Raw genomic sequence first — 144,179 nt, forward strand, 5'->3', positions numbered from 1 at the left:
CACTATATGGCAGTAGCAAGAAATGAGGGTATTTGTATTCCCAATATATTCTTTGAATTCCCAGTCAGACAATGGCACTGTATACCAGTAGTAAAAATTGTGGGTGCACGTAACCCCAATATATTCTTTGAATTCCCAGTCAGACACTGGCACTATATGGCAGTAGCAAGAAATGAGGGTATTTGTATTCCCAATATATTCTTTGAATTCCCAGTCAGACAATGGCACTGTATACCAGTAGTAAAAATTGTGGGTGCACGTAACCCCAATATATTCTTTGAATTACCAGTCAGAAACTGGCACTATATGGCAGTAGCAAGAAATGAGGGTATTTGTATTCCCAATATATTCTTTGAATTCCCAGTCAGACAATGGCACTGTATACCAGTAGTAAAAATTGTGGGTGTATATAGCCCCAATTCTATTGCTAGGGGACTTGCAGGGTATTTCTGGGGTGAAGGTGGGGGGGCACACCGTTGGAACGGGTATCGGGGGTATATATCGGGTATACGGGAATACACTGACAGTGTATTCCATTCAGGATCCTGGGAAAGCTGGGTTGCGGCGATTGAGCCCGTCAGTGCCACGTTACACTGACAAGCTTCTCCCTGGAATTTAGCTCTTATAAGAGCTGTTGGTTGTCTTCTCCTTCCTATCCTAGCCTGTCCCTGCCTACCCAGAATCTAACCCCTAGCTAACTGGACGGAAACCTCCGTCCTCGGTGAATTGCAAGCTCAGAATGACGCGAAGCTGGGCGGCGCTGTTCTTTTAAATTAGAGGTCACATGTTTTCGGCAGCCAATGGGTTTTGCCTACTTTTTTCAACGTCACCGGTGTCGTAGTTCCTGTCCCACCTACCCTGCGCTGTTATTGGAGCAAAAAAGGCGCCAGGGAAGGTGGGAGGGGAATCGAGTAATGGCGCACTTTACCACGCGGTGTTCGATTCGATTCGAACATGCCGAACAGCCTAATATCCGATCGAACATGAGTTCGATAGAACACTGTTCGCTCATCTCTATTCATATCCCCTCCCACCTCCCCTGGTGTTTTTTTTGTACCAATAACTGTGCAGGAAAGGTGGAACAGGAAGCAGGAATACGTTAGGCATTGAAAAAAATAGGAAAAAGTCATTGGCTGGCTAAATCAGGTGACCTCGGATTTATAAGAATAGTGTCAGCCATATTCGTGTCAGATGCGGTTTGGAGTTAGATAGGGAGAGACGTTGTGTTGAGGGCGAGAGAGGATTTAGGTTTGGATAGGCAGGAAAAATTAAAACCAACAGCTCTATTCAGAGCTAAACTACTTCAACAGTGTATATACACCACTAGTATACACTAATCTCCAGAAGTTTCACAAAAGCCCTTTTTAGGGCTCAAATTCTCCACCACTGGTATACACTATATACCTGTCCCATAGGGGGTGAGAAGAAAGCTGTATACTGTCATCCAGTATATACGGCAGTATATATGCCTAATATATCTATCCTCTGTGTATACAAAAAATAAATAAATTTGTATACAATCCATCAGTTTGTGAACTCACTCACTCACTCACTCACTTATTCCTGTATACTGTCATCCGGTAAATACGGCAGTATATACGCCCAATATATCTACCCTCTGTATACAAAAAAAATAAAATTTGTATACAATCCATCAGTTTGTGAACTCACTCACTCATTCCTGTATACTGTCATCTGGTATATACAGCAGTATATACCCTCAATATATCTACCCTCTGTGTATACAAAAAAAATTTTTGTATACAATCCATCAGTTCGCGAACGCACTCACTCTCACATAAAAAATTAACATTTATATACATCTCAAAATGCGCAAGGCTAGCACAAAGGGACGTGGACTGGGACGGGGACGAGGCCAGGGGCGTGGAAATGCAGCTGTGGAGCAAGGTTGCGGTCAAGCTACAGTGCATCCAATGGCTACTGGTGAGGGGCAGCCAGCATCGTGCTTCTCCACAATCCCTGGCTTGATGGCTACATTAAGCAGGGTGCAGGGTACAACATTGACCAGGCCCGAGCACCAGGAACAGGTGTGGCAGAGGCTAGCGGATAATGCTTCCAGCAGCTTTTGCACCAGCCAGTCAGCCACTATCTCCAGTTGTCTTCCCAGCAGAGTCATCCCACCTTTTCCCCCAACCAGGAGCTGTTTTCGGGTCCTTTAACTGTCCCTCACTCTGTCCCACCACTTCAAGAATCCCAGGAGCTACCAGATGACTTTGTGTGTCCTGATGCCCAAACACTGGAGCATCCACCATCTCCTGGCAATTTTGTGGTTGTGGACCCGCAACGCATCATCGGTGATGACGATGAGACACAGTTGCCTTAAGGGCAGGCTGTTGTCATGTGCGGTGTGCAGGAGGAGGAGCAGATTGAGGAATTGGAAGAGGATGTGGTGGAAGACGAGGCGACTGACCAGACCTGGGCAGGGGTGATGTCTAGCGATGAAAGCAGCGTAGATCTGGAGGCAAGCGCAGCACCAAAAATGGTGGCTACAGGCAGAGGCATGCCCAGAGGCAGAGGACAGCTGCTTCACAGAAGCCAGGGCAGACCCAGCAAGGCCCAAGATGTTCCCTGTCCTAACCACTCGAGAAAAACTCCCCCATCCAGGCCACATTCCTCGACGGTGTGGAGATTTTTCAATGTATGCGCGGAGGACACTGTGCAACTCCAAATTGAGTAGGGGCTCTGAAAAGAGCCGTCATTTGAAAGGCAAGCACTGGGCTCAGTGGGAGAGAGCAAACGCAGGACAATCGTCGTCCAGCGTTGCCGCAACTGCCTCTTCCACTGTGTCCAGTGCTGTCGCTGCAGTCCAGACCACCAGCCAGGACACCTCCACATCTGCCTCTACCACTTTGGGGACTTCACCCTCATCCTCCCATTTTCCTGCCTCCGCTCCTTCTCCTACATCATGTGCCTCTTCCCAGCAACCCACCATCTCCCAGGCGTTTGAGCGCAGGCAAAAATATAATGCAACCCACCCATATGCCCAAGCCTTAAACGGGCACATCTCCAAACTGCTGGCCCTGGAGATGTTGACTTTTTCGGTGTGCCGTCCCCGCCTTGCACCAGCACGCGTCGTGGAACATCAGGCAAGCCCTTAGTTCCGCACTTTGCACTAAAGTCCACTTGACCACCAACGCGTGGACAAGTGCATGCGGACAGGGACACTTCATATCACTCACGGCACACTCGGTGAATGTAATGTAGGCTGGGACCGGGTCGCAAAGTGGGGCGGCCTACCTCCTCTCCCCGCCCAAAATTCCTGGCAGGGGTTCTGAACCACCCTCCCCCTCCTCCTCCTCCTCCGCCGTAACATCAACCCTAGCTGCCAGCTGGAAACGCTGCAGTACTGGCATGGGGAAACGTCAGCAAGCCATGCTGAAGCTCATCAGCTTGGGGGACAGACAGTACACTGCCTCCGAGGTGCGGGATGCCATCCTCGATGAGACGGCAATGGTTTGCACCGCTGCACCTGGGCCCAGGCATAGTCGTGTGCGATAATGGCCAGAACCTGGTAGCGGCTCTGGAGCTTGCCAGCCTCCAACACGTTCCATGCTCGCCCCAACGTTCATGAGCTACTGGTAAAAGTAAGTCGACAGTAGCCGCTGCTAGCCTCCGAACTCTCCAGCAACGCCTACATCTGCCCGAACACTGGCTGTTGTGCAACATCCCCACATACTGGAACTCGACGTACCACATGTTGAGCAGGTGCAAGGCTCAACTCATTTTAAGGGCCTAAATCTCTGCCACTACATGACTCAACTCACCCCAAGGGCCTAAAACTCTGCTGGTGCAAGGCTCAACTGACTTCAAAGGCCTAACACTCTGCTGGTACAAGGCTCAACTCACCCCAAGGGCCTGAAAAGTAAATTTTTGTATGGCTCAGCTTAAGGGCCTCCAACTTAATTTGGAAGGGCTCACGTGAAGGGCCAGAAAAGTGATTTTTGAAGGTCTCACCACATCACACACATAAACAATGACAGTTAACAGTGGGGGTTGTTGAATTTCCCATTGCCTATGCCATTTGTGGTTGTCATGGGCAACGTGATTTAAAGGGGTACATGGTAATTAGCTTAAAATTTGTGTTTCTGTCCATACTAATGTAGAGGAAAGAAGGTTTCCAACTATTTTTCCACTTTCCATATTGAGTTTGGAGTGTCTAGTTGATAGGCTGTGATAGTGGGGTAATACAGGGACTTGGGCATGTTAGATGCCCCCAGGCATACTTCCCCTGCTGTCCCAGTTGCATTCCAGAGGTGCTGGCATAATTTCCTGGGGTGTCATTGTGGACTTGGTGACTCTCCTTAGTTGAATTGTGGTTTCCCTTGAAACAAGCATTTTTTCCCCATAGACTATAATGGGATTCGATAGTCGGTGGAATAGTCGAATATTGAGGGTCTACTCGAAACGAATATTGAATATTTCACTACTCGCTCATCTCTAGACATGATAACGTCAAAATAACAACCATGTAAATAACTCCCATTCACTAACACTGAATTTAATGCTGCTGCGTGACATCCATCACTGTCGTGTGAATGTAGCCTTAGGCAGCATTATTTGAGAATGATATGGCAGTATTATTTTTGCATTCTATACCCTATTTATTTATTTATTTATTTTATGTAGGCATGTTATTTGCCAACTGTAAAAATGTTATTTGGCTACTGACACTTTACACTTTTTTTTCATGCTTAAAAACTTCTCACTATTTATATTATAAGTTTGTGCACCAGTGTCTTATAGATCATAAGCTCTTGTCTTTGAGACTTTACATGTGTTCTTCCCTATTAGGCGATAATGCCAATAGACTGCAACTATAATGGAAACATTTGATGCATTAACATACAGTATGCAAGCATTGTTTTCACTAACTGAGATATCCAGAATGCTACTATTACAAATGCTCTGTCTTTTGTGAAATATACCAATAATTGAACTTATTTCAATAGTGATATATTAAAGGATCGGTCTTGGCCAGAAGGAGAAATCAGAGACTCTGTGCTTTATGTCAAAAAGGACCCATGTAACACTCAGACTCAAAAACTCTACATTTCTTTATGTACCAATATATGTAATTCTCTGTTTAGCAATATTGGATATAAAGAAAACAGCCACATAGTGCTTATTATCTTGAGCATACATACAGTCATTCCCTGTGGGTAGGTTATGCGACTAAGAAGGCTCGGTAGTCATTATTATGCCATTCTGAAACTGGCTAATGAATAAAATGCCTGAGGGAAGAAGTGTGCAAAGTATGAATATCCTAAAATATACAATCATTTCAGGATCTTTACCTTATATATCTAGAGCCTAAGGCCTCCTCCACGTGACCGTAGTGATTTTTATTGTCCGCAAATTCTGATCTACAATCCGCAAAAGATATGCCCCCATGTCATTGGCAATAACGGATCCACAAAAAGACTTGTATAATCCCCTACACTTCTGTGCCACAAATGCAGGCATAAATGGCGGATAAAAACTATGGTCATGTACTTGAGGCTTTACGCTGTGTTTTACTCCGAGCATAAATAAAAATGTGAATAATGAAAGTTTGACCGCTGTGGCCCCACTAATTCTGAAAACATAAGGTAACTCTCTATAAAAATGAGTCCATAGTGTGAAAAATGAGTTTTCACAAATCAAAGATATTCACAAAAAAGGTGCTTGAATCAAAAAACGCAATGTATCACAATAGCATCTAATTCTAAGGCTCCGTTCACATGATGTAACGCGGCGTTGATTCTGACACGATAACTCGTGTCAGAGTCAGTGTTGCAAAACAGAATCCCATTGACTTCAATTTGTTACGTTTAGCGTACGTAATACATTGAAATTAATGGTACAATTTTGTAAACTAGCCACTTTTATCATATGCAGATCAAATTTATGTATTTTTTATTTACAGGAAAGACCTGCCTAAAAAAGATTTCTGAAGTTCATGTATTTTCGGAAATAGTGCCCTTGTCACTTTCCAGATACATGAGACGCTTACACAGGGACCAAGCAACCAAGGATTGTTGGTAGAATGAGTACAGAAAACGACAAAAAAAAATTCCGGTAATAAAAAATGCAGTGCTGTAAGTTTCAATTCTTTATTAGATCAATGGCAACGCATTTCGACACCCAGTCTGGTGTTTTCATCAGGCCAAATGTATAACATAACAACATATGAAATACAAACAGTGAATAAACATGATAAATAAGGAAATGGAAATAGATAAAAACATCACCATCTAAAAAACGTATATACGGTGTAATATTCTAAAAGTAAAAAGATTTATATTATGTCCTTCTATTGAGTCCTAACCATCGACAAGACATTGTAGGGGATATTATGATGGGCATCATCATACCTTTAGATAGTCCAATAGATGAACCATATCCGCAAAAACTCATTTGTATAACGATTCAGATGAGGCTAAAGCGCAGTGAGGGTGTCAAAGCCTCAGGTTTTCAAACCTGAATCCAGAGACCATGGAGGCCAAGTTTCCTGATGATAGACCCACTTTAAATGACCTCCTATGAGTTATTATGGATATGTCCTGTGTATTTAAAGGGATTGTCCGGCTTTGGAATTATTTTTCATACTGTAGACTAATCCTAAGGATAAATTTTCAATATGTGATCTGAAGCAGTTCCACACCCAGATCCCAAATAAACCAACTGTTCTGGCAGCCTCTAGGCTGTAGAAGCTACAGCAGTATATGGGTAGTGCTTGTAACAACTTATATCCAAGTACTAGGAATGGCGCAGCAGCCCTATCCACTGTATAGCGATGGCCGAGGGAACTGCAGCACTGCCCCTAACTTCAAGTGTCTAGAGGCCGCTAAAACATCTGATCTGAGAAGGGTACAGATGCCAAACCCTAAAGATCACATACTGATGGATAGGTCATCAGTGTAAAAATTCATTTGGGGCCAGACAACCCCTTTAATATAAAAATGAAGTTACATTAAAGTTTAATTCTCAGATATTATCTATTAAAAATAATGTGCTATCTATAATTTATATGCCTAATAAATCTCTATTGCAGTGTATGTGTTAAAGGTTACAGATAATATTTGCATGTGCTTGTGTGAACTGCTAAACCTGGACAGAAAGTGATGAGTTGGTCCTAAGAGAACCAAAGCTCAGACATCAAAAGATAAAGTCATTGTTATAGAGAGTTTTGAACACTTGCCAGAACTTCCCATCATGGGACAGTGCATCTAGAAAAACTATTCCCAAGCCAAAAGTCTTTTGAAATATCTATTAGCCTCACTAGTTTACCCTCCATAGACTGAGTGGCCTGATTTGCTCCCCTCCCCTTTTCCTCAACTCATGGGCCAGTTCCCAAACCCCTTGTTTGTTCCCAAAGCCCTTTCCCTGAGAGTAGGGCTCAGTACAGGTTCTCACCAGAGGATAGAACAGGCTGGGCTCGCACCTTCTAAGTGCCCTTAGCAATTGTATGGTCTTCTTCTATGGAATCAATTATGAAACATTCAAAAAAAGAATGAAATAATAACATAAAATATTACTATTTCTGCAAACTACATATCATGTATGCTGAATGGAAGGGGTCTCAAACTACAACTCATTGTCGGAGGAAAATTCTGCAAACTTTCTGTGAAAAATGCTGCAGAAAAAAACGCCAGGCTTTTCCACCGTTAACTGGACATCGTCTTTTAATACAAGTCTTCAGGACTATCTTCCTCCCAACAGCGGTCACGCTGTATAATCAACATCAGGGTAAAGCGGAGTTCACTCCGCACAGAGAACTAAATGAACCTGAGTCTTTCTTTTCTTTTTAGTTGCTATGACTCCTACTATCTTTCTATCTTTTATTCTGAGCTTTTATGTGTTCTTTCTTGCAATATATTACTGTATTATCCATGCTGCTGTAACACACTGAATTTCCCCATGGTGGGACTATTAAAGGATTATCTTATCTTATCAAGTTGCACAGTATAAACAGCAATAAGAGTGCCTACTAATGAGCATTGTGCTTACTGTGGAGCGCAGTCCACTTTTTTTTCCTATAACAGATAAAGTGATCATTGTACTTCCTGCCCTATTACTACAATGATGTCATAGTAGCCTGTTACGTTTATCGGTACTGTCACATAAATTACTGCCTGAAGAAGACAACGGTCCACTTTTGACACTCCAAGCATTTCCATTGTATTTTCTATAATTTTAGGTTTTGGAATAAATTACTGAATGGCACACCTTTTCGATTTCCATTTTTTTATTTTTTTTTTACACACCATTTGGACTGATTTGAACAAATACCATAGGTCCTAGTATTATAGAAGACAGTGACGGACACTCGGAATCTAAGAGGTGCATGTAATTCTCCTGGTAATTCTGCATTACAGCTGTTAGTATGAATAGAGTTCAGCATTAAAATAAGCACACCACAAGAACTAGTTCAATTTACTGCTAAAGGTAAAATTCAGGAAGTATAAATGGAAGATTTTGTGCACACACACTACAGCACAGAGTAAATCCAACCTCAGAGGGTAACATAGACTTGCCTTGTAAATGTGCGTGCTCTATATTTGGGTCTCGGTTTTAATAAGTTGGTTTTCTTAGGCATATTTAGTTCCTTTTAGAATAGGTTTCATACTGTTATATCGTCTTCAGACTAGCACTTTACCTTTCCATTTACCAGTATAGGAGCTATGTTCTTACCAGGTCATTTTACTATTGAAATGTAAGACACTTGTCAGCACAATACTGGTAAGTATATATTCAGCAGGGAACCAGTAATTTCCTAACCTCCACTGATTTCTAATGCAGTCTATAAATCCTGATGGGTGAAAGCTTTGTCTGATGGCCACCAATATCAGATTGTGTCGTATGTCTGACTACAAATAGTACAGCTCAGAGGGAGACATGAATTTATTTTGAATGATCAAAAGTTTTGTAGCATTTTGAAAAGTTACAGTCTACTATGGGTCTTGGCTGAGGCCCCACATTGCAAAAATGCAGCTTTTTTTGTTGCAGGTTTTGCTGCGTTTTTTTGAGCCAAATCCAAATCTTGCTGTCACTGAGTAAGTGATGTCACTTGTCCTATCTCACAGGTCTTTGGTTATAGCAATGCTGTGTAAACAATGAGAGGAATAAGTTCACATAGCAGGCAAACAAAGCAGCATTTCTAAAGGCAAATTCTTCAATTTATATAAGCTACCAGTATAGATAGGATCCTTAAGATGAGACATCCCCTTTAAATCTGTCTAAACAATAAGTTTCACCAACCTTGTGACTATTCTTTTGCAAATTGACATGCACTGTGTGCAAATTACTCTAATTTCTGTTGCAAATGGCTAATAAACAAGATTAGATGAGGCTTCATTCACATCCATAAGAGACTCAGTCACAGATCCTGCCGAAAATCAGAAGAGAGAAAAGTTCTGCACGGCGTAAATCTGGTGGACACCTGGCAGACTCCATTATAGTGTATGGGGTCTGTAAGTATCCAGGGATAACTGCTGTTTTAGGAGGCAGTTCAGGCCCCATGGTAGATACGAATGAAGGAGAGCACAGCGTGAACCTAGCTTACGATTAGTCACTATTTTGGAGTAAAATATGCCACAAATGACGGCGAAAACTATCAATAAATGTGTCCCTCAGTGTTTATTAAATCCAGCAGTTTTTATTAGGTTTAATGAGTTCCTTGTTGGATTACCTGAAATATGACTTCATCGGCATTCCTCCTACGTGTCCAATAATCCTAAGTAAACATTCTTCACCCCAAGGCCTTCCAATGGTATATCCTGAGCATTAATGTCTATCTCAATAAGTATCATTAAACACCATGTAAACTATAGTTTAAAACGTGTGAAATGTTTCCATGAATCCATTCCACTGAAGTATAAAACAGAAAGCTCAGCAATTCCCACATGGCCAATGTATTTCCTAGACAAAATAACCTCGCTATGTGAATATTTAGCTCATAAAATGCCGTAAAATCCCCATATGAACTGAATGAAAATGAAAAGGCTTTCGCTCCCTAGTAAAGAATGAATAATGGACAGGTTACAGCCTCCTGCTGTCTTGTATAGTCTTAAGTAGTTGGAATAGAAAACATCTGCCATTTTTTGTATATAACCATGTGTGCACGCAGTTGTGAAATAATGGGGTCCACTGGTCTCCATGTGCATCTGCTGTTTTGCCTCTAATAAAAATTTCAATTAAAATGTGAGCAAATAAATAGACATTCCCCAAAGTGGTATAACTATAAAGTACACCTGGCCCCACAAAAAAATACACCCTATACATTCCCGTACACAGAAATATTAAAAAAAAATGGACATTATGGACATCAGAATATGGTGACTTTAAGAAAAAAATTTTTGCAAAGCTATATAAGTAAGCAAAGTAAATAAATAACATATTGGACTTAAGAGGTTAAAATACAAATAAAACAATATAAATATGATATCCCCAAAATTGTACCTAAACATAGAATACAGGTGACATGTCATCTCTGAAACAATGGATATGGAAACATCATAATGGTGTTCATGTTTCATCAACTTGATTGGATTTTATACAGTGTACAATAAATGTTAAGTTTTATTTAAAGACCTTTGGAGTGGAGCTGGATTTTCTTCACAGATTTTCTGCATTTGTGTCCCAAGCCGATGGGTCGTATCCGGGCTTCCTCCAGTCTTCAGTGTTGAAACTACATCACCGTGGAAATATCTTTCGAGTGATTAAAGGTCAAGTAAGTGGGCTGTGTTTCCCCCTTTCCATTTCCCTGTTTATGACATATCATCTCGGCGGCACAGTGAACGCTGTAAAAACAAAGTCCATAAGAAAGTTGTGCACTGGTGTTACTAAGTATGTTCCAAGTATGGCCCCCACACAGTATAATATGCTCCACAATGGTCCCACACAATATGCTCCCCAGAGATTCCTCCAGGCTATTGCTCCACAGTGGACCCCTACAATATAATGTGTGACCCAGATGCCCCCCCAGTATAATATGCTCCCCACACTGGCTCCACACAGTACAGTGGCCCCACACTGTATAATATGCTCCCCAGAGGGTCCCCTTAGTATAACTCTCCACTTTGACCCTCAGTATAATTCTCCACACAATACAATATGCCCTCAAGAGTGTCCTCCACAGCATAATGCTCCACAGTGGTCCTGCACAGTATAACATACTCCCCAGAGTCACTAAGTGCTATTATGATACTCTATTCAGACCCCAGGTTATAATAATCAGAGGCCCAAAGGAGGTGTAGTAACAAACACTTATACTCACTTTGCCTTACCTCTCCTGGACAGCCTCACGTTACTCCGTTGTCAGGGGACAAGCTAAAGGAGGGGAAGGCAGAAACACTTCTGCTATCATCACACCATCCACAATTTCAAGTACTAATAATAAGAATTTGGGTGGCAATAGCAATAATTCATCTGGTCTTTGTGGGTCTACGAGTAGCTGCAGGATTGTTGTACTTCCTGAGAATGAACATGAGTTTTTGGTTGCTTGGTTATCTCATCTTAGACACCAGAGTATATTACAGCCAAGAGTGATGCTGCGAGTGTGACCTTGAGTCAGAATTCTGGGTGTTCCTTCTCCTCCTCTACTATTGCAAAACATAATTTAATGAATGTCCTTTTTACGTTGTCAACCATGTCTTCTTCATATTCACAGATACAGATCTCTATTAGTGATATCTTTATAGTATTTTGATGAGCTGAATGAGGACAGTCAACATTTTTTGGGGAAATGGAGGAGGCAGAGATGGAAGAGAAAGACATGACTGTTGCTGGTGGAGGAAGTAGTGGCAAGAGGTTTAGTGCTACTAGAGGCACTAGGGGATTATCTCGAGATGGGAAATATGAGGATGTGCAAGAATTCCCTAGCCACTATGAATAAGAAAAAAGTGGGTAAGACAATGACATTGCCGATGATGATTTTGTTTCAGATAGGACCTGGCAGCAGGGTCACGATTAAAACAAGATATCAGAGGAAGAGAGTGGCGGCAGTGTTGAAAGAAAGACATGATTCAAGCCAAGTTGGAGCACCAACATCCAAAAAGCCTGCCTCCCAGGATGGTGATGTCAGTAGCAGACATGTTTCCAGCGCCTTCTGAAGTTCTTTTAGTAGGTTACCAAATTTGTCAGCAGGGACACGTGCAACATCAGTATTGCCAACCCTTTAAAATATATCTTACAGGAAAAACATTCATGCAACAAGGGATGGAAGAACAAGAAAAACTTCCACCTTTTGGTTAACGTCATCAATCTGGTGTGAACAACTGGGTCTTCATAGTGAAGGACCTGGAAGGAAGGATCCTTAGACTGGGATCCTAGCAAACTTATCTATCTATTTTCTAGATGCCAATGTTATATCAATGTGATAGTGGCATTATTATACTCTGGGGTCTTCTGAGAACCCAGACTCTAATAGGTGGTGGCTCAGGGGAGGTTTAAAAAAAAAAAAAAAAAAATCATACTCACCATCTATTACCTCTTTTGGGTCTCCTCATGGCTTCCAGCACTCTTTGACATCATTGGCCTGTGGGTTACCTCCCCTAGGGCTCCACATATTATACTCTGGGATCTGAAGAGAGTAGCTGTTACTTCATGTATTTTTACATTGTGATCAGATCTTCCCAAAACCATTTTTTTCTAAATTGGAATAACCCTAAATTTATTAATGGAACGCACAAGAGAAAAAGTGGCACTATCACTATATCATAGAGGCATATTCACACTGCATTGCTATATACTGCTGTGCATTAATGGTCACATATAAACTTCCTGAGTGGTGCTCTTCTTCCCACAAAAAATATATAGCATAGAAAAAGAAAAATAGAAATACGGGGGGCACTCACCCAGACAAAGTGTTTATGCTAACATTTTTTTAGGTTTTTATGAAGATCATTATGTTTATACTCATCAACATTCTTTTACCCCATTTATACACCTTTACATCAGGTACGTGGGTGGTATCTTCATCCTGTGGTCAGGCTCTGAAGATGTCTTCTTTGGTTTTGTAGAATACCTTAACCATAACTCTATGAATTTGAGCTTTACTGCTAAAATCCACAATACCACCTTAGAATTCCTTGATGCGTTGGTTAGGAATACCGATCGAGGCTTTGAGACAGAGGTCTTTAGAAAGAATACGGCGACAAACTCATTGCTACACTATAAAAGTTACCATCCAGAATACATCAAAAACGCTATGCAATATAGTCCATTTTTAAGGTTAAAACGAATCAATAGTAATAATGACACTTTTAAAAAACAAGCTTCCGACTTAAAAAAGCGTTTACATTTGAGAGGGTACCCGCCATCCACTATTCAGCAGGTATATTTTAAAGCATGTTCAGTGGATAGAGCGACATCTTTACGGCAAAACCAAACCAAATGATATAATTTTGGCGGTCTGACTATCTGTATGCAATGCACATCATTTCAAACTTTATAAAATGCATATTTTTCAAAATTTCCACCAAATTTCCTATTTTTTTCATAATTAAACACAAAACATAGCAACCAAAATTTACCACTAACTTGAAGTACAATGTGTTACGAAAAAACAATCTCAAAATCACTTTGGTAAGTTAAAGCGTTCCAAAGTTATTGCCACATAAAGCAACACATGTCAGTTTTGAAAAATTGAGCTTGGTCAGCAAGTCAAAAAGTGCCATCGGCGGGAAGGGGTTAAAAACTAATGCTCTGGGTCCCCTAGGGCTGAACGATAGAAATGATATGAGTGTTTTTCTTTAAATGCTCTTCCTTCTCTTCTCCTCCATTGAGAGTTACTTTTTACTTTTTATACTTTATCGTTACTCTAATATTTTTTGTAGGTGTGTTCACACAGTGCATTCTTACATAGTGAGTTTTTTGATAGAAAAAGGCAGTCATCTACTTCATCGTTTAAATATCGGCCCTTTGTTGCCGGTTTTCAATAAAGAATAAATATGTATTTTGTAGCAATGGGTGCCTACTTGATTTAGGTAAAAAAATAAAAAAACAAAAAATTAAAATAAAAAATTGAAATAAAAAGATATGCACAGTTTGACTCACCGATAATTAAATATATTTTTGTATTTTTTTTTAATTTAGTCTATTTTTAGGTCTAATTGACATTGCTTTTTCTTTTTTCTCTTGGAGGAGAAGGGTTAAAACCCATCTATGTACGTGTTTCTAGTTCTAAGCAGTTGGCCATATGAGTAGAGGCACTCAGGTGTTAATGATCTGTTCTAAGTATGACTTGGCTATATAACCTGTTTATGTTCGCCTTCTTTTTGTCACACTTTTGACTTGAGAAAGCGCCCACCGGATGTGAAACGGCTGTTGCCTTGCCGTGTGTGCCGTCGCTCCCTCCCCATTTGTTTTACTAATGTTTTCCAAATAAAGGATCAAGATTTTTTTTGTAAATTTATTAATGTGTCATTGTACTCTAATCCACCTATTCCCTAAATTGTCTTGGTTGCCCTTCTCTGCTCTCTCTCTAGTTCACTTATGTCATTCTTGAAAACTGAGACCCACAATTGATCTTTGTTAGAGATGAGCAAACAGTAAAATGTTCGATATTCGTTTCGAGTAGCCCCTCAATATTCGACTACTCGAATCGAATATCGAACCCTATTATAGTCTGTGGGGGAAAATGCTCGTTTCAGGGGTAGGCAACGTTCGATCAAATTACACTTACCAAGTCCATGAGTGAGGGTCGGGCTGGATCCTCCGAGAAGTCTTCTCCTTGCAGCATCCCCGCTGCGTCATCCGGCTCTTCATTCACTCTGCCAGGCATCGGGCCTGGACAGAGCTGACTGCACATGCCCGCACTACAAGTGGACATGCGCAGTCGGCTCTGCCCAGGCCCGATGCCTGGCAGAGTGAATGAAGTGCCAGAAGACGCCGCGGGGAAGCTGCACGGAGAAGACTTCTAAAGGTAGGAGAAGAACCAGCGTTGATTGGCCAACTGTATAGCATTCGGCCAATCAATGCTGGTTCTGCCTCAAACTTTTACATTCGAACAGCGAGTGGTACTTGATCGAGTACGAGTATTTCGAATACCGTAGTATCGAATACCTACTCGATCGAGTACTACTCGCTCATCTCTAATCTTTGTGTGTCCATATTAGTGATTTGTATAGAAGCATAACTACTTACATTTTTTTTTTCTATCAGTATGTCTTTGGAGCATGGGAGGAAATCCACGCAAACACGGATGTTGTCCTTACAGATGTTATCCTTGGCAGAATTTGAACCCAAGACTCCAGTGCTGCAAGGCTGCAGTGCTAACCACTGAGCCACTGTGTTGCCCCTGCATAACTATGCTCTTCTATGTTTCTTTGGTTACATTCCATAATTTTATTTGCCTTGGCAGCAGCTGCCTGGCACTGGTCAATAAAAGTAAGCTTACTGTCCACCAAAATCCTCAAGTCTTTTTCAGCAGCATTCATCTTATTTCAGTGTGAAAAGCCTTTGAAAAGTCAAAAAAAACCATGTTCACCCCATTACCCCATAATCTGTCAGCCAAATCTGCGATATGTTGAACCCGAGCACACAGAAGACAACAAACTGTTTGGTATTCTCAGTCTTTGAGACATAAAAACTGATTCTTGCTATCCAGTGTAAATGAAGCCATGGAAGAAATCTATCCAGTGTCAGTTACCTGCTTTATCAGAAGAGGGATTCCTTTCATGGTTTACAATTTCCCACCACCATGCTTACAATACAGTTCCTCTGAAGAGGGGAGTTCTGCCTACGTCGTTGTCACTCAGTACAAAAGAGAATGGGACTAATGAAGACTGGATCCACATGTGTTCATGTGGTATGTATGTCTTTGGGAGTTTCCAGGTTACATGTATGGCATGTATACGTCTGTGAGTTTTCCTTTCATATATACAAATCTGCGGTGCTCCTTTCTTGGTGATGATGGGTAAATGTTTGGCATTACAAGCAATGAAGGAGGTATCATGTTCCTTTCAAGTCAAATAAAATACAGTATTTGTTACACATTACCTTCACAATAAAGCATGTGGAGGTCCTACTTTTCTTCAAGAATAACTGGCAATCATCAGTTTAGACTCCGGCCTCAAGAAGTAATACATTCACCAATTCAAGTTTTCAGCAAGAAGAATAAATGAATGGAAAGTCCAATGAAGTAATGTATTATACTCATAAGTAGAGCACCTCAAACACAAAACATCATAAAACATCAGTAACATCTCTGAACTTTTCTGAGCTTGAGTTTCCTCAAGTTGATACTCATGACTTCTATAGTGACCAAGCTGGCTGATGACTGAAGTCGTTTTTTGTGTTTTTATCTCATATAGTAGTTATAGTATCTATATAATTCTTATATACTGTATTCACGTTCTTGTCTAAGGGGACATTGCATTTTATAGTCCAAAGAATCAGTTTATTATTTCATCAAGCTATCACACTGGACATGGGATCACCGTAATTCAAATTCCAAATACAAAAGGGTGCCCTCATAGAATTAAAACATAACTTTTACTAAAATATTGATGTCAAACTTGTGGTTTAAAAATACTAAGTGGTGATGTTCAGTGACTTTACCTTCACCACTACCAGTCATTCATCACAGCAACATATCGATAAATTAGGAGATCTGTCTTATTATAATACCCTAGCCAAACTAATAGTCTACAGTCTTCAAAGTTGCTGTGGATTAGGGCTCATAGAACTAGGGTGTTCCTGTTCACAGTTCACACTCCTCAATCGGGGTGGAAGCAATGTGCTACCTCCAACTTCACCCTTGAGGTGAATGTGATGCAGGCAGATAGCGTGTAGCAGCCAAATGTCTCAAACGCACATCATACAGTATATAAGGATCTAAGTAGGTTAGTTATAGTGCTTTTAGCCCTTAATATGCTGGTGCACTAGCACTATCATCTAATAGACCAAGATATAGGGAGACAATATAACTAAAACCAATAGACTCCCTTTTTCTATGTCTCAAACACAGCAACTGTGAAAACTGTAGGGGTTTCTGGACAAACAGACTATTAGTTTGGCTAGGGTATTATAATAAGACAGATCCCATAATTTATCGATATGTTGCTGTGATGAATGACTGTTAGTGGTGAAAGTAAAGTCACTGAACATCACCACTTAGTGTTTTTAAACCACAAATTTGACGTCAATATTTTAGTAAAACCAATTAAAAGTTACGTTTTAATTCTATGAGGGCACCCTTTTGTGTTTGGAATTATTATTTCATCACTACTGCTGAGTGTTTTATAACAAAACTCACAGCTAAAGAATCGACACATGAGCTGCAATGGCCTTCCATTTGTATTTCAATGACAATTTTGTACATAATATGACTGAATGAATCAATGGAACATTTAGAGTTATCCTAGATCTCTGCAGATACAGGTCATTTTATCTGTACAATGTACCATAAGTATGTCTACAAGACTTGTCTTATATTTACAGGGGTTGTCGCTAACACTTTACTGTTATTGATGACCATCTAATGCAAGTCATTGTACCGGGTGGTAGAACTATTCTTGAGAAGATGATTAGGGTCCTAGAGTGGAATGACTGACACTTCCATTGTGTCCATATGCCGTATTAAGGTTGTACTGAGGTGACAATCCCCTAAAATAATATTAAAGGAAGTCTGCCAGCACTTTTAATCCCTGAAAACAGCTAGCAAGACTATGTGGAAAGTGAGGACAGCAGTTTAAACATATACAGAGTAATTGTCATGCAGGATGTATGGCTGAAGGAGAGATACATGGAGGTAACCCATTCATCTACAGGGCCTCAGGCTTTCATAATGATGCGTTACGCACCCTTCTATCTGCTGTGAGTGATGGCTCCAGTCATTCAGTAAACCAATATTCAGAGCAGAGGAGAAAATTTCGGGAATTTCCAATTCAGAGAGTCCAGACACTATACATGTTGGAGCCGCTGCCATGGCACTTGCAATTGTAATGGGGAGGAGTTGCACAGTTTCTGAGCTATTCATCCCTACGGTGGTACTCCAATTTGCAAGCACCCCTTATACTCTACTACTATCCATTTACTACCAAATGGCACACATTTGCACCAACAAATATACCCTACAGGATGTCTAAGCCCTTAAACATAAAGGTACAAACTACCTATTAGGAACATATACACATATTCACAATGGGAGATTCAATTCAGATGGGGCAGGGGCAGTTTCTATACTGCTCTTCCCATTTCTACATACAGTAGCACTGTCAAGAAGTTTGTGAGTTTGTGGGTTTGTGTGTTTGGATATTTGGATGTTTGTTCCTCAATCACGCAAAACCCGCTTGACCGATTTGGCTGAAAGTTTCCACAAACATAGTTAATACACCCATTTGCGCAATAGGCTACTTTTTGTCACAATAGCGCACATACGTTTGTGCCAGGACCCCCACAAAACCCAAACTCACACCACCATCTCTGCAATCTCACACACTTTGGACCATAGCAAGCCACAAAATTCATATTGCCCTCTACAGCCTAGCCCCTAACCCCACACAATCTCATATACATATACTTTACCACTTTGCCCCTCACCTTAACGATACTCCAGGAGGCTCTCTTTAACCCTCCGGAGCAGCCATGTTTGCCGACCCCCACCGCTCTGACAATCCGCGACACCGCCCACCCATGTCAATACCCCTAGGCGGTCTAATAAATGCAAAAAAAAGTTTAAAAAAAGTAAAAAAATATAAAAAAAAAATAAAAAGGATTAAAAATTCAAATCACCCCCCCTTTTCCTAGAACACATATAAAAATAGTTACAAACTGTGAAACACATACATGTTAGGTATCCCATGTCCGAAATCGCCCTACAAAGCTATACAAATATTTTTCCTGTTCGGTAAACGCCGTAGCGGGAAAAATGGTCAAAAGTGCCAAACTGCCGTTTTTTCACTGTTTTGATTCTGATAAAAATTTGAATAAAAAGTGATCAAAGCAATAACATTTCCCGAAAATGGTAGAACTACAAAGTACACCCGGTCCCGCAAAAAAAAAGCCCTATACATCCCCGTACACGCACGTATAAAAAAGTTACGGCTGTTGGAATATGGCGACTTTTCCAAAAAAAATTTTTTTAACACAGTTTTGGATTTTTTTTAAGGGGTCAAAATGTAAATAAAACCATATAAATTTGGTATCCCCGGAATCGTAACGAAACACAGAATACAGGGGACATGTCATTTTGGTTGCACAATGAACGCCGTAAAACCAAAGCCCGTAAGAAAGTCGCAGAAATGCATTTTTTCTTCAAATCCACCCCATTCTGAATTTTTTCCCTGCTTCCCAGTACATTATATAGAATAAATAATGGTGGCATCATGAAGAAAAATTTGTCCCAGGAAAAATTAAGACCTCATATGGCTCTGGGAGCCGAGAAATAAAAAAGTTATGGGGTTTAGAAGGAGGGGAGTCAAAAACGAAAAACGAAAATCAAAAAATGCCATCGGCGGGAAAGGGTTAACTTCAAATACTTCTGTCCCAAAGTTACTATGTAAAGTTTCTCACAACACCGTATAGCAGCTCAAATACAAATTAACTTCAACACAAAAGTCTCACGTATTCTCTGAATTACAGCAAAAACAAGATACAAAGTTACATTTCATATCCCATACCTTATACATACTACGAAAACCTTACCCACGCCTGTATATACCCACTTCTACAATCACCGCAGACGAAGTCGCGGGTACCAGCTAGTTAACCATATATTCTATATGCACATAGATAGATAGATAGATAGATAGATAGATAGATAGATAGATAGATAGACATAGATAGATAGATAGATAGATAGATAGATAGATGATAGATAGATAGATAGATAGATAGATAGATAGATAGATAGATAGATAGATAGAGAGAGAGAGATAGATAGACATAGATAGATAGATAGATAGATAGATAGATAGATAGATAGATAGATGATAGATAGATAGAGAGAGAGAGAGAGAGAGAGATAGATAGATAGATAGATAGATAGATAGATAGATAGATAGATAGATGCATACTAAACTAGCTTCTGCCCACGACTTCGTCTGCAGGTTGTTGGCGCTGATGATCTGCCTATATTCAGCAAATTGCTGCCGTCGATGGTTTGCCTGCTCCGGCATTTTGGCAGGTCGCAAGCTGTCCTGCTGCTGACCTTGTTCCTCGCACTGTGCCTGTGATTGTTCCGGCATCTCAGCAGCTTGCTGGGATGCCATATAATTAGCATGTTGTTGATGATGATGATCCGCCTGCTCCGGTGTTTCGGCAGCTGTCAAGCTGGCCTGCTGCTGAACTCGTTCCTCGCGCTGTGCCCGTGATTGTTCTGGTATGTAAGCAGCTCGCTGGGACGCCATATAATAAGCATGTTGTTGGCATTGATGTTCTGCATACTTCGGCGTTTCGGCAGCTGTCAAGCTGGCCTGCCACTGAACTCATTCCTCGAGCTGTGCTCATGAGTGTTCTGGTATCTCAGCAACTCGCTGGGACACCATATAATGAGCATGTTGTTCGTGTCGATGATCCCCCTCAGCACTGCTTCAGGAGAACTCTGACTTCTGGCTTCCTTCATAGCTCTCGTTGTTTGAGACAAATTAGATTTTCTTTTTCCAGGCATGTTGAAAATTGGCAAACTGCCAATTTGGATTAAAGGTGTCAGTTTGTCATCAGTGCCTGAAGCAGATCAGATAATATGCAAATGTGTGAACACTGAGGGTTAGCGTGTGTTTACACAGAGCGATAACAGCCCTGGCTTTCTCAGAAACTGAGATAAGAGCAGTGTAATATAGTATGTGAACAAAAATTCATAACAGTCGTGAAGCCATGTAATTTACCGGAATAAAAAGTCGCCTATGTGTTAATCGAGGTTACAATCTATGTGCTGAATTTCCCTTCAAATCCATTCAGCCGTTTTTGCGTGATTGAGGTACAAACATACAAATTTTCGCATTTATAATATTAGTAGGAAGGATTAGTAGGATAAGATGTACAGACCAAAATCAGTGAAATTCCAAAGTGGATCCATGGAATACTTAGTTATTCATAGAAAGAAAGTCCAAGAGAATGGCATTGTTATTTTCCTAAAATCCTTCTATTTATGAATGCAATAATTGGCTAAATAAATCGTGAGATTAGAGAGAACAGTAGATCTGAATTTATTACAGAATTTGGGCAGCTCTTGTGCTACTCAGAAACTCATAGTATTGCAGTAAGTATGTTCTCTAGAATGTTCCAAGCTTGAAAAAACAACAAATGAAATAAAACTTTAAAAAGTTTATAAAGTCTTGTTATTCATAAAGTTCTTAAATGTGAATGCAAAAGTTATACTTAGCACAGGCGCAAGGTTTCCACTTATTCCCTTTAAGTGTATCATAAACATTTCATATCACATTGTATGAGAATTGATTCATGCAAAATTGTTTTATGTAAAATTGCAATAATTTTCACTGCTAGGTCAAGCTGTACAGAAATGTTTTTAATGTTCTGTTATTTCATCAAATCATATAGCAACCACTCTGTTTTACAGCCTGAGATAGCTGCTGTCAGCTCTGAAGACTGTTATCAGGGAATTTGACCACAATAACCACAAAGCTTTACTGTTCCTAGAAATGGGCCCCAAGTAAATGCTGCATTCACCTTTTTATGCCATGTTTCCATTATTCATTAAAAGTTTGTAGCGCACAGAAAATTCTAGCTAAAGTAGCTGGTGTAGCAAGTCATATAATTACCGTATATACTCGCGTATAAGCTGAGTTTTTCAGCACAGTTTTTGTGCTGAAAAAGTGCGCCTCGGCTTATACTCGCGTCAATACGGTAATTGAAAATGTCACATGACTGGTCCGCAGTGAAAGACCTCTGTGAGAGGCCGCTGGAGCAGCGATAGGTGAGTGGTGAGGCAGTGCCTCCAGGACCACCCCAAGATGTTTTCAGAGCATCTTCTCTGCCTTGGAAACATGTTAAGGCTGCCCTGGAGACAGCGCTGCCTCACCAACCACCTATCGGCAGCAGCGACCTCCCACAGATGTCTTTTACTGCGGACCAGTGAAATTACCAGTGTAATTGACTTGACCATATTGACTCGCTGCAGCGGGCCTCTGCTCCAGTCCCGGCCCCCTCCCCCGGCTAAAACACACGCTGGGTGACGTGGCCACGTTATCTCAGGCCCGCACCCGGCGTATGTCGATGAAGTCTTACTGCATCTCAGCACAGGCGGCCTCATCACACCCCCTACACTGAGACGCAGCAGCAGCTGTGGGAGAAGACAAGCAGCCATAGGAGAAGATGAGCAGTAGTGACAGCGGGAGCAGCAGCGCGAGTTCTGTAAGTATGAGAACTTAATGTTTGTTTGTCCCCAGGCCTGCTCACTGCCGACCCCCGCGTCACCTTATACTATAGGCCGCGGAGGCCGGCAGTGAGTAGGCCCGACCAACCGGCCGCGATCCTACTGCCGCTATTATTATACTCAGGGGTCAGGGGCCCAGGGGAGGTGAGAGAAAATAATAAACAGTTTTACTCAACTCTCCGGGATTCGATGTTAGTCTTAGCCGGCTTCAGGCCTATGTGGTAAAATCCCAGATGTCATGTGGTCTGGGATATTACCATATAGGCCCAAAGCCTGTGGTAGTAGTAATAGCCTATTACTGCTAGCACAGGCTTTGGGCCTGTACTGCAACAGGCTGCTACTGCTACCATAATGCTTTGGGCCTGTATGATAATGCCCCAAACAGGAATGACCTTATCAAAGAACTCAGGGAAACGAGAAAAGTCCTGGCAAATAACAGTGATCAAATCCCCCAGCCTCGTCTTGCCAATATCATTGTCCCCGGCATGAACAACCAAAATCACCATGCCGAATACAACGCAACTTACTTTGGCAACTTCAGCTAAAACCCTAAGCCACCGGATTCCTCTGAACCCGTACCAGCATACTTTGACATCAGCCAAACCTAATGAAAGATCTTCAGTACGAATGGTGGCCCCCTCTTGACCCAGAAAACAAAGGAATGCCCAACGATCAACACATTCACTGGAGAGGAACCTAGAATGAGAAGAAAAGGAGAACACAACAAGCAAACACTAAAAAGACCACACTCTATTAAACGGTTAAGACTGTACAACTTAGGAGGTTAACAAATCAGGGCATATGTAAGACCTGAAACATTCTGAACACCAATGGCCGCCCTCTTGACACCCTCCACATCCATACCACACACATCTGCAGTAGTCATGGCCCCAATATGAAAAGGGTATGTCCTGAAATCTTTTGTATTCAGCCCAAGATTAACTAGGCTCAACCAGAAAAACAGACGAAAACTTAAATCTGGTCAAGGATCGACCAGATGTATGAGACAAAAATCTATCCCCAGACCCTTTAATGCTCAAAAAGTCACCCACGACTTTTACAGGAGCAAAAAGCAGATAAAAAACAATAAAAACTCCGATTCATCCCGACAAACAACTATAAGAACTGACATCAAGCGCTCTAACAAAGGAAAACACACCAGACGCCAGCCATCATGAGAAACACACTCTTTCCTCCAACCTTTTAAAATATGCTTTACCAGGAAATGTTTGATGACATCATGGAATCCGTACAGCTTGAGCATGAAGGCTACTCCTCACAGTCCTCTGGCAGCTGCTGCTGCCGATGTCCCCTTCATTCTCAACTATTCCAGACTATTCAATGTAACACCACGTATCTGATCATCCTCTCTGGGTATAGAACCACCAGAACAGGACAACCAGATGGTCCAAGCGCGCACATGACCTTGCCAGCTAGAATCAGCCACTGAACCAAACCCAAGGGACACCAGACCACAACAACCAGCCTCCACAATAATCCCAGGCATGATGCCGCCTCTGGATCCACCGTTGGATGTAATGACCGAAAAAGCTGAAATTTGGAACAGGACAATGCATCAGCAACAGTATTCTGCACACCGGAAACATGCCTGGCCCTCCGGCCCTATGCCAGCTCGCAGATACTGATATTGGCCCCATATCGTGGTCTGATCATGCCCCGGTAGTTATCACTCTTTCCTCTGACCCGCGAGCAGTTTGTCGCTGCCACTGGCGTTTAAATGAGACTTCGCTCAAATCCCCTTCTTTGCTAGAAGTTTTGCGTTCTCATCTGATTGATTATTTTAATGATAATTTAAGTTCGGTACATTCTCCAACAGTTCTTTGGGAAGCCCATAAGGCTGTGATGAGGGGCCATTGTATTGCGCTGGCGTCCAAACTTAAGAAAGACCGACGGGCCCAGGAGCGTCTCCTCCGCAATCAGATTACTTCTTTAATGGCTTCTATGACAACCTGCCCATCCCTGGGGGTCCTTCGCCGATTGACTCTTGCTAGAGCTGATCTCTGCTCCTTAGAGACCTGCCATGTGCAACGCCTCCTACTTTATTCATGTCAACGTTATTTTGAGGGGGCAATAAACCCCATACATTATTGGGTAAGACTCTCAGGGATCAGCGGCTATCCTCTAAATCCCATTCTGTATTCGATTCTGCGGGCATCCTCCAACATCACCCTGACGCTGTGGCCCGAGCCTTCCAATGCTATTATTCTAAACTTTGTAATTTGACCCTCCCGAGGGAGCTTGGACAGGTGGACGGTCTTCTTCCTGCTACCTACCTTGCGGATTGTCACCTACCGCGTCTTTCTTCTTCTGCATTAGATTCCCTAAATTCCCCTGTCACGATAGAGGAGTTGATAGGTGTTTTAAAGGAACTTCCTAATGGTAAGTCCCCAGGTCCAGTTGAAGGTCCTAGAGAGACTGGTCCTGACACACCTACGCCCCCTAGTGAGCTCCGCTCTGGACCCCCTCCAGTTTGCCTATCGGCCAGGCATTGGGGTACATGACGCCATCATCCACCTTCTTCACAGAGCTTTCTCTCACCTGGAGAAACCCGGGAACACTGTGAGAATAATGTTCTTTGATTTCTCCAGTGCTTTCAACACCATTCAGCCAGAGCTACTGAGGGAGAAGCTGAACCTTGGTGGTGTGGACCATCACCTGTCCAACTGGATCCTAGACTACCTCACAGACTGCCCTCAGTATGAGAGAGCCCGGGACTGTGTGTCTGACACTGTGATCTGTAGTACAGGGGCACCACAAGGTACAGTTCTTGCCCCATTCCTCTTCACACTGTACACAGCTGACTTTAGGCACAACTCATCCAGCTGTTACTTACAGAAGTACTCCAATGTCTCTGCTATAGTAGGCCTTATCACTGATGGCGATGATAGGGAATACAGAGACTTAAACCGGGATTTTGTTGAATGGTGCCAGCAGAACCATCTCAGGATTAATGCTGGGAAGACCAAAGAGATGGTGGTGGACTTTGGGAAACGGAGGAGTGCTCTGACCCCGGTGGTGATCCAGGGGACATGCATTGAGATAGTCAGGACCTATAAGTATCTGAGTGTGCTCCTCAACAATAAACTAGACTGGGCTGATCACCTGGAGGCGCTGCACAGAAAGGGTCACAGCAGACTCTACTTGCTCAAGAGGCTGAGGGCCTTTGGAGTACAGGGGCCACTTCTTAGGGTCTTTTTCAACTCAGTAGTTGCTTCAGCTATCTTTTTTGGTGTAGCCTGCTGGGGGAGCAGCATATCAACCAGGGACAGAAATAGACTTGACAGGCTGATCAGAAGGGCCAGCTCTGTCCTGGGGAGCCCCCTGGACCCAGTACAGGTGGTGGGTGACAGACGGATACTGCCTGTGGTGACCTCCATGCAGGAGAACAAATCCCACCCCATGTATGAGACCTTGATGGCACTTGGCAGCACTGTAAGTGACCGTCTGCTTCACCCCAAGTGTGAGAAGGAGCGCTATCGCAAGTCCTTCCTTCCAACCGCGATCAGGCTGCATAATCTACATCAGACCAAGCGAAGATCACTCCGCACAGAGAACTAAATGACTATGAATGTCCTCCTTCTTTCTTCTCTGTTCCTTAGCTGCTATGGACTCCTAGTATATCTTTCTCAGCATATGTGTGTCTACTTCTATAATATATTACTGTGTATTATCATGTATCTGTATTACTATGCAGCTGTAACTTACTGAAATTTCCCCACTGTGGGACTATTAAAGGATTTTCTTTACTTACTATTATTATAAGTCCTTCTGCAACGAACTCTGCACTCATCTTTTGACTTGCTCGGCCCCATGCGTTTTACTCAATCTATCTGGTCTACGTGTAATGCTAAGTTTTCCCTGATGTCCCCGTGCTTGTCTCTGGTGTCTGTTTTATATAACCCTCTTCTCCCTGATAGTTTGACGCCCGCTATGGTCAGAGTGTGGTCGGCGACAGGCCTACTCCGTATTGCCGATCTGATTGACCCTACGACGTTGGAGCTTAGGCCCTTTGATTACTTTGCAGCTAATCTAAGGCCTCCCTCAGACAGAATGGCTTCATTATTTCCAGGTAGTTCATTTTGTTCGCTCCCTCTATGGCCCTTGGGACACCTACTGTGCGCTAGGTGGTCTTTAATCTTGGAACCTCCCTTCCCTTCCCCCACCCTCCTTCCTATTCTGTTTTTGTAAGTTTGTTGTTACCCCTTATTTTGTTTTGCTTTTAAGTTGTATGCCTATTTTGCAGTTGAGATTATGCAGTATTGCTTCTTTTTGCTATTTTGGGTATTTGTTTTGCCTTGTCTCCTTCTCTGCGTATTGATAAATGTTTTTGAAAAATTTCAATAAAAATTACAGTTAAAAAAAAAAAAAAGGAAACATGCCTGGCCTGAAACCTGATGTTGGCCTGAAGACAATGAATGACCGAGTGGCGCAACAAGGCCAACACCTCTACAGACGATGAAGATTGACTGTTCACCGCCTGTACCATTGCCTTGTTATTGGTCCAAAGACATATACGACTGTTGCTGAAACACTGTCCCCAGAGCAGTCTAAACCACCAGGAACCATAAAATGCACCAAAACCGCCCCCCCTAGCTGTGTCGGTATATAGGGACAGCTCGTCGCTGGAGTGTTCAGCCGACTGGCAAAGCAACTCCAGCTGTTGTGAAACTACACCTCCCAACATGCTCCATTCACTTCCATGGGAGTTCCAAGAACAGCAAAGCAAGTATGCATGCTGGGAATTGTAGTTTTACCACAGTTGGAGTGTCAAAAATTACATAACCCTGCTGTAGGGTGTGTGATCACTGCTTGGATCTTACAGGCCCGTTGCATGAACTCTATCGTTTTTTGGGGGGGTTTACAACACACCTAGGTTATTAGGAATTGCTCTTCAGCTTTCTCCTGAAAGAAATTACCGTATTTTTCAGACTATAAGACGCACTTTTTTTCCTCCAAATATAGTAGGAAAATATGGGTGCGTCTTATAGTCCGAATGAAGTGTCTGTTTCCCGTCTGTGTGAAGCAAAAGGAGGTTCCGTAATAGCAGAGAAAGGCTACAGATAGAGGGTACAGGCAATGCAGACAAGTTAGAAGAAAGCCTGCGGCGCCTGTACTTGTTCATGATGCCCCTACACTCCAGCCACTTCCTGACATTTGCCGTTTCAATACGGTAGATGTGCAGTCTTAAAGATGGCAGCCACTCCTGCAGAGCGGTTGCCATAGCTACTGGGTCTCCGTTGTACAGGAGACCCGATAGCTATAAATTTAAGAAACCGCCCCTGGTACCTGTACTGTTGCAGGTCAGCTCCCACAGGGCGAGATTGCAGGAGTCAACCTATTCTTGTGCCACGCGGGAGCCTTATGAAGGCTCCCCTGGCTTGTCATAGGGTTATTAGTATTGAGGCTTGTCTATGTCCAGCATATAGATCATCTGTCATAGACTACAATACAGCTGTACTGCAATCTATGGGACTTGCAATCAAATGATTGCAAGTTCAAACCCCCTAGGAGGGGGTAAATAAAATGTAAAGAAAAAAATAAAATATATATATATATATATATATATATATATATATGTGTGTGTGTGTGTGTGTGTGTGTGTGTGTGTGTGTGTGTGTGTGTTCAAATCACCCCCATATCCCTAGAATACATATAAAGCAAAAAATTACACATACACATTAGGTATCCCTGTGTACCCCTGTTCTATTTACATTGGTGAAATATTATATTATTATGTTAATAAATATTTTACAAATATTTGCTTCAACATTTTTTTTTCCCTATTTTCCTCCTCTAAAACCTTAGTGCGTCTTATGGTCCGAAAAATACGGTAAAAATACTTATATAATTCTGTACACTGCCTCATGTAACTGTCTCCTCCTCCCCCTCCCCTCTAAATAGACTTTATTGTCAACTGACGCGGATTGCATGCAGAGTGCAGACTGAAATCACTCAGACAGGACTAATTGTTAAAGACACAGGGACCTTAATTAGTGAAATATAGTGCAAAGTTTGCATTAGACAGCTATGAAAGCTATGAAAAAAATAAATAAAAATTCACTTACATTTTAACTCCTCTTTGACTCTCGTATTTCTGAGTGTTCCATTCTTAAGGGAGCTTTCACATGATGTAACGCTGCACTCATTCTGATCGTAAAAACACGTTCAGAATGAGCACGTAAAAAGCAGCTCCCATTGACTTGAATGGGAGCCGACATACGTGCGCTCCCCATTGAAATCAATGGGAGGCTTTTTTCCCTATGCTTTCCCCATGCACAGACATTAGCAGCGGACACTAGCTGTGTCCGTGACATTTTTCATTCATTTAAATGGCGATCGGGTGCGTTCTTTTGCACTCCGTGCTTAAGTGTCCATTCCTAAAGATGTCCGACTTTTTAAGCGGACAGAAAAACCAGACATGTAGGTTTTTTCTGTCCGCTTGAAAAGTCGGACATCTTTAGGAACGGACACTTAAGGACACTGGGTAGAGAGCAAGACAAGACTAAAAGAAAACAGATTTACATACAAAATCATGACCTTTTAAAACGAACTAGTTTATATCAAGTTTTTGATGGAAAAGTTTAGGAATGTCTAACATGCGTCAGGGCTAAATAAAACCGTAGCAGTTCAAGGACTGTTATGTACTCCCCTTATTGGTCGAAAGGTAAGGTCTGCTTCAATCCAGAAGAAAGTCAACAAACAAACAAGAACTATTTGATGTAAAATAAAGTAGGTAAATGAACCAGCAGTGAACTGGAAAACATTATGTGTTTTTATAGGGAATCAGATGTTGTTTTTCTAAAGAGTCTGTGCTGCTATGTTTTTTCCTTCTACACATCTGGCCTATTTGAATTGGAACAAAGAAAATAAATAGGTATCACAATACATTTCAGGACCAAAATGGCTAAAAAAGAAAATGGGGCTATCTAAGACTAAAAATGAATGATCTATCCATATGATGAGATTCGTGGAGGTCTGAAACATGGTCCCTATTCTGATCAGCTGTTCTTCACATCGTGTACGGAGATGGAAGCAGATGGCTCTGCACACTGTGTAGTGGCCCTATAGCAGCTCAACTTCCATATAATAGTGTGTAATAATGTGGCTTAGCCACTGTATAGTGTATATGGCCATCTGCTTCCGACTCCAAGCACTATGCGAAGAACAGGGGTGGGACACCCACCAGGACATCCACCATTCTCAATTAATCCTAATTAATCCTAAGAATAGGACATTAATATTTAGACAGTCTTAAGTCTCCCTAGTAGCGGTAGTTTCCTGGGCTATAGGGGAAGCTAAAACAAAAAAATTATTAATATGAATTTTTCCTCTAGAAGTTACATTGTGAGATAAAACACATCATATACTACCTAAGGGAAAAGAAATCTTGTGATCAACACAAAAAACTGACTTGTCTGATAATCAGATCATCCCGTAACAGCTAGAATGTCTAGATAGACAAAGAGAGCTTGATAGTTCTGTAGAGTAGCCTGCAGGTGCCAATATCACTAACATATGACTCAATCTGTATAGTAGGACAGGTTTGGCGCCCTGCTGTGGTTCTAAATACTGTGTACTGTAAATAAGGAATGGCTTCAGCAATACTGTGTAAAGTCTTAGTTCTAGCTCACTGGCTCGTTTCATCCCACAGATGAAAGAAACATTACATTGGAACTAGTCATTGACATTACTTTGACTGGCAAATTGTTTAATGGAATGTAAGACATGACAGTATACCTTCTTATAATTGCTCCTTTCCTCGGGCTACAAAGTTTGATTTTTGGCTTATTTTTAGTTTATGGGTCAAAGATTGCAAAGGATTGTAATAGGTGGGACAAAAATGCACTAACTAGGTCATATCCAAAAATGTCAGGGCAAATGTCGAGGTTCACACACAGAATGTTAAAAACCAGTGATTGGCTGTTGTGATCACATGACCACAAACAGGATCTCATGGCTTCTGGGCCAGCAAGGATCAGAAAAGGCGAGGACTGTTCTACCGACACTAAAATAACAAGGCATTTAAAAGGTGAGTTATGTTATTTTGATTTACATAATATAATTTCTTGCATTCTTTCAAGTTTTTAAATAAGTCAGACAACTCCTTTAAGAATTGAACTTGAGTTTATATAGGTTGAGGAAGAAACCAGTTTTAACTCATTCAGAAATTGTGCGTAGTGCCAGAATTATTATATCTTTATTTCTGCAACCTGTTGTTACATTTTATGTAAAGTATTTCATCAAATATAGTTTAGTGAAGAGTTTAGTGAGCAGTGTCTGTGCCTTGAGTTGTCGTAACGCAATACACACATTACAATACATACACTGTCTACCAATAAGAATTTGGACACCCATACAAATGAAGATATCTGCAGTTGTGATGTACGTCACGCCTTCCGCCATTAAATAGGAAACAGCATTGGCATTAGTGCATTGACATTAGTCGCATGCAAGATGCCATGAAGTGCAGAGTTGTCTGATTTCAAGAAAGAGGTAATTGTGGGGTACCACAGAAATGGTTGATCCATAAGGGACATAACAAGCGAACTGAATTACCCAAAACCGACAGTGGCCTATGTGATTACAAAGTGGAAGGTGAACGGCGATTGTCGGCAGACCCCCGAAACTGGGAGATAGAGACTGAGGAGTGCTGGCCAGAGAAACCGCACCCAACCGATGGCTCACATACACCAGGAGTTTCATCAGGCATCCGGGAGTATTGTGCTGATCAATCCCATCCGTAAGCATCTGCTGGGTTCTACCAACTGTTCAATATGAAGAAATTATGTTTTTCTATTCTACCACAGGTGTCCAAGTACTTATTGGTAGACAGCATATGCCCTAATAGGTGGGCAACCCTTGTGAGTTTTTCATTGTCTTATAATGTATAAATGAGCAAGTACTATCCTATTTGTTATATGTCATAAAATGGCGTATATTATTAGTTATTCAATAATAATCGTTGATTGGCAGAATGCTATACATTTTGCCAATCAACGCTGGTTCTTCTCTTACCTTTAGAAGTCTTCTCCGTGCAGCGTCCCTGCAGCGTCTTCCGGCTGGATTTCACTCTGCCTAGGCATCCGGCCTAGGCAGAGTCGACTGCGCATGCGCAAGCATGCCCTCGCATGCGCAGTCAGCTCTGCTCAGGCGCCGGGCCGGGCAGAGCCAACCGCGCATGCGCAGTCGGCTCTGCCTAGGCCCCGATGCCTAGGCAGAATGAATTCCAGCCGGAAGACACCGCTGGGGCGCTGCGCCGGGAGAAGACTTCAAGGGGAATCCAGCCCGACCGTCACTCGTGGACTTGGTAAGTATAATGTTATCGAATTTTGCGTACCCCTGAAACGAGCATTTCCACCCATAGACTATAATGGGGTTCGAAATCTGTTCGAACAGCTGAACAGTGTGCGGCTGTTCGAATCGGATTTCGAACCTCGGACATTTTAGTGTTCGCTCATCTCTATTGTTGACCTATCTATAGTGTTGGATCCCCTGGTGTGAAACTGGCCATTCTATTAATGATGACCTATACTAAAGATCGGCCACCAGTATCAAATCTTGGACAACCCCTTTTAAAAGGGGGATTCAATTTACCTTTAATAGGGTGTTTTCGATTCTGTAAGCAGAACATCTTTTCAGAGCCAAGTTTTGTACGAACAAGTGGTCTTGTTTATATAGTTTTCATTTGACCGCAGTTTAATCTTATTAAGTCAATGCCAAGAGTTACTGTAGGAATGCCATTTACTTCTATTTACTGAACTAAGTAATGTTCAGTTGTAAAGATAGAAATGAAACGTGCATATAATCCTGTCTATAACAGCCATGTATCATGCACTAACTTTAGTTCATATTTAGTATGTGATATTTATTGGCCTTTATATCAAGAGGCAAGAGCAGGGTAATAGCTGAATATGCAAAAAACTCGCATTTCACCTCCGGTTTTACTAACATTTTATTTGGCTTAGTCATTTAGAAGGCGCTGTGAAGATTTCTACTATACATGAGCATGGGAATTATAGAGCCTTGTTCTTTGTATTGAGATTTTTCCTCTTCTGACTATAACATTATTCCTTTATTATATTAGTTATACCCCAGTGCTTTGTCACATGACAACTTTCGAAATGATCAAGTGATCAAGGAATACTAAGCTAGCAGAATGACAATTACATTATTCATTAAAGGGGTTTTCCAGGATTTTTATATTGATGACCCATGCTCAAAGCCCTGCTCCGAATACTAAGCACAGCGCCATACTTATACTAGGGGCTGTGCTTGGTATTGCATCTCAGACTCATTCACTCATTCCACCTCAAGTTCCGATCCAAAAACCGGGTGGCCGCGACTGAAAGCCGGTGAATCCGGCACTGCACTCCGGATTAGGCCCAATGAATTAGGATGTTGTTCATGGCAAAGTACTTATCTAGTCTAGTCTAGGTTGCTATCCATGTATTAAAGGAATTCTCCAGCTTTTTTTTTTTTTATTATTATTCATGACCTATCGTATCCTACTCTATTCTATCCAACACCCAGCACCCCCACTGACCAGCTACAACTATGTAGTCAAAGCAGCCAGAATCAGATGGCTGTGTCCATTATGCAGTGACTTCTATTCCAGTGAATGACATGAGATAACCCCTTTAAACTAGTAAAACAATGCTGGCATTTATTTCTCATCCAGTCCTGCCTTTCACATTTCTATTTCTCACATTTAGATACAAGTATTCTGAACTCCATATGATTTTAAGAAGCTTAATATTTAGGTTGCCTAGAAACAGGCTCCCTGAATTATTCATGATATGGAGAGAGCTATAGAGAACAGATGTAATAATAATCATGTTGATAAAGGTAATTATTTAAAAGCTCATTACTGCTAAATGAGAGAATGACAACAGATAATGAGCTGCATGTACTTAACAGAAATCACTTTATAATGTAATGCTGGCACCGTGCCAGCGCCTATTACATCTACAGTGGATGAGCAATACCGAGCAGTGAGTAGGCCACTTTCTGAGACCGTGTACACACTACAGATTCAATTAGGTACATACTGTATACTTATTAGGATAAGCAGGTTATAACTTAATTTAAACAGAATTTATCATGAGGACAATAAGGAGATGCACTTCCCTGTACTTAAAGAGACATGTTATACAAATACTGAGATGTCAACCTGGAAGAGCCCTTCACACGGTGATTCGCAAAAGGCAGACTGCGGCAAAAGTAGGAATTGCCATTTCATGGAACATGGCCTTTATAAAAGGATACGGTTAAATGTATTCAGACCCTATATCGTATTATCATAGTTCAGACCATAACTTACTTGTTAATGGGTAAATAAAGAAAAAGAAAAATTGCAACATTTTAATTTGCTATTTAGCAAATACTATAATATTTTCTTTACTTTATGGTGAGGGGATATAATGGTTACAGCAATATCAAATATGTATGCATTATGTATTATGCATTGTGACCATCATTACTAAGGTCCGGTTCACATCTATGTTCATGTCATTCCATTCCCTTCTCCGCATGAAAAATGTGGAGAGAAAAGTCCTGCAAGTAACCCTTTTCTCTCAGCATTTTTTGTGCGGAAACTGAGTGGAAACCACGCAGACCCCATTATAGTCTAGGGGGTCCGCGGGTGTTTTAAGGTAACCACTTTTTTATGTAGATAGTCCCTAAGCATCATCTTTTGTAGATAGATGGTCCCTAAGCATCATCTTCTGGCTTGTAGATGACTTCATGTATTCCAGACATCACCACTAAGGCCCCACATTGACCATTGAGGTCCAATCAATGGTGGCGTCAGGAACATTTGATGTCAGCCGTAGACCTGAATAAGAAGCCAGTGGAGACAATGGTGAGGATGCCCAAAAGAGGTAAAGCAAGGTGAGTATAAAAGTTTGTTATTTTCCCTCACCTCTCTTGGTCTTCCAATTATTATATTCTGGTGTCTGAAGAGACCCCAGAGTATAATAATAGCACTGAAACAAAAAGGTAACCCTTACGAATATTTGTCAAAATGAATTTTGAAGGGTTCTCCTGAAGTGGCTTGAGGCTCTGAGGTGTATGTTATACTGTGTGAGTCAACTGTGGAGCATTATACAGTCCTATGAAAAAGTTTGGGCACCCCTATTAATCTTAATCATTTTTAGTTCTAAATATTTTGGTATTTGCAACAGCCATTTCAGTTTGATATATCTAATAACTGATGGACACAGTAATATTTCAGGATTGAAATGAGGTTTATTGTACTAACAGAAAATGTGCAATATGCATTAAACCAAAATTTGACCGGTGCAAAAGTATGGGCACCTCAACAGAAAAGTGACATTAATATTTAGTAGATCCTCCTTTTGCAAAGATAACAGCCTCTAGTCGCTTCCTGTAGCTTTTAATCAGTTCCTGGATCCTGGATGAAGGTATTTTGGACAAACAATTCAAGTTCAGTTAAGTTAGATGGTCGCCGAGCATGGACAGCCCGCTTCAAATCATCCCACAGATGTTCAATGATATTCAGGTCTGGGGACTGGGATGGCCATTCCAGAACATTGTAATTGTTCCTCTGCATGAATGCCTGAGTTGATTTGGAGCAGTGTTTTGGATCATTGTCTTGCTGAAATATCCATCCCCGGCGTAACTTCAACTTCGTCACTGATTCTTGAACATTATTCTCAAGAATCTGCTGATACTGAGTGGAATCCATGCGACCCTCAACTTTAACAAGATTCCCGGTGCCGGCATTGGCCACACAGCCCCAAAGCATGATGGAACCTCCACCAAATTTTACAGTGGGTAGCAAGTGTTTTTCTTGGAATGCTGTTTCTTTTTGGACGCCATGCATAACGCCTTTTTTAATAACCAAACAACTCAATCTTTGTTTCCAAAATGAAGTTGGCCTCTCCAAATGTGCTTTTGCATACCTCAGGCGACTCTGTTTGTGGCGTGCTTGTAGAAACGGCTTCTTTCTCATCACTCTCCCATACAGCTTCTCCTTGTGCAAAGTGCGCTGTATTGCTGACTGATGCACAGTGACACCATCTGCAGCAAGATGATGCTGCAGCTCTTTGGAGGTGGTCTGTGGATTGTCGTTGACTGTTCTCACCATTCTTCTTCTCTGCCTTTCTGATATTTTTCTTGGCCTGCCACTTCTGGGCTTAACAAGAACTGTCCCTGTGCTCTTCCATTTCCTTACTATGTTCCTCACAGTGGAAACAGAGAAGATATACTAGGAGTCCATGGCAGCTAAGGAAAAACAGAAGAGAAAGAGGAAGACCTCATGGTCATCCTCATAATCATTAGTTCTCTGTGCGGAGAGCTCTTCGTTTGGTCTGATGTAGATTATACAGCCTGGTCGCGGTTGGAAGGAAGGACCTGCGATAGCGCTCCTTCTCACACTTGGGGTGAAGCAGACGGTCGCTTACAGTGCTGCCAAGTCCCATCAGGGTCCCATACATGGGGTGGGATTTGTTCTCCCGCATGGAGGTCACCACAGACAGTATCCTTCTGTCACCCACCACCTGTACTGGGTCCAAGGGGCTCCCCAGGACAGAGCTGGCCCTCCTGATCAGCCTGTCAAGTCTATTTCTGTCCCTGGTTGATATACTGCTTCCCCAGCAGGCCACACCGAAAAAGATGGCTGAGGCAACCACAGAGTTGAAGAAGGCCCTAAGAAGTGTCCCCCGGACTCCGAAGGCCCTCAGCCTCCTGAGCAGGTAGAGTCTGCTGTGGCCCTTTCTGTGCAGCGCCTCCAGGTGATCAGCCCAGTCTAGTTTATTATTGAGGAGCACATCCAGGTACTTATAGGTCCTGACTATCTCAATACATGTTCCTTGGATCTCCACCGGGGTCGGAGCACCTCTCCGTTTACTAAAGTCCACCACCATCTCCTTGGTCTTCCCAGCATTAATCCTGAGCTGGTTCTGCTGGCACCATTCAACAAAATCCCGGATAGCCAGGATAGCTTTCATTTTTTTGGTCCCCAAGCGGGCCTGAAGAACAGAAAGCCAAACGCTAACATGAACCTAGCGTAAATAAAGTATTGAAAAGACCTCAACAAGCCCTCTGTTTCTTAAAGGCATAGATAAATCCAAAGTTCCTACCCTAGGCCACTATATTGAAATAGCTGTTAAAAGTATGGGTCAGGCATATACCGTGTTTCCCCGAAAGTATGACGCCCCCTGAAAGTAAGGCATGCGGGGGTTTCTGTTGAATTGCCTAATATAAGGCATCCCCCGAAAATAAGGCATGCCGGGAAGTGGTGTGCGGGGTTTCGGGGGGCGGGGCTTAGCGGAGGTTTCGGGGGGCGGGGCTTAGCGAGCTCCACTTCACTGACACAGCAGCCGTGCCCTGTGCTCCGTGTGCACAGCAAAGCCGGCTGCTGCCTCTGCTGCTGTAGGATGAGCTCTCCCAGCTCATCCCAGAGGCAGAGACAGCAGCTGCCATACAGAAGAGGCAGCAGCCGGCTTTCCTGTGCACACGGAGCACAGAGCACGGCTGCTGTGTCAGTGAAGTGGAGCTTGCAAAGCTCTGCTAAGCCCCGCCCCCCCAAAACATCGCTAAGCTCCGCCCCCCGAAGCCTAGCTAAGCCCCGCTCACCACTTCCAGGACGAACAGCAGCACCAGCACTGCTAGGAAGAAGGGAAAGGTAAGTATGATACCTTCCCCCCTACCCTACACTACACTACCTACAACTGGCAGTCATGCTGACGCTCCACTAAGGAAGTGCCGGCATGACTGCCGGTTGTAATAAGGCACCCCCCGAAAATAAGACAGGTCCTATATTTAGAGTGACAATTTAATATAAGACACTGTCTTATTTTCGGGGAAACACGGTATCAGCATATTTACGGGGCACACAATAAATCGGTGTACAGTACATCACCTCTCATGCTTTTTATTTAGAAAGATGTTTCCTCAGAAAGAAAATTTGCTGTGGGATCTCAATAAAAAGCAGAAGGTCAAGTGGTTTAGGAATCCATTGCTTGCCTTGCAAGCTGCAAACCATGTGCGTACACCAGTGGGGTGTACAGGGCTTTCCTAACTCCCTACCTTGGATGTCCCTACGTTGTAGATTAAACAGTCTCCATAAAATGCTGCCTGCCATCTAGTAAAAGGTGGCTATTAACCGAGAGATAATAGTGTTACACTACATACAGACAGCATTTGGAAAGAATACAAAAAGCCCTGTGTTACTGTGCCCACTTCTACCTTCATGAAAGAAACGGAGCAGTTTATATATGTATGCATGTGTGGATATGTGTGTGGATACATGTGACAGCATGTATTTGTACATGAATGCGGCCAACTGCTGTTTTTTGCGCACACTCTTACAAATGTATGGGTAGAATGTTAATACACTTGCACTTACACTTGAGAAACATAGTGGCATGCGCAGTGCGTATCTGGCTGGCATCAGCCAGGTTGTGGCACTGCAGCCACATCATTCTCAGCATCAATAGGGGTCCCAGAAGTAATAAAGTTATGACATATATATTAATATGCTATTGTACTGGTCCTAGGAAGCGCTGGTCCTATCACTAGTGTTCTCGAATTCCATTGTTATTTTAACATGCTTTACAATTGTAAACTTTAGTGAATACAGCTCTGCATCTGACTCCAATGATGTGTCAACTGGTTCTGTACTAATGTCAATGGCTCTCAGGCATTGGTAAGGAATGCATGACTTATATACTCACTTGGGCTGGAACAGATTAGCTGTTGAAATTGTTTTAGCATAAAGAAATACTGGAAAAAGTCATCAGGTTATAAAGCACATGGGATAATGTGAATTACATTCACATTAATTCTAAGGTCTGTTTCATTTAATGCAGTATACTCCATCCCAGTGATCTTTTTATATATATATATATATATATATATATATATATATATATATATATGATCTTTTATATACACTTAGCCTTAATTCACAATGTACAGTCCTATGAAAAAGTTTGGGCACCCCTATTAATCTTAATCATTTTTAGTTCTAAATATTTTGGTGTTTGCAACAGCCATTTCAGTTTGATATATCTAATAACTGATGGACACAGTAATATTTCAGGATTGAAATGAGGTTTATTGTACTAACAGAAAATGTGCAATATGCATTAAACCAAAATTTGACCGGTGCAAAAGTATGGGCACCTCAACAGAAAAGTGACATTAATATTTAGTAGATCCTCCTTTTGCAAAGATAACAGCCTCTAGTCGCTTCCTGTAGCTTTTAATCAGTTCCTGGATCCTGGATGAAGGTATTTTGGACAAACAATTCAAGTTCAGTTAAGTTAGATGGTCGCCGAGCATGGACAGCCCGCTTCAAATCATCCCACAGATGTTCAATGATATTCAGGTCTGGGGACTGGGATGGCCATTCCAGAACATTGTAATTGTTCCTCTGCATGAATGCCTGAGTTGATTTGGAGCAGTGTTTTGGATCATTGTCTTGCTGAAATATCCATCCCCGGCGTAACTTCAACTTCGTCACTGATTCTTGAACATTATTCTCAAGAATCTGCTGATACTGAGTGGAATCCATGCGACCCTCAACTTTAACAAGATTCCCGGTGCCGGCATTGGCCACACAGCCCCAAAGCATGATGGAACCTCCACCAAATTTTACAGTGGGTAGCAAGTGTTTTTCTTGGAATGCTGTTTCTTTTTGGACGCCATGCATAACGCCTTTTTTAATAACCAAACAACTCAATCTTTGTTTCCAAAATGAAGTTGGCCTCTCCAAATGTGCTTTTGCATACCTCAGGCGACTCTGTTTGTGGCGTGCTTGTAGAAACGGCTTCTTTCTCATCACTCTCCCATACAGCTTCTCCTTGTGCAAAGTGCGCTGTATTGCTGACTGATGCACAGTGACACCATCTGCAGCAAGATGATGCTGCAGCTCTTTGGAGGTGGTCTGTGGATTGTCGTTGACTGTTCTCACCATTCTTCTTCTCTGCCTTTCTGATATTTTTCTTGGCCTGCCACTTCTGGGCTTAACAAGAACTGTCCCTGTGCTCTTCCATTTCCTTACTATGTTCCTCACAGTGGAAACAGAGAAGATATACTAGGAGTCCAACAGAAAAGTGACATTAATATTTAGTACATCCTCCTTTTGCCTCTAGTCGCTTCCTGTAGCTTTTAATCAGTTCCTGGATCCTGGATGAAGGTATTTTGGACCATTTCTTTCTACAAAACAATTCAAGTTCAGTTAAGTTTGATGGTCGCCGAGCATGGACAGCCCGCTCTCAAATGATCTGAAAACAAAGATTGTTCAACATAGTTGTTCAGGGGAAGGATACAAAACATTGTCTCAGAGATTTAACCTGTCAGTTTCCACTGTGAGGAACATAGTAAGGAGATGGAAGAGCACAGGGACAGTTCTTGTTAAGCCCAGAAGTGGCAGGCCAAGAAAAATATCAGAAAGGCAGAGAAGAAGAATGGTGAGAACAGTCAAGGACAATCCACAGACCACCTCCAAAGAGCTGCAGCATCATCTTGCTGCAGATGGTGTCACTGTGCATCAGTCAGCAATACAGTGCACTTTGCACAAGGAGAAGCTGTATGGGAGAGTGATGAGAAAGAAGCCGTTTCTGCACGTACACCACAAATAGAGTTGCCTGAGGTATGCAAAAGCACATTTGGACAAGCCAACTTCATTTTGGAAACAAAGATTGAGTTGTTTGGTTATAAAAAAAGGCGTTATGCATGGCATCCAAAAAGAAACAGCATTCCAAGAAAAACACTTGCTACCCACTGTAAAATTTGGTGGAGGTTCCATCATGCTTTGGGGCTGTGTGGCCAATGCCGGCACAGGGAATCTTGTTAAAGTTGAGGGTCGCATGGATTCCACTCAGTATCAGCTGATTCTTGAGAATAATGTTCAAGAATCAGTGATGAAGTTGAAGTTACGCCGGGGATGGATATTTCAGCAAGACAATGATCCAAAACACTGCTCCAAATCGACTCAGGCATTCATGCAGAGGAACAATTACAATGTTCTGGAATGGCCATCCCAGTCCCCAGACCTGAATATCATTGAACATCTGTGGGATGATTTGAAGCGGGCTGTCCATGCTCGGCGACCATCTAACTTAACTGAACTTGAATTGTTTGTCCAAAATACCTTTATCCAGGATCCAGGAACTGATTAAAAGCTACAGGAAGCGACTAGAGGCTGTTATCTTTGCAAAAGGAGGATCTACTAAATATTAATGTCACTTTTCTGTTGAGGTGCCCATACTTTTGCACCGGTCAAATTTTGGTTTAATGCATATTGCACATTTTCTGTTAGTACAATAAACCTCATTTCAATCCTGAAATATTACTGTGTCCATCAGTTATTAGATATATCAAACTGAAATGGCTGTTGCAAATACCAAAATATTTAGAACTAAAAATGATTAAGATTAATAGGGGTGCCCAAACTTTTTCATAGGACTGTATATGCTCTTACAAATAGCAGTACACTTCTGAACCAATAAAAGTACCAGATGTATACCCAACAGTATCCATAGACCTTTAATATTTGCAGAAAAGTATCTTTTCATTATACACCTGGCAGGTTTATATCTTTAGACCATTTTACACTATAAAAAAGTTTCTACCACTCATTACAAATGAAGTATACAATACTACTATGCATCAAAGGACTAGCACAGTATCAATAAGTAAAGTGTAATAATAATAATAATAATAATAATAATAATAATAATAATAATACATTTTATTTATATAGCGCCAATATATTCCACAGCACTGTACAATCTGTAGGGTTCAAGTACAGAAAAAAAGATACATTACAAAAGAAATGGTCACTTCACACAATGGGACTGAGGGCCCTGCTCACAAGAGCTTACAATCTATGAGGTAGAGGGGGTGACACAAGAGGTAGCAGGGGTGGCATTGCTTATGCAGAGGTCAGACAATTTTGTAATAGAGGTGACTGTCATTACACAAACATAAAACTGTATGAGCCATCACCAGTCATGTCCTTTAACATGTCGATAGTGCCTGGACATATAAAGCTAGCCAGAAATTGCATCATATCGTGTGGGGTAATGTGGGAGCGGGGACAGAGGAGGGTTCATTTTAGAGATTCTAATTACAGTACACAAGGGTTTACATTAGGACTTGTGATAGGCCTGTCTGAAAAGATGTGTCTTTAGTTTGCACTTGCAGCTGTAGAAATTGGAGTTAATCTGATTGTCCAGGATAGAGCATTCCAGAGAAGTGGTGCAACTCGGGAGAAGTCTTGTATACGAGCGTGGGAGGTTCTAATAGAGGATGTAAGTGTTAGGTTATTGAGTGAACAGAGAGCATGGGTTGGGCAGTAGACATTGATGAGGGAGGAAATGTAGGGAGGTGCGGCATTATGGTGAGCCTTGTGGATGAGAGTGATAAGTTAATATTGTATTCTGTAATGAATAGGCAGACAATGTAGTGACTGACTCAGACTGAAGGCAACACTGTAGAGTCTAGACTGATAGATGAGCCTGGCCACTGCATTCAGAATAGATTGTAGAGGGGAGAGTTTAGTAAGGGAAGACAGATTAAAAGGGAGTTGCAGTAGTCAAGGCGAGAATGAATCAGAGAGACAATAAGTGTCTTTAGTGTATCTCTGGTAAGGAAAATGCATATTCTGGAGATGTTTTTTGATGTGGAGATAACATGAGCGTGTCAGTGATTGGATATGGGGGGGTGAAAGAAAGGTCTGAGTCAAACACAGCCTTGAGGCAACGGTCATGCTGCCTAGAAGTTATAGTAAGGCCGAAGACTGCAATGGATATATCAGGGATAAATCTATTACATGGTGGAAAGAGCAGTAGTTCAGTATTTGACAGATTCAGTTTCAGGTAGAGCGAAGACATGATATTTGAGACAGCAGAGAGACAGTCACTGGTGTTCTGTATTAGTGATGTGTATAATCGGGTGTCATCAGCATAAAGATGATACCAGAAGCCAAATCTGGTGATGGTTTGTCCAATGGGGGCTGAGTAGAGAGAGAAGAGCAGGGGGCCTAGGACCGAGCCCTGAGAAAACCCAATGGCAAGGGGAAAAGGGGAAGAAACAGAGTCTGCAAATGATACACTGAAAGTGCGGTCTGAAAGAGGTGAAACAGGAGAGCGGAGTGTCCTTGAGGCTGACTGAGCGGAGCATAGTGAGGAGTTGATGGTCAATAGTATTAAATGCTGGTGAGAGATCCACAAGAATAAGAAAAGAATAGTCACCATTAAATTTAGCCATTGGGAGAAGAGGGAAGAAACAGAGTCCACAAATGATACACTGAAAGTGCGGTCCGAAAGATAAGAGGTGAACCAGGAGAGCGCAGTGTCATTGAGGCTGACTGAGCGGAGCATAGTGAGGCAGAGTTGATGGTCAACAGTATCAAATGCTGCTGAGAGATCCAGAAGAATAAGAAGAGAGAAGTCACCATTGCATTTAGTTGCCACGAGATCATTGGAGTCTTTTGTGAGGGCCGTTTCAGTAGAGTGCAGAGGGCAGAAGCCAGATTGTAAGGGGTCAAGAAGAGAGGTAGCAGAGAGATACTGGATAAAATGAGAATAGACCAAGTGTTCTAAGATTTTAGAGATGAAGGGGAGGTTAGAGATGGGTCGATAGTAGCACAGGATGGGTCCAGCGAGGATTTTTTCAATAGCGGGGTTATGACAGCATGCTTGAAAGAGGATGGGAAAATTCCAGAAGAGAGTGAAAGAGATTAAATATTTTAGTAAGGTAAATTGTGACAGTAGGAGATAGTATGTGACTGGAGAAGGTGTGTGGGGAAGGGATCTGTACTGCAGGTCCTAGGTCGAGACGAAGAAAGTAGCTGGGAGATGAGAATGGACAGTCTGAAGTGCAGTTGATGAGGGTATCAGAACTATGGTAGGTGTGGGAATCAATGTCACCTGGGGATTGGGCAGTTATTTGTTAATGGATCTTATGGAAATAAGTGTCCAGGTCATCAGCACTAAGGTCTGTGAATGGCGTCTGCACCTTGGGTGTTAGTAAGGAGTGAAAAGTTTCAAAGAACCTTTTAGGGTTACAGGAGAGAGAAGAGATGAGGGCGGTGAAATAGACTTTTTTGGTGAGGTAAAGGGCAGAACTATAAATTTTAAGCATAAATTTGAAGTGGAGAAAATCTGCAGGTGAACGTGATTTTCTCCACAGACGTTCAAGCACACATAGAGCCCGGCCAGCCAGATTTCATGGGGGGACAGGAACTGTATGAGCAGACTGGCTCTTCAGTTCATTTTAGGAGGCCGTATTTCTGTAACTGGAGTTTATACATTCAAAACCCAGGTTCTAGCCACCCCCCTGGTGGCACAACACAAGGTGTTACCTACCTAAAAATTACCATAAGGGAAGACTATTAAAATATTTTTGTAGCACTTTGTACTGTAACAATAAAAATCTGGAAAAAATGTGGAAAACAAACACATTTTGCCTCGTTTGTTTATAGTTTCCCAGAAAAAAATATCCAAAAATAAAAATTACAGAAAAATAATTATTTATCACCAAAAATTATTTAAATAAACCAAATGAAAAAAAAAATGTTATAGCCCTCCAAATCAAATGTCCAACAAGCAAAAATATGTTTGTCCTGAACCATACAAATGGCTTGATCCTTGAATTAAACAATAAAATGGATCCATCTGATGGTGGACAACAATTGAGCCTGTGTCCAAATTCACTATCTATTATTTTTTTATCTCTGACATTGGGGAACAAAAAAGTTGGGCTCGAAGGACTTTTTCAACTTCAATTTCATTTGAGCCAGACAGACTCTGATGCAGATGTGAACATAACCTCAGTTTTTTGGGAAAGAAAGCATATTGTTGACTCGCCCATGACTCGCCCATGTGTCTCCAAGTCAAACGTTGCTTGAACTCGAAACACACTGGTGAATCATATTCAACAATAATGCTTTCGATCCATAAGTACTTACTAATACCTGGAACAGGCCACATCATCATCGCTGCACCATGTGGCTGTCCCTTTAATCCCAATACCACTAACTTTCCTTCTTCCACCTGAATAAAGGCATCCTTTGTGAACAGCTTGAAAACGGAGGTTCCAGCCATGTGTTCTGCCTTCAGAATGAAGTACTGATCAGGCACAGTCAATGGCACAATAAACAACAATTAAGTCCAATGACTCACGGTTGACGTCTTTTATGGAGTCAGTTACTTTTGACTCCATCTGGACCAGTCTTGAATGTTTCTTTCAGCTTTGGAACTTGTCACATGGAAATTTTTGTCTACTTACTTTTACACCATAGCTCTCCTTTTTTCTGTGGTAATATATTCACATGCAAATATAATGTGCCATAAAATGAAACGCCATCTGGAGGGCCCCATATTCTCTGCCTTCCATATTTACTTAACAATGCCTTTCAAAGACTATCCTTATATACCAGATCAGCTTTACACTACTCCCATATACAGTGCTAACAAGATTTCCATCACAATAGTAGAGGTAACATGACTGAAGAGGCTATCCAGACGATATTTCCTTTAGAAAACACAAGGTTTAGAATATTATAAAATCACCAATCGTCAATCTGACACCACTTCCATTTGACATGTGAAAAACTAAATGCACCTCCATTACTTTATTGGGACATTGTAATGCCTACATGTTACATTTTTTAAATTACTTTCTTAGAATGCTGTGTTGTCACACTGTACACTGTAATTTATTTGTGTGTGCATTATTCCTGTACTACAATATCATAGTGGGTATTATGCCTGTATTGTGACATTACTGTGTGTATCTTCCTGGTACCGGAACATCACTATGTATATTATCTCTGTACTGTGACATCACTGTATGTATTATCTCTGTACTGTGACATAAATGGGTGCATTATTCCTGTATTGTAGTATTACCAGGCATGTCAAACTCAGGGTACCCCGAGGGCCACAGGAGTAACAAGAGGTTGTTGCGAGGGCCGCACACAGCAGCTAATGTCACACACGTATTTTAACAGCAGTCATGAAAGCAAAATATGAAGTAGTAATATGTAACAGCAACATATATTTGCAGTGCGCAACAGCAACTAATATATTTAACAAAAATACAGCAATTAAAAACTAAACATTTATTTGCTATCATTTTTTTCAATCTTTTTTAGTGTTTTGTCCTGAGGCTTGACACCTCTTTGTGCTAACAATTGTTGGTATATCAGGCTGAAATGACAACGCAGTGCCTACTTTGATCAAAGATGATAAGTGGTGATCAGTCAGCCTTGTTCTCTGAGAAGATTTTGTTAGTTTCATAAAAGAAAATTATCTGTTTACATATACACCCTTCATCTGCCCCCAGTTTCATGTCCCCTCCATCTCTGCCCCCAGTTTCATGTCCCCTCCATCTCTGTCCCCAGATTCATGTCCCCCTCCATCTCTGCCCCAGATTCATGTCCCTCCCATCTCTGCCCCCCAGATTCATGTCCCCCCATCTCTGCTCCCATATTCATGTCCCTTCTCCATCTCTGCCCCCAGATACATGTCCCCTCCATCTCTGCCCCCAGATTCATGTCCCTCCATCTCTGCCCCCAGATTCATGTCCCTCCATCTCTGCCCCCAGATTCATGTCCCTCCATCTCTGCCCCCAGATTCATGTCCCTCCATCTCTGCCCCCAGATTCATGTCCTCTCCATCTCTGCTCCCAGTGTCATGCCGTCCCCTCCTTCATCTGCCCCCAGTTTCACGTTCCACCTCTATGTGTACACACAAACTTACCTTCTCCGACGACTTTGAGTCCTCGCTCCCCCGCCGCACTCTCTCTCTCTCGCACGCGCTAACAGTTGTAGACACGATGTGACGTCTTCACGTCACATCATATCTACACATCTAAACTTTAGAGACAAAATTTGAGACTTTTGTGCGGGCCGCAGATATGCCTGTAAAGGGCCGCATGTTTGACATGCCTGGTATTACTGTATGGATTATATCTGTCCTATGACATCAACATGTGCATTATCCCTGTACTGTGACATCACTGTGTGCATTATCCCTGTACTGTGGTACCACTTAGTATAGTATCCCTGTACTGGTACATCACTGTGTGCATCACCTCTGTTTGTGAATATAACCGTGTGCATTATTCCTGTACTGTAACATTGCTGTATGCATTATCTCTGTACTGTGACATCACTGTGTGCATTATCCCTGTACTGTAGCATTACTGTGTGGATTATATCTGTCCTATGACATCACCATGTGCATTATCCCTGTACTGTGTCATCACTGTGTGCATTATCCCTTTACTGTAACATCGCTGTGTTCAGTATATCTGTTCTTTGACATCACCATGTGCATTATCCCTGTACTTTGTCATCACTGTATGCATTATCTCTATACTGTGACATAAATGTGTGCATTATCCCTGTACTGTAAAATCACTGTACACATTATCCCTGTACTGTGATATCACCATATGTTTATCCTAGTACTGTGATACCACTGTGTGCATTATCCACCGTGTTTTACAGTCCTTTCAAAGTGGATGGGATTCTAGCAAATCCAATCCACGCATTTCAGAAAAATACGAGCAGTGGTTTCCCTATAGGTAAAATAGGGACAGAAATCCCATTCACTTTGCTGATACTGTAAAATGCCATGGTTTTTGCCATGGTGTTTCCACTGCAGCCAAACCGTGGTGATTAGACAACATGGGACCCAGCCTAAGGTAGTCAAGGTAGAACATGGCCCAACCAGTTTTTCTATGGGGCCCCTTATTACATGTTACACCCCTGATGACCCACTTGTAAACAATGAGTGGGAAGACAGCTGGAGTATCTGTGCTGTATTGGTGGATGATTTGTGAGCTGAGTAGTCTGTTTTTTTCTTATTTTATAATATTTGATTTTTTTTTCTAAAATTCGGATGACCCTTGTAATATAACAAGGAACGAATAGTCAGAATATTTTTAGATCCAATCCTAGTTAAGAGGATTGCATCAAAAATTGCATCATAACTGCCATGTGTAAACAAGGCCTAAGTGTTAAAAAATTAGAAAACTGAAAAAACATCTAATAAATTCTACATTCTGCGCTGTATATTATATTTTTTGCTGGATTTTACTAGGTTTATTATGCTCGTCCTTTCTGTTCATTTAGATTGATCAAAAGATATTAAAGTACTAAATGTCCAACCAATCCAGACTCATGTAATGTAGTGTATGCAGCTAACATCCTTCCTTACTTGATGATGTGTAATGTTACAGCCCCATAAGTAAATCTCAGTCCTTAGCCCTCCCTCATTGCTTCCATTGGGCAGGAGGCGGTGTTCTGCTGATCAGTTAAATTCTTCCCAAATTTTTTCTCTGGCTTGCAGAGACTGCAGATCTTGTGTGAATGTGTTCTATGGTGGAGTAGACGTTTCCTCTCTAAACTCTTTTCACTGAAACTAAATAGTAAAAGTGCACAGGAAACAGGAGTCGAGGAGAAGAATAAACACTGGTTAAAGAAAACTTGTGTCATTTCCTTCAGTCAGGAGTGCACGTCTATCAATCTGTACTCATCACTCCTTCAAACAAAGGACCAAGAAGAAAATGAGGAAGAAAACTATGAACATCTGATCCAGCAGATGCTTTAGGAGGACAACTCATTCCAACACATAGAAATGGAGGTGTAAATTTTAGCAGAAGAGACAAGGTAATAACTAAGTTGTCCCCAAGCCTTTCAATGTCCCTACTGTACTGAATGTATAGACTCCCATATGGACCGGAATCCCATATACTGCACATACATGTGTAACTATTATAGGTATTTGGCATGGGCTGAGGTTTGGGCGTGTGTTGCTGCACTATGTTCTGGTACTAGAAAGTTTGGCAGGAAAACTTTGTTCTTTTTGCAGGAAACTTTGGATGAGTTTGCTCCAGTTTCTGCTGCATTTTCCCACCAGTACGGTTTACTTTACTTACAATGTGTTGCTTAGAGGGAAAGTTTAACCCTTCAAGTGCTGAACTGTGTTGCTGATGTTTTTAATTCCCACAAAAAGCAGCAAATCTACTTTGTTTCCCTATTAACCTGCATTGATACAGCTGAGTACATGAATTTAGGGAGTAACATTGAAGCATTTGTTCAAAGAGCCAAAACAGACTACCAAAAGATTTCAGGAAACCAAATGTTCAGCTCTGCGACGAAAGAAATGTTGGGGAGTGGGGGAGGGTTCAGACATACATGACTCAGAGGGATGTTATATCTAGGGAGATAATAAAAACCCTGTGGTCTATATTTACTGTAATGTACTTGTAATGTTAATACATAAATATTTAATGTATGCTTTTTTGGCAGATATTAGACATATTACAAATCTATATCATATATAGGGCATAGTTACATGAGCTTTATTTTTAGGAAACTTTTTATCTCCTTTTAGCCTATTCTGCAGCTCTGAGCAAGGCTACATATCTGAACAAGAACGTAAGCAACATCACATCCTGGCATAGCCAAATCATTGTATCTCATCCTTCTACCAGCAGGTGAGATGTGATGTGACCATGACTGGAGATTGTAGTCTTGCTTCAGTGCCCCAGTGGTAATATTAGGACATATATAAGAATAAGTAGTCTGCCCCCACTTCCATGCTGCAGCATTGATATTGCTACAAAGGCAACTAACATTACTGCATAGCCAAGTTCATGGACATCAATGGAAGCTACTAAGGGGTTACTGAAGAGAGATGGTCCAATCCTGGTTGGTTCCATCATCTTTGCTATGGAGGACTCCCCTCTCCATAGGAACTGCATTGTTGAAAAATAAGGGGGTGGAGATTTGGCCAAGGATTCATACAAGAGCCTTTCTGGTATGGGTGGCAAATCCCAGCATTGTAATGTAATTCTTCTGTGTACGCCACTATCTATGGCCCTTATCAAAATACTATTTGTCCCTTCTAGAGTGAACTATCTCTCTATGTATTTCTTTGTAGGGACTAGATTTCCAGGCCGTAACATATCATAGGCTATGAATGTATGATCCTGGGGGTTCAATCACTGCAGTACCCAACAAAGCATCGATCTTGTCCACACCTTGAGGCTGTGTCTGTTTCTGAAACTTTGACTTATTCACTTCCACAAAGTGGAATCAGGCCTAATATATCATATGCAATAGAGAAGAGACTGACCTAGTAGTCGGCCTACAACCGGAGGAAACACAGATTAGTCGCTGGTTTTATGAGACGAGTTTTGTAGACTTTTCTTCCATCCCTTTTTGTATTTCGGAGTGCAACCTACCGTACACTGGCCACCATCTGTATGTACAGCTGTATAGTACTACAGATAACAACTGTGTCAGTACTTCACGTGATTTTCCTCAGATTCTGATTCGTAAACCTGGGCTCGAAATATAAGCAATATGGAAGACTTGTAAAATAGTATTTCACTAGCTGACCGTGTACTTGTCCTATTGGTTGGTTAATAGTGAATTTATGATTAGATTTTAATTGGTATTGTATTGTTTTTAATGTCAGTGACTTCAAGTTCTGGAAATACCCGACCACTGCTCGCGATGATGATATTGCATTATAGTGAGGGCTAATACTGTCGAGTCCTCATGAATGTTATTTTCTGACATGTCTCTTATGGTAGAATTCCTTAGTTATAAATCATGAAGTTAGTTATCATGTTGCCGTCAGGTTACGCGTACATTTTTGGAAACATGTGCATGTTAGCATATTATTACTTTTTGTACATAAATCACACATGAATCGGCCCATTACTTATTTTACAAGACTGAAGTTTAGCAGTAGCAGCTGTCACTAGGGCCCCATTCCCACAACCCTCTTACACTAGGAGACAGCAGTCCTCAAGCTATTCTACCATACATATGAATACGTGTGCTTAAATTGTACATGGATTCTATACAATATGATGTAATATAATTAATGGCACATGATGTTAAGTGTTGAACCTAGGTATAATATTAGCAGTGGGGCAATAGAGCTGAATATGCTTGATACATTAAGAGGAGAGAAGCAGAGAAAAATATTTTGAGCAATGATATTGCTTTAAGGCAACCTACCATGATGAACATGCTACTGAATCTGCAGGCAAATGTTAGTAAAGATTCTTTAAAATTGTAATCTGGTAATGACACCAGTCTGACACCAGTGACATTTCCTAAAGCAGCTGTTATGGCAGTTTTTGAAAAAATGAAGGAAATCGTCATCATTTTGCATCAGATTTCCAACGCTCACTGACCACTCACCTAAATATGGTAGTTTATCTATTGGTCCCACATAGTTAATAGGATCTGTCGACCTTATACCTACAATGACATCTCATGTAAATGTTCACATAAACAAACTACAGTCCAATGTCCAAAGATATTTCCCAGTCCCCACCGGACCATCAGTAAAGGGGTTTGTGATAAATTAAAGTTGCTCCTGGGGCTCTCATCCTTGAGGAAATCTCTAGAAATGGCAGCCTCCAAGAGCTACGTTTTCCATCCTCTAAAGTTGACTCTGCCAAGACCTTATGTATTGAAAGCATGATGATTTGTGAAAATGAATATAAGTTACAAAAAGTATTTCAGGCTAAAGTGGAAGTTTATGTCACAATACCGCCAAAGGCTTTACAGGCTCTATTATACTAGTTCATCATGTGCAGATTTCTTTGGGCCAGTACAATTTATTTACCAATGCCCCCATTATCTTTGTGTTATCACTATGATTATGCTTCTTATCGCTATGTACTATCACACTTGTTGTTTCTGTCTATTGCAGATAATAGCGCAATGAATAGGACTATAATATTACGTCTGGCAATCTTGCTGGCAGTGTGGTTAATATGTGCTTCTGACCAATCTCAGAAGAGAGCGCCTCAGAGGGACAGTGGAACTAGTGCTACATCTCACAATGGAAGAACTGTACCTTCCCATAGACAGAACGGCCATATACTTATAAATCAAAATAAATCTGTAAATAGGGGGTTATTGAAAAGAAATTTATCCCAAGCTATGCAGCAAGATGAAGGGCAAATTCAGGTTAAAAGGGCCAACACACAACAAAGGCCTGGTGTTCGGCAACCACAAGCTCGGATGCTGAAAGATGACAGTGCAACATCTGCACGCTCTAGAACAGCACGTTTTCCATCTACTGCAAGCTCACCTAATATTCTTGCTAGCTTTGCTGGGAAAAACAGAGTATGGATTATCTCTGCCCCTCATGCATCTGATGGCTATTACCGACTTATGATGAGCCTCCTGAAAAATGATGTGTATTGTGAACTTGCAGAAAGACATGTTCAACAGATTGTCATATTCCATGAGGAAGGAGAAGAAGGGGGTAAAATAAGACGAATTACAAATGAAGGAAAGATCGTAGAACAGCCGCTTGATCCAGCAATAGTACCAAAAATGATGGCTTCTTTAAAACTAGAAAAAGGAAAGTTTGGTATGGTTCTTCTTAAGAAGACTTTGCAAGTAGAGGAAAGGTATCCTTATCCTGTTCGTCTAGAAGCAATGTATGAAGTTGTGGATCAAAGTCCAATTAGGAGAATAGAAAAACTCAGGCAAAAAGGATTTGTACAAAAATGTAAAGCAGCTGGCGTGGAAGGACAAGTGTCTGAAGAAGGCGATAGTGGTGGTACAAGTGGGAGCAGTAGTACAAGAGGTACAAAACCTACGCAAGAAACTGTTCAAGTATCGGCGAAGAAGGAGGAGCCAAAAAGAAATGTAGTTCCTACAAGGATAACTAGGGTTAAAAGTACAAGAAAGCCGTTCATAGCACCGTCAACACCTTCAACCACAATCAAAACAACAACCATTGCTCCTTCCACAAAGGCCACTACACGCATCTTAACTACACCTTCAAGGCCTCCAACGACAGTGCCAACAACAGTTCCTACCACAACTCCAAAACCATGGACTACTAAGTCCTTTACCACATCAGAGTCTCACAGATTGCCTGTGGAAGCTGAAGTAACAACTCGAGATCCAGAAACAGCAGGGCGCTATTTTCCTGTGAGAACTGATAAACATAGAGATAGACAGCATGTGCAGACAGGAAAGCACTTTGCTACTACAAGCAAAACAAACAAACCAATGGTCCATGAGTCCCACACAGATGCTCCCGTTGTTTCAACAACCACTACAGAGCATTACACAAAAGAAAACACAGGGCGGTTTGGGGATAACCGCACAGATAGAAAGGACCACAGTTCTCATGATGTCACACCAAATCAAAGAAGACCTCAGAAGACTAAAACATCTAAAAAGAAAGGCATTGAGAAAATATTTACCAATGAATATGATGATAAACTTGATCCTGGCAAACCCACAACATCACAGGTCGAGGAGACCATAGAAGAAGTCAACATTCCACCCAAAAGAGGAAAAGAGACAAAAAAAGAGGAAAAACCTGAGAAGATTGATAAGAAGAAAAAGAAAGCTGATAAGTCAGATAAAACTCCGAAGAAAGAAAAAGCTGCTAAAAAAGACAAGTCTGATAAAAAAGTTAAGCCAGAGAAAGAACGGAACAAAAAGAATAAGAAGACATCGAAAGGTGATGAGGAATCCTATATAAAACCAGTGAAAAAAACATTCACAGAGCCCCCGAAAAGATCATTGGCAACATTTTTGGAAAATTTTGAAGGGAAACGAAGACTATTGGTAAGTCATTGCATTATTTACCAGAGAAATAAGCATTTATCATATTATCATATTTAGCATATTATCAGTCCTGTTGTTTAATGTAAATTGCTGAGTTTGTAAGATAAGATAAAATAAGATAATCCTTTAATAGTCTCACAGTGGGAAAATTTCAGTATGATACAGCAGCATAGTGATACAGATACAGGATAATAAAAACAGTAATATATTACAGATGTAGACACACATATACTGAGGAAAAGAAGATATACTAGGAGTCCATAGCAGCTAAGTAAGAGAAGAAAAAAGGAAGACTTCAGGGTCACTTAATTCTCTGTGCGGAGTGATCTTCGCTTGGTCTGATGTAGATTATACAGCCTGATCGCGGTTGGGGGGGAGGACCTACGATAGCGCTGCTTCTCACACTTGGAGTGAAGCAGACAGTCACTTACAGTGCTGCCAAGTGCCATCAAGTTCTCATACATGGGGTGGGATTTATTCTCCCACATGGAGCTCACCACGGACAATATCCTTAGGACAGGCTTTTAGTATTTTCTGAAATTAAAGAGTTTTTAGGGATTAGTTAAACATGGCTGCTTATATCCATAGACAATCCTGGTCCACAGGTTATGTGTGCAGCTTAGACCAATTTATTTCAAAAGAGCCAAACCGCGATACAAGATGTAACCCAGTAACAGGTGCAACATTTTTTGAAAGCCGGCATGTTTTTTATCTTAAACAACTCTTTGATAGGGTTACATGTAGATAGTTGGATGTAGATCTTTCATCATTTTGGGATGCATTGTATGTAAACAAACATAGACCTAATGCTTGCCATATGAGAACAAGTAGATATATTAGGCTTCCAATACAATACAATCAAAAACAGCAGATGAAATATATAAATATATATTACGAAATGTTTTGCTTTATATTCCACATATTTTTTTCAGATGTGTCAGGGAATCTGAGGGCAACTGAAAGGAGTTTTCTGTATTGATAAGTTATGCCATAAATATCTGATTTTTGAAGTCTAACCACTAGGGCTCCAATTGCTCACAATAATATACAGGCCACGTCACTCTTCTAAGCATTGTATCCCTTCGACATTGCATGACTTTACAAAGTAGACACACAATAACGTTCTGTCCTGAATTTATTCTATGTTTCCCTAGTGAAGTAAATGTAAACAATAGAGATGAGCGAGTAGTATTCGATCGAGTAGGTATTCGATCAAATACTACGGTATTCGAAATACTCGTACTCGATCGAGTATCACTCGCTATTCGTATGGAAAAATTCGATGCAGAACCAGCATTGATTGGCCGAATGCTATACAGTCGGCCAATCAACGCTGGTTCTTCTCCTACCTTTAGAAGTCTTCTCCGTGCAGCTTCCCCGCGGCGTCTTCCGGCTCTGAATTCACTCTGCCAGGCATCGGGCCTGGGCAGAACCGACTGCGCATGCCTGCTTGTAGTGCGGGCATGTGCAGTCAGCTCTGCCCAGGCCCGATGCATGGCAGAGTGAATTCAGAGCCAGAAGACGCTGCACGGAGAAGACTTCTCGGAGGATCCAGCCCGACCCTCACTCGAGGACTTGGTAAGTGTAATTTGATCGAACGTTGCCTACCCCTGAAACGAGCATTTTGCCCCCATAGAGTATAATAGGACTCGATATTTGAGTAGTCGAATATTGAGGGGCTACTCGAAACGAATTTTACATTTTACTGTTCGCTCATCTCTAGTAAGCAACTCTAAAAAATTCAGTAGCCCTGTTATTTCAGACCAATTGAGATCTAGTAGCCAATTGTACACCTATCAGTAGTCATAATTTTACCGATGAGCCGCAAAATTAAGCACCCCTGTACAATAAGTCAAGGAAAAAATTTGAAGTTTTGGTCATATTTTACAAAGTTATTCAAAACTACTTCAGAACGGGGCCCCACGGGACGGAAACGCTGCAATATGCCGGGACATCCCATGGGGCCTTAGCCTTAAAATGGTTTGCTAGTTTAGAAATAAATTTTGTAGAATAATAAAGACCATATTTCATAACAAGCAGATTATTTTTAGACCATATCTAATATTGCATATTTCCATAGTATAGTATAGTTCCACAGACTCTAATGGTAACAAATATACAGTATTATTAACTCATCTGGAGACTCTTTCATGTGAACCTATACTGAGAATTGTGTACAGATGCTTTTGTAAAATGATGTGCGAGATGTCCCACATACTGATGCCAAGAGTTATAGAGGCCACTAAGGCAAAGACTAGCTTAATATATACCATAGTGTATGCTTGAACATCTCATGTGTGTCACACAGCTTATCACAACTCCAAAGGAGGACAACAACATGTATTCCCAGCAACGTGATGAGTATCTGGAGACAGTTTGTGAGATGGCCATAAGAAAAATATCAATTATCACAATTTTTGGAACATTAACCAACAGCACAATGAAAATTGATCACTTCCAGCTAGGTAAGTCATTTTTCATATAGCCAATCAATACTTGGCCGTCAGAGAGGTAATAAGACAGCTAAAAACTTTTAATGGTTTTCTTGTTACTGTCACACAATGTCTAACTGAACAATTAAAGGTACATATTGGATTACCACCAGCCAACTATCTGATATGTATGGAGGTTTTGACTCTCCCCTGACAGAAGATTTAAGAGGAAAGGCGGGTCAGACATGTTACATAGTTACATAGTAGATGATGTTGGATGAAGACATCAGTCCATCAAGTCCAACCTATAACCCTACAATCCCTACAGTGTTGATCCAGGGGAAGGTAAAAAAGCCAATGAGGCTCATGCCAATTGCCCCATTTCAGGGAAAAAATTCCTTCCCGACTCCAATCTGGCAGTCAGTATAAAACCCTGAATTCAACTTACCTGATCATAATGTTTTCAGGGAGCTGCACTGCTGCCAGACACTCCTTGTTTTTTCCAGGAGCTGATATTTGGCCAAACAAGAGTTCATAGGAATGCTTCATTCTAATCACTTTCCCATCCCGGCAGAAAAATTATTGATGTCAGCAGTAACCTCGTATATACAGAAGTCATATTCAAGTCATATTGCTGACAATCAATATGACTTCTCTGAATATATACAGCTCAATTCAGGACCCATGTTGCAGTAACGCAGCTTTTTGTTGTTACAGGTTTTGTTGCTTTTTTTGAGCCTAAGCCAAATACTTATACTTCTATCTTCTGCTCAATCCATTGTTGGCTACGGCACAAAAAGATGCCACAAAATCTGCAACAAAAAATAGCTGTCTTTCCACAATCTAGGGCCTCAGCCTTAGGCCAGAGGCCGCACATGAAGTAAATACCGCAGCTTGGCTGTGGCAGAACTGCCGTGGAAAGAAAATGCAGTGTTTTTAGTCCCTGCAAAGTGGATGGGATTCTAGCAAATCCCAACCAGACATTGCGGAAATATACGCACGGCAGGAATGTTGCGATTTCCATTTTGGAAATCACAGCATGTCAAATATACCTACGAAAACTCTAGCGGTTTTCCTATAGGTATAATGGAAGCGGTTTCCTCTGCTGACTTTCTGTGTCTCCCCCAGCTCTTTTTTTGCTGTGGCCTGCTCCATGGGGCCTTAGCCTTAGGCAGTATTAATAAATCTGCCCCACTGTGTCCATCTCTGGAGACCTCACCCACAAAACAACATAGATTAAAAAAAAATGTAAAAAAAAATGGTGCAAAGGTGGGCTACAAAAATGGTGGAGGATTAGGCTATACTTAATAATTTCATGACTGGGTTATTTTCTCTTCTTCACAGCCAGACATAAGTTCAGGGTTTTTCATACATGTGGTTTAATAACTTATTTTTTCAGTAACACAAAGAGCTTTATTTTTATACTGTTTTTATTTTTGCATGCTTTTTCTTCATTTTAATATCAAAGAAGATGTAAACAATAAAGGAGATGAAATACGTACATTTTTCGTTACTGACAAATATTTGAAATAGTTTTCCGTACCGTAATTTCTAATTTTTACAAATGGTTTACCTATTGTTGTGTCACCAGGAGTGGGGCTAGGTCCTATGGCATAGGCAAGGTGGTGGCCAATGTAGTGACATTTGAGGGGCATTTTAATATTACTTTCTTCTACTGATTTCCCCTGATGCATTAGCCCCAGATACAGGAGGAACGCAGTCTCCTAGACTATGACTATACTACAGATCTGATCTGGGTCCACTAGGCAGGAGGGAGGTGTTTTTCATTAAAAAACAAAGCATAAGACCAAGCAAGCAGTATCTGATGTTATGTGAGGTGGGAGATCTGAAGCAATGTCAGTAAATATTATTTCACTAAAAGACTAGTTGAGTCTTAGAAAAAACTTCCAGCAGATGTGGTTGGGAAACCTTCAGAAAGTGAAGCTAAGCATGTCTGGGATAAACACATGGCTTTCCTAAAATAAAATAGTAGTAATATAAAAGACAGACTAGAAGGACCTTGTGTTCTTTTTCCGCCATCAATCTTCCAGGTATTTCTGTATTAACAATCATTGATCGCCATACATTTTCCATGGGGCTGTGTACAAGGCCCTTTAAGCCAGGTTCACACATGTTTTTTCGGGCCGGATTTTGACATGAAATCTGCGTCAGAATCTGGCTCAAAAAACCGCCTCCCATTGAATTCAACGGGTTTCTTTTTGCGCAAGCGGTTTGTTTCTGTTTGCGGAAAAAAGAAGTGGCATGCCCTTTCTTGATGCGGAATCCATGGATCAGCTACAGACATCCGCAGTGCGACACTCCCTCCCAACTAGGCCCATTCGTTTGGGCCTAATCCGGAGCTGAATGCCGCAACTGGATGCCAGTGCACCGTATGCATGCCTCCGCCTCAAAGTCCGGTCCAAAAAACCCCCGTGTGAACCTGACCTAAAACAGCATACAGAACACATGCACTCTCAACCAACCAAGCATACATGCATATAGGAGGGATAAGAAGGAACAACTGTCAGACAATTTTAGAACATAAGGCTTTTACTTGCTCACAGGTGCATCGTAAATACAACGGATACATAACTGAGATCTATAGTCTCCATAAACAACAGAATCTTATATATATTCCTATATCTTATGTGTACGGGAATATAAAGTTTCTATATGTTTTGGTTTTTTGTTGGAGGGGGGGGATTTACTCAGTATATAAAGTTATAATCTCCGATTTGGTGTATAATCTACCAACACATACAATAGGAGAAAATCAAGAACATATACCGTAGCTTCCATAAGCTTCTATGTAGTGGTACAGATATAACAAAGTTTATCACACTTTGATATAATATATAATATACATAATTTGCACATATCATCTAGTTTTAGCATTCTGATATTGCTTTTTATGCTTTCCCTATGCTTGTCTAGCTTCTACGATGGCAATGAATGAATGCCACACTCTGTAGTACAGCAATCTTTCTGATTTAGAGGAAGTGTTGTCTCGTACATTGTAGATGACTTATACAGTGCGTCTCTGTGAGTGCTGCAAGAGTTAAGGGAGGAAAATATTTCTCCTAACATCCTGTTTAAAAAAAAAATCCTGGATCTTAGGTGTGGTTTCTGTTGCTCAGGTCCACCCTACAGGATTCCTGTGTATCTCCCACAGTGACAGTAAAGGTGTTGAGTTGTTCTAGGTAAGAGAATAGGAGGAGGTGAATTAGAGAGTAACAGGTTCTACTTAGTGTTATGTGTCTTTATCTTTACTGTTGCAGCCCCTAAATACCCCTAAAAGGTCTAAAAATAAAGCATTACATCCTTCAAAGCCAATGTATGTGTTCATTATCATATGTATATTTATATTACTCAATTTTCTGTCCCTGACCCATCAGTACTGTTCAGCAGGGGATATATAACGTATACAATTGCGTACTCTATTCCAGAGCTGATAGCTGATATTATGTTCACTAAGTGATCCTGTAAGGAAGTTGTTCAGAAGGAAAGTTTATTGGGGACATGTCTATGAAGGGCTGCATTTACAATCGGCATGATTTTCCATAGCAAATTCGATTTTAACACTGTCACTTCCAGACTACTTGGTAGTAGTAGCTCCAAAGAAGACATCTGCTGAGCAGCTTTCATACAGCTCTTCTGCTTTACCACACAAGAAGATGGGACTTGAAGCTAAGATTTACCTCTAGTGACCCTTACTTGTATATAAAGGACTTGCTTGTATAGCAATTCCTATCTGAATCGCTCTCTTTATATGTGGCAGCAATTCAGGTAAGAGGGCACAATGCAGAAATTAAAATCTATTGGCTTCCAGTCTACAGGCACTGTGATGTGAAGAATAGGGCAGATGCATTGTGGAAAACCTTTACATTTTGGATGTTGGCCAAAGTGAGCATCCATTTTTATAGACCAGGGCATTGCTAAAATACATTTTATTGATGTGGCGATATGCGTGGAAGTTTCAAGGCATGAACAAATAAAGCTGGACAGTCACAAAATCTGCGGGATTAATGTGTATCCTCCCTATTCACAGCTATTTTTCCTGCTCAGCTAAACAGAGTGAAATTATTTCCTGTCTGTTGCTGCACATAGTCCCGATTTAGCTGAAACCGTCATCATGGTTATTTCTTCTTATGAAAGGACCAGATTAGCTTCTGCCAGATGTGACTTTACCGCCACAATGTTCTTTGTAGGTGAATTGTTTCAATAGTCTTTTGGAAGGGAACCAGATATTGACACAGAATAAAATATTACTATGTATAAAAAGTGAAGCAAAATATCTGAATCAAACTTTGTTTCATGATGATGTTCAGAACACAATGTTGTATGAAATGCAACTTTGTCCATCAGAATTGTGGAGTGCAGGGCTTGATAACCCCCCCAATAGTACAGTTGACTACACTGACTACATAAGGCTATGGTAACCCACCACTGCTTGAACTGTCTTTGGACTGTATACTGTCCGACTATCAATATTTCTGACATTCTGGGACTTATTATACTACTGCTGGATTTTGAGTCCGCTGTCTGTGACCATGATATTAGTTTTCCTTTGCCGTGATAAGTTTGATATTATTTACCCCGATCTTGTTATATCCAGTTACTCTCTCTTTTATTAGTTCAGATCAGTCAGCGACTACTGTACTTCATACTGATTGTATTTTATGTGACACCAGGAGACTACATCATGTAACACAGTCCCAGTGCCTAAATGCACATTCATGAGTATGGACAGCACAAGGTAAAGCGGGCCCGGATCACCCAAAGGTTTTCACCACAATCTTATACTTGCCAATTTCCAGTTAGTCTCTGAGGCTCCTGGAAATATTAGAGAACCCCCCAAACCCTAGAAACAGTTATCAAATCTCCATAAGGTGACACACCAACTGTAATAGGTGTTATATATGTGGCAATGGGAGACTAATGTTATGTAAATCAGTCCCAGGGACCAAACTCACATTCAGGGAGAGGGACTGCAGGAGATAAAGTGGGTATATTTCCCCAACAGGGGTCTGTCCTGCAGTAAATGGGGTATGAGTATATCACTATCCTCTACCTCCAAAAGAGAGATCCAAAAATGTTGGCAAGTATGGATTCTAAAGAAGTAACTTGAGGATTCGCAGCATAGAGATTCCTATATTGCAGTCATGGATGGTAAATGCCCAGCCCAGGTCTGACCGACTGAATAGGTTTCTATGGAGTTTTGGTATATGAGATCCACTCTATATTATCCTTCTACTCAAATATTAAATAAGATCATGATAAATCGAACAGAGCTAACAAAGTTACGCTATGTGTTATGTACCTGCTTTGTGTCTAGTATAACCACGTGATGTTTTGTTTAGGCTGGAATCACACGTGCAATTTTTTTGTGTTATTTTTTAAATAGTGTTTTAAGCCAAAAAAATAAGTGGATGAAAAAATAATAATAGTTTTTGTAGATCTACTCCTTACTTTGGTGAAAAAAATTGCATCGAAAACTGCAACAAATAATAAGATACCACAATTATGCAACGTACCAAAATGCTTTCTGAGTGGAATCTTTTATGCTGTATTTGAAATTTAAGACATACACGTCTTTTTTTTTTCCCAAATCTTTTGTAATGGACCGTAAAAAAAAACCGGTAATGTCCAATTTTCATACGTTTTTACAGACAGACGGACCAATACAAGTTAATTGATCCATTTCTAACAACTGTCAAAATGGATTTGCATCCATTTCATAAATGATAAAAGCAGATGAGTGGATTGGTCTCAAAAAATAGGCCAATGAAGTTCATTGATTGATTTTTAATTGACTGTATTTAAAGTCCTGTGTGGCCTTAGCCTTGCTGACGAAGGCATAATAGGTGCATATACAGCATTACATCATGATAACCACATGTGAAATATAAAGAACCACTCCAGCATCATTGAATCTTTGACAAGTTAGGACCGGTTCATATCTGCATTCAGCAAATCTGGTTGAAATCGTTATTTGCAATCTTCAAAAACTGATTTTGAACTGTCTGGATTAAAACCCATTGCTTTCAATGAATTTTAAAAGTAAGGTTCACATCTGTTTTTGGTATTCTATTCAGGAAGTCCGCTTGGGGATCCCTCAAATGGAATACCAAAGGCATTAAAAGGCGGTGAGCTAAGAAACCACATGGACCGCATAGACTATAATGGGGTCCGTGTGGTTTCTGCTCGGTTCCCGCTGTTTGCAGGACTTCCCTCTCCACTTGATTCATGCGGAAACTGAGTGGAAATCACACGGACCCCATTATAGTCTAAGGGTTACATGGGGTTATTTAGATAACTTTTAATGCATTCAGTATTCCATTGGGGGGGCCCCCAAGAGGACTCCCCGGACAGAATACTGAACGCAGATGTGAACCGGGCCCAAATTCATCTAAAAAAACTGATTTGGGTATCAGCTGCATAACCGTTTGGAATCCATTTTGTACCAAACCGTTTTTCTATTAAAACTGTTTGCAGCCGGACGGATTTGGTTTCAGAGATTTACTTTAGGACATACTGTCTGATAAGTAAGGAGATGCCTGCAGAGGAACTTCCCCCAAAGCCATCTACAAAGTAATACTAGACACAGATGACATTTAAGATAAGATAATCCTTTAATAGTCCCACCAGGGGAAATTCAGTGTGATACAGCATGGATAATACAATAATAATAATAAAACAGGCATTACAGTGACAGTAGGTACAGATAAAAAGATAAAGGAGAAAAGATAGTAGGAGGGATATCACAACTTCAGGATCTTACAGTTCTCTATCATGGAGTGATCTACACTTAGCCCAATGTTGATTGTACAGCCTTTCACATACAAAAAGAAAAACCCTCTGACTAATACATTTTTTACTAGAATATTGTTAAACCTCAGTCTGATTTTCATCTTGAAGGAGAGCTAGAGGATGTTCCAGGTTAGGTATGGTGCATGCAATGATCTGATGTCTGATACATAACAGAAGGGAAATCCTTGAAATCACCAGGTACTGTACACACAGCAAGTTTGAGATTAGCCAGGAAAGACAAAGTAACACCACCAAGAAAAGCCTAAATAAACGGCTCCAAAATTAAAAAAGTAATTTGAGCAAACTTGTAACCCAGCAGATGCTGTAAAGTGAGCAGCTGTGTCAACACAAATCGGTAATAATCCCATGTATAAATGGCATCGAAGGGTCTGTAAAGAAACCATGACAATATGAAGTGCATATGAGTAGACACTTTCATTAGGAACAGCTAACATGGAAAACTTTCCTTCCAACTCCCAAAGTACAAGAAAGAACAGCTGGGAGCAATTAACTGGTCGGACAGAATCTGCAAGGTTCAGCAAAGCTACGACCAAGAATCGGACAAATACTACTGTGTACGCACAACTACAATTCTGCTCCAGCTCCTTCCAGAAACTCAGACTAGAAGGTGTTGACTAAATGTATTACAATAAATAAAAAAAACAATACCTGGACCTGCAAATCAAAATGGGCAGAGGGACAGTGCACAAAACGCAGCATGGCTCTCAACTACACTATCAGGGTGAGGGTGATATATTAGGTATGGACGAGTACTATCAGGAGTGGGGAGTCGTTCCTCACCATTGAGCGTCATCACTGGGTGGTAAGGAACGCTCCTCCTCTCAAAGAACAGCGCTATGGACACTACTGTGAGCCCTTCTGACAGTGAAGAGCTACGATAACTGCACCGATAGCTCTTCTCCGGGGGCACAAAACGAGAAAGCCGAATTCAGCTTGTATTACACTGTATGTGCCCCATGAGGTGAAAGTCCTCTTTAAATTGCAATTGGGATTAAAATAAATCCATAGATCTCAGACCTTCATAAAGCTCTCCCTTCTATCATATCTGATGGCTTCTATTTTTTCACCTTATAAAATATTATCGAAACGCTATAATACTGTTGTATTAATAAAATACTTTTCCTCCAATTTTTTTTGCTAAATACATCTTGGCAGCCATTAGTACAAATTGCAGCAGTTTATGGATATTTAATGACCATCCTGTTACAGAAATTGTACCGTCTTCCTGAGAACACTACTTTTGTGTATCTTAGACCCAGTTTCTCTACATCCTCTAAAACATTTCCCTTCATGGTCTGGATATAATCTACTTAAATAATTTGAAGGTGTCAGACATGCACTATATAACATATTCAATGAGATTTCTAGTACAGAGGTTTGTCTATTACTCCAACCTAAATCTGTTGCAAATTTCTGCCAAGATTTTAATGAAAGTTCTTCCCCTAATTCCATCTTCTATTTAATCATATGCCGTAATTTTCTGTACCCAGTCTACTATATCACAAATATATCAAATGTTTTTGTATTTATAAAAAATATTTCCAAAAAAAATGTATAACCAGTAACATTAGATTCATATTTTCTTCAAAAAATTTACAATTTCTCACTAGCAAGAACCTCAAATGTATCAATATCATTTTCCCACTTTAGTAATTTTCCATCAATTAAAAATTGTTAACTGAAGTGAGATCTTTGGAGATCCACCATCTGAATCCCACCCTGTCCAGACCTGGTTTAAAACCTGGATATTCAAGAATATTGAACGGTCTAAAGAATTCCGTTTTCAATTTTACTTTCCTGTATACTTCTTCCTAGATATGCAGCAAGTATTACATATTAACAGCTTCACAGAATACAACTTCAGATTATTTCCCAAGCTCCCTAAGACTGTATATATTTATGGTGGTACTGGCATAGCTGTATGGGCAACTCTGTAACAATAACTATTGTGTGGGCACTGATACGTTACTATAATATTTTATAGATGCTACTGTGTATCTGACACAGTATCATAAGTAAATCTGTGTGATTGATACAACTGCATGATCATTTATGTTCTAGGCTAATGTTTTTATTGTAGGGTCATTGCCATTTGGTAACTTCAGCAGGTAACAGGCCCTATTTAGTTACTGATCCTGGCTTCTGCTCATGGCTGCTGGCGCTTGCCCTTCTGCGGAGGTGTCTTTTCAGACCCTGGGGGTGTAATGATCAGAATCCTGGGAAGGGGGGAACATAAAAAACACTGTTATTTACCTCTCTTGGGCTAAAGCAGTCTTCAGGCCTACTTGGGTGATGTCTTCGGGGTCTTCGGATGGGGGGGAAGTCTGTTGTGGGGGCGCCATGTCAAAAGTTTCCCCACGGGGCCCCACCATTCCTAGTTACGCCACTGAATTAGGGGCATAGCTATAGGGGGTACAGAGTTAGCAGTTTCTACCTGGCCCTGAAGGCTTCTCTGCAGTATATAAAGACACTGGTATTATATAAGCAGGTATTATTATTATTAGGGGCCCTGTTACAGCTTTTGCATTACGGCACAGGAGTTAGTTAGTTGGGAAGGGCTATTAGTAGGCAGGCTAGCTAGGCAGACATGGAGGTGGAGTAAGGGGGTGAGAGAGGGAGGTGGAGTGAGCAAAGCATTATGCTAGTTGTAGGATATTAGTACAGGAAGCTACACCAAGTAAACAAATGCAGGAGATGTCTGAAGATCCCAGAGAAACACAGAAATCACTTAAAACAATGCTAAAGTTATTTGGGTGTACTTATTAACCAATTAATAGCACTAATAGATCTAAAAAAAAGAATTTTCGCCAGGAAAACTCTTTTAAGGGAAGTCAGTTGTGTTTCTACTGTAGTTCTTATTAGTTGGGTGACAGTACTGTAATGAGGTTACAGTTATGGTTAGTTTTCCATGTGTGACCTTAGTGATACATAAAATTGTTCAGATCGGAAGTGGACATGCCATATGTGAAATCTGTGTGACTACACAAGAACCCAGCAGAGAATGGGGCTCAGTAGAAAGCAGCTTTCTATTTGTCTATCAAATTACATCTATGGGATTGAGCAAATAAACGTTGCGGATTACAGTTGCTGCCATAAAATCATATAGGGGTACTTTATACCGAGTTATTGGAGCCCAAGGAGTCCCTATACTTTTGTGGCAGTTTATTGCTTCCTTGGTATGAGTGAAGTCACAATGAATAGACTTATTACCATCTGACTGAGGTTTTTCAAAGTAAGAATAAAGGGGAGTCATGGGAGAACCCCTTTTACGTGATCAGTTTGCATATACGGCAGCAAAAAATCCATAAATGACATCTCAGGGTCTGCACTAGTCCTGATGTAGAAATCTAGCGGTTGACTCTAAGGAGGTTTCATATGAAGAGAGGGTTGATCTGTGGTAACCAATTCCCTGTAATATATTTTCCAGAAATGCTGACAGAAATATTTAAACCAAACGTTTCTATTATAAAATCAGTAAGGTTAGCGCCCGCCGGTCCTTTTCTTTTGATCTGTTCAACAGCCGCATAAATATCGAATTTCTTTATTTTCTCTATTTGTCAGTTTAACCGCAGACATCTGAAAAGACTGGAGGCCACATCACTAACTCCAAGGCAAATACACATCACTCACTAGGGAATCCATTACTAGGGTCTATATATCTTACTATGGGCCTGTAATGTTATATTGTGCACGAGTCATAGGTTAGATAATATAGTAAGATTCAGGTAATTTCAGGGAACTAGCATCATTTCTTACATCTCACAGCACAAAATGTTCTATTAGGGAAAGAATATTCTATGCAAAAATATTTCATAATAACTCAACCACCTGGCAGAGCGTGTCTGTACCAAACCTCCAGCCATTTCTGTATAATGTCTTCACATCCCAGAATAGAGATGAATATGTGTTCTGTGTTTACCTGTGAACACTGCGCGTTTTGTTTTACAGTTCTAGCGGGATACCAGTAAACCCCTCATTTATGGTGCTGTACAAACAGAGAGGCGTGCGAAGTGTTTATTGAGGGAAAATGTCATTTCTGCTGATCTTGTCAATAATTATGGCTGGCTATCTATGGATCTCATTCAGCGGCTAGAATTTACCATATATAAAATCTTTTTAGCATACATACTTACTTTGTACTAGGAAATATTATTAAAATGGAGCTGCATATTATATATCCAACGCTGGACATATACATCAGATCCACTGATCTACTTCCTGACTCACTCAAAGGTCGTGGTGGGTTGGCCCACTGTCCCAGGTAGGGCCAGGCCTGGCCACATCACTAATGGAAAGAGGCCCCTTTCCAATAGAAGCTGGCCCAGGGAAGGTGAGTAAAAATATCAAACTTTTATAGTCACCTCTCCTGGTAATCTAGTGGTCTCTGGCATTCTATTCTGGCCTAAGGCTGACATCATGTGTCTCAGGGTCACCGTGAAGCCCAATCACACTGTGGATTGAGGCCTTAGACCTTATTCATATGTGAAAATACAGCAATGCACAGACTGTTTTTTTTAATAGTACATGGTGCAGGCTCTATCTTTGTTGGTTTGACCTAAAATAAATTAATGGATCCATTTTCAACAAATGTAAAATAGATTGATATCTAAGGTACAGCAAATAAAAATGAATCAGTTAGTTGGGGAAGATCAATGAAATGGCCTATTAAAAATTGGATACAAGATGACACTCGGCTATTAGAAACCGGAACTGAGAAGGATGCAAAATTAATACACAATGGCCTTCAAAAATAGACGTGTGTCCATTTTTTTACCGACATTAGATCCTTCAAAAATGGCAAAGTGGTGAGAATCTGGACTTATTTAGATCATATCTAAAGAAGCTGTCCTGCTGTAGTGTCAGAAGGTGCCAGATTATATAAGGGTGCATTCACACAATGTCTTTTGGCTTGTAATTTGGCACGTAGACGCCCTGGGAGCTTTTGCGGGCCGTATATGCTCCCATTGATTTCAATGGGAGCATGGATCGTATACGCAGTGCTATTTTGCGGCCGTGATTTTGCGGCTGTAAAATCACGGCCGCAAAATAGCACCGCATATACGATCCATGCTCCCATTGAAATCAATGTAAGCGTATACGGCCCGCAAAAGCTCCCGCGGTGTCTACGTGCCAAATTACGAGCCAAAAGACATCGTGTGAATGCACCTTAACATATACATGCCATTCCTGGTAGCAGCCTTTAACCTATAAAATACTGAAGGTCAGACATGGTGCTAGCCTGACTCACTTCCAGTCTTGTGGGTAAAGTACATTAAAAGGGTTGTCCAGGAAAAAAAAACATGGCTGCTTTTGTTTTCAAACACAGTACCATATCTGTCCACAGGCTGTAACTGGTAATGATAATAAGCCTCATTTACTTCAATGAAGATAAACTGCAATTCAAATCACAACCCATGGACAGATGTGGTGCTGTTTTCGAGAAGAAATGTTCTAATCCTGGACAACTTCTTTAATAATTACGGTAATGATAATTGATATCGTTGTTGTTGTTGTAGTTATTACTATGTTGCTTCAGATCAGGAAATCATTCGCTTTTTCATATTACATATGCCTTCTCATTTTGGAGATTTTCTTCCTGACCTTTGTAAAGCAAATGTTTGATAGCTGAGCTTGCATAGCATTTGTAGTACCCTAGAGACCCAACCTTTCTCTTGATTCCTGTACTTTCACCCCATTCAGTGAGATTAAATTACACTCATTTTCTGTATCCCCTGGTGAGTTGTTGTTTCAAAGAGACTAAATCAGCATATGCTTTATTAAATTACAATGAACAGAGATACATTAAAAAGACACAGCATGTTCCTATTCATTAGCATTCCACCCAGTCTGTATACTTCTATATACCAAGCAGAGAAAGATAATGATTGTCATCTCTTCCTATATCATATGGGAAGAATATGCAACTCTGACTTCCATGATGTAATTAGGATGCCAGTGCCTCAAGTATGCACACCAATAGAGGGCGCTGACTGAGAGTGTGCAAGTCTATCTTCCATGATGTAATTAGGAAGACAGAGTCTTAGTCAAGACATCCTATAGAGGGCGCTCCCTTTAACATCATGCCAACCTTCTCAGGTTGTTTGCAATGATGTTGGGATTTAATCAGATACAGTCTTCTCATCCAAGGATAGCTGTTTCGATGTACTTGCATCTCGTCAGCTTGGTGCAGAGAGGACTGACCTGGCAGAGGTGAGAGGCTTAGACAGGGTCAAGGGGATATCGTCACTCCATAAGGAGAGAACACCATATAGGTGTGTGGAGTCTTATTAAGCCATGAGCGCTCCACTGCAAAGGTACATGGGAAGAATATGCAAATCTGACTTCCATGATGTAATTAGGATGCCAGTGCCTCAAGTGTGCAGACCAATAGAGGGCGCTGACTGAGAATGTGCAAGTCTATCTTCCATGATGTAATTAGGAAGACGGAGTCTCAGTCAAGCAAGCCTATAGAGGGCGCTCCCTTTAACATCATGCCGACCTATTTAGATCTGTATTTCCTAATACTTGTGCAAGGTATAGTGTGAGAACATCTCCCCTCTATGGAATGAATGGAAACTATGCATTAACAATCAAGGATAACAGTGCAACAGTGTTTAGGAATGTGTCAGTGTCTCAGGGGAAAATTCCACAGTAGATGATGGGTAGATGAACTCAGTCATGGCTTAGACAATGACCTCATAGTCTCATATGTTGTTGAGTCATTTAAATGAAGCATGGCTGATTTTTGTGAACTTCTGATACTTACTTAAAATTTGCTTCCTTGCAAAAGGATGTAGATATGATGACTGGAAAAATATGGCGGGTCTCAAAAGTAAAGCATCACTAATAACACAAAGAAATTCCTGTATATACAATGGCAGCGACAAACATTAGGAAATATATTACTATGCACACCAGAATCTGCAACAGACTAAAGTGGAGTTCACATCTACATCAGGTTTTCCATTTTACTGTTCTGTTATAATAACAGAAAATTAGAAAGTTAGACAGGGATCTATCATATGACACTAACAGACTGGTGGAAAAGGCACGGTATGCCCCTGAGGTTCCAACGCAGTTGTGAACATCACCTTAAGATGTCAGGCAGGAAAATGCTGGAAAATGTTTAAAAATAACAACTTGCGCACAGCACAACTCGAAAGATCTTTCAAATTTTCAGACAGTCTCAAAATACTCTACATTTACCACAGTGGCCAATGGTGAATGATAAATATTCTGTAGCTTTAGATTACATACCTCCCAACTGTTGAAGAACCGAAAGAGGGACAAAATGTGCGGCGCGTGTAGCGCGCCGCGGCAAATTTAGCCCCGCCCACTTTTGTGTTGACTCCACCCACTCGTTAATTTTTCATGTGCCCGCACACAGTATAATCCTCCTACAGTCACCCGTAAATTATATGTCCCCCCTCTATCTCTCCCCCAGTTTCATATACACTCTTCATCTGCCCCCAGATTCATGTTCCTCCATCTCTGCCCCCAGTTTCATGTCCCCCCATCTCTGCCCCCAGTTTCATGTCCCCCCATCTCTGCCCACAGCTTCCTGTCCCTCCATCTCTGCCCCCAGATTCATGCCCCCCCATCTCTGCCCCCAGATTCATGTCCCCCATCTCTTCCCCCAGATTCATGTCCCTCTATCTCTGCCCCCAGTGTCATGCCGTCCTCTCCATCTCTGCCCCCACTGTCATACCGTCCTCTCCTTCATCTGCCCCCAGATTCACATTCCACCTCCACATTAAACTTACCTTCTCCTCCGCTCCCTCGCCGATCTCTCTGCCCGCCTCTCTCGCTGACACATGCGGCTGAAGGAAGGAGCTGACACAGGTCAGCTCCTCGCTTCCCCGCTGCCCGCGTCTCTCCCTGACACATGCGGCTGAAGCTGCTCGCGTGCTCGCTTCGCCGCTGCGTCTCTCTCTCACTGACACATGCGGCTGAAGCGAGGAGCTGACCTGTGTCAGCTCCTCACTTCGCCGCTGCCGCCGGCTCCTGGCTTGTCACATCGCGTCTACAAGCCAGGAGCCGGCAGCAGCAGCGAAGCGAGATGCTGACACAGGTCAGCTCCTCGCTTCAGCCGCATGTGTCAGCGAGAGAGACACGCAGCGGCGAAGCGAGCACACGAGCCGCTTCAGCCGCATGTGTCAGGGAGAGACGCGGGCAGCGGCGAAGCGAGGAGCTGACCTGTTTCAGCTCCTTCCTTCAGCCGCATATGTGTTCAACTCAGATCTGCGTCCTCTGGACGCAGATCTGAGTTGAAATCGGGACATACCTCCCTCCAACCGGGACCGCGGGACATGTCACCCAAATCGTGACTGTCCCGCGGAAATCGGGACGGTTGGGAGGTATGAGATTATCTAGTCTAAATTCATACTACCACTGGATTATTTTGCACCAGAATTTTGCTGTGATTTTTGTGCACATTGTTTCGTGTTACTTCATGCTCCCTTTTTATTGAAAGGTCACACCCCTTTCCAGCCATGTCCCACCCCTTGTTGGGCTAAAACAGTGAAAGCCTGTGAAAGATGAGTATTTTTAATAGTAAGCATGGTGAACTTTTCTCTCAACTGATTTGAGTATAAAAACAGTGAAAACTCAATGACCACCCAGCAGATCCCTTTATAGTCTATGGCAGTGATGGTGAACCTTTTTGAGACCAAGTTCCCAAACTGCAACCTAAAACCTACTAATTTATTGCAAAGTGCCAACACAGCAATTTAACCTTAATATTGTGTGGATCCACAACTGCGGATAGTTATGGACCTGCAAAATACAGTCCTGTGAGTGGGCCTTTACAGAGTTTTCAATGATACAAAACAACTTTGTACTGAAAGGTATTAGTCTGTATTTGGTACTTTTGAACAATTAATGTTCACTATTTACATTGTACAGAATCAGTTTTATAGTAACCGTGCAATATTATTATAGCTTGTAATATCAGTGCTATAAAACAGATCCTGTGTGACTTAAATAGTAAAGGGCCGCCAGACAGTACAATGTGCTCCACACTGGCCCCCACACAGTATTATATGCTCCACAGCGGCCCCTCATACAGTATAACATGCTCCTGTGCTTACTTGCACTCCCACACAGAGCAGCCGGGTGGCCTTCTTCCACAGTAAAGCAGGCGCTGATGAATGATGTCATCATACCTGCATCAGGGCAGAAGTACAATCTTCTGACAGTGTAAGCCGTGGTCCCACAGCGTACACTGATAGTTTTCAGGTGTATGTGCGTTTACATAAATATGTGTAAAGAAGCACAGCTTTCCCAGATTCCCCATTAGTGAGCGATCAAGGACCCTGGCTGGGGCAACGGCACACATGCCCAAAGAGAGGGCTTTGAGTGTTCCCTCTGGCACGTGTACCATAGGTTCATCATCACGGATCTATGGAGTCCACAGGTGTCCATGGGTAATGTCACGGGATGGTTAGAGTCTATACTATAGGCAATGTGTAATATATATTTCATGTGGAATGTATTCTCTAACCTGTTATATACATCAATGTGTAGTTGGCTGATTGGGGTCTAGTGTGTGAGCACATTGTATGCAAATACCTCTAACTAGTGAGGAACAGTGAGGACAATGGGTGGAGATAATCTGATCAGTGTCTCCAAGAAGATGTTGGATGGTGCATTGTCCATAGTAGACAGGGAGTCTGCTCTCCTTGGCATAGGTGAGGGGGGAAGGATCTGTGACTCAGCCCTTCCCACCCACAGATATAGGTGTAACAGTCTTAGTATATAGTTGTAGCTTGCAGTTAGTATGTGTTAGCCGGCCTGTGCACAGCTCTGCAGAGAGCCAGGATTTAGTTACAGGACCAAGGAACCAAAGTTATCATTGGATTGTGACTTCTGTGGACTTATTGTTATTACGGTTGATGTGACCGCCGCCGGCTACTAACTTTGTGGATTACAATAAATTGCTGTTGTCTCCCGACCTCTTGCGTCCGTGTTGATTCAAAAGACCATCCGGAGGAAGACGTATACCTTTGCTCCGTGACAACTGGTTGGCAGCAGTGGGATCAACAGCGGACAGCGAGATGGACTACAGCAGCCCAGCGATTAATGGAGCCACAACCTCAGAATACAGGAACTGGACTATGGCAAGTCTACAAGTAAGGGCCCGGGAACTAAACCTGAGTTATCAGGGAAGAACGAAAGAGCAACTGATCGAGGCACTGGAGGAGATGACCCTGCAAAGCGACCATGAGGAGGGCTGCCCCCAGGAGACAGTAGAGATACGGGAGTGGCAGGTACAGACCCAAAAGAGTAGATGGGTTGTTTTGTATGAGGAGGAGTTGGCAGTGCTGGGGCTAGGAGCAACTGCGGAGCAAAGGAGTAGAGCATTACAGAGGGCTCAGGAAACGGAGAAGGAGGAACAGAGAATGGCGCATGAAAAGGAAAGAATGGCGCATGAAATGCGAATGGCTGAGATAACTATGCGGAATTATAATCAAACGTCGACCCCCAGCCCAACAGTGAGAGAACCACCATATGTCTCCCATAAACACTTCAAGACCTTTGATGAAGCGGCTGGGGATGTTGATGGATATTTTCAGGACTTCGAACACCAGTGCCGCCTGATGGAAGTCCCAGAGAAGGATTGGGTCCGGTATCTGGTGGGGCACCTACGAGATGGGGCTGCGGAAGCTCTCAGAGCCATGGACCCTAGTGATCAGCGGGACTATGAGGCCATTAAAAGAGCGGTGCAGAAGTATTATGCAGTCACTCCAGAGACCTACCGAGTTCAGTTCCGCTCTTTGTCTTACAATGGGGGAAGCTCCTTCCACATGTTCGCCCACAAGTTGAAGCAAGCATGCAAGCGCTGGCTAGAAGGAGAGGAGGCTGTCACAGTCAATAAGATCCTCCAAGTCATACTTAAGGAACAGTTCTTTTCCCAGTGCCCCGCTGAGATCCGTGAGTGGGTGCTGGAACGGAACCCAGCCACAGTGGAGCAAGCTGCTTCCCTTGCAGATGAGGGCCTGACCATCAAGCCGCAGTGGAAGAGGTTGTTTGCAGAGGAGCGGAAAACTACCACAGTCCGCCAGACACCCTTCATCCAGCCACCCACCTTTCGTGCCCGGCCTCAGGATTACAATTCCCCCTCTACCCCTGCCCCAGCCCATCGGCCTCCAGCTATGAACAACCCTGTCCCTAGACAACGACCTACTGGAAGAATGCTAGAGCGCAGATGTTTTGGGTGCGGGCGGCCTGGACATTTGCAAGCTAGTTGCCCTGTTAACATGGGGGCACGGGCCACCGTGGCATCCCGGCCTATTCACTACCTGGGAACCACCCCTAGGACTGAAAGTTTGGCCCCATTTCCAGATGACTCCATGAATGACCCATCTGTTCCACCTCCAGGGGTCTATGGGATTCAGCCTTCCGCCACACATCCCGCAAACCTTCAGCGGAAGCACTTGCAGGAGGTCCTACTGGATGGCCGAACAGTTGTTGGATTCCGGGACTCGGGAGCTTTCCTAACATTAGCGGACCCCCGAGTGGTTCGACCCGAGGCCCTAGAGGAGGGCCCTGGCCTTTCTATCGAGTTGGCAGGAGGTACTCGGAAACGTATTCCTAAAGCTACCGTGGAACTCGACTATGGTTATGGACCAAAACGATGCACAATTGGTGTGATGAGCGGGCTGCCGGCCGATGTTCTGTTAGGCAACGATGTTGGAAATCTACAGTGCCACTTTGTGGGAGCAGTGACCCGAAGCCAAGCTCAGAGAGACGCCAACATGGATCGACCGGATTTTCTGCCAGATGCCAGCCCTTCAACTCTACAACTTTACCATTCAGTACCGCCGAGGGAACCAACACCAGAACGCAGATGGGTTATCCCGGCAGGAGGACATATGAGCTATAGAGACTGATGTGCATTCCCCAATTTACCTGTGTAGGCCAATTGTGTCATGCACATGTTTTGAGAGGGGGAGGGGTTGTCACGGGATGGTTAGAGTCTATACTATAGGCAATGTGTAATATATATTTCATGTGGAATGTATTCTCTAACCTGTTATATACATCAATGTGTAGTTGGCTGATTGGGGTCTAGTGTGTGAGCACATTGTATGCAAATACCTCTAACTAGTGAGGAACAGTGAGGACAATGGGTGGAGATAATCTGATCAGTGTCTCCAAGAAGATGTTGGATGGTGCATTGTCCATAGTAGACAGGGAGTCTGCTCTCCTTGGCATAGGTGAGGGGGGAAGGATCTGTGACTCAGCCCTTCCCACCCACAGATATAGGTGTAACAGTCTTAGTATATAGTTGTAGCTTGCAGTTAGTATGTGTTAGCCGGCCTGTGCACAGCTCTGCAGAGAGCCAGGATTTAGTTACAGGACCAAGGAACCAAAGTTATCATTGGATTGTGACTTCTGTGGACTTATTGTTATTACGGTTGATGTGACCGCCGCCGGCTACTAACTTTGTGGATTACAATAAATTGCTGTTGTCTCCCGACCTCTTGCGTCCGTGTTGATTCAAAAGACCATCCGGAGGAAGACGTATACCTTTGCTCCGTGACAGGTAACTTCTATTTTAATGCACAGGCTCTCCATTTTAGGTGCCCCCCAGCGGACCCGAATGATGGAAAGCTTGGAGCTAGTGTGAACCTAGCCATACCCATTACTTTCTTTTGGAAGGTGGGGTTTTCAGTGGTGGGGCATGGTTGGGGTGATACCTCCCTTAATGAAAGTATGGGTAGGACAAGGCCCTCGCTCAATTAGGGATGATATGGAGAGAGCTCCTGTATAAAGTATAGGTAGGGCAGAGGGGGACCATCACTCAGTTATAAGCCATAACTGCAATACCTATACTTTTATTAAGGGAGCTCTCTCAATATCCCAAACTGAATTTATGGAGATGGGAAGGGTGCCCTTACTGTGTATGTATTATATATAGTGGCAATAGTGCCCCCCACAGAAAACAGTCTCCCACACACACGTCCACTAGCAATGTCATTAACTTTGGGGGGAACTATAACTGTAACACTCCCTAAAAGTGCCCCCACACACACACACACACACACACACACACACACACTAGGTAATAGTCTCCCTCCATACACACCAGATAATGTTATTAACTGTGGGGGGGGGCACTTAACTTCTACCTTCTGCTCAATCCACTCCTGGCTTTGGCTCAGAAAACTACAGCAAAATGTGCAACAAAAAAGGTACTTTTCCGCAACGTGGAAGCATTAGCCCACTTTCACCAGCCTGAATGGTACAACAGCAGTCTAGATTCATAAGGTTTCTCCACTGTTCAGTAAAACAATATTTGCTCTTTTGCTTGATGGAACCTTGTTTTTCTGTTTCCCTTACACAGCAATGGCACTATCACAATCTACTGTCCTTTGACCCAGCCATACAGAGACAAGTTAGGCTTTTGGAGATCTGAACACTAGAGATGAGCGAACAGTGTTCTATCGAACACATGTTCGATCGGATATCAGGGTGTTCGCCATGTTCGAATCGAATCGAACACCGCGTGGTAAAGTGCGCCAAAATTCGATTCCCCTCCCACCTTCCCTGGCGCCTTTTTTGCACCAATAACAGCGCAGGGGAGGTGGGACAGGAACTACGACACCGGGGGCATTGAAAAAAATTGGAAAAAGTCATTGGCTGCCGAAATCAGGTGACCTCCATTTTAGACAAATAGTGGATTTCAAATCCGGGTCATATGAGAATGTGAACTTTGTGACTATGAGACAGGGATAGCTGTACAGGCAGGGATAGCTAGGGATAACCTTTATTTAGGGGGGAATGTTATTAAAAATAACTTTTTGGGGCTCTATCGGGTGTGTAATTGTGATTTTTGTGAGATAAACTTTTTCCCATAGGGATGCATTGGCCAGCGCTGATTGGCCGAATTCCGTACTCTGGGCAATCAGTGCTGGCCAATGCATTCTATTAGCTTGATGAAGCAGAGTGTGCACAAGGGTTCAAGCGCACCCTCGGCTCTGATGTAGCAGAGCCGAGGCTGCACAAGGGTTCAAGCGCACTTGAACCCTTGTGCACCCTCAGCTCTGCTACATCAGAGCCGAGGGTGCGCTTGAACCCTTGTGCACACTCTGCTTCATCAAGCTAATAGAATGCATTGGCCAGCGCTGATTGGCCAATGTATTCTATTAGCCTGATGAAGTAGAGCTGAATGTGTGTGCTAAGCACACACATTCAGCTCTACTTCATCGGGCTAATAGAATGCATTGGCCAGCGCTGATTGGCCAGAGTACGGAACTCGACCAATCAGCGCTGGCTCTGCTGGAGGAGGCGGAGTCTAAGATCGCTCCACACCAGTCTCCATTCAGGTCCGACCTTAGACTCCGCCTCCTCCGGCAGAGCCAGCGCTGATTGGCCGAAGGCTGGCCAATGCATTCCTATGCGAATGCAGAGACTTAGCAGTGCTGAGTCAGTTTTGCTCAACTACACATCTGATGCACACTCGGCACTGCTACATCAGATGTAGCAATCTGATGTGGCAGAGCCGAGGGTGCACTAGAACCCCTGTGCAAACTCAGTTCACGCTAATAGAATGCATTGGCCAGCGCTGATTGGCCAATGCATTCTATTAGCCCGATGAAGTAGAGCTGAATGTGTGTGCTAAGCACACACATTCAGCACTGCTTCATCACGCCAATACAATGCATTAGCCAGTGCTGATTGGCCAGAGTACGGAATTCGGCCAATCAGCGCTGGCTCTGCTGGAGGAGGCGGAGTCTAAGATCGCTCCACACCAGTCTCCATTCAGGTCCGACCTTAGACTCCGCCTCCTCCAGCAGAGCCAGCGCTGATTGGCCGAATTCCGTACTCTGGCCAATCAGCACTGGCTAATGCATTGTATTGGCGTGATGAAGCAGTGCTGAATGTGTGTGCTTAGCACACACATTCAGCTCTACTTCATCGGGCTAATAGAATGCATTGGCCAGCGCTGATTGGCCAGAGTACGGAATTCGGCCAATCAGCGCTGGCTCTGCTGGAGGAGGCGGAGTCTAAGATCGCTCCACACCAGTCTCCATTCAGGTCCGACCTTAGACTCCGCCTCCTCCAGCAGAGCCAGCGCTGATTGGCCGAATTCCGTACTCTGGCCAATCAGCACTGGCTAATGCATTGTATTGGCGTGATGAAGCAGTGCTGAATGTGTGTGCTTAGCACACACATTCAGCTCTACTTCATCGGGCTAATAGAATACATTGGCCAGCGCTGATTGGCCGAATTCCGTACTCTGGCCAATCAGCACTGGCTAATGCATTGTATTGGCGTGATGAAGCAGTGCTGAATGTGTGTGCTTAGCACACACATTCAGCTCTACTTCATCGGGCTAATAGAATGCATTGGCCAGCGCTGATTGGCCGAATTCCGTACTCTGGCCAATCAGCACTGGCTAATGCATTGTATTGGCGTGATGAAGCAGTGCTGAATGTGTGTGCTTAGCACACACATTCAGCTCTACTTCATCGGGCTAATAGAATGCATTGGCCAATCAGCGCTGGCCAATGCATTCTATTAGCGTGAACTGAGTTTGCACAGGGGTTCTAGTGCACCCTCGGCTCTGCTACATCAGATTGCTACATCTGATGTAGCAGTGCCGAGTGTGCATCAGATGTGTAGTTGAGCAAAACTGACTCAGCACTGCTAAGTCTCTGCATTCGCATAGGAATGCATTGGCCAGCCTTCGGCCAATCAGCGCTGGCTCTGCCGGAGGAGGCGGAGTCTAAGGTCGGACCTGAATGGAGACTGGTGTGGAGCGATCTTAGACTCCGCCTCCTCCAGCAGAGCCAGCGCTGATTGGTCGAGTTCCGTACTCTGGCCAATCAGCACTGGCCAATGCATTTCTATGGGGAAAAGTTAGCTTGCGAAAATCGCAAACTGACAGGGATTTCCATGAAATAAAGTGACTTTTATGCCCCCAGACATGCTTCCCCTGCTGTCCCAGTGTCATTCCAGGGTGTTGGTATCATTTCCTGGGGTGTCATAGTGGACTTGGTGACCCTCCAGGCACGAATTTGGGTTTCCCCCTTAACGAGTTTATGTTCCCCATAGACTATAATGGGGTTCGAAACCCATTCGAACACTCGAACAGTGAGCGGCTGTTCGAATCGAATTTCGAACCTCGAACATTTTAGTGTTCGCTCATCTCTACTGAACACCAGTGTTGAATTCGGTGGACATTTGCTTGACTGTGAATGGCCTGTTCATCAGAATGATTCTCGATAAACTATTCTGACTCCTTTAGTAGACAAGTTACTAATGTCCACATTATCGCATTTCACTGTATTATTATTTGATAAAAGAGGAATCTTAATATTTTTATACATTTATTGTTGTAGATAATGAAAAACCAATGAAGGTAATCGGAGATGATGATCTGCTGGACCATGAACTGATCACAGAATTAAGAAAAGATTATGGCATGACCTACAATGATTTCTTCATGGTACTGACTGATTTAGACATGAGGGTTAAGGTAAGTAGTAGTTTATGTTTGATAACCAGAATTTATTTTGTAATGATGTGACTACTCGGAAATTGTCATTGTCAATTCAAATGAATGCACAAATGTACACAAAAAATCCACCACATGTATATACTGTACCTTTATATTACATCCATTAGATGTATCAGAATTTCGTATAATGGTTTTCAAGTAGATCTTCAAGTGTACTTTACCCAGCTGCAGGAGGTATGTTTTAACATAACCTGTACCATGTCATAGATGGCATACCACCTCCGTAATAAAAGACGTACTGTTTAACATTCCACAGTGTGCAAAGATAAAAATTCGCTGGTGGGTAAAAGGAAATTCTTGTCAAAAGGCCAAAACTGCTAGTTATTTACAAGGTCAAAACCAGCAAATCGCAAGGAATAGTATTCCATATATTCCAATACCAGGCTATAACACCAAGGTGTAACACAATAACAAGTGGACCATTTTAGTGTTTAGGCGCTGAGTGCCCTTTTGTTGTATTTTACAGCATCATATTAATGGAACAATAAAAGGGTTTTTTTTTCTAAAGTACTTAGACATCTAAAGTGATTTGTAACATTTTATAAAAGTAGTTTTTTTTGTCTGCCTAGTTTTCAAAGCCCTAGTGAATCTCTTTAGAAAAATAAAACTTTTACCATTGACTTTGCAATTGTAGTTCATAGACTTAAACTGGCATTTTTCCTATTCCATAGCAATTCAGTGGAAATGTGTCCAGCTCTAAATCAGCCAGTGGTGTTGTAAGTAGTCCCGTGCCCCTTTTATATAGGGCCACTTCTGGCAGTCTAAGATGGCAAAGTTTCTCTCAGTAACGGTGGTGGCTTTCTGACATCTAATTCTACTATATAGGTGCTTCTTTGACATGACACTACTGCTGGTCATTTCAGGCTATTCTATTAGAAATTGTTGTACTGATGTTTGCATTATTACAGTTCACTTTACTATAGGAAGAATGTGCAAATCTGTCTTCCATGATGTAATTAGGAAGTCAGGTGCCTCAGTGTTGCAAACCAATAGAGGGCGCTCACTGGAATGTGCAAGCCTGTCTTCCCTAATGTAATTAGGAAGACAGTATCTCAGTGAAAATAGCCCAATAACTGTCAACTAATTGAGGAGGGGGAAGTCACATTCCTGACATTGCAGTGGGTTGTATGGATTCTAGCGTTGCCCCGTAGACCTATTACTCAGTCACTTCCAGTCCATAGAGTGATAGTACCAATATTGTCTTGGAGGTTGTTTGTGATGGTTTAGTGATAAATTATCAGAATTATTTGGGCAGGCAATCTCACAAGAGATGTGTTCCCCATTTCTCCAGGAGAAGCTCAAATGTGATCACACAGACTAAACCAGTTCAGCCCCTTCGTTTTCTGCACTAGCAAAAGAGATAATGGAGTGACTGTTAGATGAAAGTCGCTCTATTCTCCTTAAATGCAGCACTGCTCAGCATACATTGGTACTTCTGCCAAATTACTGACCCGAGAAGACTGCTTTTACCAAGCGATTCCAGCCATCACCAACAATGAGCCAAGCCGCAACTCTGCCTTCTTTGATCCTGACAAGAATACTTGTTCTATCAGCATTGTTGACTGACACTGATACAGGGCTCCTATGCCTACATTAATATGGCAGCGTAAAAGCTCAGAAAAGAATACCAGTATAGGGATGTGGGAATACAGTTTGTAAGATCTGGTTTTTAACAACGAAAGCAAAGTAGCTGTACCAGAGATGCACGGATGAGAGTCTACAACACTGGTATTGATGGTTTAGGTAGACCATGAAATAACTATATGCTGTGGCTAGTAATACTATAATTAAATATGCTGCAAGGTTGGCGATACTGTAGCTTCCGCTCTAACAAATCCATTTTCCTGTGGTATTTCAATTGTAGAAATAAATTTGTCATGTTTCTGATATATATATATATATATATATATATATATATAAATATATATTTATATGTAGTGCCTTCATTTGCATTTTTATTCATGCAGCAATACTATGAAGTTCCTATTGCAATGAAGTCCGTGTTTGATATCGTCGATACATTCCAATCCAGAATTAAAGAGATGGAAAAGCAGAAAAGGGATGGGATTACATGTAAAAGGGAAGACAAGACAAGGTCACTGGAAAGTTTCCTCTCAAGGTAAAGCCTCTCTAAACTATGAAGAGAATATAGATGAGTGACTTACTATGGCTTTTTTATATTCATTTATAGAATACTATGAGAGAACATGAAGTCTCAAAACGAATAACTTATTTCACTAGTATATCCTAATGGAATGCAAATACTCAAAACATAAATCGTTCAACGAAAAATTGCTCATTTATAAAGAACTTTTCTTTAGCTATTTAAAACTGCAATATCAATTTTAATGTATTTTATGAATAATATCATGCAGTACATTGTTAGAGATCTAGTATTTCCTAGAGAGTTATTAGTGACAATCCCAAGGTCAGCATGGCAAAATATAATTTTCAATGAAATACAGAATATTTTTCTGTATTAGCTTTTATAAACTGACTAATCCATTCAAACAATGCATACCAGGACTCTACATAAAATGGTATTTTCACTTCATATATAAAGATTGGGAAATGATGATTCTGTATAATGAGCAGAAAACTTGCAATGGAAAAGTGTCAGTCCTCGGCTGAAGTATTTAGGCCCATACTACATAGTAACATAATAAGTAAGGTTAGATAAAGAAAAATGTCCAACAAGATCAAGCTATAAACCTACCAAATTGATCCAGGGTAAGGCAAAAAAAAAAAAAAAGACAGATGCCAATTGCTCCATCAGAAGAAAAAATCTGACCCAACTCTGTGATTTGTATAGAGGCAAAATTCTATTTTTCTTGTGAGCGCCCATTCTTCTCTTAATGCGGTCCATGATTTTATTTGCTTTGGGAGCAGCAGCATGGCACTGGTTGCTGACAATACGCTTACTGTCCATCAATATGACAAAGTCTTTTTCAGTATTAACAGGTACCCAGCAGCACTCAGTAGAGACATGATAGGTGGGTGCACATTCCTGATAGGAACCAACCAAACCCTTGAAATAAACAAACATAAGAGAAGAGGCACTGTACTTCATATGAATATTAGCGAGTCACATCAGGGATGTCACCAAAATTCAAGTATATCCAATAATATCGCTTCGGTTACATAGCTGACCCCAACCTTCACATTTGACAATCTGTTAGGTCTGTTAAAATTTGGTCTAAAAGTGCCTCACCTCATGTTGGGTCCTGCATTAGTTGTGAAAGGCAATTGTCCCAATTTATTTGTGAATAGTTGAAATCCACTATAATAATGACTTTATTATGTTTAGCCCTATCCTATGTCGTCCCTCCCATTCCCTGTCTAGACTTTAGAATGATCAAGGTCCTAAAATTTGTTAAATTGAGATGATGGGGCCCAGTAGTGTATGGGGCTTGAACCTATAGGCTGCCCGTTAAAAGTTGGAAAAGCGATCAAAGTCCATGTTTATATTAGGCTTGCAAATATAGCGTAAGATGGAAAAGCGATCAGAGTCCGCACTTCCTACAATGGTCCTACAATGGTCTACAACAAGTTCTGTTCTAGCAAAAAAGAGAGCAGGCCTTAAGAAAACTACAAGAGGAAGAAAGTCAATTGCATGCATAGGCACAAGCTTGGGGCAAAAATACAATTCCTTTTTGCCCATTAGCAAAGCCAAATATGCTGATGTGCAAGTTTTGAAGAAATTCTGTGGTCAGGCTGCACAGGACTTCTTCAGCAAAGTTCCCTCTGGTGACAAGGTTAAGGATAGCAGTTCTGAGGATGAAGCCTAGAAACTTTAAAAACAACATTTTTGAATGTTTTGTGACAATATATAAAAGTTTAAAAAAGAAGTTTTGATAAGAAGTAGAGTTATAAGTCTCCAAATATTAAAACGGACATTACTTAAAATTTACGTTTTTGGACCTTGATAGTGAAACACACTATCAAAAAGACCCTGGCAGGTTAGTGGAGTACCCTGCCCAAACCTATAAAGAACCATCGCACTTTGTCTTGTATAGCAGTAGTATTTGTCTAAAAATCTACTTTGATAATAACTAATAATATCATTCGTTATATAGCACCAAAATATTCCGAAGCACTTTACAAAAAAAAAACAGTACATCACCAGCCGATATCTGTTATTTGACTTGACAAAAGTTATATATTTATGTCAATGTAAAATTTTCATCTTGCAAATTGCATCTGACAATGATAAATGTTCAGCAGTTATTTTACTTCAAACAGAAGGTTATCCACTTCACAATTCTTTGACTTTCCTTAATCCGTCTTCTCAGAATGTTCTGAACAGGAACATTTCCGTGTAAGAACAAATATGTGCCTTCCCTTCCAATACTAAAACTCACATATGTTGTCAGTCTGGAAGTTTGACATCCACTAGAGATAAGAAAAAACAAACAAACATCTGACTTCTATTGATATTTGGACCTCCCACTAAGTAGGAGGTGCAGTTCTGGTTGTTCTGCAAGAAGAAGCTTCCAAGAAGTAGAGAGCAATGCAATAAAGCTGGAGGCAGGAAAGCACCATTCCGACTAATCTACATAAATCTATATGAGAGACTCATGCAATGCCAAGCACTATAGATAGAGGCCATAATAGATTTCACCCACCAGCAACAGAACCTATAAAGCAGTTGCAGAGTTTCAAAATGACCCCCTTCAAAAAGTTTTTTCTGACTACAATAGTGATTGATGGGGTAAGACCCCGACATCCCCACTAGTCAGATGAGTAAAGGGGCTCTGGTCTTCACTTGCAACAGCATTTATAGGAAAACACATCTAATGCTATAGAAAGGTTCTTGTGTAACTTACCTCTGTACTGTACTAGGGTATATATTGTGCTGAAAAAGAAATCGACTCCCAGTTTGCAGTTCTCATGAAAAATGCAGTCTGCCTTCTATTTTTCAGAGTTCATTCTATAAATTCTCTTATTTATTGAGAACAAGCATCAGCTACATACAGGATATCATTTTTCAGTTTTCAATATATCAAAATTGCATATAAGTATAGGAGAGGAATGATACACTGAAATGGTAATATGGCACCATGGTGATAAATGAAATGTAGAGTCATGCTAGGTGGCTTCTCATACGGTAGAAATTCAAATCAAGTACTTTAAAACTTCTAAAAAAAAAACCAGGAGGTAAAAAGGGAGTAGTATGAAGTCGATCTTGTGGTGGTTCTTAAATAGGCAAGTATAAGGTAGTGGGCTGAGGTGATACTGACCGGGCAGTTTGGTTGACGGCCCATCACTGTTGAACACAACAGACAACAGTTCTTGGTCAAGGAGTGAGTCCTCATTCCCCTAGAGCAGGGGTAGGGAACGTACGGCTCTCCAGCTGTTGCAAAACTACAACTCCCAGCATGCATACTTGCTCTGCTGTTCTTGGAACTCCCATGGAAGTGAATGGAGCATGTTGGGAGTTGTAGTTTCACAGCAGCTGGAGAGCCGAAGGTTCCCTACCCCTGCCCTAGAGTATAAGGTTGGAGAGACGAGCTTTGTTATTAAGGGATTATGCCACAACAGTAGGAGTCTGACCACTGAGACCCCATCTATCCTGAGAATGGGGGGCCTAAACACTCGCTGCCCATTCAGCCTGATAGTGGCCAGGCTAAATGTAGGAATGACTGATAGTGGATGGCACTCCCAATCACCTTAATGGGAGTGCTGGAGATAGATGTGACAGGTGACGTATGTGAGTGACGCCCCATAGCGGTCATGTGCAAGAAGGACATTTTTCCTGTACAACCTGTTTAATAGGCTGCAGCATATACTCCTTGATATGCTTTATGGTATTTGTATATTTCATTGAAAAATTAAACATGAAGGTCAAAATTAACTAATAGTGGGACTGTGTAAACTGAGAGAACTGAGACCGCACAAAATTTATCACTGTGGCAGATGCTGGATGATAAATCTGCTGCACCTTTGGAGTGTCTAATTTTATACCACCTATCAGTTGGCTAACTTTATGTCAGAATTTTATGACAAAATTTTGGTACAATTGTAGCACTCATTGTTGCATCTAGTTATGCCATTGCTGAGTTAGGGCCAGTTCACACGGAGTTAAAGCACTCGCATTCTGGCACGTATACATGTGTCAGAATGTGAGTACTCAAAACAGATCACATTCATTTCAACAGGTAGTTATGGGCGTATAACGCGTGTTATTTTGCCTGCGCAATTTTGCGACCGCAAAATTATGGGCTTTATACGCCCGTAACGACCCATTGAAATGAATGTGATCTGTTTTGAGCGATCACATTCTGACACGTGTATATGTGCCAGAATGTGAGCGAGTTAACTCCGTGTGAACTGGCCCTTAGTCAGAAAAAATGGCCTATACCTAGATGTGACATTATGTGCCTAAAATACAATAATTCAGGCTCACACTTGTGATCATCATGATTGACATAATATTTAGTCTGCGGCCTACAGTCTCCATACTTAGAATATTAACTTTGGTAAGAAGTAAAAAAAAAAAACAGACATAACTGAAATTAATTCTGACCAATGTTATTAAAAAAGTAATAAAACGCTACAAAAATACCAACATTTTGTTTTACATAATCATTTGCAGTAAGGTCATAAAAAGCGACTACAATTCACATCTGTGTTTTTTAGCTCTAGATTTCAGTTCCAAATGAAGAATAAATTCAATAATCTCGGTACTGAAATAGTGCCAGCCAGCCACTTAACATATCTGCAAAAAATCTGTGTTCAATCACAACACAATTATCTTCTTGGAAACATTTCACTGGGTTTCCAAACATTTCATAAACTATATGTCATATTTTCCTAGGGTAGCAAAAGGGTTAGTGATTGATTCCTTGGAGGTCTAGGGTAGAGAAGGGGTTAATACCTGGTGTCACGTGGTTTACCAAAACTCTAGCAATGAGGAGTGCGTGGCAGGGACAGAGAGCACTGTGCAGTTGTGATATCCATGACTGCTTTTATGAGCTGTGACCTGAGTTATAACATTAGAGAGGACTTCTAAGCTCGAAGATTTCTTATATCTTTAGGCAGCCATCACTGTGTTGAGTTGTCAATGTTTTTATTTATTTGTTAGCACCTTCCATTCCCATTCCAATACAAGAGGGTGGTCTCAACTGCCCAGTGATGACACTGAAATAAACACTGGACAGAGGAGACCACCAATTTGTTAATACACTTGTAATGGTAGCCAAAAGTAATGGCAAATAGAGTAAGATAGATGTAGAGCAACTTGATAGCCATTTTATCACAGATTAAGGGGTCTGTAGATGTAAGATGCAGATACATCACTTTACCATTTAACATGTCATATAGAGACATGTGGGAAAAAGCAGTAACATTAGTGACCATTAAGACAGGTCTCGTCTCTGTATCAGTTGAGAGAGAAAGGGGCTTCCTAAGTGCACAAAATGGGGAAGAAAGCTCTCTGCTGTGCTGAAAAGCTGAAATGAAGGGTCTAGGACCACAAGAGGAGACCTGAAATTGGACCAATAGTACATAGTTACAATCCACATACCAATAGTATATAGAATTAATCCCTTCCTGACATTTTATGTTCAAGTACATCATAATGTCAGGTGGGATATATTGAAGGATCACGAACTGAGCCCACTCCCTACATGGCTGGTGCCAGCTGAATTATATAGCAGATATCCCATGCTAACAGTCGTGAACAATAACCACACTGATCACAGCTGTAGACCACTTAGATGCCGCAGTCATCTATGCTGTTGTATAAGCATATTGGGATGGATACACCATATTGGACAATACATAGCCATGACAGCAAGGAGGCTATCAAAGGTGATGATATAGCTTGTATTAAACAGGGTATAATATAATAATGCAGTATGGATAAATTATATTACAGTACAAAAGTATTGGAGTATAATGAATCACGCCCCTTAGGGGACAAAACAATTAAAGTTATAAAATTGAAAAGCTTTAAAAAAAAAAAAAAGCTTAAAAAACCCTAAAAATATAAAATCACATATCTCCCCACTTTATTTACCTCTTATGGAATATTTAATGGTACAAATAACAAGTACAATGTGTCCTGCAGAAAACAAGCTCTCATATGGCTATGATTAGAAATATATAAATATAATATGGCTTTTGGAAGGCAGGGAAGAAAAAACAAAAATGTACAATGAAAAATTTACTATGCCAGGAAAGGATTTAAAGTATACTAGCCTCTGCCCATGACTTTGTCTGCGTGTTGTTGGCGTTGATGATCCGCCTATATTCAGCAAATTGCTGCCGTCGATGGTTTGCCTGCTCTGGCATTTCAGCCTGCTGCTGAACTTATTCCTCACACCGTGCCTGTGATTGTTCTGGTATCTCAGCAGCTGGCTGGGACGCCATATAATGAGCGTGTTATTGGCGTTGATGATCCGCCTGCTCTGGCGTTTCGGCAGCTGTTAAGCTGGCCTGCCGCTGAACTCGTTCCTCGCACTGTGCCCGTGATTGTTCCGGCATCTCAGCAGCTCGCTGGGACGCCATATAATGAGCGTGTTGTTGGCTTTAATGATCCGCCTGCTCCGGCGTTTCAGCAGCTCTCAAGCTGGCCTGCCACTGAACTTATTCCTCACACCGTGCTTGTGATTATTCCAGCAGATACTGTATGCTTGATGCATATCTGTTTCCCACTAAATAATTCAAAACAGCAATCTTAGAAACCATGAAGAGTAAATAGAGAAAATTGTATAACTTTTTATAATACAAAAATTGGCATTTCATTGGTGGAAAGCGAAATGTCACTTTAGTTTACAAAAATCTCTTTTTTCCAAAGTCAAGTCAGTACAGGATGGTAAGATACTCAGTATTACATGGAAACTAAATCAACAATACAGTATACGGTGAGGAAAGAAGGCCCCATAACTAAATAAGTGAGAACCCTTTCTGACCCTTCATTGAATGCACAGTGTGCATTGGATTTTCTGAATTTCAATTTATAATACACCAATAGTTAATGGTTATAATAATTCCAATATATGACACATTTGTAAATGTTGCATAATACAGATAATCAGTGGATTATACTTTTTCTGTCATTGTGTAGAGACAGACCTGACTAGTGTAACAATGGCGCTGCACCAAGATTGTAATGAGTCAATCTGGAGAACTCTGCCTTTGTTCCAAACTGTGCTCACCTTCCAGTATCAACAACTAATATCTTGTTTTCTCTAATTATATGGTGATTAAATATTCTACTATTATACAGTATGAATCCCTATCCCCTTAATATTTGCCTAAAACAATAGACTCCTATTGTTTCGGATTATACGGCTGTCATTTCACTGTCACTCACACTCACATCAACATCTTAGTGTGTTAAACCCTTTTTCTTACAGTCTTAACCTTTGCAAGCGTTTACAAGCAAGTTACCAGACAAAGGCAGCTGTCAGTCAATGATTATAAGGAAGACGTGCCAAACTGAATTTCCATTTTTTTTAGGATGACAAGCACAAACAAGTTTCACTGCCTTAGGCCTTCTGAAGTGTATTTTGGATCTGTGTCAGATGGTGTTGAATTGTAATGGTGAACGCACATAGAGTCAAACTTATTAAGACTGGCATATGGTGTGCCAGCCTTAATAAGCAACCAAGGAAACGCAGGAAACCAACTGGCGCAGGCTGCACCATCTTCATAAACCTGTTGAACCTTCTGGTGCCAGGATGGAAATTTATGCAAAGTGTCGATTTCCATTCTAATAAATGCCAGAAACTGGCATGTGTTATGATAAATGAGTCAGGCCAAGGCAGGGACCCCTTCACCCGCCGCAATCTGTCTACAAAAATTTGCAAAAGGTGGCAGGCAAGACGTGGAAAATTCAATGGAAGATCACAGGGAACCAGGAGCTGCAATGTGCAAGTGAGTAGTTTGGAGCACTGAGGGCGGGTCCATTGCTTCATATTACTAAACCCCACTGCTCTAATATGCCAATTATAATGCAACAACACAGGACCAGATCTACATAGCTCACTGGCCCTATTTTTCAAAGAAGGAAGGGGGGAAGCAGGGTGTTTTAGAACAGTGTGGATCCTAGGAGTTTGGAGCAATGGAAGTACCCTCAGTGCTCCAAACTGTTCACTTACACATTTTCAAATAAATTAATATCTTGTGGAAGGAGGCATGAATGTTCAAAAAAATATATCATAAGGATAAGTTATTAATGTGTAAATAGCATGGGCCTGAATTTATATTTTCCATTCCTTTTTGAGCGACTCCTGACTGAAAAAGCAACAAAGTCTGCGACAAGAAATGTTGCATTTCCCCAACATGGGTCCGAGGCATTAGTTAGTTTTTTGACTAACAACTTCGTTTGGTTATGACTAGAGATGAGCGAACAGTAAAATGTTCGAGGTTCGATATTCGTTTCGAGTAGCCCCTCAATATTCGACTACTCGAATCGAATATCGAACCCTATTATAGTCTATGGGGGAAAATGCTCGTTTCAGGGGTAGGCAACGTTCGATCAAATTATACTTACCAAGTCCACGAGTGAGGGTCGGGCTGGATCCTCCGTGCAGTCTTCTCCTTGCAGCGTCCCCGCGGCGTCTTCCGGCTCTTCATTCACTCTGCCAGGCATCGGGCCTGGGCAGAGCCGACTGCGCGGCCCGCAATACAAGCGGACATGCGCAGTCGGCTCTGCCCAGGCCCGATGCCTGGCAGAGTGAATGAAGAGCCGGAAGAACCCACGGGGAAGCTGCACGGAGAAGACTTCTAAAGGTAGGAGAAGAACCAGCATTGATTGGCCGACTGTATAGCATTCGGCCAATCAATGCTGATTCTGCATCGAACTTTTACATTCGAACAGCAAGTGGTACTCGATCGAGTACGAGTATTTCGAATACCATAGTATTCGATCGAATACCTACTCGATCGAGTACTACTTGCTCATCTCTAGTTATGACTGATTTTTACTATTATGCAAATTGGGTAATAGTGAATTGGGGGACCTTGCCTCATACACCTCCAGCAGCAATAACATCACACTGGCCTTCCCTCACCTCCTCCCGAGTCTTCAAGCTTCAAACTGAAAGGTCCAATGTACTGCTTCATAGGCATCAGTACCTCATGCCTCTCACTTTGAAATGCGCACAGAAAGGCCAGAGTGATGTCATTTTTGCTGGAAGGGGGAATGAGGCAAGGGAAGGAATCGTGCTAATGCTTTCTGGCCAAGAAACGCGTTCCAAATGTATTGTCAGCTAATTTGCATATGAATAAAATGTAGTCTTACAGCTAAATGAAACGACAATTCAGAAAACTAACTTTAATACTGCATTAGGACCATGAACACTGACAGGTACTGTGGTTTCTTTCGGAACGTTTGCTGCTGACAAAGTGATTAAGTGGTCCTGTTAGCAACATTAAAGTAATTAGCAGAAAATATTGAATGGACACAAACATTCTAAAGTCTACTTGTCCGCTCACTGACATATTTACTTTATTTTGTACAATTTGTACAACAGCAATGCAAAGTATTTTATTTTTCTCTCCACAAAATCATGCACATAATAAAGCACATAATGAATTGTAGGTAGAGTCTCTAAGGCCAAAAACCGCAGCGTTTTACACTATCTGCAAAGTGGATGTGACTCTGGCTAATCTCATCCACACATTGCAGAAAAATAGCCACAGTGGAAATGCTGCGATTTCAAAAACCGTTTTTGTAAATCTCAGCATGTCAATAAGGGTCGTTGGATATGACCATGTAGAGGCTGCCGATTGTAATTGAATGACATGGCAGCCTGCAAACGTCTCCCCCGTACTCGTCTATGGACGAGCACTATCAGGAGGGAGGGGGCGTTCCTCCCAGTTTCACAGTACAGCACTATAGGCGCTGCTGTAAAAAAGGGCGTTCCTGACTGACTGTAAGGAACGCCTTTCTGACGATGAAAAGCTACGGTACCGGCACCGATAGCTCTTCACCTGGGCACAGATCGTGAAAGCCGACATTGCGTTGAATTCAGCGCACTGTCGGCTTTCCAGCGGTATATAAAACCACATGTGCCCCAACTCTTGAAAGGTCCTCTTTAAGTATAAATTTGGTGTACCGTATTATAGTCCACCTGTGAGTAACTGCTTTATAAGCAGACAGGGTTTCCATCTTTTAGATCCCCATGCAGACCCAAAGTCCGAAACCTGTACACTAGTGTGAACCTTGCTTGATCTACCTATTTACGTGTTCGCTTGAAATTGGAGGTCTATGGGGGTATATTAACGGTCATAATACAGATCTATACACTGATCAGTAATATGTTTACATGTTAAAGACATTAAAAAGATTTTTACTCTTTCCTTTTTATCTAACACCTTCTCTAATTCTGTAAAATAGCATTAAAGCCAATTACATTCCATGTTTGTTAATTACCAGAATTAACGGCCGGTCTGTGATTTTCTTTACAATATTTATACTTAGCAGCACTTTTATGCAATAAAGCATGTGGGGATTTTTCTGTGGGAGTCCTTTGGGTAAAGATAAAGTATTTTAATCGTTGTCGATGAACAGATTCCAAGTATGCAATGCAAGTCAAGTCTGTTACTTCAATACATTTTCCGATTCTCAGCCAAGCGGAATTATACTTTTCTCTATTCATCTTTTTTACAGAGGGAAAATTTAATTTGCAAATTAACGTCTTTCAAAAACGGTATTTAAAAAAAGAAATAAAGGTAGAACAAAGATTTCATTGGTTCAATCTGTGTTGGAAATCTAATCACACAGTGTATAAAAAAGCAATTTTCTCTTAGTAAAACACAAAGAAGGTAGCGTTACCCTCCAGAGGAGACAATTCTCTTTGCATGCATACTGCCAGATAGTTTCAAAGTGAACAGAAAATTCTTTTGAGAAAAAAAAAAATAAAAAAAGTCAAAGAAGCCATTTCTAAACTCTGTTTCTATGGGGATAGTCAATTGTAACCAGAGGACATGCTAAAAGTGGTATTTTATGGAAATTTAAGTAAGTCCTATGTGTAAAATTAAAAACAGGTTTTGTAGCCAGTTTAATTTAAAGTAGGGGCTTTCCAATAGAGGGCGTTATGGGAGCAGTTGTATCTAGGCCCTGGTATTTCATGGGGCCCAGAGGCTCCTTTTTCACATAAGAAAGTAATATTATAATAAAATGCACATGTTATATGTATTTACTGTTGTGTGAATTGGCAGGTCAGACTGCAATCACATGACCAGCCAGGTGACCTGTTCTGGGACTGGATAAAGTAGACAATGCATCTGATCAGTGGCATCAGTATTTACTTCACATTGTTATTAGAGATGAGCGAACACTAAAATGTTCGAGGTTCGAAATTCGATTCGAACAGCCGCTCAATGTTCGTGTGTTCGAACGGGTTTCGAACCCCATTATAGTCTATGGGGAACAGATACTCGTTAAGGGGGAAACCCAAATCCGTGTCTGGAGGGTCACCAAGTCCACTATGACACCCCAGGAAATGATGCCAACACCTCTGGAATGACACTGGGACAGCAGGGGAAGCATGTCTGGGGGCATCTAACACACCAAAGACCCTCTATTACCCCAACATCACAGCCTAACAACTACACACTTTACACACTCAATACCACCTCTCTGACAGTAGGAAAACACCTTGAAACATGTGTATTTGGCACTTGCAGTGAGGAGAGCTTGTCACCAGCAGTGAATTTGGCCCTTGTAGTAAGTTGAGGTTGGCACCAACATTTGTTTTGAAAATCAGGGTGGATTGAGCCTCTAACCAGCAGAGTTTGGGCAAATTCATGGTGGAGGGAGCCTCTAAAAACCCCAGTTTGGACCAATTCATGGTGGAGGGAGACTCTAAAAACCCCAGTTTGGACCAATTCATGGTGGAGGGAGCCTCTAAAAACCCCAGTTTGGACCAATTCATGGTGGAGGGAGCCTCTAACCAGCCCAGTTTGGGCAAATTCATGGTGGAGGGAGCCTCTAACCAGCCCAGTTTGGACCAATTAATGGTGGAGGGAGCCTCTAACCAGCCCAGTTTGGACCAATTAATGGTGGAGGGAGCCTCTAACCACCCCAGTTTGGACCAATTCATGGTGGAGGGAGCCTCTAACCAGCCCAGTTTGGACCAATTCATGGTGGAGGGAGCCTCTAAAAAACCCAGTTTGGACCAATTCATGGTGGAGGGAGCCTCTAAACAGCCCAGTTTGGGCAAATTCATGGTGGAGGGAGCCTCTAACCACCCCAGTTTGGACCAATTCATGGTGGAGGGAGCCTCTAAACAGCCAAGTTTGGACCAATTCATGGTGAAGGGAGCCTCTAAAAACCCGTTTGGACCAATTCATGGTGGAGGGAGCCTCTAACCAGCCCAGTTTGGGCAAATTCATGGTGGAGGGAGCCTCTAAACAGCCCAGTTTGGGCAAATTCATGGTGGAGGGAGCCTCTAACCAGCCCAGTTTGGACCAATTCATGGTGGAGGGAGCCTCTAACCAGCCCAGTTTGGGCAAATTCATGGTGGAGGGAGCCTCTAAACAGCCCAGTTTGGGCAAATTCATGGTGGAGGGAGCCTCTAAACAGCCAAGTTTGGACCAATTCATGGTGAAGGGAGCCTCTAAAAACCCGTTTGGACCAATTCATGGTGGAGGGAGCCTCTAACCAGCCCAGTTTGGGCAAATTCATGGTGGAGGGAGCCTCTAAACAGCCCAGTTTGGGCAAATTCATGGTGGAGGGAGCCTCTAACCAGCCCAGTTTGGACCAATTCATGGTGGAGGGAGCCTCTAACCAGCCCAGTTTGGGCAAATTCATGGTGGAGGGAGCCTCTAAACAGCCCAGTTTGGGCAAATTCATGGTGGAGGGAGCCTCTAACCAGCCCAGTTTGGACCAATTAATGGTGGAGGGAGCCTCTAAACAGCCAAGTTTTGGGAAATTCATGGTGGAGGGAGCCTCTAACCAGCCCAGTTTGGACCAATTCATGGTGGAGGGAGCCTCTAACCAGCCCAGTTTGGACCAATTCATGGTGGAGGGAGCCTCTAAACAGCCCAGTTTGGGCAAATTCATGGTGGAGGGAGCCTCTAAAAAACCCAGTTTGGACCAATTCATGGTGGAGGGAGCCTCTAATTAGCCCAGTTTGGACCAATTAATTGTGGAGGGAGCCTCTAACCAGCCCAGTTTGGACCAATTAATGGTGGAGGGAGCCTCTAACCACCCCAGTTTGGGCAAATTCATGGTGGAGGGAGCCTCTAACCAGCCCAGTTTGGACCAATTAATGGTGGAGGGAGCCTCTAAACAGCCAAGTTTTGGGAAATTCATGGTGGAGGGAGCCTCTAACCAGCCCAGTTTGGACCAATTCATGGTGGAGGGAGCCTCTAAACAGCCCAGTTTGGGCAAATTCATGGTGGAGGGAGCCTCTAAAAAACCCAGTTTGGACCAATTCATGGTGGAGGGAGCCTCTAATTAGCCCAGTTTGGACCAATTAATTGTGGAGGGAGCCTCTAACCAGCCCAGTTTGGGCAAATTCATGGTGGAGGGAGCCTCTAACCAGCCCAGTTTGGACCAATTCATGGTGGAGGGAGCCTCTAACCAGCCCAGTTTGGACCAATTCATGGTGGAGGGAGCCTCTAAAAAACCCAGTTTGGACCAATTCATGGTGGAGGGAGCCTCTAAACAGCCCAGTTTGGGCAAATTCATGGTGGAAGGAGCCTCTAACCAGCAGAGTTGTGGGAAAGCAGGGTGGAGGGAGCCTCTAACCAGCAGAGTTGGTGGAAATCAGGGTGGAGGGAGCCTCTAACCAGCAGAGTTGGGGGAAATCATGTTGGAGGGAGCCTAGTATTAGCAGAATTGTGCAACGCTTATGGTGGATGAGTATGAGGATGCGGAGGAATTGGAGAGGTTGAGTACGGACATGGAGTTTCATGTTGGGGTGCTTTACACAGGTGGGCACAAAAATGAAGGCTCTATCCAGTGGTGGTTCATTTTTATCAAAGTGAGCCGGTCGGCACTCTCAGCTGACAGACGGGTGCGCTTGTCAGTGATGATGCCACCGGCTGCACTGAACACCCTCTCAGATAGGACGCTGGCGGCAGGACAGGACAGCACCTCCAAGGCATATAGGGCAAGTTCAAGCCACAGGTCCAACTTCGACACCCAATACGTGTAGGGCGCAGAGGGGTCGGAGAGGACAGGGCTGTGGTCGGAAAGGTATTCCCGCAACATGCGCCTATACTTCTCACGCCTGGTGACACTAGGACCCTCCGTGGCGGCACTTTGGCGAGGGGGTGCCATCAAGGTGTCCCAGACCTTAGACAGTGTGCCCCTCGTTTGTGTGGACCCGTGAGAACTTGGTTGCCTACTGGAGGAACTGCCCTCCCTGCCGCCAACGTCACATGCTGGAAACATCTCCATCATATTCTGCACCAATTGCCTGTGGCAAGCATTGATGCGATTGGCCCTCCCCTCTACCGGAATAAAAGACGAGATGTTGTTTTTATACCGGGGGTCAAGGATAGCAAAGATCCAGTACTGGTTGTCCTCCATGATTTTGACAATACGCTTGTCGGTTGTAAAGCACCCCAACATGAACTCAGCCATGTCTGCCACAGTGTTAGTTGGCATGACTCCTCTGGCCCCACCGGAAAGTTCAATCTCCATTTCCTCCTCATCCTCCATGTCTACCCATCCGCGCTGCAACAATGGGACGATTCGAAGTTGCCCGGAAGCCTCCTGTATCACCATCACATCATCGGACAACTCTTCTTCCTCCTCCTCCTCCTCCTCCTCCTCCATTAAACGCAGTGAAGCGGACAGATGTGTGGACCTACTCTCCAGCTGTGACGGATCGGATGCTATCCCTAACTCCTCTGTGTGATCTGAGTTATCCCTGATGTCAATCAGGGATTCTCTCAGAACACACAAGAGCGGGATTGTAAGGCTCACCATCGCATCCTCAGAGCTCACCCTCCTTGTGGACTCCTCAAAGACCCGTAGGATGTCACAAAGGTCTCTCATCCATGGCCACTCATGGATGTGAAACTGAGGCAGCTGACTTTGTGGCACCCTAGGGTTTTGTAGCTGGTATTCCATCAAAGGTCTCTGCTGCTCAACCACTCTATTCAACATCTGAAACGTTGAGTTCCAGCGTGTGGGGACGTCGCACAAAAGCCGGTGTTGTGGCACATGCAGGCGTTGCTGGAGAGATTTTAAGCTAGCAGCGGCTACTGTCGACTTGCGAAAGTGGGCGCACATGCGCCGCACTTTCACCAGTAGCTCTGGAACATTGGGGTAGCTCTTTAGGAAACGTTGCACCACTAGGTTGAAGACGTGGGCCAGGCATGGAACATGTTGGAGTCCGGCAAGCTCCAGAGCTGCTACCAGGTTCCGGCCGTTATCACAAACGACCATGCCTGGGCCCAGGTGCAGCGGCTCAAACCATATTGCCGTCTCATCGAGGAGGGCATCCCTCACCTCGGAGGCAGTGTGCTGTCTGTCCCCCAAGCTGATCAGCTTCAGCACAGCCTGCTGACGTCTACCAACGCCAGTGCTGCAACGTTTCCAACTCGTAGCTGGGGTCAATCTAACAGCGGAGGAGGAGGCGGTGGCGGAGGAGGAGGCGGTGGCGGAGGAGGAGGCGGTAGAGGAGGAGGAGGAGGGGGGTGTTCTTCTCGTGTCCCTGCCAGGAATGTTAGGCGGGGAGACGAGGTACACCGGGCCAGTTTGGGAAGCAGTCCCAGCCTCAACTACATTCACCCAGTGTGCCGTCAGTGAAATGTAGCGTCCCTGTCCGCATGCACTTGTCCACGCGTCGGTGGTCAAGTGGACCTTTGTGCAAAGCGCGGAACTAAGGGCCCGCCTGATGTTGAGTGACACGTGCTGGTGCAAGGCGGGGACGGCACACCGGGAGAAGTAGTGACGGCTAGGGACGGCATAGCGAGGTGCCGCAGTTGCCATCAGGTCCAGGAAGGCGGGAGTTTCAACAAGCCGGAACGCCAACATCTCCTGGGCCAGCAGTTTAGCGATGTTGGCGTTCAAGGCTTGCGCGTGTGGGTGGTTAGCAGTGTATTTCTGCCGCCGCTCCAATGTCTGAGAGATGGTGGGTTGTTGTAAAGAAACGCCTGATGGTGCCTTTGATGGTGCAGGAGAAGGAGATAAGACAGGACCAGGGGAGGATGAGGTAGAAGTCAACAAAGTGGCGGAGGCAGATGAAGTGGTGTCCTGGCTCGTCCTCTGGAGTGCATCGCCAGCACAGTCAGCAGTGGCAGTGGCAGAGGCAGAGGCAGAGGCAGTGGCAGTGGCGTGAACGGCAGGCGGCCTTTGTCCTGCCGTTGCTGCCTGCCACTGATTCCAGTGCTTGGATTCCAAATGACGGCGCATTGAAGTGGTGGACAGGTTGCTCTTCTCAGAGCCCCTAATCAATTTCGAGAGGCAAATTGTGCAGACAACACTATATCTGTCCTCGGCGCATTCCTTGAAAAAACTCCACACCTTCGAGAAACGTGCCCTCGAGGTGGGAGTTTTTCGGGGCTGGGTACGAACTGGAACATCTTGGGAGATTCCGGGTGTGGCCTGGCTTCGCCTAAGCTGCTGACCTCTGCCTCTGCCTCTAGCTACCCTTTTTGGTGCTGCACCTGCCTCAACATCCACACTACTTTCCCCGCTTGACATCCCCCCTGTCCAGGTCGGGTCAGTGTCCTCATCATCCACCACTTCCTCTTCCAACTCCTGTCTCATCTCCTCCTCCCGCACAATGCGCCGGTCAACTGGATGCCCTGACGGCAACTGCGTCACATCATCGTCGATGAGGGTGGGTTGCTGGTCATCCACCACCAAATCGAACGGAGATGGAGGAGACTCTAGTGTTTGAGCATCTGGACACAGATGCTCCTCTGTTAGGTTCGTGGAATCGTGACGTGGAGAGGCAGGTTGAGGGACAATGAAAGGAGCGGAGAACAGCTCTGGGGAGCAGGGACAGTTTGGGTTATTGTTCTGTAAAGCTTCGGAATTTTGGGAGGAAGGAAGACAAGACTGTTGGGTAATAGGAGGAGAGGAGGCAGAGTCTGACTGGCTGCTGGACAATGTGCTGTAAGCGTTCTCTGACAGCCATTGCAAGACCTGTTCCTGGTTCTCGGGCCTACTAAGGTTTGTACCCTGCAGTTTAGTTAATGTGGCAAGCAACCCTGGCACTGTGGAGTGGCGCAATGCTTGCTGCCCCACAGGAGTAGGCACGGGACGCCCTGTGGCTTCACTGCTACCTTGCTCCCCAGAACCATTCCCCCGACCTCGCCCACGGCCTCGTCCACGTCCCTTTCCGGGAGCCTTGCGCATTTTGAATTCCTAGTTAGAAATTGGCACTGTATACCATTAGTAAAAATTGTGGGTGCACGTAACCCCAATATATTCTTTGAATTCCCAGTCAGAAACTGGCACTATATGGCAGTAGCAAGAAATGAGGGTATTTGTATTCCCAATATACTCTTTGAATTCCCAGTCAGACAATGGCACTGTATACCAGTAGTAAAAATTGTGGGTGCACGTAACCCCAATATATTCTTTGAATTCCCAGTCAGAAACTGGCACTATATGGCAGTAGCAAGAAATGAGGGTATTTGTATTCCCAATATACTCTTTGAATTCCCAGTCAGACAATGGCACTGTATACCAGTAGTAAAAATTGTGGGTGCACGTAACCCCAATATATTCTTTGAATTCCCAGTCAGAAACTGGCACTATATGGCAGTAGCAAGAAATGAGGGTATTTGTATTCCCAATATACTCTTTGAATTCCCAGTCAGACAATGGCACTGTATACCAGTAGTAAAAATTGTGGGTGCACGTAACCCCAATATATTCTTTGAATTCCCAGTCAGAAACTGGCACTATATGGCAGTAGCAAGAAATGAGGGTATTTGTATTCCCAATATACTCTTTGAATTCCCAGTCAGACAATGGCACTGTATACCAGTAGTAAAAATTGTGGGTGCACGTAACCCCAATATATTCTTTGAATTCCCAGTCAGAAACTGGCACTATATGGCAGTAGCAAGAAATGAGGGTATTTGTATTCCCAATATACTCTTTGAATTCCCAGTCAGACAATGGCACTGTATACCAGTAGTAAAAATTGTGGGTGCACGTAACCCCAATATATTCTTTGAATTACCAGTCAGAAACTGGCACTATATGGCAGTAGCAAGAAATGAGGGTATTTGTATTCCCAATATACTCTTTGAATTCCCAGTCAGACAATGGCACTGTATACCAGTAGTAAAAATTGTGGGTGCACGTAACCCCAATATATTCTTTGAATTCCCAGTCAGAAACTGGCACTATATGGCAGTAGCAAGAAATGAGGGTATTTGTATTCCCAATATACTCTTTGAATTCCCAGTCAGACAATGGCACTGTATACCAGTAGTAAAAATTGTGGGTGCACGTAACCCCAATATATTCTTTGAATTCCCAGTCAGAAACTGGCACTATATGGCAGTAGCAAGAAATGAGGGTATTTGTATTCCCAATATACTCTTTGAATTCCCAGTCAGACAATGGCACTGTATACCAGTAGTAAAAATTGTGGGTGCACGTAACCCCAATATATTCTTTGAATTACCAGTCAGAAACTGGCACTATATGGCAGTAGCAAGAAATGAGGGTATTTATAACCCCAATATATTCTTTGAATTCCCAGTCAGACAATGGCACTGTATACCAGTAGTAAAAATTGTGGGTGCACGTAACCCCAATATATTCTTTGAATTCCCAGTCAGAAACTGGCACTATATGGCAGTAGCAAGAAATGAGGGTATTTGTATTCCCAATATACTCTTTGAATTCCCAGTCAGACAATGGCACTGTATACCAGTAGTAAAAATTGTGGGTGCACGTAACCCCAATATATTCTTTGAATTCCCAGTCAGAAACTGGCACTATATGGCAGTAGCAAGAAATGAGGGTATTTGTATTCCCAATATACTCTTTGAATTCCCAGTCAGACAATGGCACTGTATACCAGTAGTAAAAATTGTGGGTGCACGTAACCCCAATATATTCTTTGAATTCCCAGTCAGAAACTGGCACTATATGGCAGTAGCAAGAAATGAGGGTATTTGTATTCCCAATATACTCTTTGAATTCCCAGTCAGACAATGGCACTGTATACCAGTAGTAAAAATTGTGGGTGCACGTAACCCCAATATATTCTTTGAATTCCCAGTCAGAAACTGGCACTATATGGCAGTAGCAAGAAATGAGGGTATTTGTATTCCCAATATACTCTTTGAATTCCCAGTCAGACAATGGCACTGTATACCAGTAGTAAAAATTGTGGGTGCACGTAACCCCAATATATTCTTTGAATTCCCAGTCAGAAACTGGCACTATATGGCAGTAGCAAGAAATGAGGGTATTTGTATTCCCAATATACTCTTTGAATTCCCAGTCAGACAATGGCACTGTATACCAGTAGTAAAAATTGTGGGTGCACGTAACCCCAATATATTCTTTGAATTCCCAGTCAGAAACTGGCACTATATGGCAGTAGCAAGAAATGAGGGTATTTGTATTCCCAATATACTCTTTGAATTCCCAGTCAGACAATGGCACTGTATACCAGTAGTAAAAATTGTGGGTGCACGTAACCCCAATATATTCTTTGAATTCCCAGTCAGAAACTGGCACTATATGGCAGTAGCAAGAAATGAGGGTATTTGTATTCCCAATATACTCTTTGAATTCCCAGTCAGACAATGGCACTGTATACCAGTAGTAAAAATTGTGGGTGCACGTAACCCCAATATATTCTTTGAATTCCCAGTCAGAAACTGGCACTATATGGCAGTAGCAAGAAATGAGGGTATTTGTATTCCCAATATACTCTTTGAATTCCCAGTCAGACAATGGCACTGTATACCAGTAGTAAAAATTGTGGGTGCACGTAACCCCAATATATTCTTTGAATTACCAGTCAGAAACTGGCACTATATGGCAGTAGCAAGAAATGAGGGTATTTATAACCCCAATATATTCTTTGAATTCCCAGTCAGACAATGGCACTGTATACCAGTAGTAAAAATTGTGGGTGCACGTAACCCCAATATATTCTTTGAATTCCCAGTCAGAAACTGGCACTATATGGCAGTAGCAAGAAATGAGGGTATTTGTATTCCCAATATACTCTTTGAATTCCCAGTCAGACAATGGCACTGTATACCAGTAGTAAAAATTGTGGGTGCACGTAACCCCAATATATTCTTTGAATTACCAGTCAGAAACTGGCACTATATGGCAGTAGCAAGAAATGAGGGTATTTATAACCCCAATATATTCTTTGAATTCCCAGTCAGACAATGGCACTGTATACCAGTAGTAAAAATTGTGGGTGCACGTAACCCCAATATATTCTTTGAATTCCCAGTCAGAAACTGGCACTATATGGCAGTAGCAAGAAATGAGGGTATTTGTATTCCCAATATATTCTTTGAATTCCCAGTCAGACAATGGCACTGTATACCAGTAGTAAAAATTGTGGGTGCACGTAACCCCAATATATTCTTTGAATTACCAGTCAGACACTGGCACTATATGGCAGTAGCAAGAAATGAGGGTATTTGTATTCCCAATATACTCTTTGAATTCCCAGTCAGACAATGGCACTGTATACCAGTAGTAAAAATTGTGGGTGCACGTAACCCCAATATATTCTTTGAATTCCCAGTCAGACACTGGCACTATATGGCAGTAGCAAGAAATGAGGGTATTTGTATTCCCAATATATTCTTTGAATTCCCAGTCAGACAATGGCACTGTATACCAGTAGTAAAAATTGTGGGTGCACGTAACCCCAATATATTCTTTGAATTACCAGTCAGAAACTGGCACTATATGGCAGTAGCAAGAAATGAGGGTATTTGTATTCCCAATATATTCTTTGAATTCCCAGTCAGACAATGGCACTGTATACCAGTAGTAAAAATTGTGGGTGTATATAGCCCCAATTCTATTGCTAGGGGACTTGCAGGGTATTTCTGGGGTGAAGGTGGGGGGGCACACCGTTGGAACGGGTATCGGGGTATATATCGGGTATACGGGAATACACTGACAGTGTATTCCATTCAGGATCCTGGGAAAGCTGGGTTGCGGCGATTGAGCCCGTCAGTGCCACGTTACACTGACAAGCTTCTCCCTGGAATTTAGCTCTTACAAGAGCTGTTGGTTGTCTTCTCCTTCCTATCCTAGCCTGTCCCTGCCTACCCAGAATCTAAGCCCTAGCTAGCTGGACGGAAACCTCCGTCCTCGGTGAATTGCAAGCTCAGAATGACGCGAAGCTGGGCGTCGCTGTTCTTTTAAATTAGAGGTCACATGTTTTCGGCAGCCAATGGGTTTTGCCTACTTTTTTCAACGTCACCGGTGTCGTAGTTCCTGTCCCACCTACCCTGCGCTGTTATTGGAGCAAAAAAGGCGCCAGGGAAGGTGGGAGGGGAATCGAGTAATGGCGCACTTTACCACGCGGTGTTCGATTCGATTCGAACATGCCGAACAGCCTAATATCCGATCGAACATGAGTTCGATAGAACACTGTTCGCTCATCTCTAATTGTTATGTCCTGTGCTACAAGGCTAGAGGTTAATAACATTTGCTGGAGCAGGGCTTTCATTGTATTGCATCATGCACATGGAAACGTTACACCTCTTTATAAGTTACAAGTTGTACGCAGCTGCATTACACTACCTAAAAAAGTCAATGGTGCTATACTGTTCTTCTATATCACCTCAGGATTAATGCTGGGAAGATCAAGGAGATGGTGGTGGACTTTAGTAAGCGGAGAAGTGCTCCGAATCTGGTAAACATCCAGGGGACAGGCATTGAGATAGTCAAGACCTATAAGTACCTGGATGTGCTCCTCAATAATAAACTGGACTAGGCTGATCACCTGGAGGCGCTGCACAGAAAGGGCCACAACAGACTCTACCTGCTCAAGAGGCTGAAGGCCTTTGGAGTCCATGAGGCACTTCTTAGGGCTTTTTTCAACCCTGTGGTGGCATCAGCCATCTTCTTCGGAGTGGCTGCTGGGGGAGTAGCATACCAGCCAGGGACAGAGATAGACTTGACAGACTGGTTAAAAGGGCCAGTTCTGTCCTGGGGAGCCCAATGGACCCAGTACAGGTGGTAGGTGACAGAAAGATACTGTCTCTGGTGAGCTCCATGCTGGAAAACAACTCCCATCCCATGTATGAGACCGTTACAGCACTGGGCTGTACTGTCAGTGACTGGCTGCTTCACCCCAAGTGTGAGAAGGAGCGCTATCGGAGGTCCTTTCTCCCAACCATGGTCACGCTGTATAATCAACATCAGGCAGAGCAAAGATCACTGCACAGAGAACTAAATGATCCTGAGTCTTTTAATTGCTATGACTCCTAGTATCTTTTCTATCTGCTACTCTGAGCTTGTATGTGTTCTTTTTTTGTAATATATTACTGTATTATCCATGCTGCTATAACACACTGAATTTCCCCATGGTGGGACTAGTAAAGGGTTATCTTAAACGGATCTTATCACTCACACACAATTTTTTCTAGGTACCACGAAGGAATAGCCTTAAGAAAGGATATTCTTCTCCTACCTTCCGTTGTCTTCTTCGTCTACAATCCCAATTTTTCTCGATATGCAAATGAGCTCAAACAGCACTGGGGGCGTCTCCAATGCTGCGAGAGAACTCTTTCCAGCACCACCTCCATGTTCGTCAGCAGTGTCATCTTCATCCTCTTATTCCGGCGGTGGCTTGTAACTTCTAGGCCTCGGGCCTTGGGCAGAGCAGACTGTGCATACCCACAGGCCACAAGAAAATGGCCGCAGTCTGCTCTGCCCAAGGCCCGAGGCCTAGAAGTTACAAGCCACCGCCGGAAGAAGAGGATGAAGATGACGCTGCTGCCGAAGATGGAGGCGACGCTGGAGAGCATTCTCTCGCAGCATTGGGGACGCCCCCAGTGCTGTTTGAGCGCTGGGGCCCACCCCCAGTGCTGTGAGAGAGCTCATTTGCATACCAAGAAAAACCGGGATTGTAGGCGAACGGCAGCGTGAAGAAGACGACGAAAGGTAGGAGAATAGCCTTTCTTAAGGCTATTCCGGCGTGGTACCTAGAAAAAATTGTGTGATAGGATCCCTTTAAATTCACTACATATAAATGTGTGAAATACAAAGGTCTCTCATGAAGTTACATACTGAACCATGCTAAAGATGACTGACCAAAAAGACCACATGTTCCATCTAGTCTACCCTTATATTATTACTATTTTATTTTAGGATAGACATGTATTTATCCCAGACAGGCTTACTGTAGATTTCCCAACCACATCTGTTGGACATTTGTTCAAATCCTCAACTACTCTTTCAGTGAAATAATATCAGTGACATTACTTCTAATCTTTACCCAAATTTGAGCAGAGTCCAACAGAAAAGAAATACGTAATTACATTGAATGCTGCAACATGGAAATATTCTCCCCTAGAACTACAGCTTGTGACACCATACATTGACGCATATATAGTGTAAGCTGTTGTACAAGGTCCATACACTCACCTTTGCCTAAGGACATGCCTACAACTGTGCAAATATGCATGAAGCCCAAACAGTATTGCACAGAAGATTACAGTCCTTTAGTATAGACTTGCGGGACCATCTTATGCTGCTGCCCATGGTCAGTTTCGTGGAATAGAGGAGATCACCTAGACACATCCAATAGAAAACCTCTGTATTACTCCATATGGAGTTATGGGCATACATACTGTAGCTATCGAAGTGACCCATGCTGAACTGTAGCTAGGTATTCTTTCACATGGGGCAAAGGTTTAGTTTGCTGCTCAACCACCAAATCCGACTTCAATGGAACAAAAATTTACAATGAAAAAATGGAGCCATAATACTTCTATGCTCATGAGCGTTAAAGTGTTTTCCATTTTCTAAAATTGAAGGCTTATCCTTAGGAAAGGCCATTAATATTAGATGTTCGAGACCCCTGCAGATCAGCTTCTGAGGGCTACTGCTGCTCACATGCCAAATAAAGTGTAGAGGAGGTTTTAGGTACTACAGCGATGCCCTATTGAAGCCTGTGGGACATCCCTGCAATACCTAAAGCTGCCACTACATATTGTATGACATGTGACCAGCATTAATATTAGAAAGTGGATATTCCCTTTAATTCATTCTCTATAAATGTCCACCACTATTTATTACTACTAAGTATATTGCCTGACTGTGTTGCATAGAATATTTACGTTAAATTCTCTATATTTCTAAAGGTTCCGCTGGAGAAGACGTTTGCTGATAATATCTTCTGCCAATGATGAAGAATGGGCTTATCAACAGCAGCTTTATGCACTGACTGGGCAAGCTTGTAATATGGGTAAGTCTACACGTGCTCTGGTCCCTGAAGTGGGGGACATATTCACTCCCCCTATAAGATCTTCTAAGTATAAAGTACATTCTCATTAGATAAGAGTCTTCTCATCCGTGAAAGGTTATATATAGTACACTTCATGACAACCCTAAAACTGGCTAAAACCCTAGAAAAAAAGGTGTTTGTAAAAGTAGCTGAAATCTTGGACTGCATAAAGACATGAGCTATTATGGTCAAGAAAAATGGAGATTTACTGTGAAGTGTGTATAGCCCCATTCACTACAGTGGTTCCCTGTGAGGCCGATAGCACCCCTTAGTGTAATATGTAGCACCCCTAATGTAACATGTAGATTATGATAAGAAACAAATGTAAAATACAAAAGAGTGTTCACAAGTGGATTTACACTTTCATTTTAACTTCAACTCTGATAACAATTTGAACTCCAGGGCCTAGTAGCGATTGTGACCTCTGAACCCATATAACTACACCCTGCACTGGACATCTAAGCCCAGTAGGAACAACGACAATTTCAATCCATAAAATACAAGCTATAGTGAATCTTTTCACATTAAACTATAAATCAATCTGCTCAGCTCCTCTGTTAAGTAACACGATGCCAATAGACAAGAAAACATTTCATCAAGTCCATTCCATTTCTTGTCAAGGAAGATAAGCTGGCAATAGAAGTATCTAGTGATATATTTCCCCGTCAGCAGTAAAAACACATGCATGCTCATCCAGAGTCAGGAGGAACAAGCATCCTGCTGACTGCTGTCTAGTGTATGGCCAGCTTTGGATATTAGTAATACCAATTAGTTTCCGCTGACGGTTCTTGTGCAGCAGTCAATGAAGCAGAGCTAAATTTGTCATATGGCGTAATGTTCTGTGAAATCCCAACCAACAATAGTGTTGTTCATAGGAAACATTTTCTTACCAAAGCCCCTGAGCCTGAAACACATTTATTAACCTACTATATTATGCGTCATAAATCTGTTACACGACCGCACTAGCCTCATGTGCACCCTTTACTGGAAAGAAATTGCTGCGCATATGTTCAAACATATGTCGCAATATAGTCACATTCCCTGTTAATAAAACTGTCAGCCTGTTTTTATGAGGTAAATAATGGCGTTCATGGATGCATATAATGTACTAACTGTCTGATATTTTATGCATGAAGTCTACTATATACAGTATATGCATGTATACAGTAAACCCCCTTCAATAGATCGCCTCTTTAAGAAGACCACCCATTATCCATAGGTATCCTGTCACAGATTTTCAGTTTCACTTTCACCATGTTACTGTTATCGTCTTTGAGAAGTCCACCCTGTGAAATAGGTGGTCATCTCAAAGAGCAATGACATAAATACTGGGGTAGCAGCGGTAGCGGCTGCCACAAGAATCAATACCTGAAGGGGCCTGGCAGGCCCCTGATGGGTCCCACCAACGCTTCCCCTTCTGCGTCCCATATCATGTCACTGGGCAGCCCTGGAGAGCATTAGGGGAAGCAGAGGTGGCTGTAATCAGGAACGGGGATTGGTAATTGAGGCCGCGGGCCCACGAACCCCAACAAACACTGCCATCATTATACTCTGGGGTCTTCTAAGAGTATAATAATTGGAGTATAATAATTGGAGAGTAAGGCGAGATGAGGGAACATAAAAAAACACTGTTACCTCTCATATTCTCCAACAGTCTCCGGGCCTATTTGGTGATGTCATAGATGTCACGTGGGTCAGGCCAGGATCATTATGTCTTGTGACGCCGGCCTGGCTCAAGTGACGTCTGTGCCAACACTGAAGTGAGGCTGAAAGCAGCGGGGAGTGCACCAGAGCCCGGGAAAGGTTACAGTGTTTTTTATGTTTGTCACCTACTCTTGGCTTCCGATCATTATACTCTAAGGTCCGAAAAGACCCCAGAGTATAATAATTGTTCATGTGTGGTCCCCAATGGGGCATAATACTGTATCCAATGGCCACTGTGGGGCATAATACTGTGTGCAAGGGCCACTATGGGGCATAATACTGTCTGCAGGGGCCATGGTGGGTCATAATACTGTATGGACGGGCTGCTATGAGACATTACACCGGTTGGAGAGGCTGCTATGGGACATTATACTGTCTGCAGGTCACTTTGGGCCACTATAGTGTGTGTAAATGGGGTGTTATACTGTGTGGGGGCCAGGAAAGGGAGCACTATGCTGTGGGTGAGGGACGGAATTCAAAAGTTTGCTAGTTACTCCACTGTCAAAGAGGTTTCTTCATAGATAGAGACATTCATAGATAAATATAGGCAGCACTCCAGAAATGGCAAAAATATTAGATGGTTGCTTGAAAAAGGTTCACACTGAAATGAAACGCTGCACGTGTGGAATTTAATATTTTTGTGCTGAAATTCCCTTATTTTATTGTTAGAGAGTTTCTGTTAGGAGTATTTAGGTTCATTGCTTTCTGTTTTTCTTACCTGGGGAGTTTTTGGCTGCGCGGTGTCTGGGGTGGCATCCTGGCGCTGCGGGGTTGTCCTGTCGTGGGTATTGGTGCACACCTTCTGACTTGCACGCGCGCACTGTTGGTAGGCAGCTTTATTTCCTGGTTGATTAGTCTGTCCTCCCATTTGCACCTGGGAGGAGTGGTCTCTACTCTGTATTTAAACCCATGCCTCCCATGGTTCTGTGCTGAGTGTCTCTTTTACACTGCTAGGCCTTAGCAGGAGGAGTAGGTGGTGTTCTGGGATAGAGGAAGTTCCGTGGTTGGTTTTTGGGAGGTTTGGGTGAACTAGTTGGTGTGTGAGTTTTCCCTTCTGTGTTCACCAATCCTCCCTCTGTGTATAATTGACTGTGTGAGTGAATTGCCTTATCCTTTGATTTCTACTCAGTTTCCCTGTGTTTGTTTCCTAGTGTAAGGTACCTTCCCATATTGGTTTGGGGAAATCCTTTCCCACATTTTTCCTGTGTGCTGCTTGTGTTGTTAGTCAGCGCACACCCTTGTCAGTCCCTGTCAGTAGCAGCTTCACTTGTTCGTTAGGGGTGACCCCCTTTAGTCTCCAGCCCCTAGAGATCTTATAGCATTCCTTCTCCCACTTCCCTCTAGGCCTACGGTGTCAGTGAGAGAGGAGCCGTCGGGGTCAGGCTTAGCCTGAGTACAGCCGACCCACACCCGTGAGGCAGGGACCGGGATAGCTAGTGGGAGTAGTGCAGGGCGAGATTTCCTACTGCTATTCCTTAGCCCCGTTGCAGCTACCTGGACTGACATAACAGTTTCTGGCTGGATCCTTGGGAGTTGCACCCATTGATTTCATTGATAGTGCTGCTTTGGACTTTTCTTATTAGATAAGTCAATCCTACTATTCCTACTAACCTTATAGCAACCGACAAGCATTATAATAAATAATACACAAATAGTTATCAACATATATAAAAGGCAGGAGGTCATAAAAAGCAGTTTCTATATGACCAAGACACCACGTATTGATACACAATGGAAAAAACACAGCGCATATGCAATGTGTAGTTTTTTTTGTAATGTTCTTCATAAGGTTTTTGCTGAGTTTTTCTCTGCATTTTGTTTTCCCTTATTAACACTTCAAGGAAAACACTTCTGATTATGGAGCTAAAATGTACCTATAGGGGTTAGTGCTGTACAGTTCCCACCACCCAACAGGAGATCAAATAGTACTAGGCCCGAATATTATCATTAATGTATATTATATATAATACCGTATACCGTATCCCCAGTAACAGTCGCATATAAAACAATTCTTGTTAACAGCTGATGACTTTGTTGCTTTCTCTTCTTGGCCGCCTGCCCGACAAACACTGATCTCAATAGACATGTGTTTTCCAGACACATACTACTGCCTGAAAGTTCTGGAAAATACAAGTCATTTCTTCTCAAACAAGGAGGTCCTTGGAACTGGTAACATAAAGGTCAGAAGTCCCGGGTACCAACATGAAAAGTGCAATTTCAGCAAAATGAACATATATATTAAACTGAAGTCTCTTGAAATATTTGAACCTTAATATATTATGAAAATTTAAGATAATCGCCATTGCTACAATTTTTACAATAAGATAAGAATATAGAATATTTTTTGGTCTTAAAGATCAACCAATTTGCCTCACATAATACAGATGGTCACTATAAGTGACTAAGATTTTTGCTTTGTGTTTTCTAATCCAAAGATTATGTTTATTGGTATAGATCGACTTTTGCGATTTGTCACAATGGTTGTCGTTTTCACTTCATACATAAATCTGATCTCTAGTGTTAAAAAACTGCCACAGTACGTCTTGGGCGCCACGTTGCAGAAATGTAGCTTTTTCTGTTTCTGATTTTGCAGATTGGATTGAGCAGAAGGTAGAAGTATAATGTAATTCATATATATTTCTTGGCTTTCGCTCAAAAAACTGCAACAAAACAAAGCTGCGTTTCCGAAACATAGGGCCTCAGCCTTACAGGGTTTTTCTGGCCATTTCTTATTGATCACCTCTCCTTAACATAAGTCATCATTTACAAATCAGTAGGGGTTCGAGCCCAACCATTAAGCTTCGAAAAACACATTAGATGAAATGTATGAGATGATAGATCTCTTAACACTGTAATTGTGCATGACTTGTTTGCTCTGGAATTCAGTAAAAGCGTGCGACTCATAACAAGGATATGGAGAGTATTGTGAAGTTCAAGAATAATTAAGGTTCCTACAAAAACTTGTTCTCTTTTAAGGGGACAAATCTCCTGTGTGCTACAGAAATACAACATCTGCTTGTGGTCAAATATGTAATAATAGTAATATGTGGGGGTATAAAATGGTCTTACATGGAATATGCCTTTGGTGAAGATTGCTAGGACCATGAGCCAGAATTAATCATAACATCAATTCATTAAGGGGGTTGTCTGGAATAAATGAGAATCCCTATACTAATCTAAACACCCTACTTTCTAAATAACCTCAGGGGTTGGGCTGAGTAGGTAGGGAAGGGTGGGAGAGCTAGAGAGACAGGGAGGGGATGTATGGGAGGGAGGGAGGGAGGGAGAGAGAAAGAGGAAGGAGGGGGAGGGGGAAGTAAGGTGAAAGGGGTTTCATAGCAGGAAGCTAAAGCATGTGAACAAATGCAGAAGATACAAGGAGACACCTGGAAATCACTCAAAACATTGCTAAAGGTTTACAGGTGCATTTATTAACCCATTAATAGCTCTAACAGACATTATTAAAAGAAGATGTTTTGCCTGGAAACCCCCTTTAAATATGACATGGATACTTCAGTCATGTTTTGTATGTACAATGAGAATAGTGTTTCCCATCTCTGTATTATCTGAGGGTATAACATACTGTATAGAATATGGACAAAATTGAATGAGCATACTCATATGTCTAATTTTCTTCACTATTTTGGACCGAATCTCATGCTAGATTCACACATTCAGATTCATGGGTCACTGTAAAAATGGAAAGTCTGTTTTGATGGATGGTCACTAGGAAATAAACCTTCTGTTCAGTGTTCTGGAAACTTTCATACAAAACAAGATAAACCGTTTCTCAAGCAGATAAAGCAGATACAAGTTTATTTAGAAGTGAGGTTATAGCAAAAAGAGTATTATGGATAGAGCTAATAAACAAGATTATAAACAGACCAAAGAGACGCAGCTACAGAGACCTCTGATAAGGCATAGAAGTCTGGCAATTTTCCCAAAACAGGGATTCTTAAAGAAGACCTTTCATGGCCTCGGGCACATGCGGTGTAATACACCGCTAGAAAGCAGAATGTGGTAAGGTCCATTTTGGATAGGTTGATATATAAAACTAGCATGTACGGTATATATAAATAAATTTAGGCAATACTTTATTAAGATATCATAGAAGTAACCAACATTTTCTTAAGAATCGGATAAATGTTTTGTAATGAGTTTTTCAGCCGGAATAATAATTCATGTTATACAGAAACACAACATCTCCATCTATCGGCAGATAGGAATATCAGTCATCTCAATAAATTGCAGTTAAAATGATATTCTATCTCGGTTCACACATTTTTGTTGTTTACAGTTAGGCCTACAATATACCAACTACATCAACTGATATAATGAGAAAGCATCATGGCCTTGGGTACAGTTCTAAGTTCTAAAAAAAAAAAAAAAAAAAAAAAAAAAAAAGGATAACTTTACTTCTGAAAGGGTTAAAAGAGGTTTCCCATTTTATCAAATGACAGCATATTGCTTGGATATGCCATGATGTTCTTACTAGGGGAAGGGGCATTTGACTGCTGGGATTACCCCCGAACTTCTGAGTGGATATGTTCTGCAGAGCTGGTGGTCGGGAGTAATGCTATCCAGGGTAAAACTTGAACGGGTGAAGTACTAAAGCAACGCAACAGTCCCTTATTCTCAAGAAAAATGGGAAGTAGGATCCACCATTGCTCATATATTAGCACTACTCCCTTAACACTACCAACTTACAAATGCTTTCCTTTTTTAATTCTTAAAATAAATATTTAGTATATTTACTATATTGGATAATTGTCAGGGCGTCTTTGCGCTATAGGTAGATATTAGTATGAATGTGTGAAAAAAAAAACACCTATAAATTAAGAAAGTCAATGTCCAATCCAATAAAGAGCCTAAAGGCGGCACTGGAGTGATAGTTTTCTTCCTTCAGTACTGTTGCTATTGTGCATGTTTTTGCCCAAGGAGCCTTGCCTGTAAGACAATACACTAGCTCCATCTCTGCAAGGGAACTAGAACCTTCCATGAACTAAGAGAAACATGGTTACATTGAACTATACCTGGTACAGTTGAAAAACATATGTATGTCCATCAAATTCAGTCAATGAGAGAAGGGAGCATGGGACTTGAAGAAAATGCCTAAATCATCACCAGTCATGATCTATGTTGAATTTACGGCAAACTAAGGAAGTGTAGCTCCCAGGATATGTTATAGATGACATTGTAGACTTGAGCCATGAAATGTCATCTGAACCAGTTATTGAATGGCATGAATATATGCTTGATGGATATCAAATAAAATGCAATATGGTTTCTTGATATATGAAACATTTCTGATAAGACGCTTGTAAATCCATGTCTAATCCATGTTTTATTTATTTTAAGGTTTAAGGCACATGGCCATTTTGAAAATGGTTGGCATTGGTGTGGACGGCGGTGGTGTTTTAGAACTGTACCCTATCAACGGTAAGCAAATGATAGATCCATTTATTGTTTGTTATTATTTTTGGCATATTATGAGTATTTGGGAAAATAATCAATAAGCATATCAGATATTAGTACTGGTCCTAACAGTTTTGCATATAGGGGTTTTCCCATCTCCCTGTTTCAGCAGCTTTGCCTAATGTCTCTTCTTCGAAACTTCCTCTATTCTATTTTAATCAACATTCAAAGCCGCCTCCCCCCCAGCTTGCTGAAAAGGATACTGTGAAGTTTCACAATACTTATTATGATTACTAGAAAGCTAATATAAATGCAGCTAAAACAATATGTGCATGCTTCTAGAAAACAACTCAGTGTTATCTGTGTGCTTACATAGAGAGATAAGAGACACTACTTTATCAGCAAACTGCAATTAGCTGACCTGCAGGGCTGTAGTGAGAGACAGGAGTGATATCATCTGTCCTGTCTTATCACACAGGTCTAGGGAAACACTGTGTAAACAATGGGAGGTATTATTTCACATAGCAGGAAAACAAAGCAGCATTGCTAAAGCCATATATCTAAGAAAACTATTCAATTTACATAAGCTAGCAGTATAGGTAAGATCCTTGAGATGGGTATATCCCTTTAATGAGAACCTGTCACAATTCTTGACTTGTCTATTTGAATAATAATTGCCTTTTAAATAAAATAATTCTGGACCATTTTTCTATTATTTCTCCTAGGAATTTATAAATAAATAGAAAACTGGGTGTTATCATTCCCCTTGTCCCCAACTGGTAACCCCCAATTTTCAATACATTTCTGAAAAGAATAACAAAAGGAACAACAAAATAGAGTTATATATTTAAAAAAATGTCCAGAATTATTATTATGTGGAGAATTGTGGTATTTGGGCCCCAAATAGACAAGGTCCGCCCAATTCAACACAGATTATAAACTAACACAAAAGCCAGCCCACGGGAGAAACCGTTGTCAACTGTCCGTAAAGAATGGGTCTGGGCTAAAGTCCAACTGGCTAGACGGAGAAAAAACAAATAAAAGAAAGTAACAAGTAATGGACAAAACCAGTCCGGACAATACCCATATTCTAAATAATGAATATATAAATAGTGTTCATGAAAAAAGAAGACAAATTATACCAAAATATTGAAAAGAGAAAACAAAAAGTGTACACAATAAACCATAAACAACCAGTGCACCCCCTCCCCCACCCACACAGGACCTTCCCTGGGAACTCCCCAGCAACAAGCATATATCCTCATACCCATCCAAACAGGACCATGGGACAAACACAAAGTGTTTAGCCAAAGCCCAGGCTAAACTGAGACAGGGTATGGGGGGAAGCTATCCATTTGTCCCAGGCAACATGAAATTTAGCCTTATTCCTTAGTACACTTTGACTTTACTGCGCATGCACCTATGTTAAGCTGAGCTATGCTTTCTTTGGCTTCACTGAACTGTGCAAGCAGCAGGAGTACAGAGATGAGTTAAAGGGGTATTCCCATCTCCAGGGACTCTATCTATGCTGCTAGCTTATGTAAGATTTTCCTTAAATATATTGCTTTAGCAATGCTGCTTTATTTTCCTGCTATGTGAAATTATTCCTCCCATTGTTTACATGGAGCCAGACCTGTGTGATAGGGCAGGACAGATGACGTCGCTCACTTCTCTCACTGTTATCTACAGCTCTGCAGTTAAGCTAATTGCAGTTTGCTGATAAAGCAGTGTCTGTTATCTCTCTAGAAGTATGTGCATATTATTTATATTACATTTCTAATAATCATGATAAGTATTAAAGAGTCTTAAAGAATTTTTCTGATGTTTAAGAGCTATTGATCATATAAGGGAACACACTTTGTATCTTTCTATCTACCATTTTCAAGATCTTTCCTGCAGTCAGTGAATGGATAGGTTTCCATGTACTGTTTATAAACAGAGATCTTCAAATTGGTGAGGAACTGAAACATAAATGATGTTTGAAAGTTGCTGAACTATTAAATATGCAAAGAGTAAGCTTTATTTATGCATAACATGTGGCAAGCAGATTGAATGACATCACTATTGGCATCAATGGAGTTCATGCATGTGGAAAGAAAATATACAAACACAGAGAGTTGGGCTGAAGTCCTAGTTAGTGAACCACTTGCACACACTGGGCCAGATTTATTATCAATTACGCCAGAAATCTGGCGTAAATGATGCTGGAAATATATGCATGGTTGACATGGGGGTCATAAACACTAGTGCTGATAATGCCAGTCTTCATAAATCTCCCCCGAACAGTTTTGTCGTGTTGTCCACAATAGTGAACTTTCAAGTCATACACAACAACCCATGATTTTCCTGACTTGAAACCTTAGGGGTTATTAAAGAGGATTTCCCATGAGAAGAATAATTTTTAAATCTATAAACAATTAAAAGTTAAACAATTTTTCAAACAAAATAATTTTAAAATTTGCAGAGTTTTAAAGATTTTCTCCATTCACATCAGTGGTTACAGTCTGTTATCTTGACTTGTAGGGTACGGCCATGAATGCTTGAACTTTTGTCAAACCCAGCCATGATTTCCCTATTGTGACCGGGTTATCTTCTCATGTATGTAGTATCCCTGTGTGATAATCTGTCTACAATAAGGAGATTATGGCTGGGTTTCTAATATATTTATATTTGTGTTTGCATAGAGAGATAGCAGACACTAGCCAAGCCTTTATAAGGAAACTGCAATTAGTAAAAGATAACTCAGCCCACCTCCCCTCTAGAGAGCAGTGAGTCATGCCACCCAGCCTATAAAACTAAACCAAGACCAAGTAAACAATGTGTATACAATAGGAGAAATGATATCACATAGCAGACAAAGCAATGAATTTAGGAAGACTCTTGAGTATAGATAGGATCTCTGAGATGGAAATACCCCTTTAAAAACCTATAAACTGGGTGTGACTAATCTTTTTGGGGCAGAGATTCAGGTTGTGACTGCCTGAATTTCTTTTTGCAAAAAATTAGGGTCTGTCTTGGCAAATTCATAACATTGTTCAACTCTGCATCAGCATATGACATTACTGGACACTGTTATCATTTATTTCCGAGCACTTGCAAAAATATCACATACAAGGTGCTTCTAAGGAACAGAGTTTGCCAGTAAGATATTATCAAACTTGCCAACATTTGGCTTAGGACTTTAGGGTGGATGGCTCACACATCATACTACAAATGTTTCTGTCAAAGTCATGTCCCCTATGGAAGTGACCATGCTCCTTCTTGTATACTAACCAATGCATCCTTTTCTGATGCCACTGGCACATAAAGTGCCCAAGTCAGATATAGTGTGACAGCTACGCTGCTGGCCCAGGAGTTATGCCGACTCTTCCTGGAGTCTGGGAGGTTACAACTTTATTCAGGAGCCACCATCATTGATTTTCATTGATTTCTTTGATTTTCTCATTGTCTTTACAGGGAGTTCCAGTGTTGAGAGAGAAGATCTTTCTTTCAACTTAGTGAAAGATATAAGAAACTATTTTCAAATCAGTCCAGAATATTTCTCCATGCTCCTCGTTGGCAAAGATGGCAATGTCAAGTCTTGGTACCCTTCACCAATGTGGTCTATGGCTATTGTATACGATTTGATTGACTCTATGCAGCTCAGAAGACAGGAAATGGCTATTCAACAATCCCTGGGAATGCGCTGCCCTGAAGATGAGTATGGAGGATATGGTTACCATGGTTATCCTCATGAAGGATATGAGGAGGGATATCAGGATGATTATCGACATCGTGAGGGATATTACCATAGATATCATGACTAAAAAAATGATCAATTACCAAAAATATTTGCAATAAGAATTTCAATATGTAAATGACATTTGTATTTTCCCAGAGCTATGATCATAGAGTATTTTTTTGTTCTCTGTGTGCGCTTTTAAGAAAATGGAATAGGCCAAAACCGCGATGTAATGATATGTTTCTGTCTGCCTGTGGCAAAAAAAAAAAAAAGAATGAGACGATAGGTTTCCATTCTCCTCTTTCTTTTCATGTGAAGATATTTTTTCTTATGTATTTATTGGACAAAATTATACAACACATTCTAGGGATCGGTACTTGTACTGATGCCAGGTTACTAATGTGTTACGGCCCCTTACCGTTAGCAGTTGTAATACATCCCCCCACCCCCATGATGTGCATGTATTTGTTTTCTTCTACGACTCAGTTTGCACATTAGTAAAGACAAAGATGATTTCATTGTATGGTAATAGCAGATTTGTAAGAGGATCCATTGGCTCTGTTTATATGTCCATCATAGTAAATACTTGGATTTCATTTTAAGTAATAATTCCGGAGAAAGTTTTCTTTAGAAATTTATTGAAAGCTTGCTGTTACCATTCACAAGGGCAAGTCCTTGCACCCTGTCTGATCCGTGCTGACAGTGTCAGACTCCATAGGAACATGGGGAATAGTAAATCACAATTTATTCATCTCCAGATGGAATATCACAGGAAAGGCACAAAACATAGTTCTAAGAAACACTGCTTTATAATCTTTATTTACTAAGACAGATATATTAGGAGTCTTAAGAGGTCCTGTCTGTGTATTAAGAGACCTAGGCTGAGAAAATGCACACATAGTGAGGCCATTCTTTTTGGACCATACCAATATCCAGGAGAATGATGCCAGTAAATGCTTTTAGACCATCATTCATGTCTTGATAGATTGCGACATTCCTTATTGAGCATCCATTTCTAGAATATTGACTCAGCCACAAATCGCTCCCCATATTGGGGCTTATTTATGAAACTAGTACCAAAGACAAGTGATTGGTGACCTAGAACAACCAAATAGGTTAGCGCATTCATCCATAAAGCAAGACAATAATTATAAGTTGTACTCTTTCTGTCATATATTCCCCGGCATATGTTGGTGATCCATCCCTGAACATTACTGTGTATAATAATTAGTATATCTGTATAGCAGTCAGGGCACAACTAGATGGAGTCTATGAGATTACTGCATACTGTTGTGCAGACAGTGAACTCAATAACGCTCCTTCTTGTGATGGATGTAGTCGGCCAATATTTAAGCAGTGGATTTGGAGCTTTACGTCTGATAAAATGAAGCTTCAACTACTATCAAGATATATTTAGGATTTAGCACCGACTGTTAACCCTAAGTAACATGGTGACATCCACTTTTAGATATTAGGCACTATGTCATCCTATGTCAAATCATTCCTCTTTTCTGTTTTTCTTGTAATTTAATAATCACAAGTGTTTAAAGGCTCATGTATTCTTCATGTGGCTACTTTTATGTATATTTTGTTTCAATGGTAGGTTTAGATTTTTTTTTTTTTTTTTTGAAGGTAGGTGTTTCCTGCATCGATGTCACATCACCTGCTGATGCAGACCATATGGATATTCATTATGCAGCAGTATTCTATTTAATTGTCTAATATTTAGCTAATAAATAGTATTAGACATTCCATCCAAGATTATGGTATATTGATATTTAATATATGTGGCTTTTTTTGGATTAGTGTTATCATGTGGTTACTTTAATGCAATTGGGAACTACAAAAATGTTTAAATGTCTATGTGGGTATATGAGGTTTTCTAGGCTGCCCAGAATCCCAAGGAACTAGTGAATTTTCGGTCAATGTAGATGGAATATTCTGTATGTTCAATGTGTTCACATTATGGGGCTTTTAGTAGAACATGCAACTGACCAACAAATATGATTTAGTCAGATACTTACAGCACAGGATGAGGTTTATAGTCTCCTCTCGTCCACCCTAAAATACCTACTCATATGTACCAGCTGACCCTAAGGCTGCATGCTTTTTCCTGTATGAGATCTTTATTACATAGATACTAAAACATGGCACCCCTAACTTGTCATAGGCTAATCTAGTATCACACATAGCGGGTCCATGCACACAACATTGTCTTGTACATGAGCCCTAAGGGTGGCCATATGCATTAGATGAATTACAGATTTTGGTGTGACTGGCTGACCATATAATGTATATGGTGGCATGTGAAATCTCACCCAACAAAAATCTAAAGCATACAGCCAGCTTGAGTGATCAGTTGACCTTTGACCAGTTAAATGAAAAGCTTTTATCAAATTTACCCATTAATCTACAAGTTCAACACAATCCCATAGAAAATAGGACATGCTATGGCACACATATAGCTCACTTCTTGCTTTTGTACATTTTGGGGAATTTATCATGACAGTCTTGATGTGCTGTGCGCCAGAGTGGAGATGTGTCTAAGTTATTGAAAGTTCCATACTTAATAAATCTGCATCTTCTGCCCTCCATTCGCCAAAAACTGGATTCTACACCATCTACGAGCGGACTTAGATTTCAACTATAATGTACACAATTTTTGGGGTAGAATATAGTAAATACATGGAGGCCACAACCTCTCCATTAAACCCAGACACACTCACTTTAAAACAAAGTGTCATGCAGGGTACAAAACGGTCCAGTTTTTTGGACAGAACTAGTGTTGCACCAATAATTGCAACAGTTATTTCCAAAAAACTAGTGTAACTACATACATTGATTTTTTTTTTTTATGTGATGCTACATCTTCTACATCTAGGTAGGTTGAAGATCTAGGTTTCTATGACCATTTCTGGTCAGTGAGATGTCTTTATAATTGTGGTTGCTTATAACTGCAAAAGGAACTGGAAAAAAAAAGCCTAAATTGATGTAAAAATGGGCAAGGCAAAAAAAAAAAAAAGGAAAATACTTTGGAGGCAGCTGGTAGAAAAATCATAACTGTAATGATTACCTACAAAAATTTCATACAAAGGGAATCTGTCACAAAAAAAGTGCAGAACAATCTGTAGCCAGCATGAGCTGAGCAAGCTGATAAACAGCTTTATGGGAAAAGATTCAATACAACTTCTCATTTAATTATTGAAATCTCTTCTCTTTCTATGTTGAGAAGTCAAGGAGGTGGTCCTATTAGTGACTGACAGTCTCCCCTCTAGGACTATGCGAACAATCACTGATAGGACCGCCTCCTGGACTACTCAACATAGAGTAGAGATTTCAATAGATAAATGACAGGTTATGCCGACTCTTTTCTCGCAAACATATATATCAATCCATTATACTACTCCTACTGTCTACTGCACAGGATTTTACACTTGACAGGTTCCCTTCAAAAGAGCTTAACAACCCCTTTAATTCACGAGCTTCACAAGTGGTCTAGGGACACAGCAGTTGCTCTAGGGATAATATAGTATTATATGGCGGCCAACCATGTAATATATGGATGACGACAGTTCAAGCAGCTCTAGACTCTGACTCTGAGAGTGGGATCATCACCTATATAGAGTCCTTTGTCCAAATATGTGATATGGACATGTTTTTCCTGGTGGACCTCCCCTTCAAGGGCAATAAACAGGTACATTTTCCTAAAACCATGGCTGTACATAAAATGAATAGGTATGGAGATATAAATGAGAAGGTATACGCTGTTCCGTTTTTATTCAACATATATGCTTATCTATGACAAATGTTTCTAATGAAGTGTTACAACCATTATTCAAAAGTAATATTTCAGAGATTGTAGTGCCAATTTGTGGAAAAAACATGGTTTAATGGATAAAATTTACATGCAATTAAATCATTTACGTGCAATGAAGGCTTAACAAAATTAATAAAGTTTTCGATAATTTCAACTCAGTATTTTTGTCTTTCAATGTACTAAATGGGGCAGAAGTTAGTTTATAGTTTGGGATTTTAAAGGGGTTTTTCTAGCAAGAAATACTTATCTCTGCCAAAAATGCATGAAGCACCAGCCCCCAATATGCCCACTCCCTAACCACTTTTTTAAGAAAATTAATAAATGTGTTTGAAACGTGAGGGAAAGTTAGTCCTTGTTCACATCTGCGTTGGTAATCCGTTCAGGGGAGTCTGCATGGGGACCCCCCTACCAAACGCATTGCCAAGAGGTGTGCAGTGAAAGCACACGGACCCCATAGACTATGATGGGTCCATGTGCTTTCCACACAGTCTCCGCACGGAACATGCGGACAAAAAAGTAGTTCCGATCTATTGCCAATGCGTTTGGTAGTCTGTTCGGGGGGTCCCCATGTGGACTCCCCCGAATGGATTACCAACGCAGATGTGAACAAGGAATTAGATAATTTGGCATTCCATGGTCCAAAACACAAGGTAGTACCTGGCTGTATTGCAACTGATCTATAATGTGTGGGATCATTGGTATGAATGATCCCACCACCAACATGCCAGAATAAACCGACTCTAAAAATACTTGCCATCTGCCATCCATATGTGTTAACAATGGTCAGTCGAAGTGGAAATTTATGGTAACTTTGTTTTATCCTGTGTATGAGACGTTTGGCACTAGCTTAGGCGTGTTCATAAAGATTGTACAATAGTTGTAGAAAAGAATGGATTCCATAGAATTAGGATAGACACATCTGTAGAAGCTCCTTGAAACTTGTGCAGATCACATTTCAGATCCAGTATATTTGGCATGTAAGCCTTTGCCTTTCACTAGCACTACATACGCTGAGCTTTTTAATGTTTTTGCCACTCTATTACCAGAGTCACTTGAGAGCGCCTATGCCAGGAGCCGAGCTTGAGTTACTTTGTGACTTCTGCGACTTTGTTTCAGAAATAAAATACATTGTGAGTGATTTTATGATATGTTGGACGTTGTCCCCCACTGGTTAAACATCTGGGAAAAGAATTTTGGATTTAAAACATGTGAACTCAGTTTATCTAAGTTACTGACCATTGGAACGTTCCTCTGTGGACTGATGCTGTTCCAGTATTCACTTTTTCCATTGGCTGTGTGGCGACTGGATGTGAAGCTGGACAGATATGTAAGCATTACCTCACTCTTTGATGTCTGCATCCTGAATACTTACCGTCTGCATTAACTGCAGTCAAAGAATTTAAGTCCTTGGTTAAAATGTCTACATCTAGGGCAAGGTCACACCTTCAGGTTTTGTTATGCAGACTTTAAAGCCAAAAACAGGTATGAAGGAAAGGTACTTCTCTATTTTTAATCCACCCCTGCTTTTGGCTTCCAAAACTGCATCAAAGAACCTAAATGTGTCTTATGTTGATTTTTTTGACTGAGGTTCACATAACTGTAATATCGCCACATTGTGGCTTACACATTCTGGATGCAACTCAAGCATCACCTGCACCTTTACTGCGTCAGATATTGGTCACTATATGCAGGGGCGGATCCAGGGCCGGGCGAGCCGGGCAACCGCCTGGGGCCCCGCGCTCCGCCAGGACCTAACAAAATGGTCCCGGTCGGCATGTCCCGATTTCAACACATTGGTGTCCTACGGATGCCGATGAGCTGAAAACATAGGCGTTTAAAGCAGGAGCTGTTACACAGGGGCGGATCCAGGGCCGGGCGAGCCGGGCAACCGCCCGGGGCCCTGCGCTTAGCGGGGCCCCGCGGCCCGGCCCTAACAAAATGGTCCCAGTCAGCTCGGCATAGTCGGGCAAGTGCCGGGGCCCATAGAGCCTCTAGGGGCCCCCCGGCACTTGCCTGTCACGATTTCAGCTCATCGGCGTCCGTCCGCCGATGAGCTGAATACATACGCGATTAAAGCAGGAGCTGTGAGATCAGCTCCTGCTTTAAAGCTCCGGCCCGGCTTGCGTGTGTAGGCGCGATGACGTCATCACATCGCGCCTACACACGCAAGCCGGGCCGGAGCTAAGCAGGAGCTGAGGTCACAGCTCCTGCTTTAATCGCGTATGTGACTGGAGAGAGGAGCGTCGGGGGAACGATGGAAGGTGAGTGATAGAAGGTGAGTGTAAGTGTTTGTTTTGTATTAAATATTAAGGTGGAACATAATGAAGGGGGCCCATGAAACTGGGGGGCAAATGAAGGGGAGGGGGGGAACGGCATGACACTGGGGAAGATGAAGGGGGTGGAGAGAGAACGGCATGAAACTGGGGACAGAGATGGAGGGGGCCCAATGAAATTGGGGGGCAAATGAAGGGAGGGGGGAACGGCATGACACTGGGGAAGATGAAGGGGGTGGGGAGAGAACGGCATGAAACTGAGGACAGAGGTGGAGGGGGCCCAATGAAACTGGGGGCAAATGAAGGGGAGGGGGAATGGCATGACACTGGGGCAGAGACAGGGGACATTAAACTGTGGGCAGATGAAGGGGGAGAACGTGATGAAACTGGGGACAGAGATGGAGGGGGGGACATGAAACTGGGGGAGAGATGGAGGGGGGCATATAATTTACGGGTGACTGTAGGAGGATTATACTGTGTGGGAGCACATGATAAATGAATGAGAATGGGTGGAATCAACATAAAAGTGGGTGGAGCCAAATTTGCCGCGGCGCGCAGAGCACATTTTACCCCTCTTTCTACTTTTTAAAAATTGGGAGGTATGGCGTTGGTGATGCCACACTCCTGCATGACGTCACTCACTTCATCTGCGACGCACAGTGTCTCGACTCCCCCGCCTCCTCCTACGGACGCCGATGAGCTGAATACATAGGCGTTTAAAGCAGGAGCTGTCACAGCTCAGCTCCTGTTTTAACGCTGAGCTCTGGCATTTGTAGTCGCGATGTGATGACGTCACATCGCGCCTACAATATGTGTATGAGGGAGAGAGCTGCGGGGGAACGAGGAAAGGTGAGCGCGTGTGTGTGTGTGTGTGTGTGTGTGTGTGTGTGAGAGAACAGCATGACACTGGGGCAGATGGAGGGGGAGAGAACAGCATGACACTGGGGCAGATGAAGGGGGGAGAACGGCATGACACTGGGGCAGATGAAGGGGGAGAAAACAGCATGACACTGGGGCAAATGAAGGGGGGGGAGAACGGCATGACCCTGGGGCAGATGAAGGGGGGAGAACGGCATGACACTGGGGCAGATGGAGGGGGAGAACAGCATGACACTAAGGTGGATGGAGGGGGGAGAACAGCATGACACTGGGGCAGATGAAGGGGCGAGAACGGCATGACACTGGGGCAAATGAAGGGGGAGAGAACGGCATGACACTGGGGCAAATGAAGGGGGGGAGAACGGCATGACACTGGGGCAGATGAAAGGGGGGAAAATGGCATGACATTGGGGCAGATGAAGGGGGGGAGAATGGCATGACATTGGGGAAGATGAAGGGGGGGAGAATGGCATGACATTAGGACAGATGAAGGGGGGAGAACAGCATGACACTGGGGCAGAGACGGGGGGGACATGAAACTGTGGGCAGATAAAGGGGTAGAATGGCATTAAACTGGGGACATAGATAGAGGGGGGGACATGAAACTAGGGGTAGATGAAGGTATATGAAAATGGGGGAGAGATGGAGGGGGGGGACATATCATTTACGGGTGACTGTAGGAGGATTATACTGTGTGGAATCACATGAAAAATGAATGAGAATGGGCGGAGTCAACATAAAAGTGGGCTGGGCCTAATTTGCTGCGGCGCGCTGCGCGTAGGGCCCCGCCAAAGTCAATTGCCCAGGGCCCCGCAAACCCTGGATCCGCCACTGCTGTTACAGCTCAGCTCCTGCTTTAACGCTGAGCTCCGGCATTTGTAGCCGCGATGTGATGACGTCACATCTAGTCTTCAACAGTTGGGAAGTACAGGTTAGAAGTGCAAGACCCCCCAGTAAGTAGGGCCCTGCCAAAATCAATTGCCCAGGGCCCCACAAACCCTGGATCCGCCACTGACTATATGGTTGTATAGCAATCTATATCTGGTATAATACTGTGGCCTCCTGAACTGGCCTTATGCATATGATACAAAACACATAAAATGCTGAACTTTATGCTTTATGCTGATTTTACAAGGACAAAATATTTCAATGAAATGGAGTCTACCACCCCCCACCCCCCGAGCATATTCACTCATCACCACCATGTTACAGAGCACATTACAGTGACAAACTATTTATAATAATAATAAAAAAAAAAAACTTGAAAGTCTTCAGTAGTTGATACCTTTTTTAATGGCTAACTCATAATGATGACAGATTATAACGAGTTAGCCATTAAAAAAGGTATCAACTACTGAAGACTTTCAAGTTTTTTGTTTTTTATATTTCCTACCCACTGGCTAACACGGTACAAAAACAAACATTTTCCTTATAGTGATAAACTAGGTATCATTGTTATGTATAATAACTTTTGTAGATTTGTTAAAAAGAACAACAAACAAAAACATTGAAGTCATATGCTTCTAGCTGCCCCCAGTTTAAAGGGATTCTACCATTTAAACACTTTTTTTTCTCATTCACATGTTGGAATAGCCTGAAGAAAAGATATTCGTCTCCTACCTTTATAAGTCGTCTCCAGCCCGGCGTTCGTTGAAAAATCAGTTTTTTGTTGGTATGCAAATTAGTTCTCTCGCAGCACTGGGGGCTGGCCCCAGTGCTCAAACAGCACTGGGGGCGTCCCCAATGCTGCCAGAGAACTCTCCAGCACCGCCTCCATCTTCTTCTGAAATGAGGTCTTCACCGCGTCTTCTTCCGGTGGTGTCTTCTAACTTCTAGGCCTCGGGCCTAGGGCAAGCCGACTGCACATGCTTGTGGCCACAAGAAAAATTGCCGCTTTCACATTATTGGAAGCGGCCGTTTTCTCGTGGTCGGCGGGCATGCGCAGTCGGCTCTACTAGTGTCTCACTGGCAGAGCCAACTGCGCAGGAGTCGGAGGTGACACCGCCGAAGATAGACGAGGAAAGAAGGGGAGAATCCAGCAGAAGATAGAGGCGTTGCAGGATCCTGTTCTCGAGCAGCAGTGGGGACGCCCTCATCGCATTTTCACCGCTGGGGCCCCCCCATCGCTGCGAGAGAACTAATTTTCATACTGGTAAAAACCGGTATTTCTAAGGAATGGCGCGGCAGAGATCTAAAGGTAAGAGACAAATAGCCTTTCTAAAGACTATTCCGATGTCTTATCCACAGAAAAAAGGTTTTTAATGGTAGAATCCCTTTAATTGGCTAATTAAAAATCCGCCTGTCCAGGGGCAGAAATACCTCATATTGTGCTGCTGGTAGGACGACAGGGAACAAATGTTATCTTATGTGATATACACTGTGTACTGTGAAGGTATAGTGAGATCCAGGCATCCTGTTAGCATACACAAAGTTCCATATCTCCTGCTGACTACAGAAGTAAACTGTAAGTGTTTGGTTAACCCCTTTCTGAACTGTATTCCTTCATTGCTCATCCCTCCTGTTACTTCTCCTGGAAATCACCCCATTCTCACCTATATCATCTGGCCCTGGGACCTGCCCTGGTTAGGAAGGGTATATCATCTGGCACTGCATCACCACCTATTCCCAGAGGCCCAGTCTACAGTGCCCGTCTTCACTCTAAGCCGAAACCCCAACTGGCATCGCGACAAACTTTTATTTTTTCTTTATTTTTCTTTAATCCATTTTTGCTTAAAACTCCCCTTTTTCAAGGCGCTGCCGCCCCTGGTGTTGGGCCTACTCGCACCGTGAATCCACAGAGGCCCGAGCCGGGGGCGACTCAAATGCATAACACATAGATAAAATAGCCGTGTCCTTACACTTCTTTTTTATCCACTAATTCAAGGGGATGGTGGAATCTGGACAGAAAAACTGAACATATTACAGTATATGGAAGTGTCTATAACTTTATATGTGGGGGGTGTGAATGTGTTTTAAAGGGTCTTCTTTCACAGAGCCCAACATTTCCAAAGAGCTTTTACTGTTCATACTGACAAAAACGGCGACATCTTGGCAATTCACAAGGGGAAACACTGGTTCAGGTGACCCTAACCCAGTCTTTCTCAAAGTGGGCAATAACGCCCCCTGGTGGGCGCTGGAGGCCTATAGGGGGGCAGTAAAGGGCACAGAGAAGATTGGGGGGCGTTGAAGCGGTTTAGGGGGGCGATGGCTAATTTAAAGGGGTGGTATCATAACAATGATTCTAGCTATACTGCTTGTTAATGTGGATGTAAGACTTTTCCTAAATACACTGCTTCAGCAAAGCTGCTTTGTTTGTCCACTATCTTACTTTATTCACTTCATTATGGACACTAGCACCTGGCCCCCTGCTCATTGCTGAGGGAGCCACATGACGTAGCTCCCTGCTGTGTGTGTGTGTGGGGGGGGGGGGGGCTGAGTGTACGGAGCCAGCCTGTGTCTGCACCACACATACACATCACCTAGCTCCCTGCTGTGAGATAGAGGGGGGGGGGGGTGGAATAAGTGCTGCTTTCTTATATAAAGCAGTCTAAATCCTACTGGGCTAAAGGACCTGGTCTCTCTGTTCACTAGGATAAAGCTTTATTATATAGAGCAGGCTGCTAGTGGGCAGAGGAGCCAGGTCCTTTAGGAAACTCCGTACAAGGTAAATCCAAGTCTACAGGACCTTTTGATGACATCACAGGCCCTTCAGTCATCCCATAGGATCACGCTATGTGGTGGGCGGAGCTACACACTAATGTGGGGGTGGGGCTAATTGACGCGAGCAAACAGGAAGAAAGAAGATTTTTAGGCAGCTTAGAAGGCAGATCAAGCTTCATGAGGCTACCCCTTTAAAATTGTTTTTTTTGCTTTTAACACAAACTTTACCGCTCCTTTACGCTTAACGCGCGTTTCCTCGTGTAACGCCATCTAGGGGACTAGACAGTAACTATTTCCTGTCCAAAAGTTGTCAAACTGTACCATAGATGGCGGTAAGCTCCATCGTATTTGTGTGAACGTGGATTTAGTGCTGTGGCAACGTTGCTAACTAAAAAGAGAAATCGGTTGCAGATTACCGAACGTGGTGATTTACGGCTGTTTTTGAGTAAATTCGAGCCTGATATTAACAAACTTATTAAAAATCATCAAATTCATCCTTCACATTAGATTAGTTTTAAAATTAAAATTGAAATGTTTGTTTTAATAACATGAATAAAAGTTTTCCTAATATTACAAAATGGTGTTTTACATTACCCTCATCAGAAAGTCTTATTTTCACATGACACACATAATTTAATTATTAACATAATGACTGCGATTGTGATTCTTAAGATGTAGTAAAGTAAAAAAATTTGAGGGGGGGGGGGGCGCTAGAAAATAATTAATTCTCGAAGTGGGTGGTAGACAAAATAAGTTTGAGAACCTCTGCCCTAACCTATCTATCTGCATGGATTGGGTTGGGTCTGGTAATGGACAACCCGTTAAAACATGTTCACACCTCTCATTGCTGCGGCCGTGACAATCCAATATGGATGAATATGGGGAGATGGGGCTACTAACCTAACCAGCATTGTATTGGGTTTCTGACAGGAGTATCCTGTGTCCTCCTCCAGTCTCCGATCTCCTGGACGTTGTTCGGCTCCTGCAATGAAAGACTATGGGGAAAGTGAGCAAAGATTTCAGTAAGTGTCTCTTGTATCCACAGACTAGTACATACCACTATGTCTCACGTCATTCGCCCTGAGCTCCGGGGACTGCGGCCTACGGCAATGAGGAGGGAAAACTCCAGATATGAAGAGCAGGAAGTGCTTCACTGAGAGCAGAGGGTGCCAACAGGTCCGAGCATCTTCCAAATCCCTAACCACATCGGAAACAAGTAATGTTAAACCTTAACCCGTTCCCCTGTAACAGTGTCCTCAGGCCATGACGCTACGTGGGTGATCCCTCCATCAGGGAGACAATATTTTCTACAAGCTTGAAAGAATGACATTAGAGACTCCAACTTCTTCAGGAAATTCCTACCCACCTTAATGTCTGATCTTTTCCTGGAATTCTAGTGTCTGTTCCAACATCCTCTTCAATGTCCCTTTTGACAATTTTGAGGGCACCTGTACCTGTCGTACCTGAACTATCCCTCAGAGTTCCAGTATCTACTTCAGAGGTCTCCTTGGTTTCTTCATAGCACTTACAAGACCTGCAAAGTTTTTGCTCCAATATTGTCTGAACTCCCTTTTCAAACTCCTGCCCCAACTAGTAAAGCACCTGGACCTGTTTCTTACCATCTTTTGGTGTCTCCTGGTTGTGCCCTCGGCCATCTCCGGGATCCTGTTGCTGGCATCTCCTGATAATACCACTTACCCATATGCTGTAGGTCCAAGGTTTGTGGCAATGTCTGTGCTTTTTACGCTTCCTCCATTGTACATGTACGTAGATATAGTCCAAAGATGGCTGCTTGTCATGGGTTATGTGACCCTATAGAAATACTCTGTGCACAGTTAGGGAGCATTCACACTACCGTCGGTGTCCGACAGCTAGTGTCCGCTGCTAATGTCCGTTCAAAATCTTGTGCGGACATTAGCATTGGACATTAGCTGTGTCCGTGACATTTTGCATTGATTTAAATGGACATCGGGTGAGTTCTTTTACAGTCCGTGTCTGTCCTTAACTGTCCGTTCCTAAAGATGTCCGACTTTTCAAGCGGACAGAAAAAACCTACATGTAGGTTTTTGCTGTCCACTTGAAAGGTCAGGTATATATATATTCAAATCACTGCCATAGGTCACGTATAAGAATTATTAAACAATAAGTTAGGTATCCCCATGTCTGAACAGGACTTTACTATGAAATTATATCAAATATTATCCCATATAGTAAACACTGTAGGGGGAAAAAAGCATCATAACAATAGTTGTTATTTTTGCAGTTTTGCCAACCAAAAAATTGAATCAAAAGGCCAAACACTCCCCAAAATGGTACCAACGAAAACGACATGCCATTTCCATACACAAAATATGCCTCTCTTGGGCATCATTTCATTGGTCCTCTCTCGGGCACCATTTATTTGGCCTCTCTTGGGCATTATTTATATGGTCCTCTCTCGGGCACCATTTCTTTGGCCTCTCTTGGGCATTATTTATATGGTCCTCTCTCGGGCACCATTTCTTTGGCCTCTCTTGGGCATCATTTCATTGGTCCTCACTCAGGCACCATTTCTATGGCCTCTCTTGGGCATCATTTATATGGTCCGCACTCGGGCACCATTTCTTTGGTCCTCACTTGGGCACCATTTCTTTGACCTCTTTTGGGCATCATTTATATGGTCCTCACTCGGACACCAATTCTTTGGCCTCTCTCGGGCCTTATGTTTGTTCCTCACTCGGGCACCATTTCTTTAGTCCTCATTCAGGCATCATTTCTTAGGCCTCTCTTGGGCATCATTTATATGGTCCTCACTCGGGCACCATTTCTTTGGTCCTCTCTCGGGCACCATTTCTTTGGTCCTCACTCGGGCACCATTTCTTTGGTCCTCTCTCAGGTACCATTTCTTTGGCCTCACTCGGGCACCATTTATTTGGACCACACTCGGACACCATTTCTTTGCCCTCTTTTGGGCATTATTTATATGGTCCTCACTTGGGCACCATTTCTTTGGCTTCACTCGTGTACCATTTCTTAGGCCTCTCTTGGGCATCATTTCTTTGGTCCTCTCTCGGGCACTATTTCTTTGGTCCTCATTCGGGCACCATGTCTTTGGCCTCTCTTGGGCATAATTTATCTGGTCCTCACTCAGGCACCATTTCTTTGGCCTCTCTTGGGCATCATTTCATTGGTCCTCACACGGGCACTATTTCTTTGGCCTCTCTTGGGCATTCTTTATATGGTCCTCACTCGGGCACCATTTCTTTGGCCTCTCTCGGGCCTTATATTTAGTCCTCACTTGGGCACCATTTCTTTGGCCTCTCTTGGGCATCATTTATATGGTCCTCACACGGGCACCATTTCTTTGGCCTCTCTTGGGCATTATTTATATGGTCCTCACTCGGGCACCATTTCTTTGGCCTCTCTTGGGCATCATTTATATGGTCCTCACTCGGGCACCATTTCTTTGGTCCTCACTTGGGCACCATTTCTTTGACCTCTTTTGGGCATCATTTATATGGTCCTCACTTGGGCACCATTTCTTTGGCCTCTCTCGGGCCTTACTTTTGGTCCTCACTCGGGCACCATTTCTTTGGCCTCTCTTGGGCATCATTTATATGGTCCTCACACGGGCACCATTTCTTTGGCCTCTCTTGGGCATTATTTATATGGTCCTCACTCGGGCACCATTTCTTTGGTCCTCTCTCGGGCACCATTTTATGGTCCTCACTTCCATTTCCTTAGACCTCTTATAGGTCTTACCTTTTAGGTTTCAACTTGTTTTGCCTCTCTAGGGCATCATCTAGGCCTCTCTTGGGCATAATTTTTTTTTTACCTTTCTATGGTCCACATTCTGGAACCATTTTTGTTCAATTGTAATTTTTATAAAAATTTTAACATAAAGCGAGATAACCAAACAGTTACAAAAAAAATTACAACATTGTGAAAGTTTACACAGTAAAAAATGAGAAACATCGAAACAGAGAGAGACAACAGACTAGAGATGAGCACAAGAAGGATGTCTTGTATAGCGGAGGAGACGCTAGGCCTTATGGGTTGCCAAGTCCCAAAAATCTGCTTGGGCCACCACTAATTAGTGGAGCACAGCTAAGGAGGGCCGATTCGCAAGACGAGTGGTAAGGGTTTGATTGTGGGTTAACAAAGCTTGGGCCCTATCTGTCCTGTTCTTTTTGAGTTGCAACACTAACACAATGCAGGGTCCCCACATGACTGTATTATAAGCCTCCTAATGCACTGTGTATGAGGGCGTTGACTCCCCACTCTCCTTAAAATAGTCAGGTGCATTTGTACTGTCGTTTGAGAAGTGGGTGTTTCAAGTAGAGCCTCATTGAGGCGCCAATGGTGGCATCTAGTTAGGATTGGGACAGGGGACAAGGATATAGAGACTGGGGTATGATTGGACCAGGATATAGGACCGAGCTGTACATCAGTAAGCAGGCGTAGGGCTGGGGCATTGCAAAATAAATAATTGGTTTTAGTGTGTGCGTTATGGGGGTGGGAGAAAAACGTATAAAATGAAATATACGGTTTGTAACACACCACGGCTCAAACAGAGCATGAGATGTGATGAGTCGGCAAAAGTCTCCAGCAAGACTGGATTGCGGACTCTGTGGAGGCCTATTGACTAAAGACAGCTGTCCACATGTTCGGAGTCCATATTGAAATCTCTACCCAACAAACTGGCTGCCTTAGAGTAAGTCTGCGAACATCTTAGAACCAAACATAAATATGAGATCTGGGAGGTATTTGTATAAACACTACAGGGAACTACAGGCTGACCATCATCGAGTCCCTCAAGGACATGCAGAGACTCTGGAGATCTAGGTGGGAGGCGGTGACTGAGATCGGGTAGATGTGGGAGAGTAGTATGGTTACTCCCAGGGCCGCCGATAGGGCAGTACTACTGGTACTGGCGTCAGGGGCCCGGCCAAATTGAAAAATGGGAGGGGGGCCCGGTTTTGGCCCGCCACCGTGTGCCGGCCCCCTGGCGCCCGTAGCAGTCATTGTGTATGTCCTATTTCAACTCAGATCTGCATCCAGAGGACGCAGATCTGAGTTGAAGACATACACGGCTGAAGCAAGGAGCTGACACAGGTCAGCTCCTCGCTTCGCCGCTGCGTGCCTCTTTCGCTGACACACATGCGGCTGAAGCGAGGAGCTGACATGTGTCAGCTCCTCGCTTCAGCCATCGCGTCTACAAGCCAGTAGCCGGCGGCGAAGCGAGGAGCTGACACAGGTCAGCTCCTTGCTTCGCCGCTGCGCGCCTCTCTCGCTGTCACATATGCGGCTGAAGCGAGGAGCTGACCTGTGTCAGCTCCTCGCTTCGCCGCCTCCGCTACTGGCTTGTAGACGCGATGTGATGACGTCACATCGCGTCTATAACTGTGCGCCAGTGAGAGAGAGGCGCGCAGAGAGCTGCGAGGGAACGAAGGAGAAGGTAAGTCAGTCAGTGTAATGTGGAACATGAAACTGGGGGCAGAGAGAGGACGGCATGACACTGGGGGCAGAGATGGAGAGGACATGAATATGGGGGCAGAGATGGAGAGGACGACATGACAATGGGGGCAGAGATGGAGGGGACATGAATATGGGGGCAGAGATGGAGGGGACATGAATATGGGGGCAGAGATGGAGGGGACATGAATATGGGGACAGAGATGGAGGGACATGAATATGGGGGCAGAGATGGAGAGGACATGAATATGGGGGCAGAGATGGAGAGGACGGCATGACAATGGGGGCAGAGATGGAGGGACATGAATATGGGGGCAGAGATGGAGGGGACATGAATATGGGGGCAGAGATGGAGGGGACATGAATATGGGGACAGAGATGGAGGGACATGAATATGGGGGCAGAGATGGAGGGCATGAATCTTGGGGTAGAGATGGAGGGGACATGAAACTGGGGGCAGAGATGGAGGGGGGAACATGAAACTGGGGGCAGAGATTGGGTGGGAGACATGAAACTGAGGGCAGATGAAGGGTGTATATGAAGCTGGGGGAGAGATAGAGGGGGGACATATAATGTACGGGTGACTGTAGGAGGATTATACAGTGTGCGGGCACATGAAAAATTAATGAGAATGGGTGGAGTCAACATAACAGTGGGTGGGGCTAAATTTCCCGCGGCACATTTTGTCCCTCTTTTGGTTCTTCAAAAGTTGGGAGGTATGGGTACAGGGGCCAGTGGAAAGATGTTAGAAGGTGGACGGGGGAGGGGGGGGGTGAACTACAAAGCTGGAGAACTACAAAGCACACAAGACCTCCAAAGGTATGTGTGCTTTGTATTAATAATGATGTAGGCTGCTATGTTACTAGCATAGCAGCCTGTTTGGGGGTGGGACTTTCACTTTAAAGGAGTGTTCACGTTGCGTTTTTGGCCTCCCTTGCCGGGATACGTTGGTAACCAGTCACAATCAGCTCCCCACTTATCCCTGCACGGAGAACTGCAGGCCCCCCCTTTTTTTTAATGGCCAGTTCTTCGTGCAGGGATAAGTTGACAGCTGATTCTGACTGGTTACCAACGTATCCCGGCAAGGGAGGCCAAAAACGCAATGTGAATAAGTCCTGAGGATTTATTAGGAGGGCTCTTATAGATGGTGTTGGCTCTCTATAGGCGCTGTCACATGTAGCAGATTATACCTGCAAATAGAATCTGATGAAGCCTTGTAATGCTGCTAAATAAAGGGAAATGTAATACAGAATTGGTATGACGCAAAATAAAGTAGTTTTAAAATGGCGGCAGCTGGGGGGGGGCCCAGACACTTAGGCTGTATGGGGCCCCAAAATTCCTGATGGCGGCCCTGGTTACTCCCGCCTTACATTAATCATGAGAGACAAAGTTGCCTGTCGGAAAACCGTGCTGGACAAAATGGAATATCTCAGTGTGATCATAATGGGTTTCCTCAAGAAACACCACATCCACCCTGAGGGAGCGAAACTCACGTAGCACTAGGCACCAATTAGTATTAGTGCCCAGGCCCTTAACATTCAGGGTGACACACCTAACCATTAGAAAGCATTAGTGGATAAAATGCAAATATAAGTGTAGATCTCACCCTGTCCACAGGAGGCAGAAGCGTTCCCGGGCAGCAGTAAGGTTCAGCACGCAGTCCGTAAAGTCACAAGAACCAGCAGTAGGGAAAGGAAAGAAGGGGAGAGAGACTTACAAGAAATATAGACAGGGAGAACATAACACACATGCACTAAATCTCCTGTCAGGGAGCAATGGAGAAGGGCTGTGAGTCCATAGGCAGAGGGGTCTCAGTGCCCGTGATGCTGGTGAATCCAATGGGGTAAGGGGGCAGACCATGTTTCCATGTAAAATATAAGCAATAAAGTCCTAGTAAACCATCACCTACCTCTTGTAACTTGGTTCATCACATACCTGTAGGAGTACACCCAGAGGTGTAACAGTAAGTCTGCGAACGTTGCGGAAACGCAGCTTTTTTTGTTGCAGATTTTGTTGTGGTTTTTTGAGCCAAAGCCAAGAATGGCTACAAAAGGAAAGGGAGATATATAGAAAATTCTTATACGTCTACCTTCTGCTCAATCCACTCCTGACTTTGGCTCAAAAAATCGCAACAAAATCTGCAACTAAAAAAGCTGCGTTTCCGCAATGTGCCTTAAAGGGGTTGTCCCATCACAAGGATCCTATCTATACTGCTTGTTAATGTGGATGTAAGACTTTTCCTAAATACATTGCTTCAGCAAAACTGCTTTGTTTGTCCACTATCTTACTTTATTCAATTCATTGTTGACACAGCCCTGACTTAGCTGCTCAAAAGTCAAGTGATGTATCTGCTGCTCTCAGGGGGGAGGGAGGAGGGGCTAAGTGCAGGGAGCGAGCCTGTGTATCTAGCTATTCCTGTGTCTGCAACACGTTTCTGCACTCCCTGCTCTCAGATAGGGGAGAGGAGCTGCTTTCATTTCTTCTGTTCTCCCAGTTATCAGGCTAGCTAATTCAATTGTGTTCATTATGGTAGAGACAGGCAGTCTCTGTATGTAACACAGAATGGAGTTGCTGCTGCCTGTACTTCATAGTCCAATATGGGTGGGCGGAGCTACACGCGAATTTGGGGGTGGAGCTAAATAGCAGGTTGCATGTGAAACCCCGCCCACCAAATGATGCAAGAAACCAGGAAGAAAGAAGATTTTACAGCAGTAAAGACTGATGAGTATGTGAGGTGGGAGTACCCCTTTAAGCTCCTGTCCCTAATGCAGAATCTATAATAGAGGCCACATCTACCTTGTGTCATATAATATTTTCTGGAACATTCTCAAGGTTAATACGTGATTGAATAAAATATATCAGTATTGGACCATATTCACATTTTGGTCCTCTACACTTTTTTTTCCCTTTGGATTATTCAATGGATAGTTAGCTGTAGAGATGAATATTTGGCCAGATATAATATGTCACATATTAGTATTGGACCATATTCACACTTGGTCCTGTTTTGGTGCTGTTTTTCTGCCTTTTTCGGGTTTGTGTACATCAATTTAAATATGTGTATATAATTATTGATATTTATATGATTTTGGATATAAACAGCAATGACATCCCCATGTCCTCATATACAGTTATATGCCTCCCAATTATCCAGGATTCATTGAGAACGTCTGGAGGTAAGTTCTGGCTTCATCTCATCTGCGTCCTCTGGGGTCCGTATTAATGGGCACATTACAATGTAAGGGCCATATTATGGGGGGGGGTATTAACCTGTGCGAAGGCCACATTGAAGGGGCCATTAAACTGTGAGGGCCACTCTGAGAAGGGTGTTATACTATAGGGGCTACAAGGGGTACACCATACTGTGTGGAGACCACAAGGGGACATGAAGCCATGTCAGGGCCACAAAAGGGACATTGTATTGTATGGGAACCCAAAGGGACATGTACTGGGATGGGTAGAGCCAAAGTAGGCATGTCAGGAGGCAGGCCTTACCTAAATATGCCAACAACAACCCTAATATACACTGATATGTAATATATGTAATGATTTATGTTCATTGATTTAGGTTGCATCCTTATAAAGGCCCTCAAACCTGCAAGGGGGCACAGATGCCCCCTCTGTCCTGTATGAAGAAACAAATAACTATAAATGACAAATGAGCCACTACACATTTTACATTGGGGTCCAGGAGCTTATAGTTACTACATTTATAAAATGAATATTCACATATAGTCATGATTATATGAAGCCATATACAATGTCAGACACATGCCCCCATATAGAGTGAGAGGCATATGTCACCATATACAGTGCCTACAAGTAGTATTCAACCCCCTGCAGATTTAGCAGGTTTACACATTCGGAAGTAACTTGGCACTGTGACATTTGGACTGTAGATCAGCCTGGAAGTGTGAAATGCACTGCAGCAAAAAAGAATGTTATTTCTTTGTTTAATTTTTTTTTTAATTGTGAAAAGTTTATTCAGAGGGTCATTTATTATTCAACCCCTCAAACCACCAGAATTCTGTTTGGTTCCCCTAAAGTATTAAGAAGTAGTTCAGGCACAAAGAACAATGAGCTTCACATGTTTGAATTAATTATCTCTTTTTCCAGCCTTTTCTGACTATTTAAGACCCTCCCCAAACTTGTGAACAGCACTCATACATGGTCAACATGGGAAAGACAAAGGAGCATTCCAAGGCCATCAGAGACAAGATCATGGAGGGTCACAAGGCTGGCAAGGGGTACAAAACCCTTTCCAAGGAGTTGGGCCTACCTGTCTCCACTGTTGGGAGCATCATCCGGAAGTGGAAGGCTTATGGAACTACTGTTAGCCTTCCACGGCCTGGACAGCCTTTGAAAGTTTCCTCCTGTGCCGAGGCCAGGCTTGTCCGAAGAGTCAAGGCTAACCCAAGGACAACAAGGAAGGAGCTCCGGGAAGATCTCATGGCAGTGGGGACATTGGTTTCAGTCAATACCATAAGTAACGTACTCCTCCGCAATGGTCTCCGTTCCAGACGAGCCCGTAAGGTACCTTTACTTTCAAAGCGTCATGTCAAGGCTCGTCTACAGTTTGCTCATGATCACTTGGAGGACTCTGAGACAGACTGGTTCAAGGTTCTCTGGTCTGATGAGACCAAGATCGAGATCTTTGGTGCCAACCACACACGTGACGTTTGGAGACTGGATGGCACTGCATACGACCCCAAGAATACCATCCCTACAGTCAAGCATGGTGGTGGCAGCATCATTCTGTGGGGCTGCTTCTCAGCCAAGGGGCCTGGCCATCTGGTCCGCATCCATGGGAAGATGGATAGTACGGCCTACCTGGAGATTTTGGCCAAGAACCTCCGCTCCTCCATCAAGGATCTTAAGATGGGTCGTCATTTCATTTTCCAACAAGACAACGACCCAAAGCACACAGCCAAGAAAACCAAGGCCTGGTTCAAGAGGGAAAAAATCAAGGTGTTGCAGTGGCCTAGTCAGTCTCCTGACCATAACCCAATTGAAAACTTGTGGAAGGAGCTCAAGATTAAAGTCCACATGAGACACCCAAAGAACCTAGATAACTTGGAGAAGATCTGCATGGAGGAGTGGGCCAAGATAACTCCAGAGACCTGTGCCGGCCTGATCAGGTCTTATAAAAGACGATTATTAGCTGTAATTGCAAACAAGGGTTATTCCACAAAATATTAAACCTAGGGGTTGAATAATAATTGACCCACACTTTTATGTTTAAAATTTATTAAAATTTAACTGAGCAACATAACTTTTTGGTTTGTAAGATTTATGCATCTGTTAATAAATCCTGCTCTTGTTTGAAGTTTGAAGGCTCTAACTTATTTGCATCTTATCAAGCCTGCTAAATCTGCAGGGGGTTGAATACTACTTGTAGGCACTGTATACAATGACATCTACATGCCACTAAATACAGGCACATGTCACCATATATACAATGACATATAGATGCAACTAAATACAGTGATATCCACATGTCCTTGTGTGGACAGACATATGCCCCCATATGTAGTGTCAAAAACATGCAGAACAAACACATGCCCTATATAGAATCACAGACACATGCCCCTATATGTACTGATATCCATATATCACCATATACAGTGAGATGGACACTTGTATCCATATATATAAAGACAGACATATACCGCCATATACAGTGTCAGGCACATGTCCCAATATAGAAAAATGCCGTAATATATAGTAACAAATACAAGCCCTATATACAATGTCAGATATATACCCCCATATATAGTAATATACAGTGAGAGACATATATGCCCATATATAGAATGACAGGCATATACCCCCATATAGCGTCAAGCCCTATTATACAGTAATAAACACATGTCCTATGTACAATGACAGATGCATGCTATCATGTATAGTGATAACTACATAGTACCATATACAGTGAGAGATACTTGTATCCATATATATAGAGGCAGACATCTACCCCCATACAGCGATATACATGTGCCATTCCCACTAAGGTCCCAAGGACGGTCTCTCTCCCCAGAAATTATTAAAGCAACTGTCTGTTTTGAAAACCTCTTCCCACATGATAAGCCCCCTGAGAATACGCTATCTGCCTGTACCCCACTGTCATTACTACAGGGGCAGAATTCATTAGACTGCCCCAAATATAATCAATGGGCCGCCCAACTGAGCCCTGGGCAACCCAATGAGGTAACAGGTGAAGCTCTACCCCAGCTCTTACCCGTCTTCCAGCGATCCTTCCAGTCCTCCTAAATCCTTTAGTAACTGTGATGTTCTTCTGGTCAAGGCTCGGCTGTTCCTGTACAGACTTCTCCGTCCTCCTAATTCACAAGCAGGACACCTCAGTACTAGAGATCTTGATGGAGCGGCTGCTTGATCTTATGGACTGAAAATGGCCGCCTTCCTGGTCCTGGTTTCCGTGGAATCTCTGTGACAACCAGAGTCATGGAACTGTGATCTCACGATGTGAATGGTCCCGAAGTTCTGATGTCTGCAGGAATGGAGGGGTAACAGGTCCTTATTATTTACCATCTACCCTGTAGACACGGCCTGGTATCTTCTTATCAAATCACCGGACATCTGCTTTACTGTCTAACTCCAGGGAAACTCTGAAATGTCAGCTACTGCCCCCTATATGTCAACTACCAGAATGGCACCATTTTGGAGACCCAATGATGTCCTCTAATGGGCCGCAGCTGTACTAACCATGACAAGAGAGTATGAGCCGCCCAACAGCTTGTATAGAAGATATCCCAACTGTCATTTGTGGTGATACTGGTTGTGTCATATAGTGTCATACCAGACAGGAGGAGGGCGAAACGCCACAAAATGCACCAAACCTGTCAAACTAACATTAAAGTGGTGTGAAATATTTCTTGTTATCTGTGTAGTACCCCTGCACCACCACCAGGGTGTATAGAGCCAGAAGCTGTATATAGAGAAGGGAATTTATTAAGACTGGTGTTCGCTATTCCAGTCTTACTAAAGGCCCCAATTGGTGCAAGGTGCCCCTGAATTATTAGGAGGTCCGAAGCGTCCCTGTCCCAGCCCAGCCTGCTCTCCAAATGTTCCAAATAAAGGAACAGAGGGGGTATCTAGTGGAAAAACTGCAGAATACAGGAAGAAAGAATTCTGATCTGGAATATTGTGCCCCCTACTGGAACCTAGAAAAATATTAGCGGACATTGACAAGTTTTATGTTCTAATAGATTCAGAAGGGAGATGAAGTTTTAAGCAGTTTGTGGTAATTCAAGGGCTATTCTAATAGCATTAGTACCGTAAATTTGTGTAGGGGGTATATTACATTATTTATATTTACAATACACACCTGCTGCTGCAGAACCTCATTTTGTAGACATGAAATTTTCATGTCATTCACTAATTCAATAACATCAGCTGAGGGGTGTAGTATGTGGTTCTAGAGAACTAGGATGTAGTACTGTATAATACATACCCCACCTGCAGCAGGGCATATAATATTAGGGTTATTGTGTGGGGAGCACAAAGAGAAATGGATCAGAACAGGTGGAGTCAATATGGAAGTGTGAGGAGCTAAATCTGCATATTTTGTCCCTCTTTCTGTCCTTTGAAATTTTGGAGGTATATTTATGCATCAAGGGTGAGCTCCACATTATGTGTTATGACATAGCTCTCATGGACAGATGTAGACACTAGAGATGAGCGAACACTGTTCGGATAAGCCGATCGGAACAGCACGCTCCCATAGAAATGAATGGAAGCACCTGGCACGTACGCTTTGCCGGCGGCCAGTCGCTTAACCCCCCGCATGCCGGCCACTTCCATTCATTTCTATGGGAGCGTGCTGTGAGCGTACTGTTCGTTCATCTCTAGTAGACACCAGTCTGTTGTAATCTCCTAGGTTGTAATCTCCTAGACTACTTTGTGGCCACCACTAGGTAAGAGAGCTACTTTGTGGTTATCACTGAGTGAGAGGGCTACTTTGTGACCACCACTGGGTAAGAGGGCGACTTTGTGGGCACCACTGGGTAAGAGGGCTACTTTGTGGCCACCGCTTGGTAAGAGAGCTACTTTGTGGCCGCCACTGGGTAAGAGGGTGACTTTGTGGCTACCACTGGGTAAGAGGGCTACTTTGTGGCCACCACTGGGTAGGTCTTGGTTCTTCTTTCTTGTGGTCTCAGTGCTTTACTCTCAGACTAGTTCCTAAATCTGTAATCTGGGCTCCTCCTTGCCCCCAGCAGACACATAGCTTTATATCAGGCTGCCGAGCAGATCTGTCTCCACTTGCCTGGGTTCTGGTTCCTGCAGTCTGTGTCAGGTCTGTGCTGAGCGGTCAGTCTTCTACTACTGTATGTGCTGTGATGGTGCTTGACTTGAATGGGACTGAGCTGTGATGTGACCAACGAATGTGACATTACATGGCTTGTGAAATAAAAACAGCACTCAGGGACCATTGCTGCCAATGCACAAAGGTGATCTGGGGGACGGGGGGCCACGATGTTGGACCCCACATATCAATTGATGACCTATCCTAAGGATAAATCATCAACCTCTTTAATAAAGAGTTAACATATTTTGCAGTCCTGAACCGAGATGTTTGATCCTACCTGGAACATGTGCACAGTTCTGGTCACGAGGGGGGTTATATTATCATGAATGCTGGGTGGCCATAAAAATGGGCATTTTACTTTCTAAATAATTTTAATCTTTTACATGATTCTTAAAATCTGTAAGGTTTTATTGGAAAAAGAATGGAGCTATAGCTATAGCTATACAGCAATAGTCTCCTGAGGAGCTCTGCCAATGCAAAGCGAAACGCATTGAGACGTAGTTGTGGGTGCCGTGGTGACATTATATCATTACGGCGCTGTAGTGGCAACAGGGAGAGGTTAAGTCTATGACACCCCTGTATATATGTGCTCTGGTGTATTTATCTGCATGACAATAGCAGTATCCAGTTGGGTCAAGTGATAGTTTGTTGCAGAGGGCGTCTCTCGTTCATCAATCTGTGATTATGTTGCAACAGGCTTTCTAATACAACTCAAAACATTCATTGAGTTGGTTTACAGCTGTGGGATAGGTAGCAGCTACGGTGTTAGTGGTTTTTGCATCAATGTAATAGGCTATAAGTCATCTCTTTGCCATTTGAGATACAGCCAGCCGTTGGTGCAATATTAGTCATCTCTCCTAGGGCAAACTTTAGGACTGGGGAATACCAAAGATTTGTGATCTCAGGTATATGTTGCTTTTGGGTTTTGGAGGTCTTTTTGGAATGGGAATGGTAGAATAGTATGTCATTCCGAACATCGACCAAAAAAGACACCAATACACTATCTGGAGAGAATATTTTAGTAAATTTAATATATTTATACCCAGAATATACATTTTTTTTTAACGCATATCAATAAAAATTAATTATTTTATTATTTTTGCCATTTTTTCACACAGAATTGGATTATTTCCATCTACAGTGGGAAAGAGGAACGACCAAAAACTGAACACCTGGTCCTCCTCAGAATCCAGAGGGGCTTGCTAGAAAAAGATAGCTTGGACATGTTGTGAGAACAATAGGATCTGCAAGAAAAAGTTATAGTGAAAGAAGGAGCTGCTCCAATGTTTCCAGCACAGTTGGAATTTTCTCTTTAGCCCCCACCATTCCTCAACAACGAGCACATATAATTTTGGTGCCTGATATGCTATATAAGCTCTGTAATGTCAGGTGGGCGGTGTCAGACAGGGGTGTGTGATTCAAACCTCCAATCAGAGGCAGCCAGTGTCAGAGATTACAGTCACATACAGTGTCTGCTCCTGCCTGACCCCGCCCCCATGACAGTACATAGACTAAATAGAATATTAGGATCCAAAACTACCTCGACTTGTTGCTCAGGTCGGTGGGGGCTAGAGAAAAAATTCCAACTGGGCCAGAATCAGTGGAGCACTAAGTGATGGACTTGTTGGAGGGGGAAAAAGGTCCTCTTTAAGTTCTTGCCCCAGGACAAAATTGAGATGATCGCGGTAGATGAATATAAACAGATATGGATTCACCAAAATGGTAGAGAAGACAATTCTCAAAGCTCCTTTTCCTAATAGCAATGGTCAATACATGTATGGTCTAAATGATGTCACTACTAATAGGAGATAAATTATATGTCTCCGCTCCTCAGCTTCCTATCTATTACTGGACATAGATGAGCTGATATAGCTGGGAAACCCATGTGATAAAGCACCCCATAGGTGATATAGGTGATCTAGGAATAAGTGATATAAGTATAGGTGATATAGGTGATCTAGGTATAGGTGATCTACGTATAGGTGATATAGGTATAGGTATCAGTGACAACGGAGATCTTCACATCTCAATAACTGCAGTTTTGCTCCCCAGTCTGAATGGTGCAGCAGGTTGGATAACATAGACACAGCACCAGACTGTGCTGCAAATACTGATGAGGGTCCCAGCATTTGGACCCCCACCCATCTGCAAGTCATTTCTGGTACTGAGAATGATAGGGATGCTCCACAAGGGTCCTAGCGATGTCATCACCATTTGCCCCTACACCTGTGTTACTCTTCTATTATGGCAGTTCATTACCATATCCTTCATCTTGGTGACATCCTCTCAGCCATTCTTCACCGCCCTGGACTATAGGTCATGCAGCGACATCTCCCCTTTGTCAAACCTATCTACAGTATACACATAAGATCTTTTTATGCCGAATTATATCATGCCTTTATTATGTCTGCTTCCTCTCCCCATGGAGAACACATGCATGGATAATCTGCACTGAGCATTTGGTTATTTCTCTTACTTATGTAACACCATCATATTCTGCAGCGCTGTACAAATATTGTCACTGTCCCATATAGGGCTCACAATCTACATTCCCTATCAGGATGTCTCTGGATTGTGGGTGGAAACCAGAGTACCCGGGGGAAACCAACATAAACACAAAGAACGTACAAACTCCTTGCACATGTTGTCTTTGGTTGGATGTTGCAAAGCAGCACTAACCACTGAGCCACAATGTTAACCACTGAGCCACCATTGTATGTAGTACAGAATATTGTATGGGGACATTGTATGTAGTACCGAATAGTACAGGACGGTATGTGCTGCCCCATATATGACACCCTATATTGTATTAGGGCATTCTATGTAATACAGGAATGTGCTGCTATACAGCCTATCTATCTCATGTACAAAGTCTTCAAGAAAACCAGGTCTGAGGATACAATATAGATGACTTGAAGCAAAGTAAGAGCGTATTCACACCTTTCTGTGTCTGTGTGCCATACGGACAGCACATAGACCTGTTATACCCATAATGGTCCACGTGAGAAAAAAACGGAGTTGCGCACTTACTTTTGTCTGGACGATCTTAGTGCTTTGTCTGTTCTTAGATTTCTTTAATCCCCGGGCTGTCAGTAGTTATCAATATGGAAGTTTCATCAGGCCATGCATATCTTAAAGGGGATGTCCAAGACTACAATACTGTTGGTCTACCCTTACAAGAACCATACGATATCAGATCAGTGGAATCCGACTTCAAGCATAGCCAGCAAGCTGTGACATATAGGTGTCACCTTGCTGCAATGGCAAACGCGATAAAAATATAGAAAAATAAAAATTTCAAGGCAGTACAACAATGCATTATGGGTGTAAATCCAAGAGGGCGACTCCCTCCGATATGTAGATAAAGAAGACGGCAGCGCTCCAAAATATCCCAAAAATATCAGTGGATTTATTTCAAGGCGACATTTCGGTTCACACCCAGAGATCCACTTAAGAAAGGTTCTGGATGTGAACGCAAACGTCACCTTGAAATAAACCCACTGATATTTTTGGGATATTTTAGAGCTCTGCCGTTTTGTTTATCTAACTCTGACTATAGTTACTTAAAGGAGTTGTCCTACAAGTAAGGTCACACCGTATTCAACCTCACCACAGCCGGGCTATCTCCTCATTGACTATAGGAGAAATCCCTACGGGCGAGTATCCTCCGCTATTTAGGCGAAACTGCGACAGAGATTCTATGCAGATGTGAACGTAGCCTAAATATTACCTGACACAATACCAATGTATTATAGATAGATGTGTACAGTTACAGT

The 144,179-nt window shown here is 42.5% G+C and overlaps 1 protein-coding gene across 1 annotated transcript; it reads left to right on the forward strand.

Moving 5' to 3' along the window:
* Positions 1-47,705: 47,705 nt before the first annotated feature.
* Positions 47,706-119,962, forward strand: CCDC80 (coiled-coil domain containing 80). The gene is made up of 8 exons (XM_075264004.1): positions 47,706-48,014; positions 51,085-52,970; positions 55,279-55,435; positions 78,583-78,719; positions 80,729-80,880; positions 105,009-105,112; positions 112,214-112,294; positions 115,727-119,962. The coding sequence occupies exons 2-8, from the start codon at positions 51,096-51,098 to the stop codon at positions 116,074-116,076; spliced, it is 2,856 nt and encodes a 951-aa protein (XP_075120105.1). The 5' UTR covers positions 47,706-48,014; positions 51,085-51,095; the 3' UTR covers positions 116,077-119,962.
* The last annotated feature ends 24,217 nt before the right edge of the window (positions 119,963-144,179 follow it).

The sequence above is a fragment of the Leptodactylus fuscus genome, chromosome 2, assembly GCF_031893055.1.
Source record: "Leptodactylus fuscus isolate aLepFus1 chromosome 2, aLepFus1.hap2, whole genome shotgun sequence".
Lineage (NCBI taxonomy): Eukaryota > Metazoa > Chordata > Amphibia > Anura > Leptodactylidae > Leptodactylus > Leptodactylus fuscus.

Excerpts from the sequence above, each read along its gene's own strand:
- CCDC80 (XM_075264004.1), top strand. The coding sequence starts at position 51,096 with ATGAATAGGACTATAATATTACGTCTGGCAATCTTGCTGGCAGTGTGG. Across the intron at positions 80,881-105,008 it reads CTGGAAAGTTTCCTCTCAAG|GTTCCGCTGGAGAAGACGTT; the intron begins GTAAAGCCTCTC and ends ATATTTCTAAAG. Across the intron at positions 105,113-112,213 it reads TGGGCAAGCTTGTAATATGG|GTTTAAGGCACATGGCCATT; the intron begins GTAAGTCTACAC and ends ATTTATTTTAAG.